This window comes from Haliotis rubra, unplaced genomic scaffold, assembly GCF_003918875.1.
Source record: "Haliotis rubra isolate DU_JTF1 unplaced genomic scaffold, ASM391887v1 Scf420, whole genome shotgun sequence".
In the NCBI taxonomy this organism is placed as follows: Eukaryota; Metazoa; Mollusca; class Gastropoda; order Lepetellida; family Haliotidae; genus Haliotis; species Haliotis rubra.
In genome coordinates this window covers 772,221-916,399 of record NW_025767103.1, presented here as the reverse complement: position 1 = coordinate 916,399, position 144,179 = coordinate 772,221, and the positions used below count along the sequence as shown (strand labels likewise).

The following is a 144,179-nucleotide window of genomic DNA, read 5'->3' as shown; positions in this document are numbered from 1 at the left end:
CAGTAGCATCAGTATTGTTAGGTAGTAGTGATGGGTTTAGCAGCAGCGGTAGTAGTACGTGAAACAGTAACACTAAAAGTAGTAACTGTTAGTGTAAAAGTCGCAGTAGCCGCAGTAAAAGTAATAGCATCAGTAGTAGTATTAGTAGTAGTAGTAGTGGTAGTAGAAGACGTAATAGTAGTAGTAGTAGAAGACGTAATAGTAGCAGTAGTAGTAGTAGTAGTGGTAGTAGAAGACGTAATAGTAGCAGTAGTAGTAGTAGTAGTAGTAGTAGTGGTAGTAGTAGACGTAATAGTAGTAGTAGTAGTGGTAGTAGTAGTAGTAGTAGTAGTAGACGTAATAGTAGTAGCAGTAGTAGTAGTAGAAGACGTAATAGTAGTAGTAGTAGTAGTAGTAGAGTAGAGACGTAATAGTAGTAGTGATGTAGTAGTAGTAGTAGAGTGAGTAGATAGACGTAAGTAGTAGTAGTAGTGTAGTAGTAGTAGAAGACGTAATAGTAGCAGTAGTAGTAGTGGTAGTAGAGACGTAATAGTAGTAGTGGTAGTAGTGAGTAGTAGTAGTAGACGTAGTAGTAGTAGTAGTAGTGGTAGTAGTAGTAATAGTAGCAGTAGTAGTAGTAGTAGTAGAGTAATAGTAGTGGTAGTAGTAGTAGTAGTAGAGAGTAGTAGTAGTAGTAGTAGTGGTAGTGTAGTAGTAGTAGACGTAATAATGCTGCAGTAGTAGTAGTAGTAGTAGAAGACGCAATAGTAGCAGTAGTAGTAGTAGTAGTAGAAGACGTAATAGTAGCAGTAGTAGTAGTAGTAGTAGAAGACGTAATAGTAGTAGTAGTAGTAGTAGAGACGTAATAGTAGCAGTAGTAGTAGTAGTAGTAGAAGACGTAATAGTAGCAGTAGTAGTAGTAGTAGTAGTAGAAGACGTAATAGTAGCAGTAGCAGTAGTAGTAGTGGTAGTAGAAGACGTAATAGTATCAGTAGTAGTGGTGTCTGCCTGTAGGTGAAATAGTAACAACAGTAGAGGACTAGCAGTTGGTTGGTTGGTTGGTTGGTTGCAGCAATATTCTAGCTATATGGCGACGGTCTGTAAATGATCGTGTCTGGACCAGACAATCCAGTGATCAATAGCAATGAGGATACGATGACATGTGTGAACCAAGTCAGCGAGCCTGACCATCCGATCCCGTTAGTCGCCGCATGTGACAAACGTGGGCTGCTGAAGACCAATTCTAACCCGGATCTTCACGGGTCTCCAGCAGTTCGTGGTGAATCAGTAGTAGCCGTAGAAGCTCTACCTATGGGCTAAATACGGTAATACACTATAGGTTAGATACAGTAATGAACAATCCCCGTGGATAGTTTTTTAAACGATTTTGCAACATTATGTTAATTATGTCAATTACAGCATTATGTTGCACATGATTCCCCTACTGGCGATGCTGTAGATGACATGATCCCAACCAGCACGTTACTGGTCATCTGAACATCACAAAAGTTTTCTCCCTCTCAAATTCAATCTCAGGAAAAACTGCAATTATCGAAAAAGACCCTGCTAAAATCATTTTATTCATCACACCAGCAAAACAATTGTCACACAAATATATTTGTTAGTTTTTTTTCTTGAACAACTCCATATGAAGTTGTAAGAAATTAACTGTTACAGTTTATAAGAGAAAATATGTTCCAAAGTAGTTTATCAATGACTAAATGATAAGGTCTAACATCCATCTAATGTCAACCGAGAGAAGAACTTTATAAAAAGCTATTTAAATAGCAAAACAATAGCTAAGTCATAGTTGTCTAGTGGCGAATACGAGATGTCCATGCAACATTCGGCTATGCCATTCTACAAACTTATCCCATTTAACTTCGGTAAACTATTACCTCAATATAAAATCTTATACTGTTGAACTGTTAAAAATTTCGTATGCGTTTACACAGTCTAGACATATAGGGCTGTCAAAACATCCTTTGATTAATGGATTCAAATACACGCATCAACTGCGATGCCAAAGCTGAACGAAACAAATCAAATCTGTGACATCTATATCTCAATTAGGTTCGATCACAAAGGCGTCCTTCAAGCCACTACACAAAGCAATGGCTGACTTGGATGATGTCATCTATCCTGCTGTCGAATGATGCACGCTTACAAGACGGGGGCTGTAAGATGTGCTAACAGGTGACTAACGGACACCGGTCAGCGATTGACCATCGATCACTTCTGACTTGACTCGACAAAGGACCCCTTCACTCGCGGGGGTATATAACGCAGGGGGAACTCATGGTCGACACATCACTACTGGTAAGTTCAGTTCTACTCGTCTGCTCCTTCATTCAACTCTCAGAGTAAGAGTGTTGGCAACGCAGCCATTCTAGAGTGAGTGAGTTAGTTATGTTTTAAGCCGCTTTTAGCAACATTCCAGCTATATCACGGCGGTCTGTTAAAAGCTGCTTAAAACATAACTCACTCACTCTAGAATCGCTTCATCTTAAATATACTGCCTGTTAAATCTATTGTGTGTACTGGTATAATTCAGGATGTTCTGAAGTTGTACTTTATCACATGCAAATGTTGCTCAGTTTCTACAGTTGTACTGTTTTTGATATTCTTAAGTTGTGCTTTATGGCATGCAAATGTTGCTCAGTTTCTACAGTTGTACTGTTTTTTTTTACAGATATTCTTAAGTTGTGCTTTATGGCATGCAAATGTTGCTCAGTTTCTACAGTTGTACTGTTTTTGGTTTTACAGTTGCCATGATGAAGTTTCTATGTGTTGGAGTGCTGGCTGCCGTTCTCGTCCTCGCTACGGGTAAGTCAGCACAAGACTCTTCCATACTTTACCTTTGACAAGTAATCAGGTTGTGTATGTCCTGTGATAACAAGTTGAACATTGGATGGTTCTCGTGGCTTTAAAAGTATATCAACATCGACGTGTCAGAGACTACAACAATGTATGGATTTAACGTCTAGATTTACGCACAGTTCGTTCATTACACGTGGAACGGGGATATATTCAGGAAGCACTACTTGCCCCATCACAAAAGTATGATTTCGGATCTGCATATCTTCTTAATTCATAAGTTAGTTTCCAGGCACGGAGTTTCTACCTAGGCTCCTGTATCAAATACCCATGTATCAAACGTTTTCATTTATTTTAGGCCAACCTCAGCCAGGAACTGGTTCTGGCCAGCCTACTGATCCAGGTCATGCTCCGAGCGGACAAGCGACAGGTAGTGAACCCAACCCCACTGCGTCCGGACCCCTGGCAAAGGCTGTTAAAGCAATGACTGCAATGTCAGCGACTACCAATATAGGAATGGGAGGACAAGCATCTCCGTCGACATCCGAAATGGGGGGAAACGCGCCTACCAGTGGTATGGGTGGAATTATGTCCGATATGTTGAACCCAATGGCTGGTATGTCCAATTCTATGTCAAACTCAATGGCTGGTATGTCCAACTCCATGACCAGCGGTATGTCCAACCCCATGGCCACTATGTCCAACCCAATGGCTGGTATGTCCAGCTCCATGACCGGCGGTATGTCCAACCCAATGGCCACTATGTCCAACCCAATGGACAACTTTATGGCTGGTATGTCCAACCCAATGGCTGGTATGTCCAACCCAATGGCCGGTATGTCCAACCCAATGGCTGGTATGTCTAACTCCATGACTAGCGGTATGTCCAACCCAATGGCTGGTATGTCCAACTCCGTGAGTAGCGGTATGTCCAACCCAATGACCGGTATGTTCAACCAAATGGCCAGCGTTTCCAACTCCATGACCGGCGGTATGTCCAAACCAACTGGCGGTATGTCCAACTCCGTGAGTAGCGGTATGTCCAACCCAATGACTGGTATGTTCAACCCAATGACCGGTATGTTCAACCAAATGGCCAGCGTTTCCAACTCCATGACCGGCGGTATGTCCAAAACAACTGGCGGTATGTCCAACTCCGTGAGTAGCGGTATGTCCAACCCCATGTCCGGTATGTCCAACCCTATGACAGGTATGTCCAACCCCATGTCCGGTATGTCCAACCCCATGTCCGGTATGTCCAACCCTATGTCCGGTATGTCCAACCCTATGTCCGGTATGTCCAATCCAATGGGCCCCATGATGCCAGGAGGTATGTCTGGTAACACTGGTGCTATGTCTGGACCTCTGGACGCCATCGCCGCCATGACAGGCCAAAACATTGCCAGCAAGTTTGCTTTCGGTAAAGGCAAACTTCCACATCCAGCAGGACCATCCATGACTGCAGCCCCCGGATCATCCACCAAGGCTAATAAGAGCCCGATGGCTGCATTACTCCCCTTACTGCTCCGCGGAGGTATGTCACCCGAGACAAAGAAGATGATGATGATGATGACAATGATGTCCAGCCTGGGCGGCAGCGGTTCCAGTGGCTCCAAGCCAAACCCAATGATGAGCATGATGCCTCTCTTGATGGCAACGGGCGGCGGAGAGGGCATGAACCCCCTGATGCTGATGGCCCTGTCCCAAGGAGGAGGGTCATCCTCCATGATGATGCCGATGATGATGGCGATGATGTCCGGTGGTGAGATGAACATGAGCACCATGCTCCCTTATATGATGATGCAGATGCAAAGCCAAGGTCACGCCAAGGGCGGCGCCTGGGGAGGTCAAAAGTCATCTACCCCTATGATGGGAATGAACAGAGTTGTTTAAAAACGTTCACCTCTTGATGGTTTAGACGTGTGGAGATTAGACGATTCGGTCTATTGTCTTACACTTATCGATTGCTCACTGTGTGCCAATACATGTTTGTGTGAAGTAGGACCTGCAAAACGACTATGAGACAATGATGAAGGAATACAAATCTAGCATGTTTACGTTATTTTGTACCAACTTTATCAACATCGAGATGTGCATGCCACTGTGTGGTTTTACACATAATTGTTTGTATATTTGTTAACAAGTTAATAAATGTATCTTTCACCAAAATTCTGTAGTTCAGTTCTTTGAGTTTCTGAAGAAAGTGACCGAATGATAGCAGCGTATGTCCATTTGGCTACCACTGCCTCTACTACTCCTACTGTCACTGTAGTGATACTGCTACTACTACTACTACTTCACAGGCCACAGGGGTATCTGGAACAGGGCTCACTACCATGTAAAGTCTCACGTACTCACTCACTCACTCACCCATTCACTTACTTACCCATTCACTCACTCACCCATTCACTCACTCGCTCACTCACTCAACCACCCACACACCCACCCACCCAACCACGCATGCATTCACTCACTCAGTCAAGTTTAATTACGAATATTCTACATTCTGATAACATATATTCTCCCAAAAAAGAAACGCATCATGAAAATAGCAATTTCATGTAGCAATAAATTAAAACGTGATTCATTTTACAAAAGGTTTTGCACTGTTTATGAGTCCTATGGTGTTTATGTTTTGAAACATAAAAACAAAACGCACCATCCGTAAAATACCCGTATTTAACAGCATGATTTTCAATTTCGGCTTGAAGTGTCACAGAATACACAATTCACATGCAATGCACGTGGAAGTTGGGATCAGATAGTCTCAATGATGGGTATAAGGTTGATCGCTGTCTGTCGATTATTCACTGTATTTTGAATATTGTCGACGAACGCAAAATGCCACGTCTAAGTGAAGCCAACCGTCATATCGCCATTGGTTTGCTTGAAGCTGGCCAGTCTCAACGTGCAGTTGCCCGACGCATGAATGTTCACCAAAGCACCATTTCAAGGCTCTGGAGAGATATCGCCGGCAGAATGCGGTAGCAGATGCCCCTCGTAGTGGGCGACCTCGATTGACCACTGCGGCGCAAGATCGCTACATCCGGGTACATCACCTGCGTCATCGAACAGCTACGGCGACCAGTACCGCTCGACAAATACCCAGATTGAGGAGGCTTTCTGCACTGACCGCCAGGAACAGGTTGAGAGAGGCTGGTCTACGTGCCAGAAGACCTTATTTTGGCCCTGTGCTTCGACAACAACATCGTCGACATCGAGTGCACCAACGTTCAGGCCTGGAACCTACCGAATTGGCGTAGAATCTGGTTCAGTGATGAATCACGATTTCTATTGGAACGACGCGATGGAAGAATGCGGGTGTACAGACGTCGACGTGAACGTTTCGCAGACGCTTGCGTTCCCCAGGTGGACAGATTCGGCCGGGGAAGTGGTATGATGTGGGGAGCGATTACCTGCCGTAGGAGAAGTGATTTGGTGATGATCCAGGGCAACCTGACAGCTCAACGGTACTGTGACGAAATCCTACGCCCACACCTCCTTCCAATCATTGATCGCCAGAGGGAGTTGTTTCAACAGGACAATGCCAGGCCCCACACAGCACGTCACACTAGAGACTTCCTCCAGAACCAAAACATCAATGTGCTCCCCATGCCCTCAAGATCACCGATCGAACATCTGTGGGATGCCCTGGACAGACGGATAACCCTCAGCCCCAGACACTTCAACTCGCACAGGCACTAAAGGCAGAGTGGGCTGCGATTGGGCAACACGAGATTCTGAGACTTATTCGTTCGATGCCGAGTCAATGCCGTGCAGTTCTGGATGCCCACGGTGGTCACACGAGGTATTGACTTCAGCGCCACCACACGTCTCCATGTGACACTCAAACTGACTTTCCTCGAGTTGGTGCCAAAGACTGATAAGTCTGCATTCCCAGTGTGCAATTTCGCTATATTTCATTGACTCGTAAAGCCTACAAGATGTTTCAAAATAACCATACAAATACAGTTTAAATTCCTATATGCGTTTCTTTTTTGGGAGAGTATATATAAATATAAAGGCTGTGTATTGGCAAATAAATTGTATTGCAACATTTGCAATTTTGGTACCCGGATTGCGATACATATTGCGTTATATTGGGAACTTAAGTGTTTGACAGTGAGTGACACTAAATGTAGGTGTCATGGTTCTGATAATAGTAATCTCAAAGTTAGGTTGCATAGTCAGGAATTCTAGTGTCTTTTTATACCATTTATAGTATTACAGAATACCGTTTTGTCATTGAATAACGGAAAACATCTGTTGTGAATGAAAGCCTGTGAAGATTTTAATTTAAACCATAAAGATAATCACAAAAACTTCATAGATGTACGTAATATACCGGTTCCCAGAAAGAAATATTACAATACGGATCGTAAGCGTATTGCAGTATACCGGTATTACTGTGCTGTCATCATGAATATGGACAGACTGAAAGACTAAAGGTCATGTAACAGAATATACGCGGCACCTTTCAGATGACCACTGTCCTTTGTATGGTGCTGGCTATCATAACTCTGTATTTATAAATCACCATCTTTATAAAATGAAAATATCCAAATACACTGTACTTTTGCAGTACTATTTATTGAAAAAAATATTAGGGGCATATATCACCTAAATGTACGGACAAAGAAGAGTTATTATTTCGGGATTTAGTATGGGCTCTCGGTGATGCCAATGTTGCTATGTTACGATACATCAATCAAGACAACTTGGGTGACTAGACAGAACGTAGTTTTGAGGTAAGTCACCAGTTGCACGGACGCTGCTGAGGACGTAGTGACGATGTAACAGGTAGGGTTGCACGGACGCTGCTGAGGACGTAGTGACGATGTAACAGGTAGGGTTGCACGGACGCTGCTGAGGACGTAGTGACGATGTAACAGGTAGGGTTGCACGGACGCTGCTGAGGACGTAGTGACGATGTAACAGGTAGGGTTGCACGGACGCTGCTGAGGACGTAGTGACGATGTAACAGGTAGGGTTGCACGGACGCTGCTGAGGACGTAGTGACGATGTAACAGGTAGGGATTACACTGCATGGGTGGATCCAGAGGGGAGGTCCCCTGAAATGCTGTTCATAGCAGCATCAACCTGAATCAAAGACGAATGTGCCATTGCTCTTGTAATAAGATGTAGACATTCATTTGGAATAGGGACTTCATGAACCCTTTTTTATGTATTGGATTCAAGATATTCGAGTTAAGAATAGGCTATATAACGAATATGAGGAATAGTCGCAGCTAGCGGTCAATAGTACGGAAGCGAAGTAGGGCCACGGTGATTTTGTTTTGTCTCAGTATCTCCAACGTAAGACTTAGTATATCCTACGTACGTAGGTCATAGTATCCCCTACGTAGGATTTAGTATCTCCTACGTAGGATTTAGTATCTCCTAGGTAGGACTTAGTATCTCCTACGTAGGACGTAAATTAGTAGCTCTTACGTATGACTTAGTATCTCCTACGTACGACGTAGGACTTAGTATCTCTTAGGTAGGACTTAGTATCTCCTGGTAGTCTAGACTGCGGACTTTGTGAAGGGGAGACCGGGGTCAATTGTAACACGGGGCAATTGTAACAAGGGCGATTACAAGGGCAAGTTCTCGCTCAAGCATAGTGTAGGTGCGTAGCGTTATTTCCCTTTGCTTTCCTGCAGTACACATCCAGGCGATTTTCAGCTGCTCGCTCATGGCGAGATACAGTAGACGAAAAATCGTTTTTCACATAAGAAAGTAAATTTTTCACAAAACGTAATAAAACGTTCTTAATGCAGTAAATGTTGCTTGGTATGAAATTAACTTTTCAAGTGTAAAATTGAGGTATTACGACTTATTTTGAAGTAGAAATATTTGAGAAGCCCAAAGTTGTTAACATGTGACGTGGCATGAAACATGGCTACTAGCATCGGGGGCAATTGTAACACTCTGTTACAACTGCCCCCATGTAATATTCCCTTATGATTATGAAGCAAATTATGATGTCGGTTTTATGTTAGTTCTTTACTAGTTTCATCATAGTAGAACATTTTCAGTCTTATGTTGATAGTATCAGCCCTCGGGTGAAAGTTTTGGGTGTTAGTCTTTGTATTATATTTTGTGCAAACGAAAACAAGAATTTTAAACTCAAAACATTTTAAATGTCGATGGTGACAAAGATTTAATGTTAATCCATTTCCACCTCAATTGATCAAGATAATATCTTTCCACATTTCATTTCGATTCTATTTGGAAAATGAACAGATTGTTACATTAGACCTTCTTTGTTACAAGTGCCCAATCCGCCTGTTACAATTTTTCCGTGCTGGGGGTCAATTGTAACACTTGCACTCATTGCATTTGATACGTAATGACTTTGTAACGACATGAAAGTGAACTTGAAATGATTCCGAGGTTTAAAGCCAAGAGGCCAATGTATTGGTTAGTACCGATAAACTTTGTGAGCGGTCGACTAATATCAATTACAACAACTTAAGTAAAAAGTGTTACAATTGACCCCGGTCTCCCCTACCCCTCTGATAAGTGTAAATTGGCATGGCTCCCACGGCCGAAAGCAATGAACACACAATGCCATTCAGAAAGTGGTCAAATGTAATATGTTATATTTGGGATTACACTTTCTTAGTAATTTACACTTATCAGAGAGGTACACAAAGTCCGCAGTCAAGACTACCAGTTGTCCAACTTTCATTTTTGTGGAAGCCGCGCGGTGGCTGAGCAGGTTAGGCGGCTGACTTTGTGTCCTGGCGATTAGGTGCCTGACTCTGAGGGTGAGGGTTCGAATCCCGGATGGGACTCAACCAAACAACAGTACTAGAATTTGTACTTTACTAAGAAAGTGTAATCCCAAATATAACATATGTTACACTTGACCACTTTCTAAATGGCATTTTGTAATCATGTCTGGCGTTGGTAAGTCATCACCAGTAAACAGTAGAGCTGTATATCGTGGCCTAAGTGGCGTGACGATATATCCCGATACCAGAGACGATATATCATGAACGATATATCCCGATACCAGAGACGATATATTATGAACGTATTAAATAGGAACCTGCGAGACAATTATCATCACGATACAATGGTGGCGATACAATACGTACCCTGATACTTTACAATTTCTAAAAACAGAACAGATACGATAGATAGAATGACTGAAACTTTATTTGTTATACAGCAGAACTTATGTTACATTCACACACACACTTAAAGAGCTGTTGATCCAATACAATGTCAGTATTTCATGCTTAAGAAGGTATAGTCAAACATATTCTGTATACCTGAAAATAAATTTGACACTGAAGTTTCCTTTGGGAAGTTGTGTTTCTACATCAATTCTTTCACAAACAATTCAATGTAATTTATATCAGAATTCAGAATCACTGAAAGGAAACTCTTAAGTCTACTGTCTAAATTGTATCTTATCTTTTTCTCTTCCTCAACAAAGCTAAGACATCATTCATAGTTGTGAATAAATGGTGTTATTTGTCCAACAACCATGTAATACATATCTGAGTTACTTGAAGACAAGTATTCTTCAGTTCACAGAGTTGTTAACACTCTTTCACTGCTACACCAACTACTTTCTTCATGTAACGGATACAAACAAATTCCTATAAGGTTCAATTTCTTTTTAAATTCAGAAAAAGAATTTCAAAGTGACTCCGTTCCTATTCCTAATGCAATACTCCTTACAACTTTAAGTAGTACTTAAGTAGTATCGGGATATATCGTCTCTTGTGGCGATACATCGATGTATCATGGACCCTTGCGATATAAATATCCTGATATATTGCCTAAATGTTGTTTGTACCGATGCACTCGTATCGCGTAGTTGACCATGCAAACATCGATACTCCCACTAGTCACACCACTAGTAACTAGACACCAATGTCAACGGTGTCATCTAAACAGAAGCGACAAAACCCTTTTCACATTCATAAGAAATCTCTGCTAAATGTCGATTGTACAATTGTGACTATCATGAGCTTATATTTGTTTCAGAAGCATTACAGCCGTATTATGTTATTTGTAAAGAAACCGAGTTTGAACCAGACAATCCAGTGATTGTCACTAAAACACATCTCAATGTATACGCATTATTTCTCCATGCTTTATGAAAAATATAACAATCTAACCGACATCTTGTATTTCAAAAGCCTCATGATGGCCACCATATCTGCTTCACACACGAGCTGTCTAGTCATATCTAGTAACCGTGTATGTTAAACTGATACATTCCTTCTCATACAAAGACCGACATCTGCAGTAACAGTGCAATTTGTTAGAATCAAAGACATTCATGCAACTCCTGCTTATAGTCATTTGATCAAGACGACGACAACCAATGCCTCAGTAAAGGTTTCAGAACGTGTTTAAGTACGAAGATGTTTCTCCAAATTTGACGCATCATTGACAATTTTTTAAATTCCTGATAGCTGTTTACATGTATAGATATATGGCACTGTAATAGTGTTTACAGGATTTTTATATTAGATTAAATAAATAAATAAATAAATAAATAAATAAATAAATAAATAAATAAATAAATAAATAAATAAATAAATAAATAAATAAATAAATAAATAAATAAATAAATAAATAAATAAATAAATAAATAAATAAATAAATAAAGTAAAACATAATTTTAAACATTAACAAAAGACATATCACTCGCTCTCTCATTCATACCCTTGCATTCTCTACCATAACATTAACTAATCATTTACAAGTTTTACATACATTGCCCATTTGCTTTCGAATTCGTTAAACTTAGATTTATTACAATATCTGGCTTTTTCTACAAGATAATAATACTATAATTCCTTTTTGAAGTGTTATAACAAAGATATTATCTTTCACAGCTTACATTTATAAGTATGATATTTGGCTAGTAGTAGTATCATCGCTGACAAAATTGATGTACAATGTTATTACCTCTCTTGCTTGTAGCGTGTGTTCTCGTCACCTTTCTGGACACACCGTCGGCCAGTCCTGATAGTGACAGTAATTAAACATGCTCACGATAGAGTCGGAATCCGATAAGCGTGGTTTCTAGGTCATATGATTTTTTTTCGCTTTTATCTAAAAGCTGTCGAAAAGTGTGAGATCGTTCCACATCTGAACCTTAGACGCGATGAGGATGGCGATTATGCCTTGTAGACAGCCTCAATGTATGGTATGATGTGGCAGACATTTTTTAATTCAATTCATTAATAAATGTTATTACCACTAAAACGCTCTGCCACCAGTAAATATCGTTGCTTGGTGGTAACATCAGTCTAAATAAACTTAAACTCAGTATTATTCGTTACACTCCTATATTCAGTATAGCAGTGTAACGAAACATACTGAGTCTAAGTTTACTTAGACTGTGCATCAATATCTTCTTAAGACGATCCCTGCACGTTTCGTTTTGGATTTCGTTCCTTCAAGGTTTCACTACATTAAAATCCACACGACTTGAGTGAGGTATAATCCAACATGAAAGAACTGACACGCCTGTCAAAACTTGTCACATGCGACTCAACTGTGTGGGTTACCAGTCGTCGGCGACCTCCACAAACAAAGCTGTCAGTAAAGTAGATGTTGTTAATGTAGATGTTACGCTAGTCATCCATCACTGACCTGCTCCACATCAGACTCGTTGTACAACATCCGACTGAAACACAGGCTTTGACAGCAACGTCTGTCGTAACACCGCGGCTTGTAAAACAAAGGTTCATCTGGTCATCTGGTCAGTGATGGATGGTCTGCCTGTCATACTCGGGTATATAGCCACAGCAGATGATAGAACTCGTCACTTCTCGAAGTCAATCTTCCCACACAGGTGAGTCGTCTTGCATTGTATGTTTTCTTGATATGATATTGCTTGGGGGAGTAGCAGAGGGAAATGTTAGATACCTATACATGCTTTTGAAGTTACGGAAGTTAAACCATATGTGTATATATACTGAACCACAAAAGAAATGTCGCACCGATAGCGGTTTCTTAAAGCACACACTTTAATTCACTCTAATTAACAATCAAAAAGGAGGATTGAGTTCAAACTTGACAATTATGGTTAACACATTTTCGGGAATCACATTTAGAGTTCACACAAACAAAATCACCAAAAATGGTACCATTACGATACCTCAAAGTTAGTATTGTGTGTGACCTCTATGGGCAGCGATGAAAAGGTTGCATCGTCTGTACATGGAATGAAGTAGCCGGTTGATGAAGGCCATTTTCATTTTCACGAATGTCATAAGGAACCTTTTACCACGTCTGCCATTTTAGGTGCGTTTCGTCGATATGCTTTTTCATCAGAAAACACACTGATGTTGGTAATAACTGTCAATTTGGATTGAAAAACATGTTAATAAAACGATACAATCATCATAAAAACACCATTTTGTATAAACAAAATCTTGCATTTGGTTTTGAAAAGCGACGTTTCTTTTGTGGTTTAGTATATACGAGTTTTACGGAGCTTTTTGCAATATTCCAGCAATATCGGGGAATACCAGAACATGGGCTTCACATTTTGCAATTAGGGAATCGAACCCAGGTATTCGGCGTTACGAGCTAACGATTTAACCACTAGGCTACCCCACCGCCACATACTAGTATATGTAATTGTGATTATTAATATCTTCGTATGAGTGAATTCCTTTTAATAATGCAGTTGAAATTGTGAAAATTTGAAGTTGATTTGCAAAAAATATTATGTTCGGTTAATACCCGTCAACCAACACGGTATGTTCAGAGGATATAACTGACGGCCGCCGGATTTTCAAACGTTCGCTTTTTGCAGGTTATGATTACGTAACTTGCATGCACACGACCCATACCACTATAGCAAACAGCACATCACTTGAACATGTCTGTAGGCAAAGCGCCTATAAGCCAACCGTAAAGTAGGCGATGTGGCACTGGGACGTCATACCGAAAGTCAGGTACGATTGCCAACATGTGTGAGGCACATCTATGGCGTCCTGTGTTGTGATATTGCTAGAATATTGCTAAAAGCGGCGTTAGCAAAGCTTTGGTCCAAGGTCATACAGACATATACTAAAACAAACCTCTCATTGTGCACGGTTTCTCTTGAACTTCACCTACAAAAAGTTAAGCAACTCTTGTTCTTGATCATGTCAAAATTGTAGACTTCCGATCACATGTACGAAAGGGTGAGTTTCTGAAACAGTCACACCCACTGGTGGCCTCGCTATGTCGACATATGGTTTGACGATGTCGCGAGGCATGCCTGCCAACTGTCGACCGTGTTGTAGATGTTCCACGTTACCAATAGCCTAGCTTGATAAAAGAGGTCCAAATGTAATCTGTTTGTTTTCTTGAAGAAACGTTTTAAGATTTATTTAGTAACTTGAAGTGACTCACCAGGAACAAAGTCTATTGCCACGGATACAGGTCTTTGTTGTGCATTGTGTTCAGTCAGATGGGGGCGGTGGGGTAGCCTAGTGGTTAAAGCGTTGGCTCGTCACGCCGAAGACCCGGGTTCGAATCCCCACATGGGTACAATGTGTGAAGCCCATTTCTGGTGTCCCCCGCCGTGATGTTGCTGGAATATTGCTAAAAGCGGCGTAAAACTAAACTCAGTCAGTCAGTCAGTCCGATGGCAGTTTTGAAGCCTATCCTCTTATAACGATAACTCAAGTGACGAGTTCAATCCTTGCTTTAAGTCGAGTGAATACCAACTTCCGATGTGGAAGGTACCTAGGACGTTTGTTGTTCTGTAGATGATTTTGATCCTTCTCGTCCAGTGCTTTAGACAACATACCTAGCCAGTATGTGCAGACCATGTGTAAGGTACGTGAGACCTCATGTGTTTGGGTATGTGTCTAAACCAGGTATATAGGGGGATGTGTCGAAAGCAGGTATTACCGGGATTTCCCGTATTTAAGCCCTGGGCTTAATAACGGAAATGACCCCTCTCGTTAACAAATATAAACCCCATAATTAAGCCCAGGGCTTAAATTCGGGACATCCTTGTAACTGAAGAAAATGATTCTTAGACACAGTAACATGGAATGAACTTCAATACTGAGTGATATTATCATATTTTATACACCAGGTGTTTCGGAGTATGTCGAAACCAGGTGTTTGGGAGTATGTCGAAACCAGGTGTTAGAGGACGTGTCGAAACCAGATGTAAGGGAATGTGTCGAAACCAGGCGTTCGCCCCTGCCCATGGGTTACATAATGTTCAAACCATCATTTGTTGAGACGCTGACCTCATGCACCAGAGTCCCCGATGTACACATGTTAATGGTATGACATTTGTTTCAGCTGTAGAGAAAGATGAAGTTGACGTTGATTGGGCTTGTGTGTTTTCTGGCGTTGACCGCTGGTAAGTAGCATGCCGACCACATTAATGTGTTCTCAATACATCATCACACCTCGGGTGTAGTTTAGTTATTACTATTTACACAATTCATACAGTAAGCATGCCATATTTGTGATTCTTGAGAGCTTGGTTGAATAACCCTTTCGCCCAGTATTTGTGAATGCGATGACATCCCTGTAGCATAATGCAAAACATTCTTCCCTGCAGGTCAAGAGCCTTCACCTACACCTTACCTAGCTCCACCGCCAGGGGCTACCTATGATACTCAAGCTCCACCTTCTGGAACGCCCTACGACACCCAAGCACCATTGTCGGGAGCGCCCTACGACACCCAGGCACCACCGTCTGGAACTCCCTATGATGCTCAAGCTCCACCTTCAGGAACGCCCTACGACCCGCAGGCTCCACCTTCAGGAACGCCCTACGACCCACAGGCTCCTCCTTCAGGAACGGTCTACGACCCGCAGGCTCCACCTTCTGGAGCGCCCTACGATCCCCAAGCTCCACCTTCTGGAGCTCCCTACGATCCCCAAGCTCCACTGTCTGGCGGTGGTCCTCTTGACGTCTTCAACAACATGGCAGCCCCACCGGCCGGTAGTAGCAATGCCAATGCCCCAGCAACAGGTGGAACGATGGATCCGTACGCCGCAACAGCTGGCTTCTATCCTGATCAGTATTCAGGTCCTTCCACTAACACTTTTCCCACAAGTCCAAACGGCCAATCACTCCTCCCAGATTCTACAAACTCAAACAATCTTCTGCCCGTTCCAAACTCAGCTGACCCGAATGCCCCCCTTCCCATTCAAAACGCCGTTGACCCAAATACTCCCTTTCCCAGTCAATACCCATCAGGACAAAATGTTCAGATGCTTCCTTACTCCAGCCAAAACACAGGCTCTTCTCCTGGAACCTACCCGATTCAGCATAACGGGTCCCCGCCAAACCCGTATTCCGGAACACAAAGCAGCTCTCTGCCTTATCCCTACTTTGCTTCACAGCAGAACAATCTAATTTCTGGTCCTTCGTCCTATTCAACACAAAACCAACCCACAGCTAATCAAAGTCCTGGTACTCAAAACCACCTTATGATGGCCTCGCAGAATAGTCAAACCACTAACCCCTTCTCACAGACCCAGAATAGTCAAACCACTAACCCCTTCTCACAGACCCAGAATAGTCAAACCATTAACCCCTTCTCACAGACCCAGAATAGTCAAACCACTAACCCCTTCTCACAGACCCAGAATAGTCAAACCACTAACCCTTTCTCACAGACCCAGAATAGTCAAACCATTAACCCCTTCTCACAGTCCCAGAATAGTCAAACCACTAACCCTTTCTCACAGACCCAGAATAGTCAAACCATTAACCCCTTCTCACAGACCCAGAATAGTCAACCCATTAACCCCTTCTCACAGACCCAAAATCGTCTTGGAACCAACCCTATGTCTGGCGCACAGAATAGCCCCACAATGAACACTATGTACAATCCCATGTCAAGCGTACAGTCCGGCAGCAGCCCAGCAACAAGTCCCTTCTCGGGTCAGCAACGTAGTCACCCTTACCCTGCACTTGCTAACCTACGGGGAAATACCGGAAATGCCCAGTCTAGCCTCAACCAAGGGAATCCAATGTTCGGTGGAATGAGCATGGGCTCAGGTGCTTTGCCCTCCCCTTTCAGTGCCCGCCCAGCGGGGATGCAACCAGTCACAGGCATGCCATCTGGACCCCTTTCTGCTATGCTTTCAGGCCTGGGAGGAAGCCCAATGTCCGGGATGGGTTCAGGGTTTTCTGGAATGGGAGGTATGGGGTCATCGATGGGAGGAATGGGTTCTAGAATGATGTCACGTCCAGGCTCCAGAATGTTTCCAAGATCAGGAGCGAGCTCACAGAACACCAAGCCCAGCAGCCAACAGAACCAGTTTGCCTCCATGCTTCCATTCTTGCTACGTGGTGCCAGCCCCGAGACCAGGAAGATGATGATGATGATGTCGATGATGCAAGGGAAAGGTGGCAACAGCAACATGATGGACATGATGCCGCTGCTGCTGATGAACGGAGGAGGAGGAGGAGGGGGAGAGGGCATGAACCCCTTGATGATGATGGCCATGTCGCAAGGAGGAGGTGGAGCATCCCAGATGATGCCGCTCATGATGATGGCGATGTCCGGTGGAGAGATGAACATGAACTCGATGCTCCCCTTCATGATGGCCAGCCAGATGAATTCCGGGGGCCAGGCACAAGGGGGGTCCTGGGGTGGTCAGCAGGGAATGGCATCCATGCTACCTTTCCTCTTGTAGACTCCCCTTGCATCTGTTACCAGTGACATCTACACATATCTTTACAAGGCAGAGACGCCCGGTCCCCATCCACCAGTGATGTGTATAACACAGTGTCTTGATATCAGGTTCCAATGTCTTGATATCACATGCCCTGTGTTCTGATATCACGAACTGTGTTTTGATATCACATACCATGTGTCTTGATATCATATACCATGTGTCTTGATATCGCATTCCGTGTGTTTTGGTATCACACTCTGTTTTATGTAATGTGCACGATGTCGTCGTGCTATACATTGTTGTAAATACATTGTTGTATTTCCGGTGACCAATTTGATGTCTTTGTTGACCACGACTAAATGATAAAACGAAATATATTGTACATGACACTCTTGTATCATAATCTATACTGTTATATGTTGTACCATATGGCACGCTTGTATGATAAGGTGTACCATTTTCAAAATGTACCATATAAGCAAAAGATGGATTAAAATCGATGTGTCACAACCATTTGTTTTGTTTCCATATCTAAGTATTTAAACGCAAATGTTCAATCAAGCTTGTGGCACTGGAAACAGCACCTCACAGAACTGTGGCTGAGATATACTACGGACCAAAGCAAAATTGATACTTTTCAACAGGTAGACAATCTTTTCACGCAAATCACTTGGTAACAATATGTTAAGACAGATACTTTGCGCACTGTCGAACACCGTACTTCTTTAGAAAACTGAATAATGTCATTAGACCGGAAGTGATGTCATCAGGCCGGAAGAGGATATTAATATAACTGACAACACCACTTGCAAAATAACAAGGACTATCTTCTCACAACAGTCGGCTGTACTGTTCCGACTATATCGAGTATATCTATGAATCACTATCAAATAGTGATGATTAAGTCAAATGATTCCTTTAGCACTGGTGAGGATACGTTGAATATACTCAATCATCTTGGAAGTGTAGTTTATAGACATGAAATCATTTGTATGACTGAAACTCTGTTAAACGTTATGGCAACATATCACTTGTGTGATTGAACAAAAGAAGAAAAAAAAAGATTATTATTCAAAGAGAGTGTCTAAATCACAGGGGCTTGTAACGCTTAAAAACTGCCATCAAGGTATATACTGTCACTAACGGGGTCTTCCTTTTATATAGTGCTAAGAACCCGTTAGTGACAGTACATACCTTGATGGCAGTTTTTAGCGTTACAAGCTAAACTGTTCAAAACTAATATGAGGAATTTATGTGGGATTTGAGCCTATTTTAGGGCTTTTTGTTCTCTCTCAAAGTACAAAGTATATAAATGTTTATGGGATTTTCATCTTGCTAGCAAGTGGCACAGATCTGGTTTTTGACAATGACGAGAGACGACTCGACTTGGCCACCGAGAAGAGGTATAAAGGGAATTAGTTACATATGCTAACTTTAAAGTTTATGAGACAAAGACATCCTAAATTTCGAAACGAAATACCACCTTAAGGTTTGAGTGAGTGAGTGAGTGAGTTCAGTTTTATGCCGCTTTTAGCAATATTCCAGCAATATCATGGCGGGGGGACACCAGAAATGGGCTTGACACAGTGTACCCATGACGGGAATCGAACCCATATCTTCGGCGTGACGATCGAACGCTTTAACCACTAGGCTACCTCACTGCCCCTCTTAAGGTTTGAAAATGTATGGGTTCTACTTCATTTATCTCTGTGTGTGCGTGCGTGCGACAAGTACCAACTTTGAACCTATTTGGCAGGAGTGATGAAGTCCGCAAGTTGGATTTCACACATTAAACAATTTTTTAGTTCATCACGGTGTGTCAGCTTATAGTGAGAGAGTACGAAATTATTAACCACTTGGGTGAAACCAACGCATATGGGTGTGGTGCTGCCAAAATTCATGTGTTTCTGTATAATCACTTGCCACCCCTCCGATGACAGGGACACCTGTGGTCCCTCTAGGTTCTCTTGGTTTCAAGATTATAGAGTTCACCAGGAGTGTCAACTGCCTTGTCCACTGGTTGTTTACTTCAGGTGCAGAACACAGTTAAATGAGCTCTCTGGAATGATTCCCCAAGTGAATTATTTTCAAAACATTTTGTCTGATAAAGAGCCACACCACATTTATGTAGAACATCCAGTAAGTGCAGGGATATACAGTACAACCAGAAATTATTGAGAATTTAAGATTGTATTGTTTTTTTTAAAAATTCACTCATTACTCACGTATTAAATGTGAATATTAGCAGAACATAACTCCAGATTCAAAGACAGGTGAACAGTTAGTATTTTGTCAAGTCACAATGGGCAGCATTGCAGGCTTCAATGCGGCGGGACATGCTACTGATCAAAGAAGTTAGAAAGTCGTGGTCCATGCTGTCCCAATATCGGACCACCTCTTCTTTCATTTCAGCAATATTTGTCAGATTTTTCTTATTGACACTTTCCTTCATAAGTCCCCAAACATTTTCTATTGGATTTAGGTCAGGGCTATAGCTTGGGCAGTCTAATAATGTCATATTATGGGTCCGAAACCAGGCCTGTGAATGCTTTGAACGATGTTGGAAAATCCAAAAATGTCCATAGAACACGTCAGCAGAAGGAAGTAAATGTCCCTCGAGAATATCAGTGTACCGCTGACGGTTCATATTCCCTTCAAACAGATATGCCACCCCACACGTTAAATTTCGGACTGTACTTTGGGCGATGATACAAAGGTGTTTCAGTTTGTTTGGTCAAACAGAACTTTCATCTGAGAAAATCACATTGTCCCAGTTACAATTTCTATGCTGTAAGCACCAGTTCAACCTTCGCTCCTTTTGTTCAGGTTTCATGATCGGTGATGGAATTCGTCGACGTTTCTGCCAACCCTTTGCATGCAGCTCAGTTCTAATTGTCTCCTTACAGACAGCCACAGTTCCTCTATCAATCATATCCAGCCTTAAGTTTTCCAAACTCCTTCGTTTGTTTTTAGAAACAAGAATACCAAGCCGCCTCCTGTCACCGACAGTCAATTTTCTGGGCCTCCCTGCGCCTCCCTGGTGCTCAATGCCATATCCATTTGCAATATTTTATAAAACACGATAAACAGTGGACAAAGGGAAGCCTGTTCTACTTGAAATCACTTAAGCTGATCTGATGTCCTTGTTATAATACTCTAAAATCAACTTCCTCTTCTCTAAATCATCCATACTGAGGATCACTGAAAATGTCGTCTGCTAGCAAGTAAACAAAGGGGGATAACTCTTCACAAACTAATGAAAAAGGATTAACGGAGTTGTTTCTCTTGAATGAAACCAAGCACTTGATAGCTGGTCAAGGTTGTTTATACTAGAAATCAATTAAACATATTCCTAAAATTCTCAATAATTTCTGGTCATACTATATTACCATTTGGTCTTTGAGACCAGAAGATACTTCTTTTTCAAGAATAATGAAAACCTCTATTCCTGGAACTTCATTCACTAGCGAAGCCAAGCCATATACAAGCTGTTGTTGGTGAACATCAGTAAGGACAATTCCACCAACATAAAGCAACCTGTAAATAATCTAGCCTTGAGCACTCAAACCAGTGACTGATGTAATGAGGGATGGTCAGATCATCAGGTACAATGACACTGGAGTGGAGAACTTTTAGTGTCTTCCAAAGGATAATAGTGACTGGTATAGTAGTGTAGAATTACTTGATGCTATTGAATTGTAAGTGGTCATCAGTCACAAATAACTCAACATAATAATTTTCACATAAATATAACTTTAATTCTGGAAAAAGCCACAATATATCATTTTGTATTTTCAAATAATGATTTCAATAATGACAAAGAGCATCACATGTTCACAGGTATTAAACTGTTCAAAATACCTCTCCACAGGTATCCTGAAAACATGAATTCTGATAATTCTTCAAGAAAATTCAACAAGACTGTCGTGAATCACATACACTCTGTGGGTGCAGTATTTACAGAAATAATCACTTTCCTTTCAAATAATTACCTTGTTCTGTTCTCAGATACGCTCCTCCTTCCATGCCACATGCAATTCATTCCATTCTCAGACACATTGCCTTGTCAGACAGAACACATTAACTTGTCATACACATTGCTTTCTGTTGTTGGAAAAGACACATTAAGTATTCAATAACACAACACATTCTGTATTAAGACACATTTTGTTCTGGTCAGACACATTCCTTCCTGTTGTGAGATACAACCCATTTTCTATTAACCAAACAACTCATTTTGCATTCAACACACAACTCATTCTGTATTTAAAACACAGCACATTCTGTATTCAAAACAGCATTCTGTTCTCAAAGACATTCCTTCTTCTTGTGAGATCTGTATTTAGTATTTACTACACAATCTGTGTTCGAAACACAAAACTTGATCTTTTAAGACATATCATCTTCTTGCCAGGTACATTTCTTCCTGTTGTGAGATACAACACATTCTGTATTAAACACACAACTCCTGTATTCAACACTCAGCACATTCTGTTCATTCCCTATTCCAAGACAGTTATTGCTTGTGAGACAAACAGATTCTGTATTTCCAACTCACAACACATTCTGTTCTCAAAACATTCAACACACAACCCATTCTTTTCTCACACACAACCATAACACAATGATAAAACCAAACTGTAAAATCAAACCCATAGAACATTTTACCTCTGAAACAAACATGCGACATTCAACTGGGCAAAATGCAAATCATTTCATACATTAATAAATACCATCTACATCCCCTTGAAAAATACGGCACAGTATGTATAATCATTACAATCTCTAAATTAAAAACAATCTCTTCAATCATTAACATTAAATACAAAAATGCTGGCACTCTCAGTTCTGATATATTCCTGGGAGAAGCCTTCAAGTATGCAGGATGTGAGAAGTTCATGAAGGCATCATCGCACGCCACACAAAAATTCAACTCACTCACTCTTCATCAGCTGAAGTTATTATCCTAAGGTCAAATGATTCAGCAGAATAAACACACCATTATTTTTCAATTTCAAAATGAAAGGTCAGAGAAAATATGTATCGGATCTAGTTGAAGTTCATGTCAGCAGAATATGTGTCAAATTTGAAAACCATTAAAAGAAAATATTTTGAGTCAGCTAAAAAGATTATGATTGCTTTAAGACCAACTTTTCCAGATGCCCAAGTCACAATTCCTTGTTGCAATGTGATGACAGCATTCATAACTCTATATACAAAACATCTGTATACAGTTATATTTTTGTGAAAGTGAAGTAGAAAAATACAGTTTTATGGTTTGATAGCAACTTTCATAATTCATAAATAATTTGAAAAAATACTTTAAGGAAATAAATTACATTATGCTGTATCCCTATAATACTGCTATGATGACTATTTGTATATTGAATGAATCAATTAGTTACGTTTGTAGCAGATTTCAAATATACAATGAGATCTATGAATGAAAGGTCGGTTAACAATAGCTTTCATGTTCAAAATGTCTCTGAATAGTTTACGAGGTGGATGTTCTATCTGTCAGCAATATGTGATGGGACTCCTTAGGCGATAGTACACCTTCATGAATTAAAACATGTTACAAATATAAAATTGTTCCAAAACAAAGAATTTCACAACACATGAATGAGTGTGATGTAAAAATTTAACTGGATTTCTGTAAATAAGAACATGACAACTGATGCAATTCTTAAAATCAGTACTTTGAGATTTCAAAGAAAACTAAATTAATTGAAGGTAAAAGGCTGATAGACTGAAATACAACTACAACACTCACACAGCTACAGGTGAGCTAAGCATGGTTCCACAATCGTTGAAACAACTTTAGAAATTCATTACAAATAAGCTTTTTTCGGCTCCAAAATCTTTCCAATTGTGATAGCTGAGACTTCTTTTCTGATATGTTGATACAGTCAAGATATTGTGATCTTTATTGGGGAAATTTGCTCAAGCTTCCAGCTCATTCAATCAAATGGATTATATTTCCATAGCAACACAAGGTTGTATACAGCAGCACGTCATTCATCATACTTCAGGTAGTATGCTACAGAAACATTATTTCCAGGTTCAGTCTTAAACAGGTATAACTGATATATGTCACTGTGATCAATGGAACATAAAAATTAACACAAATACTGGGTCTGTGTACTCATTTACCTCTATCAAACTCTCCAGGTAAAGGGGTGTCTGTGGATTTCGGACACTGGTCTCTGAAATTCGGAAATAGATGGCCCCCTCCATCTACATTATGGTCAAGAGAAGTACCCCTTCATGCTGAACCTCCACTATCAGCTGTTTGTGGGAAAGACTGGATTCTCCACAACCCTTGCTTACACAACCGTGACTAGCCACTGGCAACACACAACCCTGCCTATCCGACTTCAACACTTATATACACAACCACTGTGGAATACCCTGTCAGTGTAATGTGTCCAGAAGTTCATTCCAGCTTCCAGTGATTTACGTGTGTCAGAAAACATTTTAAGTTCAGACAATACACAAGCATGACAAACTCCACACAAACATGACACACTTCATACAAACATGACATACTTCACACAAACATGATTTACTACTCACAGGAGTTAAATAACATCTGGGCCCCATTTCACAAAACTCTCGCAAGCCTATAGTCTTGTAACTTTCCTCGTAGCATTCCTACCTCCTTTTCTGTAACATTGATTAACAATAATCGTAGCGTTACAAGAGCTTTGTGAAATAGCCCCAGATTGTTACACGTAACTGTAGTTCATCTGACATGACAGATACTCTGAGGAAAATATCACATGTTCTTCTTTGAGTAGTAGACATACTAAAGGAACACTGTACTGTAATCAACACAGAGCATGTCAGTGGCTATGGGCTGCCTAATTAGTCCTAGGCCAAATGTTAGAGAAGTCCCTATCATTTAGGATCTCTCAGCAGCAGTAAAAGCGTTATCCAGTAATTAGTATGACAACTCCCACCCTCCAGAGATTCTTGTCAATGTGGAACTAGACACAGAATGTATTAGGTTGATGAAAACAAACAAGGTTAACCCCACTGTTGAGACAGTGTCCACATGTTCATAGACCAACTTCATGAGTATTAACCACATGGTTTAATGGACGGTGACAAGCACTGATGTTCAACATGATCAGGATATGCAGTATGGGTGATAAGGCCTGGTGTATCATATTACCTGATAATGATGTTATCTCTACATTTGGCCTAGGAGTATAATGAGATGTGAGTCAATACATGACTTGATGAGTTCATACACCAGGCAGTGACTGAGTCATCTGAGACTGATTCTGGCCCCCAAAACAGTATATGTCATTTAAAATTCCAAAACTGGTACTATATCAATTTCCAAATTCATGTTCTCCCTTTGATGGCACTAAGATAGAACTTATAATTGCATCTTACCAATAAGTGGAACCGATACAATGGAAGGTTAATGTTTAGATTGAAAACTTTCATTGTGTGCAATCATAAAATACAATGTTAAATAAGAAATCTGAATTTGCAAAAATACAAACTATTAAAAAAAATCCAAGTTTGAACAAATATTGATATTATTGGTAGATTGCCTGTCATGGCACTTAGATGAGAATCCTAGACAACATCTTCAGTGAGAAGATGTTTCATTTTGAAAAATCCACAGTTTGTTTTACCCCATTTTTCTGGTGACATCACCAGATGTTACTGATGTTATAAGTCACCACCACCATTTACTGTACAATAGACATACTGCTCAAGAACTCCACACTCAGTTGTATTTTGACAAGCATGGATGCATGGGTTTGAGACCGCACTCATCTTGTAGAGCACTATTAAGTGGGATATTTATTAGTGAAGAATCACCAATAACAGCATGTACACTTGGAACAGACAATACCACATTAAGTGACACAAACCCGTAAACAAGCACATCCAATGCCCGTTCAGACATATACATAAGGATCTGATTATATTGTATATACAAAAACCTGACACATCACGTCTGGGTAAAATTGTCATCAAAATATATAGTGTTTAACAAACAAGCTTTGATCTATCACTCTTCACATACATGCTGGTACAGCAACACAAGCAGTTTACTGTGACACATACGCTTCAGAGACACATCAAACTGTGGAGCAAACTCATTCTGAACACTGTTTTAGGAAAATTACTTTTCTTCATACTTCACACCAATTAAGGAAACAATGCTATTAAGGAAATGTATGAAACTGCTTCCAAACAAATTCAGTTAACGAGGCAACATTTCAAGTAAAGACAATATTGAGCAAATCTCATTGGATTAACTTGTGAAGCACTCAGAAATCTCATCTCAAAGTATAAAACATAAGCTCAATACATAACACGGACATCTGGGAATATGCTTTAACAGAACAGAACAGAGCTTATTCACCCAGCCAAACTCTTATACATGATACAGATGCTATCTCCAACATCATAGATGTTCCACCTCAAAAAGGTTTCTTTGCCACATGACCTCTGATTCCTACTGTTGGTGTGCTAAATGACTTCCTCTAAAACCTGCTGTTGCCAAGCTACTTGAATTCCTACAATCTCCGCTGTTGCTGCACCACACACAGCTGATACATTCACACCCGGACATGCACTCCTGTTCAGCTAGCTGCCATTAGAAGTGGGAGGGCACAGTCTCCAGAGCTTCATCTGTAGATCGTGTCCTCTCCAGATTCTGAAACCAGAAAACACCCATTAGCATGTGAGTGATGCATCACTGACTGTCTTCATCATGTTTCATCTTGAATTACAGAACAGCTGTCAGAGCTTCATGAGGACTAAGAAGCATAAAACATGAACACTAATGTTGCTGCATGTCTATGGACAATATCTCTACTCATTTGTCTTTAGAAAAACACTAGGTGGTGAGAACAATCTTGTTAACTTATCTAGACCATCACGCCAAAGCTTTAACTTTTGATGGTTTGTTTTATAATTTCATACTTTTCAATATTCTAGCTACAACACTGCCTACAAATGGATCAGTCTGGACCAAGGTGACATCATCAATGGACCATCTTGTTGGCCTCGGATGACAGGCAATCAAGTCACTGAAGAGGTCAAGCCCATCAAATTGTGCACTTTCAACAACAAATATAGGTTACTGGGGAACCGTAGTAAGATGAAATCCCATCAGGGATGATATTTGGTCATTTTGATTATTGATAATTGATACTTGATGACAGGCTTCTGTGACAGTTACCATAATAATTCCAGGAAATTTGGATAAACAATTTGTTGGTTTCAGGACATGAACTGATGTATGTGTTCATAAACTGTTTCCTTTACTGAGGAGAGTGTTAACGTTTGACAAGGTACACATCTCTCATTTTCATGTGCACCAAAGATCTTAATACATGTAAACATATAGTGTAAATGCAAGGACAGTTTGTATATAACACTTTCATGTTGAAGAACTTCTGAACTATGATATTCAATCAATTCTAGAGAGTATCAGGCACAACTGAAGCCATCATGTGGAACAGACACAAGTGGTAAGTGGATTGTCCATGTATACACAGGGAATGACAATCATGTCAACATATCATGGAAACAAGAAGAACAAAAGCAGAGTTATCTCCCTCTAAAACTAATGACTGTCAACATTTCCAATCTTGTTTGGCCCAATTGCCAGTCATTATTAGCACATTTTGTTTGTATACAGATATTTAGACACACAGTGTCTAAGACTGGAAATGAATCTGTACATACAAAAGGCCAGCTCGCTTTTTAAAATTGGGTTTACAAATGGACAGTCTCAAAGTAACACCTCGTGTATTTAACAAGAAACAAGCAAAACATCATCCATGTACTGTTATTATCAATATTGATAAATTATATATAATACTAGGAATAATAGTAATCATATGCTGAAAATGGAATTTTTACATACTTATATTTTTGACCTGCCACCCTGAATTTAGGGACCTTAAACTGTATACTATATACTAATTAGAAAAAGTCTGACCCAATATGAGAGTTAATTACACAGGACACACCTGTTATATACTTCACATTTTATTCATCACTTCTGTACTGTACACACATCATGTTACATGTATATCACATAATAAAAATAGCACTGATATGTCTGGAGCAAGTATATAGCTCATCTGTCACACACACAATTATAAACATACATGTATATACACATAGATATTTAGTTAATGTTAGTGTTACAGAATTATGCTGTAGCATCTATAGAATAAGGCTGCAACAGTTTTTAAGATAACAGTCGTGCATAAAATAACATGTTTATAGACAAACTGACTTCACATTTTTTGACAAGAAAAGATGAAATATCTCTTATTACATATTATCCAACCAATCTCACAAGATTGTATTAGACAAAGATATTATTTCATCATAATATACAGAAACAAAACTGCTTCATCCTTTCAGAAATACGCTAATAATACTTTTTTACAATACTTGTGCTGTGACACACTGTGAGTCAGAAACATATGAAAGTGTCTTCACTTATTTTCCTGAACACCAAAACACATAATTTTGCCCGCCTCGCTCTGAAACTGTTGCAACCTTAAAGAATATTATCACCGGTATGAAAGGTCAGGACTAGTAGTGATGGTATGACTCTCTTGATACAATACATATCACAATACCTTGTTCACAATATTAAACGTATCGCAATTCTATGGGAATTAATATATTTCATGAGGCACAAACACAATTCCTGAAAATCTGCTCTCATATTTCACAACATAAATGTCTCATTTCAATAAAACAAGTGGTCAGCATAAGTGTTTTATTACTAAATAAAATAGCAAATGCCCTGTCAACATAATACCTTAAATCATGAACCAAACTTAAACAAGTAAATAATAATACAAACATGAACTGATACAGGTATGTGGTTAACGCTTATTGTATTTTGCCTGAGAATACTATCAATGAACCGATGTATTGGTGAATCGTGACAGTCCCAGTCCGTCATTAGCAGGAGACCCTATCTGTCTTCTAGAGACATGCATGAGGATATAATAGCAATGTGATGATTGTCATCTTACATTTAGGTCAAATCTATCTAGGTCTCCCAACTAGTGAAGTTGTGACAAGCAATAACAAGGTAGTGTCAACATAATAATCAAACCTTACATTAACAATCATAAAACGAAACAACAATTTCAGTGTGATTCAAAAGTAAGTGAGTGAGTGAGTTTAGTTTTACGCTGCACTCAGTAATATTCTAGCTATATGGCGTTGGTCTGTAAATAATCGAGTCTGGACCTGACAATCCAGTGATCAACAGCATGAGCATCAGTCTGCTTCAAAAGTAAGTAAGGGTGGGGTTAAACTACAGCATTGCATCTTAATGAGCTAGTGTAAGTTCCAACCAGTACAAGCAGCCACACACACATATATACACACTGATATATGAGTGTATCTTCATGAATGCAACTTAAAGACCATTTTCACCTCCCTCCCATTTCATTTAAAGCTGATTCCTGCAGTATCACAGAACATTCTTCCCATACATTGTACATTGTACTAAGTCAGGTCTTTGGTGTTCTCAGCCTCTGCCTTAACTAATCTGAGGCTGTTCCTTCCACCCTTCCAACTAGGAGGAAAATGCCTGATGTCAAAGACCCCAAATTATGATGATATTTAGTATCTGGCCCCATGGCTCTGTACAATTAACAATGCACCAGATGAAGGTACTGTTACTGACACTACAGCTGTAGCAGCAGGAATACCACACCCTGGTAGACCGGCACCAGAAAACACTGTATTGTTACTGACACTACAGCTGCAGCAGCAGGAATACCACACCCTGGTACACCAGCACCAGAAAACACTGTATTGTTACTGACACTACAGCTGCAGCAGCAGGAATACCACACCCTGGTACACCAGCACCAGAAAACACTGTATTGTTACTGACACTACAGCTGTAGCAGCAGGAATACCACACCCTGGTAGACCGGCACCAGAAAACACTGTATTGTTACTGACACTACAGCTGTAGCAGCAGGAATACCACACCCTGGTACACCAGCACCAGAAAACACTGTATTGTTACTGACACTACAGCTGCAGCAGCAGGAATACCACACCCTGGTAGACCGGCACCAGAAAACACTGTATTGTTACTGACACTACAGCTGTAGCAGCAGGAATACCACACCCTGGTAGACCGGCACCAGAAAACACTGTATTGTTACTGACACTACAGCTGTAGCAGCAGGAATACCACACCCTGGTACACCAGCACCAGAAAACACTGTATTGTTACTGACACTACAGCTGCAGCAGCAGGAATACCACACCCTGGTACACCAGCACCAGAAAACACTGTATTGTTACTGACACTACAGCTGCAGCAGCAGGAATACCACACCCTGGTACACCAGCACCAGAAAACACTGTATTGTTACTGACACTACAGCTGCAGCAGCAGGAATACCACACCCTGGTACACCAGCACCAGAAAACACTGTATTGTTACTGACACTACAGCTGCAGCAGCAGGAATACCACACCCTGGTACACCAGCACCAGAAAACACTGTATTGTTACTGACACTACAGCTGCAGCAGCAGGAATACCACACCCTGGTAGACCGGCACCAGAAAACACTGTATTGTTACTGACACTACAGCTGCAGCAGCAGGAATACCACACCCTGGTACACCAGCACCAGAAAACACTGTATTGTTACTGACACTACAGCTGTAGCAGCAGGAATACCACACCCTGGTTGACCGGAACCAGAAAACACTGTATTGTTAACAGATACAGAGCAGCACCTTCCACAAGTTCATACTAATAAGTTAAAGTCATGTTAATTAAAAACACACAAAGATCAGATTATATTCCTAATCAACACTAGTAAATTGGATTATACATTGTTTAAAAGCTTGATTTAAGAAAATAAAAGTCAAACAGCAAAACTCACCTTTTCTAAATATGGTCACCTTGTGATATTTGAAGGAACAACAACAAAAAATAATAATGGGAATTAACAACGAAATGACTCCACATCTAAACAACACACAATGGTATTCCTTTAAGTTTTAACTATTTCAGAAATAGTAGACAAATAACTTGGTTATCGTTAGGAATTTCCATCAGATTCTAATGGCTTGATGAAAGAGATAATGAGCATTTTAAATCCTGAAGTAGAGAACTTCACTCTCTTAACACACAAAATGCCTTTTGAAATGTCTTGTATGATCAGAGAAATAACACATATATGCAGAGCCGTAAGCTTTTGATCTATGCACTTGTAACAATTTTATTTAAGATCCAATACACACAGATCAATGTAACAATCACAAATAACACAATGACAAACAAGGAAATGCAGCAACAATGTTATTGTTTTGGTATATATATATATTAATTAAAAAATAAAAGTATTTGTAGCTTCCACTTTTCAGTCACTTGCAGGTGGGAAAATTATGACATCTTGGTTTAAAAATACACTGACATACATTTAAATATAAGAACCATTAGATCATCTTTTTTATCTTGAATAATGGAAAATACTATTTCATAGTAGGTACACAGAACGACAGTAAGCTATGAACATGCCTGGGGCATTACTCTACTCTAGATATGACTTTAAAATTAACTTGTCTCTTATTTCATTTTGATGGAAATGAATATATCTGTAATTCAAATGGTGAAAATGTGCCATTGGGATGATACAAGCATGAACTGTGTTGTGATAAACCATTTGTCTTAATTTGGGTCTCAAAAGGTTCAGTAATCAGAAATGGCAAAAAGGTTTCATGAAGTTTTTAATCTAAAATAGCCTGCCTTGATATCCTGTTGGTCTAAGCTACAGATTCGACATATGACATCTGCTTGAGATGGCAGTTATTCACTGTACATTATCCTTTTGTTAACATCAAATATAGAGTCATAAAATTAATATACATATGATACTTTGGCATAACTGATATATAAGCATTGTCAGGGAGAACAAGAACATCAGCACACATGATCAGCAGCATGTGCAACATCGCCAAAATAGCAGTGGAAGATTGTCATATTTGTTAGCTGTAACTGACATACAGGAAGTACCGGAAGGCCTACTATGTTGTAAGAGGCAGGTAAAAGAAGCATGGGTATCATTCAAAAACAAAGTATTTCATAAATCTGCTGAGACTGCTAGGATTGGCCCTTCAGTGATGAGTGAGTGAGTAATGATGTATGCAGCTTCTAGCGATACACCAGCGAGATGAAGAAAGGGCTTAACACTATGTATCCCACAGCTAGGAAAGCCACAAAGTAACCACTAGCTAGATTACCACATCAACATGAAACCTGATCGGTCAATCAAAGAAAATCTACGTTATGTCATAAACGTAAACCATATTTCACAGTTATTGATCAAGCAAGTTGTTAAAATTTTGACAAATGTATTAGCTCATGAAACTTCTAATATTCGATAACATACTGAACTTTCCAGTTGTACCACAGAAATGGATGATGAACAGATTAAAACAAAAACAATCAGTTCCACTTTAAAACATGACATTTACAAACGTCATACAGAGGCTACAGGCCAAGTCTAGTGATTTTTGGTAATATAAGCCCATCCATAAATAAACAATCAACTTCAGTATAGACAAAGGACAGGTTTGGGCTTGTAGAATCAACACATATTACTGCACCTTACATGGAACATCTAGACTCCTCTCAATGATCACAATAATATCAGCCAACAGTCTGGATATGGAGAATGACTAGTCACTCATTATACATGTATAACTAAGGCTACATCAGCGTCCAGAAGTAATAATTTTAGGAAATAAGAATGAAAGACAATCAAACACTGGGCAAGCATGTGAGAAGAAAGTCAACTTGAATAAAACACATGAAAAGGTCAACGACTAATTACACTGGTAACTTGACCAACAATTGATTGACAAAGAAATAGACAAAAAACAAACGGGAGGAGATGCCACTTTCACTGAAGTGTTTCTTCAGCAGCTGAACGCTTCTTGAAGGACACATCTGTAGTTGTAGGACAATAGCAATGGATCTCAGTGACTTCAGACTCATACCATGTACATTCCCTGCAGTATCACGCTCACACATTCCCAGACACAACAAACATAGATTGGTCAGTTTCTCTTCATACACACAGCTGAAACTACTGATGAGCACCATCTTGTGGTAGAGAAAGTAGAATACACACATCTGTATTTATTACAGGAAGACATGAGGCACTCTTTGCATGAAGCAAACTACCTTTTGTTTAAAATATCGTTCATTGAGTAGAAACTTCTTAAGTTTATCTGTCACATTCGGGCGAGTGGAGAGAAATGAAGTTTGTGTTCCTGCTTTCAGGAGTCTTCCTCCTCAACTATACCACACTGGAATGAATCATGTATCACTAAAAGAGCATCTTCAAGCACCCTATGCTATGTCATCCTGCTGAAAGACCCTGGTCATCCATTACGATCTACGTTGGTGGTGGCAAAGGTCAAGGCTACAAGCCATTACTCAAAGCAAGAGCAAGTGGTGGCCTCAATGGTGCTAATGGACCCATTGGCTAGGACAGTCTGGAAGAAGGAAAGAAAGGAAGTCAGTAGGGGACAGAACTCTTGTGGGATATTAGTTTGTCAGTGACGATTTGGAAAACATTTCATATTAATTGAATATGTACTAGAAAAATGATGACTTCAGATGAGAAATGTTGGATGTATTCAAACAGTCATTCATCAAAGATGACAATCTCAGGTCAATTCACTTGAGGTCTGATAGTCTACTACTGATGTCATGACAAAAATAGAATGAATACATTTGGCATTTTACACAGAAAAAGCTTTTCCTTCTTTCAGCAACAAAGACATTTTTACTGTGTACTCTACAGTAGGGGCAAAACAGGAGACACACTTTAATCATATTATTCTGTCAGGAAAGTCTCTGCTGAGATGACAAAACACATTTACATCTGGGCTAAGATGCACCACAACCCTCCCTAACCAACCCCATAATCCTACATCACACCATTCTGTCTGGGTCAAACCACAGTGCAGACACAACACTTGTGACAAGACTAGGCACAGACACAACACTTGTGACAGAACAAGGTATAGACACAACACTTGAAACAAGACTTGGCAGAAACACAACACTTGTGACAAGACTAGGCACTGAAACAAAGCTTGTGACTAGACTAGGCCCATATGCACTCTTGCAACAGAAACATAACACTTGTGACAAGACCTGGCAGAAACACAACACTTGTGACAAGACCTGGCACTGAAACAAAGCTTGTGACAAGACGAGGCACAGATGCACACTTGCAACAGAAACACAACATGTGTGACAAGACTAGGCACTGAAACAAAGCTTGTGACAAGACGAGGCACAGATGCACACTTGCAACAGAAACACAACATGTGTGACAAGACTAGGCACTGAAACAGCACTTGCAACAAGACCTGGCAGAAACACAACACTTGTGAGAAGACTAGGCACTGAAACAAAGCTTGTGACAAGACGAGGCACAGATGCACACTTGCAACAAGACAAGGCATTGAAACAACCCTTGTGACAGGAAAGCAGACACAGATATAAAGACAGTTTCAGCATTCAATATTGCTCATTAAACACAGGAGCTAAGGAATGGGTGAGTGAATGATCCAACAGTATTTTAGTGATATCATGGCATTTAAGCTGAATGTTTGAGGCAAGCCTAAAGTGATGCAGGTCTCTCACTGTTACTGCTTTCACTACCAAACCAGCACAGCAACATGTGTTGCATTTGGGATTATACTTTCTCAGCAAAGTACAGATTCTAATACATTTTTTAGAAAGTCAGTGTTCTGACCCTCTCAACCACCACAGCAGAGTGTACCCCAGAAACAAGTGAAAATTACACAATACCTTTTCGAAAATAGTCAAATGCAACATATGTTATATTTGTTTTTTTGCTTTTCTAAAAGGCATTGTGTATTCCTAGCTTCTGGCATTGGGAGCCATGTAGTTTACACTTGTCAGAGGGATCCAGAATCTACATGATCTGGACTACCAGTGGTCAAACTTCCATTTTAGGGTGTGACTTAACTCAAAAGTAATAGAAACTGTATTTACTGAGAAAGTGTAATCCCAAATATAACATATGTTACATTTGACCACTCGGGGTGAATTAAAATCGCAGGTTCTCGCATACTCAATGTGTGTAACTCTTCTCAACAAATTCTTGCATCCTTATGTGAGAGATGAGCAACCTGCATGCTACAGATGTAAGAGGTTTTGATATACAGCTGTAACATTTACGTATCAAGTCAACTGAGAACTCTGATCCATTTTGGTCATGAAAAATGTAATTCAGTCAAAGTTCAAAGCACAGATAAAGAGATGCATGATATCATAAACACTGAGGACATGTTTTAGACAGTATGATGTCCTGTATGTGTCCTTGTTGCAAACAGCATCGCCTGAGAAGATTCCTTGACAAGGAAAGGTCAAGCATCCTAGCCTTGGAAGAGAGTTGTAGCTGACAGCATTACAGAAAGCTGCAAGAGAGTCGGCAGCCAAAGACACTAGGAAGCCACAACACTACAAATAACATGACATGGCACAGTGCTGATCCAACAGCATGATACTCTGCTAAATATGTTGGTCACATGAAACACTGCTCTCTGTTGACAAACAGCTTATAAAATACTAGCTCTGAAAAATCTTTTGGGGGGCATGATGAAGGCCTTTATTAACATATATAAACCATAAACAAACCACATGTACAACATACATAAAGTTGCAAAGCCAGAGTGGCCATGACACATATCTGACATATATATATGCCTCATGTTGACCTGTGTGATGTATGAAACATAACTGTCTTGAGCTGGTTCTCAAGTTCTATGCCTGACTGTTCCTCATGACAAGTGATCCCATCTCACGAGTTTTCACTCCATAGTTCTCTCTTGTTATAACAAAGGCATTCAGACAACACAGCATCAAGCAACAATGCACACTGTGGTTACTAGGTGAATGAGTGTGTGAGTGAGTATCGTTTTATGCCGCTTTTAGCAATATTCCATCAATATCACGGCAGGGGACACGAGAAATGGGCTTCACACATTGTACCCATGTGGGGCATCGAACCCGGGTCTTCGGCGTGCTGAGCGAATGCTGTAACCACTAGGCTACCCCACCAACCCGTTACTAGGTGAAAAATTCAGTAGATGTTTAAAAATACGTCTGCAATATACACTCGATTATACAAATGAATGGGTCGGGGTAAAATAGTGACAACCCACACATCATGGTTTTTCCAGATAATTATATTTAGTGGTTTCCAATGTCCAGTATTGTTATATGAGCATGAGTTATCTCCCCTAACTTGGCAGGTGCAGAGTTGCATCATGTCTATATTAAGGATAAGGCACATGCATGTGGTGCCCTTTTGGCAAGACCATGACAAGCCACAAAATCATGGCAGGATGCATGCTATCTGACGAAGTTGTTTTGAGAGAAATCTCCACCCATAGCGAAGATGATGACTGGACCCATGTTCCCCACAATGAAAAAACTTCTCAAGGATCTGATTCTGACATTTCTTGACATTTAAGTGTTAGAAAATATTACCAGAGACCATATAATATTATTATATGGTCTCTGATATTACTTTTTCACACTTTTATTATTTCGAGTGGGTTATCATGTACTTGCCAAACTGATCATTTCATGAATTTTGATATTCCACTATCCACCCAATTTGGAAAGCTTTTCATGTAAATTCTTCTATTATGACTAAACAGATCATATGCACTCATTCAAGGACAGAAATGTAACTTCATGCTTCACCAAGATAATGCCCGTCCACACGTCGCTCGTGTGACATATTTCCTGAGACAGCAGAACATTCCGGTACTTCTCTGGCCAGCTGTTTCTCCGGACCTGTCCCCTATCGAGGAATGAAATGGAGCGACGTTTACATCAAGCCCAAAATCAGCCATTAACGTTGGCTGAATTGAGACAAGCGTTGGTTCAGACATGGAACATTCCCCAAGCTTTCTTCAATCGCTTAGTGTCGTCTGCCAGCCTGCATCAATGCCAATGGTAGACACACACAATACTGACTTTGTGAACTGACTTTTTTTTGACCCCACATCTCTTCAAGGGCATGTCACGATGCCTAGTGCCATATCATACAGATTTCGGTCTTATCCTGTCATCAGTTAAACAGTAATTAAGGAAAACACCACAAACCATGTTATTATCCTTTTGCATTAAAAACGGCATAACAATAAATACTGCACAGTTACTTACTTCCACTAGTATATATATATTTCTTTAGAACGACAGAGTCGTCCATTTCCTTATTAGTGTGAATCTGATGTGGGTTAACACAAATACAAATATCGATCTTTGAGCAAGAGTTTGACAAACTCGTTTTGGCATGAAAGTGATAACCAACACAAATTGTTTACAGTAGGTATCTTCGAGCACATAAAAACACAATTTCCTGTAATCGAAACATACTGTGTCTTTTTTGGCTCACTACCAGAAGTATAAATGATTACAAAATAGTTTGATTTTATTTCAAAAGGCACTAATATTTTTCATGAATGATCAAACTTTCAAAAGTGATTATCTCGAAAGTAGGTTTGTGTGGTTTATCACTATCTTCTCCCGACCCATTCAAATGATAAAATAATGAAGCTTGCACTCAATTATATATTCAAGTACTTAGATGAAACGATTTAGAGAACTTGAACAATTCAAAAATATTTATCTTAGCTTAATGTTTGTAATAAATTCCTCATTAATGCAACAGGTAGTGGCTATGGCCATAGCATTGACCACATTTTTGGAACCTAGATGTTGTTTGAAACATTCTCTGATTGGGCAAACAATATGCGTGATAGTCCACTCTAATTGTAGCACAGAACATAAGGCTCACAATGGCAAGGGTGAAAACTACATTTAGATACAGACAAGAGTGAGTGAGTGAGTTTAGTTTTACGCCGCACTCAGCAATATTCCAGCTATATGGCGGCGGTCTGTAAATAATCGAGTCTGGACCAGACAATCCAGTGATCAACAGCATGAGCATCGATCTGCGCAATTGGGAACCGATGACATTTGTCAACCAAGTCAGCGAAACTGACCACCCGATCCCGTTAGTCGCCTCTTACGACAAGATAGTCGCCTTTTTATGGCAAGCACATGGGTTGCTGAAGACCTATTCTACCCCGGATCTTCACGGGTCGATACAGACAAGAGAATACTCTTGCATGGGACAGATGCACATAATCATGCACTACACAATATGGTTGTCTGAAAAAGCTCAGTTTTCAAAGACATAAGCGTTCTATTAACATGACATTGTCATCTGATGACTACAGACAGTTGCAGGGGGATCTTCAAGACTACAAATTTTAATGCAGAGGTGTTGAGGCAGCAGCAAAATGCACAGGAAAGTTGTGTTGTGGGAAGTCAGGCACTTAGGTTTAATGACCAATATCAACATGCAAGTATCCAGTACAGGGAAATATACCCTGACCAAGGATCTCCATAATGTGTGATTCATTTATTATATATGCATAGCATCAGATTTGTTTATGATATTTTAGGTGTCCCCAACTTTCTCGGAGACTTATAATCATGGTTATTTGAATTTCTGCACGAACAGGGCAGGAAACACTTAACCTGTTCCATCTCAGTACACACAAATATCACAATACTGTTTCCCTGGCCATTTTCATACATTTCTAAAAAAAGATAAGTTTCTTTCTTTAGTGAAAATAATTAATTCATAGTATACCAGTTAAAGCAACCTGGATGGCTGTTTTTTACAATTAAGTGTCATGATGTAACACATGCTGTTTGTCGAAGTATTTAAAGATATGTATAAAAAGCACAAACATCCTTCAGTATCGCTTTGAAATAATACTTCTTTGATGTTGTCTTCCAAGTTTGTTTTTCCTTCATTATAAGCAATACGAAATTTAAGTTGAATTTTTTTCTAAATTTTGTTTTACCTAAACTGAATAACTGTTTAAAAAAAACAACTAACAAAAAATATTAGGCCTACCTAACCATCTCAAAGACATCCTAATGTGCACAAAGCAAAGATGAAAACATGGATGGATTGGGCACACGTGCAGGTCCACAATACTGACATGTGCACTGACCTATCCTAGCCAATGGACCACTTACAAATGTCACATAACATACCACTCAAAAAGCTAACGATCACCCAAGAGAACATGGTAAAACAACCGGGCAATTCTTATCTGTTTTGAGTGGTACATCACTGAAGTCAAGATCCGGAGGCCATGTCAAGTCCAAGCAATCAAAAAGGAATGATCACCCATTTATTCAGCTTACAATGTCAGCATGTGATATTATGGGATATAATGGTATAAAGTATAACCTTGCAGACGTCGACAGATGAAGGCAAGACAAAATATGAAGTTGATGATGATCCAGTCAGAACTCAAACATCTGTACAGATTACGTCACAATAACAAACAAACTCTTCAACTGTACTTATACATATGCACCAACTTCAAAGTCAGTAGTGAAGAAGCCATAACTACTTGAGGCTCAAATATGGCTCAGCATATGGTGGATTGCTGGGAAACATTTTTGGCTGAGGCTACCCTAAGTTTGGCAAAAACAATGTGTTTCAAAAACAACACATTTTGGTTGGTATTCTGGCAAAAGTCCCAAATATTGAGGATCAATATTTTAATTTCATCCCTACATCTTTGAATTCACACAACAAGAATGAATAAATCTAATTAGAATTAGTTTCCCCAAGATACATTAGAAAAGCATTCAGTTTGGCTTGGCGTGGGTTCTGAGCCACAGCCTTGTGTTCCTGCCTGTGTGAAAGAAGTGATGGTGAACAATGGTGGGACCACTCACCTTGGGTTTCTCCCTGTGAGTGTTCACTGCTTCAATGTTCAAGGAGATCAGCTCCACTCTACAACCATAGGCTACCGGGGTTAACTTTATCACGGTATGTAGCGGAACCTTCAAATATGGCAGATCCTCTGAAAACAGGAAAGGCTTACATTAGACTGTATAATGGTACAATCAGTAACAATTTTAGTATTCAAACTTCACCTTCAATGTGCATTTTGATGCGTGTTTGCTTAACACATGTCATTCACATCATATCATGCTTCCTTGTATTGACTGATGTATCATGTTCTGCATACGCAAAGCTTACAGTCGTATCAACAAAATGCTTCATGTCAATTGTATGGAACTCTTCAAATTCTCTCTTCTGAATGCTTCATGTCCAGTCTATGGAAAGCTCCATATTCTATATACTGAATGCTTCATGTCCAGCCTATGGAATGCTCCATATTCTGAATGTTTCATGTCCTGTCCACAAAATGCTTCATATTTTATCTTGGGATTTAATCTGCTGAATGCTTCAGATCTTGTGTGTGGAATGCTTCATATTGTATCTGCTGAATATTTCATATCCTGTCTATGAAATAATTCATGTCCTGTCGAGGAATGCTTCATGTCCTGTCTATGGAATAATTCATGTCCTGTCTATGGAATACTTCATGTACTGTCTATGGAATACTTCATGTACTGTGTATGGAATGCTTCATGTCTATGGAATACTTCATGTACTGTGTATGGAATGCTTCATGTCTATGGAATAATTCATGTACTGTCTATGGAATGCTTCATGTCCTGTCTATGGAATACTTCATGTCCTGTCTATGGAATGCTTCATGTACTGTGTATGGAATGCTTCATGTCCTGTCTATGGAATGCTTCATGTACTGTGTATGGAATGCTTCATGTCTATGGAATAATTCATGTACTGTCTATGGAATGCTTCATGTACTGTGTATGGAATGCTTCATGTCTATGGAATAATTCATGTACTGTCTATGGAATGCTTCATGTACTGTGTATGGAATGCTTCATGTCTATGGAATAATTCATGTACTGTCTATGGAATGCTGCATGTCTGGTCTATGGAATGCTTCATGTCTTGTCTATGGAATGCTTCATGTCCTGTCTATGTAATGCTTCATGTCCTGTCTATGGAATGCTTCATGTCCTGTCTATGTAATGCTTCATGTCCTGTCTATGCAATGCTTCATGTCCTGTCTATGCAATGCTTCATGTCCATTCTACACAATGCTTCATGTCCTTCCTATGGAATGTCATGTCAACAGAAGGCACATGTTTGCCTTCTCATTCTAAGTATGAAAATTACTTCATATTGAATGAAAAAAATACTTGCAAAATTCCAGTTGTGTAATAATAATTGATCCAACACAGCAGGAGAGAGTTGTAACTTCTTGTTGTGTTGTGATATAAACATTAATGAAAAAAGGTAATCAACTTTAAACTATATAACACAAACAGAAGTTGTGATATGGCAGCAATCGGAATGTATGTCAAATGATAACATGGTGGTATAATATAAGGAGGATACATGGGAACCATATAGTTTGAGGCAACATACAACAATAAATGTGTAGACAACATGTTGAGGTGACTATCACTCTGCAGTGTAGGGGAGACAGTTCACTTGCTGTGAGTACATACATGCATTGCAGCAAGTGCTCAAGGTAACAACTGAGCGTGTTATACCACAAAGCCAAGCAAAATAGTGTGAGCCTTGGCAACATGCAATCACCATAAACAAACACAACACTGGGTATAATACAACATTGTAGTTTTTAGATGGTTAGTATTAAAGATATACTGAAATGTCTCTACACAGAATTCCAAACAAGACTTGACATCGCCTTGTATCACTTCCTTTCAGAAGAGTAATGTTAATCCTTTGGTGTCAACCATGTTTTGAATATGTCTTTCTTTCTTTGGTTCTCAGTCTCTGAGCCAACTCACTGAACTGCAAGTTTAATACCAATACAAAATGTCAAATCAAATGTCCCCTGCAGGATGAAAATGTTAAGTGTCAACGAACGTAACACTTCTTACATGATGACAAATACACTATCTGTTTATGAATGAGGATACTTGTGTCGTATATCTTCACTATGCTATTCTATATAAGTACAATCAAGTTGGTTCAGTATCTTTGGGCCACAGCTGGATGTGCTCAGTTTGGTCCAGTATCTTTAGGCCAATGTTGGATGTGCTCAAGTTGGTCTAGTACCTTTAGGCCAATGTTGAATGTGCTCAGGTTGGTCCAGTCTCTTTAGGCCAATGTTGGATGTGCTTAGGTTAGTCCAGTCTCTTTAAGCCAATGTTGGATGTGCTCAAGTTGGTCCAGTATCTTTAGGCCACTGTTGAATGTGCTCAAGTTGATCTAGTATCTGTAGGCTACTGTTGGATGTGCTCATGTTGGTTCAGTATCCTTAGGCCAATGTTGAATGTGCTTAAGTTGGTCCAGTCTCTTTAGGCCAATGTTGGTTGTGCTCATGTTGGTTCAGTATCTTTAGGCCAATGTTGGATGTGCTCAAGTTGGTCTAGTATCTTTAGGCCAATGTTGAATGTGCTCAGGTTGGTCCAGTCTCTTTAGGCCAATGTTGGATGTGCTTAGGTTAGTCCAGTCTCTTTAAGCCAATGTTGGATGTGCTCAAGTTGGTCCAGTATCTTTAGGCCACTGTTGAATGTGCTCAAGTTGATCTAGTATCTGTAGGCTACTGTTGGATGTGCTCATGTTGGTTCAGTATTTTTAGGCCAATGTTGAATGTGCTCAAGTTGGTCCAGTCTCTTTAGGCCAATGTTGGTTGTGCTCATGTTGGTTCAGTATCTTTAGGCCAATGTTGGATGTGCTCAAGTTGGTTCAGTATCTTTAGGCCAATGTTGGATGTGCTCAAGTTCGTCCAGTATCTTTAGGCCACTGTTGAATGTGCTCAAGTTGGTCTAGTATATTTAGGCCAATGTCGGATGTGCTCAAGTTGGTCCAGTATCTTTAGGCCACTGTTGGATGTGCTCAAGTTGGTCCAGTATCCTAAGGCCACTGTTGGATGTGCTCAAGTTGGTCCAGTATCCTTAGGCCACTGTTGGATGTGCTCAAGTTGGTCCAGTATCCTTAGGCCACTGTTGGATGTGCTCAAGTTGGTCCAGTATCCTTAGGCCACAGTTGGATGTGCTCAAATTGGTCCAGTATCCTAAGGCCACTGTTGGATGTGCTCAAGTTGGTCCAGTATCCTTAGGCCAATGTTGGATGTGCTCAAGTTGGTCCAGTATCCTAAGGCCACTGTTGGATGTGCTCAAGTTGGTCCAGTATCCTTAGGCCAATGTTGGATGTGCTCAAGTTGGTCCAGTATCCTAAGGCCACTGTTGGATGTTCTCAAGTTGGTCCAGTATCCTAAGGCCACTGTTGGATGTGCTCAAGTTGGTCCAGTATCCTTAGGCCACTGTTGGATGTGCTCAAGTTGGTCCAGTATCCTAAGGCCACTGTTGGATGTGCTCAAGTTGGTCCAGTATCCTTAGGCCACTGTTGGATGTGCTCAAGTTGGTCCAGTATCCCAAGGCCACTGTTGGATGTGCTCAAGTTGGTCACAGCATTAAGCTATGACAACAAGTTTAATCTATGATAAGCCATTGTCATTATTCCTCCAAATGTGTCTACAAGATGGTCAACACTTCCATACATTGATGATATGCCCTACTTATCTCACTATGGGTATTGAGCAGAGAAGAGTGTCTACAAAAATGTTACAAAACAGCCTTATTCATAAAAACACCCATCGAGTCCATTAACAATTCCTATGATATGAAAAATGCTTTCATATAGTGGTGATAGAGGTTGGTGAAAAAGTGGGAATTCCTGCCTTTATTGGCACCAAACACATGCAAAAACAAGTCGAGTGTTCACAATACAAAACATGATGACACGTGGTACATATCGAAAGAGGAACTCACATAGGGGTTATCTCCCATTTGACAGACACCCAATTTGCAGACACTGAACTAGAAGGTGAATTAGGGTAACACCTACGGGTATAATGGAACAGTCCACTGTCTAGTGAGTAGAGCAGGGTGAGCCTGAAACAGGTTCGTTACTGAGAAGTTTCATTGTGGGTAAATAGAACTTTGTTGTGATTAAATGATAAATGATTTCTATTCGCAAAATTGATTTTACTACCAATTACTATCGAATATAAAAACAGGTTTGTCACTGAGAGGTTTGATTGTGTTTATTGATAGAAAAGACCCCTCCAAATAATAGCATATGTACAACAGAAGTTAACTGAGAAAACGTTTTGTTAGAGAGATATAGATATGTACATATTTGAAAACATTCTGATTTGCAGTAAATGAGACACCTGCATTGCCATGTAAGATACGATTAATACCAATCAGTGTTCTAATTTTAAAAATACTGTTTAAGATTGTAACAGTTATGTTTTTGAGTAGTAATACAATGGACACAATAATAATAATTGGCTTGTATAGCGCCTAGTTTCCATCGTTAAAAACACAGTAAGTGTGAAAAGAGTTCGTTCAAAGAAGTATTGAAAAACATTCTCACATCCATGGCCACATTGACATGATGCGTCATATTTTTTTAATATTTATTCTAAATAAATCGTAATTAAGTGCACTTGTCATATATCTTAATATTGTGTGCAAAACATATGACTTCTTTATTCCATATAAATAATAATAAGGTTCACATTTGTCTTTATTTGATTTATATGATACATAAGTGTCGCAATTTCTAATAGATAAGCTAATGTTTTCAATCTGATGATGCCGACTCCCGTTAGACTAGAAGGGTAAACCGAAATGTTTGTGAAAATAAACTGTTTTTATGTTGCAGCAGTAAAAGTTCAAATTGCTGTCGTTTTGTCCATCTTTTGAAATAAATAATATAGCTTCAGTTTGTTCCTGTGTTATTATTTGGACTATTTCATTATAATGTGTAGGTAACAGGTAGTAGATAATCTGTTCACTGGACCGTAAATATTGTTGTTTTAAGGTGTCTGTGAACTGGCTGTCTGCGTAATGGGAGGACACCCACATAGGACAACATGTTTGTCACTGATGCATGAAATTATGGAATATCCTCTCCATCTACTATGAATATTTCTGAAAGCTTTACTGAGGCCCTAAATGTTCTAACCCTGATCTAACAACTTTTGAGCAAGAGTATTAATCTATGTTGAAATAATTCAGGAAGTTGTATCCCCTGCAATTAGCGAGTGAGTGAGTATGGTTTTATGCTGCTTTTAGCAATATTCCAGCAATATCACAGCGGGGGACACCAGAAATGGGGTTCACACATTGTACCCATGTATGGAATCGAGACTGGGTTTTCAGCATTGCAAGAGGACGCTTTAACCATTAGGCTACCCGATCACCCTGTCCCATGCAATGATGCTGACAGACATGACAAATGTTAAAGTCACTGTACCAGGTATTACCCTCCTAAAACAAATATTATCTCACTGAAAACTACAATGCATTTTGCAAATCAGTGGTCAAAAGCATGTAGTACTCTTTACAACAGACTGGTACTCCAGAACATAGTTCCATCAGACATTTTCACTGCTGTATAGTACAGCCATTGTTCCCCACACTGTTGTGATAGTATTACACCACTTGACAACAGCTGCAATAGTTCAACCAGCGGTATGATATTAATGATGAATGTAGTGAGTTGGACTCAACTCGGATTCTAACAGGATTTGAGTTCTATCACCATGGGTCAACTAGAGCTAAACCCTCAGCTACTTTATATATCTGTCTGTTGGGTTGTTGTTTAATGCTGCACTCGGAAATATTCCACCTATATGGCGGTGGTCAGTAAATAATCCAGTCTGACCAGACAATCCAGTGATCATCATCATGAGCATCGATCTATGCAACTGAGATACGATGACATGTGTCAACAAAGTCAGCTAGCCTAACCACCCCATCCCGTTAGTCGCCTCTTATAACAAGCATGGGTTGCTGAAGACCAATTCTAACACAGATCTTCATGTGTTAAACCCTCAGTTTATGCATGTCTAACACAGATCTTCATGTGTTAAACCCTCAGTTTATGCATGTCTAACACAGATCTTCATGTGTTAAACCCTCAGTTTATGCATGTCTAACACAGATCTTCATGTGTTAAACCCTCAATTTATGCACGTCTAAGGTGCTGACAGACCAAGAAACATTATTATTTTGATTAAGAAATTTGAACCAACAATCAGATTTCTAGAATGTCCAAGTGTTGCTTTTCAATGTAATATAAATGAAAAAAGTGTTGCACCAAATGTAAAAGTTGCCTATTTTCCTCCCTGCTGTTACTCAAATTAAAGGCAATAACTGTAAATGGAAATTTTCATAATCCTTGCTAACCCACACAAAGCAGGTTTGAAATTCAACTCTGAAGAGATTTTTGATGAATAATTGTTTTACCTGTAACTAATTGTGATTATTGAAACTATTGTCAGCCATACAACTTACAATACTGTTAGTTTTATCAATTTATATCCCAGATGGGGATAATTCCTTTGAGGGTCAGATAATAGAAAATATAAACCAGAAAATAGATAAACGATGATGCATATGAGAGTAAGGTTTTGTGACACTTTTAGAAATATTCATGCAATATGACAGCAGGGGACACCAGAAATGGGCTTCAGACCGTGGTCTTTGGAGTGAAAAGTATAACCCCTAGATTATCCTACTGACCTAACTGATAATATGAGTTATAGCAATATAACCCAGATGATAGGATAAAAGAATACACCTATGTGGGATACATTATCTGGTAACATAACCCAGATGATAGGTAATTGACAATGAGGCTTAGGTGTCTGGTAACATAACCCAGATGATAGGTAAAAGGAATCCCTCTGAGAGTTAGATATACATGGAAATATATACAGATGATGGGTAAAAATAATCCCTTTGAGTGAGTGAGTGAGTGAGTATAGATTTACGCCGCTTTTAGCAATATTCCAGCAATATCACGGCGGGGGACACCACAAATGGGCTTCACACATTGTATCCATGTGAGGAATCGAACCCGGGTCTTCGGCGTGTCGAGCCAACGGTCTAACCAATAGGCTACCACACCGCCCCCAATCCCTCTGAGAGTTAGGTATACCGGTACATGAAATATAACCTAGATGATAGATAAAATAATCCTTCTAAGAGTTTTATTTAAATGGAAATAAAACTCAGATGATAGGTAAAAATAATCCCTCTGAGAACTAGATATCTGGAAATATAATTCATATAAGTTGGTAATATACACCAAAGAGGGTAGAAGATTGGAAAAATTCAAGTTCCTTTTGAGAATGCCATTTTTTAAAGATTTCTTAAAAGATACCTCATGCTGCCATCACAAACAAATCATGAATTACAACATTTGAAACACATAAAACATAGGCACATATATGACATTAAGAACAAAAGAAACACACCTACATATTGAATGTTTTACAACATGGATGACAAATATAAGATAACTACTTTTCACATAGTAATGCACAGAAGCCAAGGAGCTCACATAACAAGCAGACTATTGCCACTGAAAGCCATTCCAAATTAGTGTCAGCATTCTCGCTACTTGATGTCATAACAAGAGAAACTTCCCACACCTTTCCAGTATTCGATGCAAAAACAGTCACCACAAGTTGCTCTAGAGAAACATTTTGGTTACAAATTTGTAATTACATGAATACCACTAAAAGATTTTGTATCATTTTTGTGCAGGTAGGAGCAATTACACAAATGACCTAGTATGGAGCACATACTGTTTGAAATGTATCTTAAAATAACATGTTTTGTCCTTGCCATTAATTCCTCTCATGACGTTCAATGGGTTTCAGATGAGCAAAGACAAAACCCCATTCTTGTCAATGCATGAATGTATTTGTGATTCAAACCATTTTCCACAAATTCATTATTTTCATCTAATAGGTTAATGAATTGAACTGAAACAGACTCCCTTGTCAGTTACGTGGGTATATCAACAAAACATCACCGAAAATGAAAAGCCAATGTCTGCACTAATTCTGAGTAGTGAGAGAAGGATGGAAATCATGAATTTCTTCTCCAATTTTTCACAATATATAATGTGAGACAAGGCGAACATGTTGTATGGCAGTCTCCCGGCACACAGTATTACATTGGAATGACTCTCAGATGCCTACTAGTGTTAGTTGGCAGCCATGGTAACATTGTGCAGGCATGTTGCTTGACTGGCACTCATCACACACGCACCTTTCACACATACACACACACTCTCTCTCTCTCACACACACACGCTCACATTCACACACATTCTCACACATACACACATAAAAACGACATGCCAGACTGTCGCACCGCCAAGAGGCCCACCTGAGCAGTGGTATGTGTTCGCACTCGCAGCAATGGCCCTTCATTTTCATTTTCACGACCTTCTCAAACGGGACAGGGACGTGAGGGATATGTTCTAAAAATTAGGCAAAGAAGAAAACACGCATTTTCAAAAACATTTATGACTATTTCCTGTTCAAAACTTATCTCATCACCTGAATCAGACAATAATAATGATATGATGTATTACTGCAATGTGCATATGACTTTAAAGCTGAAACATTAAGTGACACTGTGGAAGGGTCCCGCAGAAAACATCATGCATACAATACTTGAATTGCATCCAGCATCAACTAGAAACTAAAACAATAAATAATATACAAGTAATGTTCAATTTTAATAGTTATACAATGACCCAAAATATCAAATACAAGAGTGAATCAGACCAAGTGAAATAGGAATTTAAAGAGGTTTCATAATAAGCCTGGTAGCTGCTCAAACAATACCAAGCTTGTGCATTTACTAATAAATGAAAGGCAGATTCTATAAGCAAGACAAAAGACTAATCAGTATGAAAAACCACATGCAAAACAAGAAGAGATATGTAAATGTGAACTATGTGTATTTGTGTGTTAAAGTGCATAAACTACCGGTAGATAGAGAGAGAGAGAGTGAATGGAACATTATTCCACTTGTCACAGCCTGTCAGCTCCATATTGGAGGAAAGCCTGATCTGGCGCCAGTCTCACATGTTTACCATTTTGGTGAAACCGACATGCACAGGTTTGGTGCCGACAAACGTAGAAACATAATTGAGGTGAACTGGAGATTGAACCCGCAGCAAATTATTGTGTACATTAGGTAGAGGAATATCTTAGTTTATCTTCTATAGTCTTCCCACTTTGGGTACCTGTATCCCTGTATCATTCTTTGTAGAGGTATTAACATGCGATAACCTATTTCTCAGACTCTAAAAATGGAAATGTGCATTGATATCCAACATGAAAGATGATTTGAAGTCAATTTCTGTGCATATCACGTGACAAAGATCCTCCTACATGTTGTAAATACAAGTGATTTTCCTTAAATAACCAACATCAGGAACATCTAGTAAGAGCAATAGGAGACTCGAGTCTCATGAACATGTTTTTTGAAAGGATTAGCTCAAGTGAACTCAGATCTGGAGAACATTTGGTTCAGTAGAGTCAAATGGTTTCAGCATACACAAAACTACAGAAACGTTTTTCATTGGCATCAAAGTCTGGCAGTTAATTTCACCTATGAAGCAAACTACTTGTTTGGTAAATGGCTACAAGAACACAGCTTTATTTGAAGAAATTCCTAGGTTTCTTTATCCAGGAAATGGTTCTGTTTAGAATTTGGGACAATGGCAAATGTAGACAGACAATTTTCTTTATCGTAAAATGTCTTGGATAAAAATGTCTGTGGGGGTCATATATTGATAACTATGAAACTGTAAAACGTCAAGTATAATGCTGGCTTGTTTCTGGTCAATTTAAGTCAGGCATCACAGACACTTTTTTTGTTAAAAAAGTGCAAGATGAGCAAATGTTTTTGTTCCCTATAAGAAGAGTCAGAGTTAACAGAAATATGACCAAACTGTTACCTTGTTTCCTTTGTAACTATATTTGTAACAAAATTACACACCATGCCAAGTCCAGATATACTTGACATCTCATGTGTGTCAGTGCTTCAGCAAGTGGACCAAAGGATTGCAACAAAAGCCAGATGTACGTTATCAATATTTTGATTTCATTGGAATGTCATCCAAGGAATAGACCTATGAATCTGTAAGTATATTTGTTGTGACATATTTGATTTAAAAGACACTTGTATTCCTTTGTATTATCTTTTGCATATGCAGATCCAACTTTCTACATACAAAAGTAAACATTATGATTTAAAGTTAGCATGGTCAGTTGCTAACATTCTGTAGCCATGGATACAGGGGAGATAATGACTGAAGAGAAAAATCACTTCCCTATATTTTGTCAATCTAAAAGAAGAGCATTATTTGTGAATGAATTTCTGAGTAGATTTTATGTTAAACAATACAAGCAACAATGAAGCATGTTATATCCCCCTTCCCTAAATATTCTAGAAAAAAAATTGCTGCATTGTGTCATTTGACAAGCATATGGTAGTAAACTGGTATTCAGGTAAGCACTGCAAGGCACAAGCAAGCAAGTCATGCAGAAATACCCCTTTTCTTTCGTTTATTTTTTCAGCAATATCATAGAAATGACCTTGACATCTAATAGTAATCACAATGTATTAGTATTTTCACTGAACATCATGTACTGACTATCACATCCAAAAATATAACTTTACTACTGCTTGACGAGTAATTGTTCAATCAATTTAGTACTTACTATCAAGCTATTGTGCCTATGCTGTTGGTCCATGTACTGGCGCAGCAATAACAACACTCAATTGTTAGAGTGATATATGTGAGAGTGTACACGACACAGCCCATGCAAGACATCAAGCACTGCCAGTAATAACACCCGCCCGGGGGCTAGTCCAGTTCTCTGAATCAGTGAACAATGGAGTGAGAGTACAGGCTAGCCAGGTCACTATGTAGGACCCCAGGTAAGTGAGGCTGTCTGCCTTGCCTGGCTCAGTGTACAGTTTAGTGAGAAGCTCCAGTGTACCATTGCTGTCTGCCTTGCCTGGCTTAATGAAGTGAAAGACTCCAGTGTAGCGAAGCTGTCTGCCCTGTCTGGCTTAATGAAGTAGAAGACTCCAGTGTAGCAAAGCTGTCTGCCCTGTCTGGCTTAGTGAAGTGAATGACTCCAGGCTAGCGAAGCTGTCTGCCCTGTCTGGCTTAGTGAAGTGAATGACTCCAGTGTAGCAAAGCTGTCTGCCCTGTCTGGCTTAGTGAAGTGAATGACTCCAGTGTAGCAAAGCTGTCTGCCCTGTCTGGCTTAGTGAAGTGAATGACTCCAGGCTAGCGAAGCTGTCTGCCCTGTCTGGCTTAGTGAAGTGAATGACTCCAGGCTAGCGAGGCTGTCTGCCCTGTCTGGCTTAATGAAGTAGAAGACTCCAGTGTAGCAAAGCTGTCTGCCCTGTCTGGCTTAATGAAATGAATTACTCCAGGCTAGGCTTAGTGAAGTGAAAGCTCCAGTCTGTCTGCCCTGTCTGGCTTAATGAAATGAATTACTCCAGGCTAGCTGACTCCAGGCTAGCTGTCTGCCCTGTCTGGCTTAGTGAAGTGAATGACTCCAGGCTAGCAAAGCTGTCTGCCCTGTCTGGCTTAGTGAAGTGAAAGACTCCAGGCTAGCAGAGCTGTCTGCCCTGTCTGGCTTATTGAAGTGAATGACTCCAGGCTAGCTGTCTGCCCTGTCTGGCTTAGCTGTCTGCCCTGTCTGGCTTAGTGAAGTGAATGACTCCAGGCTGGCTTAGAAGCTGTCTGCCCTGTCTGGCTTAGTGAAGTGAAAGACTCCAGGCTAGGGAGAGCTGTCTGCCCTGTCTGGCTTATTGAAGTGAATGACTCCAGGCTAAGGGAAGCTGTCTGCCCTGTCTGGCTTAGTGAAGTGAATGACACCAGGCTAGGGAAGGCTAGGTCTGGCTGTCTGCCCTGTCTGGCTTAATGAAGCAGAAGACTCCAGGCTAGCAAAGCTGTCTGCCCTGTCTGGCTTAATGAAGTGAATGACTCCAGGCTAGGGAAGCTGTCTGCCCTGTCTGGCTTAGTGAAGTGAATGACTCCAGGCTAGGGAAGCTGTCTGCCCTGTCTGGCTTAGTGAAGTGAAAGACTCCAGGCTAGGGAAGCTGTCTGCCCTGTCTGGCTTAGTGAAGTGAATGACTCCAGGCTAGGGAAGCTGTCTGCCCTGTCTGGCTTAATGAAGTGAAAGACTCCAGGCTAGCCGAAGCTGTCTGCCCTGTCTGGCTTAGTTAAGTGAAAGACTCTGCAGGCTAGCTGGCTAGCTGTCTGCCCTGTCTGGCTTAGTGAAGTGAATGACTCAGGCTAGGGAGCTGTCTGCCCTGTCTGGCTTAGTGAAGTGAAAGACTCCAGGCTAGGGAAGCTGTCTGCCCTGTCTGGCTTAGTGAAGTGAATGACTGCCAGGCTAGACGGAGCTGTCTGCCCCTGTCTGGCTTAGTGAGTGCTTAGTGAAGTGAAAGACTCCAGGCTAGGGAAGCTGTCTGCCCTGTCTGGCTTAGTGAAGTGAAAGACTCCAGGCTAGGGGAGCTGTCTGCCCTGTCTGGCTTAGTGAAGTGAAAGACTCCAGGTAAGCCATGCTGTCTGCCCTGTCTGGCTTAGTGAAGTGAAGCCATGCTGAAAGACTCCAGGTAAGCCATGCTGTCTGCCCTGTCTGGCTTAGTGAAGTGAAAGACTCCAGGCTAGACGGAGCTGTCTGCCCTGTCTGGCTTAGTGAAGTGAATGACTCCAGGTAAGCCATGCTGTCTGCCCTGTCTGGCTTAGTGAAGTGAAAGACTCCAGGTAAGCCATGCTGTCTGCCCTGTCTGGCTTAGTGAAGTGAAAGACTCCAGGTAAGCCATGCTGTCTGCCCTGTCTGGCTCAGTGGACAGTTTAGTGAGAAGCTCCAGTGTTGCTGTCTGCTTTGTTTGGCTCAATGCATAGTGGAGTGATGGACTCCAAGAGAGTCCAGATCTGAATTCATGTGAAGAAATAACAAACACTGGTCTTCACATTTTATGGCAATTCAGAGTGTTTCCTGAATGTATTTGCTTACACCTGCTATGACTTCAGAATCAGGCTTAAGTTCTTGAAACATTTACTTTACAATGAAAGGAACTGTAATGCCAAATTTTACTATTTGTTAAAGTTATGAAAAGAACAGTTATCCATGTATTTGTCCACTGGTTGTTTGTGAACAGTTTAATTGTAGTGTGGACTAGATTCCATTATCAACTGGATTACCATGCAAGTTTCAAACTGACTGGGATTAAATCCATAATATATCACATAATATATCACAGGAAGCGACAATGGCCCACTCAGCTACTGAATAACCCTATTTATATGATGTGAAACATCAATGGGTCATAAAGAGAATGAATAGCCCCATACACTTAACATGTGGCATCAACGGGCCACTAAGCTACTGAATAACCCCATACATTTGACATGAAGCATCAATATCCACCCTGGTGAATAGCCGCATACATTCAGTCTGAAGCATCAAGGGGCTACTAAGCTACTGAACAACCCCATACGTTTGACATGAAGCATCAATATCCACCCTAGTGAATAGTCCCATACATTCAGCCTGAAGCATCAACGGGCTACTAAGCTACTGAACAACCCCATACATTTGACATGAAGCATTAATATCCACCCTAGTGAATAGTCCCATACATTCAGCCTGAAGCATCAACGGGCCACTAAGCTACTGAACAACCCCATACGTTTGACATGAAGGATCACTATCCACCCTAGTGAATAGTCCAAAAACATTCAGCCTGAAGCATCAACGGGCCACTAAGCTACTGAACAACCCCATACATTTGACATGAAGCATCAATATCCACCCTAGTGAATAGTCCCATACATTCAGCCTGAAGCATCAACGGGCCACTAAGCTACTGAACAACCCCATACGTTTGACATGAAGGATCAATATCCACCCTAGTGAATAGTCCCATACATTCAGCCTGAAGCATCAACGGGCCACTAAGTTACTGAACAACCCCATACGTTTGACATGAAGGATCAATATCCACCCTGGTGAATAGCCGCATACATACAGCCTGAAGCATCAACGGGCCACTAAGCTACTGAATAACCCCATACATTTGACATGAAGCATCAATCTCCACCCTAGTGAATAGTCCCATACATACAGCCTGAAGCATCAACGGGCCACTAAGCTACTGAATAACCCCATACATTTGACATGAAGCATCAATACCCACCCTAGTGAATAGCCGCATACATTCAGCCTGAAGCATCAACGGGCCACTGAGCTACTGAACAACCCCATACGTTTGTCATGAAGCATCAATATCCACCCTAGTGAATAGCCGCATACATTCAGCCTGAAGCATCAACGGGCCACGAAGCTACTGAACAACCCCATACTTTTGACATGAGGGATCAATGGTCCACATAGCTACTATTAATCCCATAACAGGACTGACTGACTGACTGACTGACTGACTGACTGAGTTTAGTTTTAAGCCGCTTTTAGCAATATTCCAGCAATATCACGGCGGGGGACACCAGAAATGGGCTTAACAAATTGTGCCCATGTAGGGAATCGAACCCGGGTCTTCGGCGTGACGAGCCAACGCTTTAACCACTAGGCTACCCCACCGCTCCCCATAACAGGAAGCATCAACAGATAACTAAGAATAATCCCATACATTTAGCAGGAAGCATCAATGGGAAACTCAGCTACTGACCAACCCCATACATTTAACAGGAAGCATCACTTGTCTATCCAGCTACTGAATAACCCAAAACACTTAGCAGGAAGCATCAATGATCTATATAGCTACAACCAAACATGTGTTACTACATCCAGCAATCCTTGTGGCCTGCTTTTCTCAAGGAAATCCCAACCCGAGTAAGCTCCATTGCAAATGCCGTAGCCATCTTCGATAACATGCATGGTGTCAATAACAAATAGTTATTGGAACAGGAAAGAGTGTTGAAAAACAGAGTAAATGTACAAAAATGAAATTGAGAACATGAAAAAAGATACATTTCAGATATATTTAATATAAACTGGATAGGAACAATTCTCTTGGCATATTAGAAGGTATTTATTTTTTAAATAGAGATCACATGTCTTGGTTGAGATTAGACACAAGACGAAAGTAGTGTGTCAGTCCCTCCTTTAGACAACAAGTTTGTACAAGCACTGTGCCAACAGTGCCCTCCCATGCTGCTAGTCACATCACTGGAGTACTAGGAACTATTTCACAGGATATTATGACAGATCAAAGACGAGAGTGCTGGGTTACACAGAGGTCCACTATGTCATCCCTTCTTACTAATACATGCACGAACTAACAAGCAGGATCTTCTAGGTCATGCTAAGGACTGTTCTGTAGTAATGTTCCCCATCCATAAAAAGGACTGAACAAAATCTTTCAAATGCAATGGATACAAAGTAATTTTAATCAATTCACAAGATAGCAAACCAAAATAAGTAATTCATATAAAAGAAAAAGGAGAGTCCCTACACCTGAATCTCACACACCTATCGAGTTATACACAGTAATAGTCAATCCAAACAGCCAGTCACAACACATACCTGTCAACTAGTCTTTGAAGGTGCTGACATACTACATCCAGAGGACCATACCTGCCACCTTGTTCTGGAAGATGCTGATTTACCACAACCAGAGGACCATACCTGCCAGAGGACCATACCTGCCACCTTGTTCTGGAAGGTGATGATTTACCACAACCAGAGGACCATCCCTGCCACCTTGTTCTGGAAGATGTTGATTTACCACAACCAGAGGACCATACCTGCCACCTTGTTCTGGAAGATGCTGATTTACCACTTACAGAGGACCATACCTGCCACCTTGTTCTGGAAGGTGCTGATTTACCACAACCAGAGGACCATACCTGTCACCTTGTTCTGGAAGGTGCTGATTTACCACAACCAGAGGACCATACCTGCCACCTTGTTCTGGAAGATGCTGATTTACCACAACCAGAGGACCATACCTGTCACCTTGTTCTGGAAGGCACTGATTTACCACAACCAGAGGACCATACCTGTCACCTTGTTCTGGAAGGTGCTGATTTACCACAACCAGAGGACCATACCTGTCACCTTGTTCTGGAAGATGCTGATTTACCACAACCAGAGGACCATACCTGTCACCTTGTTCTGGAAGGCACTGATTTACCACAACCAGAGGACCATACCTGCCAGAGGACCATACCTGCCACCTTGTTCTGGAAGGTGCTGATTTACCACAACCAGAGGACCATACCTGTCACCTTGTTCTGGAAGATGTTGATTTACCACAACCAAAGGACCATACCTGCCACCTTGTTCTGGAAGATGTTGATTTACCACAACCAGAAGACCATACCTGTCAACTTGTCCTGGAAGATGCTGATTGATTGAGTCAGACTTCACATACCTGCCGATTTGTCCTGGAAGTAAGCAAGTAGACAGCGGGCAACAGCCTGGTGACACACAACCAACACATTTTCCTGTCTCTCCAGTTCCTGCAACATCAACATGGTTTGACTTAACAAAACAAAGTCCACATGCCTCAGTTTCAAAATCAATAACTTCAACAGGCACCATGCCAAATACCAACAAGCAGTCTATATGATAAGACTTTCTTGTACAGGTTACAGTGAATTCACCACTGGTATACTTGGTTGTATACTAACCTGTTCTTTTTCTTTGTAAGGCAAGGGTAAGTCATATATGCTAGCACACCAGCTGCTTTCACATGCACAGGGTTCAACAAACATATTTTGTCAGGCTACCAACCAGTATCAAAGATTAATCATCAGTTCCACAGAAAAATGGACTGTGAACTACCAAAAAGCACAATTATTATAAAAAGTTGTATTTTTATGGTGTCACTTAGCGTGATGACAACACATTCAGCCCTAACTGGTTCACCTAGTGTGATGACAACATCTAACTGGTTCACCTAGAGTGATGACAACACATTCAGCCCTAACTGGTTCACCTCGTGTGATGACAACATCTAAATGGTTCACCTAGAGTGATGACAACACATTCAGCCCTAAATGGTTCACCTCGTGTGACGACAACATCTAACTGGTTCACCTAGTGTGATGACAACACATTCAGCCCTAACTGGTTCACCTAGAGTGATGACAACACATTCAGCCCTAAATGGTTCACCTAGAGTGATGACAACACATTCAGCCCTAAATAGTTCACCTAGAGTGATGACAACACATTCAGCCCTAAATGGTTCACCTAGAGTGATGACAACACATTCAGCCCTAAATGGTTCACCTAGAGTGATGACAACACATTCAGCCCTAAATGGTTCACCTAGAGTGATGACAACATCTAACTGGTTCACCTAGTGTGATGACAACATCTAAATGGTTCACCTAGTGTGATGACAACACATTCAGCCCTAACTGGTTCACCTAGAGTGATGACAACACATTCAGCCCTAACTGGTTCACCTAGAGTGATGACAACACATTCAGCCCTAAATGGTTCACCTAGAGTGATGACAACACATTCAGCCCTAAATGGTTCACCTAGAGTGATGACAACACATTCAGCCCTAAATGGTTCACCTAGTGTGATGACAACACATTCAGCCCTAACTGGTTCACCTAGTGTGATGACAACACATTCAGCCCTAAATGGTTCACCTAGAGTGATGACAACACATTCAGCCCTAAATGGTTCACCTAGAGTGATGACAACACATTCTAACACCTAGCCCTAACATGGTTCACCCTAGTGTGATGACAACACATTCAGCCCTAACTGGTTCACCTAGTGATGACAACATCTAACTGGTTCACCTAGTGTGATGACAACATCTAACTGGTTCACCTAGTGTGATGACAACATCTAACTGGTTCACCTAGTGTGATGACAACATCTAACTGGTTCACCTAGTGTGATGACAACATCTAACTGGTTCACCTAGAGTGATGACAACACATTCAGCCCTAAATGGTTCACCTAGAGTGATGACAACACATTCAGCCCTAAATGGTTCACAGACATTCAGCCCTAAATGGTGATGACAACACATTCAGCCCTAAATGGTTCACCTAGAGTGATGACAACACATTCATCTAAATGGTTCACCTAGTGTGATGACAACACATTCAGCCCTAAATGGTTCACCTAGAGTGATGACAACACATTCAGCCCTAAATGGTTCACCTAGAGTGATGACAACATCTAACTGGTTCACCTAGTGTGATGACAACACATTCTAAATGGTTCACCTAGTGTGATGACAACACATTCAGCCCTAAATGGTTCACCTAGTGTGATGACAACACATTCAGCCCTAAATGGTTCACCTAGAGTGATGACAACACATTCAGCCCTAAATGGTTCACCTAGAGTGATGACAACACATTCAGCCCTAAATGGTTCACCTAGTGTGATGACAACACATTCAGCCCTAAATGGTTCACCTAGAGTGATGACAACACATTCAGCCCTCTAATGACAACATGGTTCACCTAGTGTGATGACAACACATTCAGCCCTAAATGGTTCACCTGGTGATCACACATTCAGCCCTAAATGGTTCACCTAGTGTGATGACAACACATTCAGCCCTAAATGGTTCACCTAGTGTGATGACAACACATTCAGCCCTAAATGGTTCACCTAGTGTGATGACAACACATTCAGCCCTAAATGGTTCACCTAGTGTGATGACAACACATTCAGCCCTAAATGGTTCACCTAGTGTGATGACAACACATTCAGCCCTAAATGGTTCACCTAGTGTGATGACAACACATTCAGCCCTAAATGGTTCACTTTCTGTATAGAAATCTTCCACTATTGCTGCTTACATTTTATCAAATACTCACCAGTATCACAGGTTCCAGGCGGGCAACCAGGTCTTGGTAAGACTGTCAAGTAAAGGTAGAAGCAAATTAGACCTCATAACCAAGGAAAGAAATACAGAGATTCCTCAAGATTTTAAAATTTTCAGTTCTTTTTATTTCTGAACAGGTATTGTGTACAGAGTTAATGAGGTAATATTCACCAAGTCCATGAAACAATTCTATGGGATGTGCCAGAATAAAGCACCATAGCTCACCTCCCCACTGGGGTAGCGGTAATGGAACTTGTCTTGGTCCCGCAGAGCAAAATCCTCAGGGTATTTCTCCTGGATCTCCTCGTAGGTCATCCCTTCACAGATACCCTGCACAGATCAGATACATTTAGAACAGGCACTAACTGAAGATCATGGAGGACATGGTTGATTTATTGATTTCATGTCCTTAACCTTTCAAGCTAATGTTCCCCTACTGGTGCTTGTTTGAAACTTTGTCGAAATTTGTCCACACAAAATTCAGCTAAACACAGATGCCAACTCCAATTTGGTGCAATTAGGAATCTGAGCTCCCTAAGATAGAAAAAATGAGGAATTTTCCCAACAAATTAGGGATCCCTATAAATTGTTGCATTCAAGGAACGACTTTTCAATGCCATTACACAGAGATCCTTATACAACTGAAATCGGTTTGGCAGTACTCGGCAGCAGTGTTTGTGAATGTTAAGTGAATAAAATGTGAATAACATAAACAGTGTGAGGAATTTATCAGGCAGCCTTCTCAACTACTGGATTACCTTGTATGTGTAAACAATTTGAGAACTTCTGTAAATAAAGTGATGTATTTATTTGATTATCATTATTTATAATCAAAGATGATCCTAGCCCTCCAGTAAGTAAGACTATCTATATCTTTGTTATATTTTGAAAAAAATCGGAATGAATTTGGCTTTGTCGGGATGGCGGAATCGACATGCATTTTTCAGGATGATTTCGATAATTTCGGGAGGGTTGGCATCTCTGGCTATATTCTAGCTATATGACAGCAGACTGTAAATGATGGAGTGTGGATCAGAACATCCAGTGATTGACATTGTGAGCACTTATCCACACTGATACGTACAGTAACATGCCACCAACCAAGTGACCATTGCTGACTATCTGACTAACAGAGGCTTTGAATGGCATTAAGACTGCTCAGCTCTTACAACCAGCATAGTTTGGTGGGGACCAACTCTAATCTGGAATCTCCATGAGAAAAACCTACAAGGACAGTGCTAACAAATCAATGGCCATTATCTGGGTGACCATGAGATTGAACAAGCACTAGGTCCAAACTCAGACTTTATGATGACAAGAGAACAAACCGCATCTATCTCATTGAGGGCCTTCCAGTGCTCCTTTGACGCCTCAATGAACTTGGCAGTCTGGATTGTCCTCTTCATCTGGGACGTCCACACTTTCAGGTTGGGAATGTTCTCCTTCTCAATGTAGCGTTTCAGAGCTTCTGCATACTGCAAACGGCAAGGACATTCACGTCAATACAGTTGTAGACCATTTCATGTAGGTCTTTCTGATTATGAACTACCTTATGTAACTTTGAGCTATTCAAGCTGACAGAGAAAAGTGAGTGTACATAAGTTTATAAAAGTTATTACAAAAGTAAGGTATCCTCTCAAAAATGTTTCCATGAGGAAGTAATTGATTCTCGTTTTAAAGTGTATGTTTTAGGGTGTGTTTTTGTCAAAAACCATCCTGACTCTGACATATATATTTATCTGCAATAACACCACTGAGGGAGCTAAGATTGGTTGCAGGTTTGCTTTTAACACTGCCATCAGCAAGCTACATAACTGTGTCTGTTCCTGACAATCCATAATTGATGATTAATGAAACTGATGTGCAATCAAGAAAGTCAGGAACATCTGACGGATTAAATCAAGTAGCTTGACAAGCATAGCTTAATCCAGGAACACTGTCCTATCTGGCTGCCCCTTCTATCTAAGTTGTACAATACTTAGATGGGAGTTTAGACTCACGGTCTGGCCTCGCTCTGATATATCGCTGTCTCCTCCAATCCGGCCTTGAAGGTTCATCATGCTTTCTCCATGCTGCAACAAAAACGCAACATCTACATCAACATCTATGGCACCCTGGTCAAACACACCTGCTTAATGATTTGTCTTTAACCAAACACAACTGTTCAGACACAAAGTACTTGGGCATTACAGTAACAGATGTGGTTATGTGGGCTTTAACACTGCATTCAAGATTCTTACACTTGACAAAGATATTATTGCAGTGTGTGGCTGCTAGGACTACTCCTGTACTACACCCCTGTGAGGCACAGACATAAACGAGTGAGCGGGGTCGGATTGTTATTGTTCAGCTCCGTAACAGGCAGTAAATATGTAAGTCTGGATCAAACAATCCAGGGATTGACATTATGAGCATCAATGAATACAACTGGGATATGATGACATGCATCAACCCAGTCAGCAGTCCTCACCACCCGACCCCATCAGTCACCTCTTACAAGAGTGAGTGAGTGAGTGAGTGAGTGAGTGAGTGAGTGAGTGAGTGAGTGAGTGAGTGAGTGAGTGAATATGGTTTATGCCGCTTTTAGCAATATTCCAGCAATATCACGGCAAGGGACACCAGAAATGGAATTCACACATTGTGCCCATATGGGGAATCAAACCCGGGTCTTTGGCGTAACGAGCGGATGCTTTAACCACTAGGCTACCCCACTGCCTGACCTCTGACAAGAAGCATGGGTTGCTGAAGACCAATTCTAACTGGGGCCCTAAGGATTTGGGAGTTTAAACTGCACACCTACACAGCAGATGATACTCCTGACTTACCCTTGTGAGGTAGATGGTCCGAGGAAGAACGTGAATATTCATTAGGTAATACACCACTCTACTCTGTAGATGACCTGAAAACAACGTGTGGTATAGTGCTCAGTGAGAGTTTGTTAACCATTAGGCAGATAGTACTTGCATAATCATAGTGAGCGACTGCATGAACTTACAAGACAAAGGAAATATCATGGGACATTAAAAACGTTATTGCTACTACATCCCATACACCATTTAAAAGATCTAATCCTACTGTTGATAAATATGAAGTTTATTTTTATAATATTATTCAAATAATACAACTACAACTTAAATAAATTTATATTTGAATGAAAATGCAAGCTTACATTTATAACGTCCAGATAAACCACGAAGGAGCAAAAACTATGGCGATTTTTTCCATTTGTGACATGTCATAACATCCCCTGCCTTTTTTCTTTTATATTTTCATTTTACGTAATCAGAAAATTATTATAAAAGATTTCTTAAACAATATGTATGGTCGCCTATTTCCCGATATCTGTGGCTTTCCGCTCGGTAAAATGACATAACAACTGAAAATACCTCCGTTTTGAAGCTTACATTATGAATAACGTAATGCGGCAAATCGTTTGATGTCGGGCATCGCTTCGAAAAGCTCTGAACATCAACAATATCACTGTACCCTTGCCAAGAGTATTTTTCACAGCTGTAAGAAGCGATTTTATTGATAAAGATTGGTTTCTAATGGCGCTTTTTAGCCACAGTCTGCTATAAGGGTCGTGATTGGTCAAAATCAGACACGTGACCTAAGGCAGCCAATCATATTACGGCAATGGATACCGTCCTAAATGGCGAAAACTTTTAGATTTGGACAAAAGTTTTGGGTAAAATAATGCTATTCTGAACATATTAAGCAAGAAATCGCTACCTATAATGTAAATTATGGAACTTATTGGACGTGTCGTGCTGGTTAGGTTATGACCTGTGACAAAAATGCTTCATGTATGTATTTTACGCATTAAACATCGTGTCCGAGCGTGAAGATTGAGGCGGCGAGAGCGAGATGTCACTTGTCAGTGACTTGACTTGCATTACATGATCGCACAAAAGATGGAAATAGAAATTTTATATGCGTTTGACAACTTTATGAATGCTGTTGTTGATTTTATTCATTAGTTTATTCAATTTATTTAATAATTTCCTCGAAACATCGTTATGCCTGGCACATTAAATGACCTGAACAATCAACGAGAGTCAAAGAACAAATCAATCACCTTGTGTTGATAATGCATCAATGTCTAAAACCATGCGAATATCTGGGTGGTGATAAGTGACTGAGACCACATTCACACAGTGAGTCATCTCAACACGGACACTGTAGTATGCTGACCCCAGCTGATTGCTGATGCAGGATGTCACTACCATCTGTCATCAAGGGTAAACAGCTCCCCTTCCTGCTCTTTAACACAGCCCTCAAACAACAATAGAACTATCCTGATCAAAGGCAGTGTGTCTCTTTATATAACAGTGTAGACATCCCTTATATTCCTTGATGTTCCAGCTCATTGAAAAGTAAATAACACAAAAGATATCAAGATGTCCTTGAAAGTTGATTATTTATTGTCACTACTGGATAAAATTGTCTCCATCCAGATTCGCTTCTCGGGTATATCATCGGTGAACCTATTTTCTATTGTTGCAAATTATACTCCTCATCTTCAACCTCTTGTTCAAATATTTTGTTCTTATGACAGCTTGTTGCTCACACATAATCGCTCTTCTATGTATAACCCAACCTCCCTTTTTGGCTACATGACTGTATGTATGATGTACATCCTCCTCCATACACACATATCCTTTTCATGGTATATATACCAACTTCCTTGCACACTCACTGCATATCCTTCTGTGTCAAACAATTTTAAGTACATCCTGGATTTCAGAGAAAGTGAGGCATACTCAAAATGAAGTTGCTTAAATATTTCACAATATATCAGTAAGTACGAATGACATTGGGGGCAAAAGCCAAAAGCATGAAATAAGCCAAAAACCCAGCCAGACATCAGGGCTGGTAACTTCGAAACATTACCAGCCCAAAATGGATTTAACCAGACCAAATATGGTGAATTTACTGAGATATATGGAACATCTACATTTTTTACCAGACCATTGGACTGGCTAGCTGTAAATTTAGACCGTCCATCAGAAATCTAGACCGTCTCGGGCTGTCGGACGGGCCTTATTTCATACACTGCTTACACATAAATGATTGGCTCATGTTGCAATAAGTGTGCTATATTATCATGATATTGTACACTTCTACCTTCAAAAGCAACTGCAAAACACAACACATGATACAAATGATAAGACTTTGTTGCACCTAAACCAGCAAACATTATGCAGCATATGATACTAATATCCTGTCGTTGACTATGTAAAGAGAATATGTAAAATATACATGATTTCTTTAAAATAATTTTATTGTTTATCAAAAGACTAACAAAAAACATTCTCAATCAGAAATCAGGAACTGGTGATTTGGAATAATTCTGAAAGCCTTTATAGTTAGCGTCGCACCTCTTTCTGATTGAAGCACTGCATAATCCTAAACCTAACAACCTATGAAACACTCAACTGGGCTCTTCAAGTGCTGTGGAAACACTCCAGTGTCCCTTCCTGTAACTTCAAGAGGTGAGGTGAAATGGAGATTAATGCTTTGTTGAAGGTTGTTGCACTTACATAGCAGCATCCATGCACTTGTGTGTCTGCTTGCGCTAGTCATGACTAATGCTTGCATTACAGTGATTGCCCATACCATACCACAGTTTAACATCTTTCGCTATGACACGCCAGAGATCAAAGCCCCAACCTTCCAATCACCTAGCAGACACTATCCACTACACCTTTGGACATAGACACTAACTGAATTAAATTATGCACCGGGTTGATGGCCTTGAAATGAAATGATATCTAGAGTTCCCATGATAAACTGTAAAATGTCACTGTACCTGCTAATTTGTTGACTAGGAACCTCTCTCCTTGATTGAATATCTGTATGAATGACAAGTCTCTGTCGTGGCTCCAGTCCAGGGGCTCGTATGTCTCGTTGTAGTGCTCTATACGCTGCATGAAATCCTTCACAGCCTCGTTGGTGTCCATCCCCTTGTAGTCCGGGCTACACACCTTCACTTCCTGTGTACAGTCAGTCAGTTACTTTACTAAAGCTGTCAGCTTTCAGCGCTGTCATCATTGTTCAGCTTATTATGGGAAGGATTTAAAGTTTAGATGGTTACTACTTTTGACACACAGGATTGTGACTGGTTCAAGGAGCCATGGATCAATATTAGGATTCAAAATACAGAATGCTACTGCTGCCTTTGAGCCACCAGTTGTCCACCACTTTGTGAGAGACATGGGTACCCTCTGTGTTAGTTTATGTTCCTCAAGCCAGGCCTTTGGAGTCAGAGATAATCTAACATGGAGGTGCATCAACCCATGTCTCCCAGGAAAACTGTTCATAACAAATTGATCTTTTCGTATACCATATTGACAGTGTGGTTTCTGAACACAGATATTCCTTGGTCCCAATCGGTGAGAATATAACAGTGAGGCATTTATACATGTCTTTCATGTTTAGCTTTCTTTAAAAAATAGCAGACAACAGAAAACAAACTTAAGAGTTATTCCCCTAGATTATTTTAATTTATATTGGGAAAATGGTGTCTTACAATTTGAGAAACAAAATTATGGTCGGTATGTTGCAAATGTAATGCCAACAGTTTAGCAGTTCCTGTGGGCACAATGTTCATAATGTGTTAGCCAGGTTCATTAAAAGTAACAGAAAATCCAACATTCATGTGGAACATAAATGCAAATGAAGTTTGCTTAGTGTTTGGATGTATGTTGAACACTTGACATTATCTACTACAATAATCTTTTGAAACATCCAATAAATTCCCACCACAACTGTCAGTGCATGCAAAATCAGCAAAGGATGGTTATACAAGGGAGATAACTCATATGACACTGAAGAACCAAACACAGCCTTCCAACTCTAATAAACTTCTCATCACACAGACCCAGATCAGTATTTCACAAACAGTATCAGTGTGTTCAAAATGGATCCCAAGGTATACAGTAATATCCTGATTACCCATAATATACTAACATATTTATCACACCAAGACACTGAGCCTATATGCCATATTTCTTCAATTAAACACCTGGGTCTATATACCATATTCCTCCATTAAACACCTGAGTCTATATACCATATTTCTTCAATTAAACACCTGAGTCTATATTCCATATTTCCTCCATTAATCACCTGAGCCTATATACCATATTTCCCCCATTAAACACCTGAGTCTATATTCCATATTTCTTCAATTAAACACCTGAGTCTATATTCCATATTTCTTCAATTAAACACCTGGGCCTATATACAATATTTCTTCAATTAAACACCTGAGCCTATATACCATATTTTTTCAAATAAACACCTGATCCTATAAACCATATTTCTTCGATTGAACCTCCTGGAATATCCATTCCCTTAAGAAGCTCATTACCCCTGGCCTTGAATAACAATGATATTAATGAAGATAATTCTGTGCATAAAAAGTACCAGGCATTCAAGGATGTTGGGGTGCATTATTGAGATCACCACATTATTCAAGATCAAGTGTTTAAATGAGGAAGTATGGTAGTGGTTTTGTACAGCTGGCTCTGTTTGTCCAGGTAGTAGGTAGAAGATTTCCCAGCATCGTTCCCTGTCCTTCTACCTTTATATTGGCCTCCACCACTTCGGGATCATCACAGATGGACTCCACAAAGAACAGCTTGAACTGATGATCCACTGTAAACATGTTGACGAGCATCTTCCTCCTCTCACGGGTCGTGTTGGTCGCATCTACCACCTGCCACAACACACAAATATCACTGAGGTTGGGAAAAAGTCAAAGTTTTTGAATCCACAGACAGTTATATTCAAATAATGTTTTGTAGCATGTAAAAATCAAGTCCAGCTTACAGGCCTACCAAAGAAAACTTTCGCACTGTGCAGGAAAATACTGAATACTCCACATCAATCGTGGAAATAGCAACATAAATATAATACCTCGATACTGAAAAGGTAAAATGTAATTTTTAGAGTAAAATTGATATTTTATACTTATCCTGACTCATGCTTATTGCTTGCTTGTCTTCTTCTTCTTGCGAACATAGTGGAACACTTGTATCTCCCTAATTGAAGTTCCCTTCAATAAAAAATCACTAATTAGTACTCACCACGAGTTACCTCCCTTCCACAAGCTCGGGAACGAGGGCGCCACCTCCACCCATGTGCCTCACTCTCTCCTCATATACTGAGCCCAACATTTGAATTTTCAGGGAAATCCAAAGTGTTATGTGGGGAGGATGGGAGGGCTTACCTCATGAGTCAGGATAAGTATAAAATATCAATTTTACTCTAAAAATTACATATTTTTCCATATCCTGACTCATGCTTATTGCTTGTAGAATCCGACGGAAAAGGAGGTGGGAATATATAATACTTTGGATTTTAATAATTAGTGATTTGAACTGTGATGATTGTAATAACCCTATGGGAACTTCATAAAGGCACTGAACTGATGAATTCCTGCTGCTAACTTATCAGCTGCCATATAAAGGTTATTACAATTTACTTATTATGATAAAAGTATATGGGTCATTCTCAAAAAAAGGCCAAATTCGTACTATGAAAAATATGAAAATACAAAGCATCATACTGAATTATCTCATTATTGTTTTGAATGGTCAACACATATGACATGTTGTGTTACACCACTGATTTTTCTTTACCTCACTCTAAATATAAATCCAAATTAATTGCCTTTAATTGATAATTAACAGATTTAAACAGCTCAACAGCAAATTCTGAACACTCAGATTTTAAAAGGTTTTTAAAAAATAATATACAAAAGCAATAAAATGAACAAATTGTAGTAATATTGTTACACCAATGACATTTTTGTTACACCACTGATTTTTATTGAATTAACTTCAACGATAAATTCAAATTAATTGCCTTTAATTGATCATTAATAGAATTGAACAGCTCAATAGCAACTTTTGAACACTCAGATTTTAAAAGGTTTTTCAAAAATAATATACAAAAGCAATAAAATGAACAAATTGTAGTAATATTGTTACACCAATGACATTTTTGTTACACCACTGATTTTTATTGAATTAACTTCAACGATAAATTCAAATTAATTGCCTTTAATTGATCATTAATAGAATTGAACAGCTCAATAGCAACTTTTGAACACTCAGATTTTAAAAGGTTTTTCAAAAATAATATTAAAAACAATAAAATGAACATATTGTAGTAATACTGTTACACCAATGACATTTTTTGTTACACCACTGATTTTTCTGAACTTTATATACTAATATACCAGAACAAATTACCTTCACAGACTTTACATGAGTTAATGGTCATAAAATATACTGGATAAATACAATGCAAAGCAGTTGAGTTTTGTGAACAAGTGACTTAAATGAACATTTTGTCAGTGGTGTAACAAAAATTGTCAGTGGCGTAACATTTTCCCATGTTATACCACTGACCTATTCCCACTTTTATGAACTTTATAACAATTAAGGCTCCCTAACCATAGACCACCTGGCATAAATGTTGATGTTTTAGCAACTTTGATGAACTTTAAATAAACATTGTTATGAAAAAGAACACATGAATAAGAAATCAACGTTACACCACTGACTTGATAAAAAGTTATGATATGAAGTAGACTCACCAACTGCATCAAACTTCAACATCAAAATAAAATTTGGCCTCCACAAAACTTCTGCCACGAGAAGAAAGTCATCAGCAAAAGGACCATTTAGTGTTTCATATTTTTTACTCAAACGAGATAATTATTAATGTCACATGTTTATATTCATTATACCACTGACTGTGACATTTTGGACAGTCATTGTTTTCAATGTAAATATGTGATTTTCATTTTGTTTTCAATATTTCATGCAGGAATGTGTTTTCAATATTGGTGTTTCATTATAAATCTTTAAAAAATATGTATAAATACCCTGGAATTTAAACTTTATGGTACTGCAAAGTAATGTCGCTGTCCACTGACAGTGGTTTTTCTTTCAAAATGATGATAAAAACCCAATTTTGTCCCAAAAATAACAAACAGGTACACCATTTTACATTATCATGAGAAACAAAATACATTTTTCTTTCATAATATGATTTTTGAAAAAAAATTGAAACAATATTTTCAGAACAATGTGTTACTGACCAAAAGTTGGGCAAATTTTGAGAATGACCCATATATAACATTAATACAATGCTTAAGACTAATAGACTTAAGCTTGTTAATATGATAGCAAAAACTCCTTAGAGTTTATTAGCTAATATACTTTTATGATATAAACATAGTACTGAGCTGAAGATATGATTAAACTTAAGCTATATATATAATAGCAAAACTCTGTAGAGTTTGTTAGCTAATACATTTTATAATGTAACCATAATGCTTAAGATATGATGAAACTTAAGCTAAATATATAATAGCAAAAAACTCTTTAGAGTTTGTTAGCTAATATACTTATATGATATAAACATAGTACTGAGCTTAAGATATGAATAAACTTAAGCTACATATATAATAGCAAAAACTCCGTAGAGTTTGTTAGCTAATATACTTTTATGATATGAGTACAGTACTGTGCTTAAGATATAATTAACTTAAGCTACATATATAATAGCAAAAACTCTGTAGAGTTTGTTAGCTAATACATTTATAATGTAACCATAGTACTGAGCTTAAGATATGATTAACTTAAGCTAAATATATAATAACAAACTCCGTAGAGTTGTTAGCTTATATATTGTATGATATAATAACCATAGTACTGAGCTTAAGATAATAAAAGAACTTAAGCAAAATATATATAGCATGTAGCTATTTAGTACTGTTATAAGATAAGTAGAAATCTGTAAGATTGACTTATCTTCTCCGAGAGGAACTGTCAACTGTTGTGCGAGGACCATGGGACCGAATTGGTGGATACCTGAGACGTCCTCGGTGGTGATATCTCTCAGATAGTGGTTGGCAAACACCATATCGGATCTCCAGAAATAACCCTCCATTATGGTATTACAATCGCACTTGTCGTGAAGAGCAAGTGTAGATGTTAGCTTGTATGAGGATTAGAAGCTCATGAGGCATTAGAAGCTTCTTGGAGGGACTGAATCGAGTCCTGCAGTCTTGTAGGCAACGGTAGTATGACAGTTCTGATCCAAAAGGAGATAGTAGTACAAGAGACTTCAGTCTGCGTAGCTTGTTGATAGAGGAAATAAATCTCTTGAATTTTTCCCTCCTGTTTGGCTCGGTGGAGATATATTTTCAGTGCTCTTACTGGCCATCGTGATAGATTCATCGTATCATGGGGTCCAAGTATATCATCAAAGCGTGTTCATAAACCTCACTTGTGAGGTGTTGGAGCACTATATTCAGATCCCAAGTTGGAGCGTGAAACTTCCGTTTTAATCCTCCAATCGGAAAGCTCGTAGCAAGGCGAGTAACTGGGTTTAGGTTAACTTGACGCCCGTTCTCAGTTATGACAGAGCTATTGCTGCAAGATAGGTGGACAAGTTGAGCCTATTAAAATCTTAGTCTGACGTAGATAACATAAGTAGTCAGCCACTTGAGGATGAGTAGCATATCTAGCTGTAAATCCTTTCTTTGCAGCATAATTGACAAAACTGTGCCATTTGTCATCGTATAAGTTGAGTTACGCAGGGCAAGCTAGACTGCTTTGCCGCTCTGGCTGAATAACCTGTTATTCAGACACGCCTTGATACAATCCATACGTGAAGTTGGAATATTTCTGGCTTTCCGTGCGCTTGTTTGGTGTGTGGATGTATTAACAGATTCGAGCACTCTGTAAGCTGTAGTATTGGTTGTCCGATTTCTTGAATAAGAGTTGGAAACCACGTTCTCGCTGGTCAGTAGGCCGCGACCAAATTCAGATGGAGGCTCTGCGTTTGACTGATTTTGAGTAAACTTGTGAGATTAACGCTGGTGGCGGAAAAGCGTACGCGTTGAGTCCTTCCCACGATATGCTTAGTGCGTCTGTTGCCAATGCTAGTGGGTCTGGAACTGGCGATACTAATGATCAGTTGTTTGTTGAATCGAAAGGGCAAATAGGTCTATTAGTGGAGTTCCTATTTCCTTGATAATTTGAGTGAATATCTCTGTATGGAGCATTCATTCTGTCGGCGATGGTATGTGTGGCCGAGAGAGAGCGTCTGCTATCACATTCTTTGCTCCTGGAATGTGATATGCTCTGACATGTATGTTGAGATTGCCGATTAAATCGAACAATTGAAAACATAGAGTCGATAGGTTCGGGGACCTGGTTGAGCTTAGTTTGTTCACATAAAAACGCCACTGTCGAATTGACTGTGTGAATCATCCACTGGGTATACTGTAGTAAGTTGCTCCAGTGCATTAAGGCGTTATCACTGCTTGCATCTCTAGCAGATTTATGTGTAATTTGCTCTCTTGATTGCTCATAGCCCTGATGCCGTCCTGTTGGCAAGATGGGCTCCCCAACCTTGTAGTGACACATCTACGTAGAGAAGTGTTATCGATTCCAGCTCTAATAACGAGACGCCTATTCAAACATTCGATCTTTTGGTCCAAAATAGTAGATGAGGTTTGACCTGAACCGGTAGAGATTCGTCTAGATGCGAATTGATGATGACTTGTAATTGTAGTCTGCCTCTGCCTGTCATGTCTTGAGCTGAAGTGCGTAACCTCCACAGGCTCTGCCACTGTCGTAGTGGTAGCGGAGAGAGTAAGGCTTGTGGAATTGACTGTTGGATCTTGATCCATGGTCTCCGGTACAATTATACGATTCTCCGCCGTTACAAATCAAAAACCTAGAATTAGTAGATCTTGCGACGGTTCTAGGTCCAACTTAAGTAGGTTTACTAACCATCTAGTTGTGTTAGTAGCTTTATGATGAAATTCAACTGTAGTCTGAGACGCTGTGGATTTGGATCCACTTGTATCCCGTCGTCTAGGTAAATTCGCTGCGAAGTCCTTGACGATGTAGGTGCACAACCAGGTGTGACTGCCATCGTTGAACTTTATGTAAAAAATCGCCTGACTGCCGTACCCTCGTCCTTACTTGACAGGGGAGGTCTCTAACCTCAAGAAGGCAGCCCAATCATGAAGGTTCAGATTAGCTGGACTGTAAGGAGGCTTGCTCGTTCACTGATATATTGTTGTCACTTGCAACCTAAGTCTTGAACTGTGAACTATGATCGACCTCTGCGTAGGGCGTTGTCCATCGCGGTCCAATCAGAACAAGGCATTTTGATTCTGTAGAGTACCCGCGCTGTGATGTCACCGGTGTAGCAGGAAAAGGAACCTTGTATAATATAGTGCCATCGTTGATATTAGAACAATCGTCGGTCTTCACCGTAGCTTCCCGAAGTTACCCGGTGACCACGTGTTTCGAGGGTTAATGGTAAACGCGCGAAACCTCCGGCGCGAAATACCTCGCTCTGTAATATTAATGCTGGGTAGGTTATTTTCCTGGTTGTCGTGAAAGTAACTTCAGTCTTGAAGATAATTCCGACTTCCTTATATAAAGGTTCAATAAAACTTGCAAGTTGACAGCTTGTAGACTGTATACATGAATGTATCGTCATAATTGTAGAATTAAAGCTGAACTTGTTGTACATATTTCTTCTCAGAAATCGTTGACGATTATGAGTTATACTCGCTGTAACAAGGCTGCTGTTCAATTTCGATATTGAATTGTCTGCAGATCTGCGTAATGGTCACGCATGTAGATAATCGTATCGTAGTCCGGGATTGCATACCTAGCAATCTATACGGAAAAGTTGATTCCTGTGAAGATCTACGAAACGTCGTTGACTAAATAATACAACGACATTCTGTGTTGTAAATAGCCTGTGCAATTGCTTCGCGTAGGCTTGTAGACGGCATATGGCATACAGTTGATAGACAACTCATGCGATGTCTTGAACGGACTGACGAGTGGCTATATATGACGAGTGGATAGTATATGGAGACTTTGGAGGAGACTTCCTCGGCGAACGCCGGTGACTTCGCGAAGCTCTCGAAGTATGCCTTCTAGATCTTCTGGGTGAAGTAGACTTGGAGCCACTTAGCCTTCGCGACCTTCGCGAAGGTATCGAGTCAGAGCCCGATCAATATATATGTGTGCTTGCTTCGCAAACGACCTCTGTGTTCTACAGGGTGTGGGCTCGGCGAAGCGCTACTCCTCCGCGATGTCCCTCGCAACTGGTGAGGCTCTAGCTCCTTCGCGGAGGCGGCCAGGGACTTCCTTAGCGAAGTGTTCGCTATGGGCTGGGTTGCCCTTCGCGGAGGCTTTTCCCTGGATGACCTTCTGGACGAAGATGACTTGGAGCCTGTTACTGGTGCCCTTCGTGAAGACCTTCGCGAAGCTTCATCTGCGTCCGGTCCTGGGGAGCGACGACTTGACCTTCGCGAAGGCTTTCGTGAAGTCTGGGGGTCCGAGTCAGAGTCCAGGGATGAGGTGATCTTCCTTCTCGAGCCTTTATGTGAGTGTTGATCATCAGAGTCCGAGGTAGGTGATGATCTAGAAACCCTTCGCGAAGGCTGTACATCTGGGTCCTTCGTCGAGGTGGTCTGTGACTTCCTTCGCGGAGGTGGCTTAGTCGTGGCCGCTACGTTGACGGGGGGTCCCTCTGGGATGTCGTCTACATTGGAGCCTTCGCGAAGGCTCAGGCTCTGGGCTGGTTGTCTATCCAGTCTGCAACGGTCCTCCATCATCTTCATGATTTGCCGCATCAGGTCGTCTGGGACGGTCTGTGAAGATGTAGTCGGTGCCCTCTCTGCGATGTTAGCGACGGGGCCCTCAGGAAGATCATCCGACATCAGTGTAGACACATCAGGCTGCATGGCGATCTGTGCTGACGTCACTGTTGCCGACACCGGTCGTCTCTTGTGGCGTAGATCGGGTATGATGATCGGCTGATCATCATACAGGCCCAGTTCAGCGGCGGGAACAATCTCGGCTGAGAACGTTCTTGAAGACTTCGTAGATTTCCCCTTGGAGGTAGACGCTGCCCTGGGGGTACGGAGTCTGCGTTGAGTAGATGTCGAGGCCCTCTTAGACTTTGGCTGCGATGACGGGATGTCTGGGGAAGCAGGACGCTTCTTGGAGACGGCGGACTGCATCCCACGCCCCTCCTCCGAGGGAAACTCTAGCAGAACACCAGACGGGAGGGGGTCGTCCGACAGCAGCTGACTGGCTAGGGGGTCCGATGTATCGGCCATGGCTAAACCTTGTTTGCGTGACCTATCTGCTGCACGTCTCAAGACGCAAAGATGATATTTATTAAATGCAGAATTAGATAGATTAATACCGTAACTGCAACGTGAAGAAAACGCACAAGGCGTAGTACAGCTAGGGCATATTAAATGCGGGTGAGCATAATCTACAAATAGTACAGATTTTCATCAACGTAAACTAGCTGAACAATCACGGAATCCCGTGAATAAACAGTAGAAATACGAATAATTATCAATACATATTGATGAAGGATACTAGCTACATCTCTATAGTAAACTATAAGAGGTAACTGACTAAGAATAACCAAAGGATATAGTGTGTAGGGAGACACAGGCGCTCTCACATCCTGCTCACTGGGCGAAGAAGGAGAGAGTGAGGCACATGGGTGGAGGTGGCTCCCTCGTTCCCGCGCTTGTGGAAGGGAGGTAACTCGTGGTGAGTACTAATTAGTGATTTTTTATTGAAGGGAACTTCAATTAGGGAGATACAAGTGTTCCACAATGTTCGCAAGAAGAAGAAGACAAGCAAGCAATAAGCATGAGTCAGGATAAGGAAAAATACGGTAACTTTAAATCGCTAAATCTGGATAAAAAAATGAAAAGCCTGCAACTTCGATTTTATGCATGCGCTCATGGAAGAGGAAGTCTCTACCTCATGATGACATTTTCCAGCTTGGACAAAACGTGATTGCTTACATTCCCTTTTTAAAGTATTTCTGTTGTGTAATTTATCATCATCATACCTGTGCGCACACTTGTTTAGTTTACTTTCCATTCATATGAAATGATTGACAACAATTATTTCAACACATTCAATACTATTTCTACGCGAGGTGATTGGCGGTTGCTTGGAAATTTGAAGAAGTGCGGATCGTAACGCGCATGTGCAGTAGAGGTCAAAGTTTGCTAATATAAAAATGTTGCAGTTTCATAGTCTTTCGTTACCGTTTTAACTGTTTCAGTAGCGAATTATTATGTTTATGTTGCTATTTCCACGATTAATGTGGACTTTTTTTGGGTAGGCCTAGCCTAAACACAGTAGTGACCGGAAGCATGGCCAACAACTAACAAAGCTGGTGTACAATGGGGAGCAATCAGCCATTTTAGTCTCACAAGTAGCTTTTCAGTATGATAAAATGATGACCTGCTCTGAGCTGGAATCCCTGAAAGAGACACTGTTAAAGGTCACATGCAACCAAAAAATCAAACATAATTAAAACACAATTATCACTTATTCATGACATATAATATACATTGCTGGTTATGAAAAAACATATAAACAAAATTATAAGCGTACAATCGCAAATCAAAAGTGCAATATTGTGTACTTGGGTTTACTTCCCAAGAAACGAAGCAGCCGGGATACCTAACCCAGTCAGAGCGGTGGGTGTGCACTCAAGTGTAACGGCTGGTTCATTTGCAGATGCCCTCACGGCTCATTGTGTGTGTGTATATATAGAGATGTTGGGTTTTGTAAATACATGCTCATATTTTGTGTATAACATTTTACAATCAACAGACATCATAACATGTCATGTGTTCAAGTATCACACCTGCCTGTCTGTGTAATTACATAATGTGACAGATCGAACTCAGGCCATAAATCAATGCATTTTGTTTATGGTGTATAGCCTGATTGGTGTTAAGTTCAAATTGCATGTGGTCAGTGATAGCAGCTGTGTATTGAATATTGTCATTAGCAGACAGGCAGGCAGACACACAGGTGTCAATAAAACAAGACATTGAGTTTTGTCTGTGACAACGACATATCTATATCACAGTTAGAAATTCTGTCAACGCTAAATAATGACATTGCTTTTAAGTATCGAACTGAGAAAGTGACTCAGTAAGAAGAACGTGTGGTGAAATAGACAAATGAAATTATATAAACAGTTAATTTACTGTCATAACATATAAAAGCTCGCTACCTGTGAGATATCAACAAAACATTAGAAAAATAGCTCACACCAAAGCCTTCACCGAGTATTCACCGGACAACCCCCTTCAAATCTGCGCGAACCTATTTCACTCCGCACGTGCTATGAGCGCAGCCCAGCTGTTGAAACCCGTTTTCCAGGGGAAAATTAGTGAAAGGTTTGAACTCCGATTTCGCGCAGTTTTTTCATCGCGTTATTTTTCAACTTTATAGGTTGAATTTGCATTTTTGATGATTTGTTTTGGTAAGTCCATACCGAAAGGTATCAGAATCTGCAAAGTTGTGTTTTACGTTGCATGTGACCTTTAATAATCTATGACTAGTCATGATTCATACTTTCACATCAAAACTCAGAGACAGAGTGTTATCAAACCCATGTAAGTTGTGAGACAAAAAAATAAATCCATCTTCACTATTTATGTAATTTTGACACTGGACAAGATCACAGTTAAAATTACATTATCTCCATAGGTGTAATACTGACATAAGCCATGACACAATTGACGTCGCCTAATCACAAAGCAAAGTAATGCTGTCATTATATGCAGCATGATTAACATTCCCTAATCACAAAGCATGAAATACTCACATAGCGGGACAACACAAATAAACTTCCTTAATCACAACTTATGCAATATTAACACCACTGGACAACACAAATACAATTCCCTAGTCACAATACATGCAGTATTGGCACTGATCGACACCACAGTGAAAACTCCCTTATCACAATGTGCACTCACCCCAACCTCTCCCCCGTTCTCCAGGAACTTGCACGCATCCTCCATGGCCAGTAAAGCACACTTCCTGCAGGGGAATCAGTACACGTGTTACACTTGCTGTAATTATCTAGTCTCATTAGTTGGTGATTACTTTCATGACGTAGAATCAAGTAATTAAATAGTATCATTAGTTGGTGATTACTTTCATGACGTAGAATCAAATAATTAACTAGTTTCATTAGGTGGTGATTACTTTAATGTCTTATGTACAGGCAGTGGGTCATGCCAAGAAATCATGCAGGCCTCAGAGAAATTACAATGATAATTATATTAGAACACAATATTCATTTGTAATTACATAGATTCAGTGAAACACTTTTGTGATAGAGAATTGTTGTTCTTATGAAAATTGTAGATTTTGCTGGTTTTAGGAGTGTACTAGTTAACCACTGACTAAGTTGATTAATTGCAACATTGGAATGTTGGTAGGTGAGATATTCCTACTGACGTTCGTATCTCCTGGGCCTCCTTGTTGTCTGGGCGGAAGAAGTCATGGCTGCGGTATTTGTTGGTAGCTGCACGACGATACTCTCCAACATTGAACACTGGAACACAACAGAAACACTCTAGCAAACACTCAAGGTGATGACAAGGCATTCATATATGTTGACATGTATTTAGAGACATGGAATAGAACAATTAAAGAAAGTTCAAGGTATAAACTTTACAGACAATATAAAAGCCTTTTAGAACCAGAAAAATATTTAACTTTGTTAACAAATGAAAAACAGAAATATTCTTACTAGGATCAGAGCAGGAATATTAAAATTAAAGGTTAACGAGTGACAGTGGTTGGGAGTTGCTTTTAATCAACGTATTTGCCCCATATGTAATAAAGGAATAGAAGATGAATTTCATTTTATACTTATATGTGAATGTTAAAATAATCTAAGAAACTGTTATTTACCACAAATGCACAATGACAATCCGTCTATGTATAAATTTCATCAATTGTTATATCCTACATCAAAGGAATTATTAAATAATCTTGGTAAATATTTATGTTTGAGCTTTGAGCTAAGGCAGCGGCTAGTTGATGGATAATCTATTTTGTATTTCACCATGGCCCTTATGCTATAGTACACATGTTCATAATGTAGCTATGCTATATTCATCATTGGGGGATCAGTGTGTGTGTGTGATGTCTGGGTACGACACACACACACACACACACACACACACACACACACACACACACACACACACACACACACACACACACACACACACACACACAGACACACACACAGACACACACACACACACACACACACAATTCCTGGATCTGCCCATGTTCATCTTTATAATAATTATGTGTATGTTTGTACATGGGCGAGGGCCTTTATACGAAATAAAAGGCTGACTTGACTATAAACCAGTTGTTTACTCTGGGTTCATAAGCTGCAGCAAACTGACTTCTCAGATGTTCCCAGATTCTACCGATGTGAGGTTTTTACCAATATTCTGTTCTGTTATGGTGATAATGTCGTGCAAGGAACCTATTGTTCTATTATGATGAGACAGTAGAGCATGGGAACCTGTTGTTCTATTATGATGAGACAGTAGAGCATGGGAACCTGTTGTTCTATTATGATGAGACAGTAGAGCATGGGAACCTGTTGTTCTATTATGATGAGACAGTAGAGCATGGGAACCTGTTGTTCTATTATGATGAGACAGTAGAGCATGGGAACCTGTTGTTCTATTATGATGAGACAGTAGAGCATGGTAACCTGTTGTTCTCCTGGAGTAAGATACTATAGTCCGTTTGCAGCAGAATCGTACTGATAATAAGTTTACATTCGAAAGCAACAAATCATCTTAAATGGCATGAAAGTTAGTCATTTGTTCATACCAAATCATCACTATAATTTCAGACATAATTGGCATGAAGAAAATTAAACATTGTTTAACAAATGATCATGTAAATGTTCATGATTTAATGACTGTTGTAACAAGGGGGAGTCAGTTGTGCATATGGGCATATATTGTTACAAGTGGCCTGTCTGTCCTCTTACAATGATAACTTTGTTACTTTTGATGAGACTGAAGAGCCTTATGAAATGTTATGCTACTTTTGATGAGACTGAAGAGCCTTATGGCCTGCTATGTTACTTATGATGGGACTGAAGAGCCTTATGGCCTGCTATGTTACTTATGATGGGACTGAAGAGCCTTATGGCCTGCTATGTTACTTATGAGGGGACTGAAGAGCCTTATGGCCTGTTATGTTACTTATGATGAGACTAAGGAGCCTTATGGCCTGCTATGTTACTTATGATGGGACTGATGGGACTGAAGAGCCTTATGGCCTGCTATGTTACTTATGACGGAACTGAAGAGCCGTATGGCCTGCTATTTTACTTATGATGGGACTGAAGAGGCTTATGACCTGCTATGTTACTTATGATGGGACTAAAGAGCCTTATGGCCTGTTATGTTACCGAATGATTGGACTGAAGCACCTTATGGCCTGCAATGTTACCGAATGATGGGACTGAAGAGCCTTATGGCCTGTTATGTTACTTATGATGGGACTAAAGAGCCTTATGGCCTGCAATGTTACCTATGATGGGACTGAAGCACCTTATGGCCTGCTATGTTACTTATGATGGGACTAAAGAGCCTTATGGCCTGCTATGTTACTTATGATGGGACTGAAGCACCTTATGGCCTGCTATGTTACTTATGATGGGACTGAAGAGGCTTATGGCCTGCTATTTTACTTATGATCGGCCTAAAGAGCCTTATGGCCTGCTATGTTACTTATGATGGGACTGAAGTGCCTTATGGCCTGCTATGTTACTTATGATGGGACTAAAGAGACTTATGGCCTGCTATGTTACTTATGATGGGACTGAAGCACCTTATGGCCTGCTATGTTACTTATGATGGGACTGAAGAGGCTTATGACCTGCTATGTTACTTATGATGGGACTAAAGAGCCTTATGGCCTGCTATGTTACTTATGATGGGACTGAAGCGCCTTGTGGCCTGTTATGTTACTTTTGATGAAACTGGAGAGCCTTGTGTTATTTGTGAAACAGGATGTTGAAAATTAATGTACTCTTAAAAACTTGCAGCGTGCTGTGACTACGGCAGCCTTACATGCAACACCAGATACACACCATGATTGAAAATGGAAGAACTCAAGCAAGCAGGCCTTTCTGAACTTTGAACAGGATTGCTACAGTCCCAGCTTTTGATTGAAACGAGCTAGTTAACACTTAAAAGATGCATGTTGGTGTATCATATTTCTCAAGCTCCAGACTTTGGGTATACATGCTACCTGAAACATTATAAGGGAAGTGTAAAAAGCAAAGACTGGAGTCCCTGAGGTTTCCTGACTTACACTAACAGGGATGAGAATGTGGTATGAGTGAAAAGGAGGAATATGACCCGGGGGTCTTGGGGGCTGCAGGTCCCATTATGCCAGACCTAAGTTTCATAAGAATGACATCAGTGCAATCAAATCTGTGGAATTCCGTGGACCACATTCTTAAAACATTTAGGCAGAACAGAATTATGAAATGGATCCTATTACCGCTTAATTTTCCAGCACTGAACATTCACAGAGTGGCTCCAGGTGAGGCTGCTCTGTGCTGGGCTATAAATACACTAAAAGCAACATGGTGTATCTACAGTATCAGTAGGTCCAGGCTAGGAATAGCATCCCCTCCCTCACAACCCTTACTTTAGCCACCACTTGGCAGCAGCAGCACCTGCACACCTCCACAAAACACTTACATCATCATTGTTCAAGTACCCACTTTTGAACCATTGCATAAAAACATTTCAGAAATAAAAATTTCACAAAGAGAATTATTGTGAACAATATCCTCCTGGCAAGGCGACGTTTCACAAAGTGATAGCTCTGTATTAAGTTCACAGGAAGGTTCACTGGTTTTCAGTAGTAGCAGGTTTCTCTCACCCATTCTTCAGTTCATCGGTGGTGCTTACTCTCTTTATACTGTAGACATTACAGTCGTCAACACAAACATTTCCCCTGAACAGAGCACTGTCTGAGATTACAAATAGAAAACAACAACAGGACAATAGAGTCTGAAAGATATCAACTGCTCTAGCTTGCTTAAGTTTTCAGATATAGTTTTCTGTTGATACCTATGTCAGGAAAACACAATAAAAATCCTTTTATTGACCCATGAGATAGGTAAATGTGGATGATGTGAACAAAGCAAACGACTCAATCTACATCTGTTATGGACAAGGTCTGATGACTAGACGGTGGATCCAATGTGTAGACTATACAGCCAGCCCTGGGTAACCTAGCAACAGTCAGTCATTATTGGTGTGTGTGTTTGACACAGAGTCCTAACTCCCACATTCATAACGGTCACGGTTGATGACTCTGATGTATAGAACACAGTTGGCCCTGAGATGACATGCCACAGTCAAGGCTGATGGATCCATGTGTAGAACACAGTTGGCCCTGAGATGACAAGCCACAGTCAAGGCTGATGGATCCATGTGTAGAACACAGTTGGCCCTGAGATGACAAGCCACAGTCAAGGCTGATAGATCCATGTGTAGAACTCAGTTGGCCCTGAGATGACAAGCCACAGTCAAGGCCCATGTGTAGAACACAGTTGGCCCTGAGATGACAAGCCACAGTCAAGGCTGATGGATCCATGTGTAGAACACAGTTGGCCCTGAGATGACAAGCCACAGTCAAGGCTGATGGATCCATGTGTAGAACACAGTTGGCCCTGAGATGACAAGCCACAGTCAAGGCTGATGGATCCATGTGTAGAACACAGTTGGCCCTGAGATGACAAGCCACAGTCCAGGCTGAGATGACAAGCCACAGTCAAGGCTGGATGTATAGAACACAGTTGGCCCTGAGATGACAAGCCACAGTCAAGGCTGATGGATCCATGTGTAGAACACAGTTGGCCCTGAGATGACAAGCCACAGTCAAGGCTGATGGATCCATGTGTAGAACACAGTTGGCCCTGAGATGACAAGCCACAGTCAAGGCTGATGGATCCATGTGTAGAACACAGTTGGCCCTGAGATGACAAGCCACAGTCACAGTCAAGGCTGATGGATCCATGTGTAGAACACAGTTGGTTGGCCTGAGATGACAACAGTCAAGGCTGATGGATCCATGTGTGGAACACAGTCAGATGACATGCCACAGTCAAGGCTGATGGATCCATGTGTAGAACACAGTTGGCCCTGAGATGACAAGCCACAGTCAAGGCTGATGATCCATGTCACAGTTGTGACAAGCCACAGTCAAGGCTGATGAATCATGTGTAGAACACAGTTGGCCCTGAGATGACAAGCCACAGTCAAGGCTGATGGATCCATGTGTAGAACACAGTTGGCCCTGAGATGACAAGCCACAGTCAAGGCTGATAGATCCATGTGTAGAGATGACACACAGTTGGCTGATGGATCCTGAGATGACATGCCACAGTCAAGGCTGATGGATCCATGTGTAGAACACAGTTGGCCCTGAGATGACATGCCACAGTCAAGGCTGATGGATCCATGTGTAGAACACAGTTGGCCCTGAGATGACATGCCACAGTCAAGGCTGATGGATCCATGTGTATCACAGTGTGACATGCCAGTCAAGGCATGAGATCAGTTGGAACCAGTTGGCCTGAGATGACATGCCACAGTCAAGGCTGATGGATCCATGTGTAGAACACAGTTGGCCCTGAGATGACATGCCACAGTCAAGGCTGATGGATCCATGTGTAGAACACAGTTGGCCCTGAGATGACATGCCACAGTCAAGGCTGATGGATCCATGTGTAGAACACAGTTGGCCCTGAGTTGAAATGCCAGTCAAGGCTATATCTCCGATGTAGAAAACAGTTAGCCATAAGACTGGTTATGCCTACACAATGAAGCTGGTCTTTATGACAATGTCAATAAGGGAACAGCTTGCTTTGATGTGGTTAGATATAACAATGTCAAGCACAGCCTGACGCATGTACGGAAGATTATATTTAATTCATGTTGCAATCTATACATTGTAGTCACCAACACATCAAAGTAGATGTTACCCAGTTACCAGTGGATAGAACACTTAGCAGACTAAAGGACCCTTTATGTTCACTTTTGTTTTCTTACTCAGGGCCATGAGCTACCAAAGTGTTTTGTGACATGTAGAGTTCATATGTTTTGGATAAGCTGAATATATTACCTATAAGGGAAGAATGATCATGTGTAATATAACTTTCTCATAAAACAACATATGCATGTTAGCAACATTATACTAGTCAAGTGAAGGCATTTGGCATCGCGGTACTTCAGTGATGAGAATAATATCACATGATCCCTTCTTCATGACGTCACAAACTCATTAGATTATGTTATCATAACAACAATTAGTCATCAATGAAGTATCTCAGTAGGTTGATAATTAGGAGATAAACATACTGCTATGCGTACAGTTTAAAATTAAATTTAGTGCTGATATAATTTTGTTATATACTCTGATTTTCCAACACTCTATGTTTATCTCCATTCTAAGATAACCTCATTATTAAGATTTTTAAAAAACCAAAGATACTGTGTTGGAATATCACAGGTATATAACATGATTATATACCTCTGAATGACTTTAATTAACCAATCACAATGCAATATTTACTGAAGTCATGGTAGAATTAACATGTTTACATTTTTCCCTGAGAATGCCAATCAGTAATACAAATATAACTCTGAATGACTCATATTGACATATTTCATATCATAAGGGTAACTTCCCTCTGTGGCACATCTCTGTCACACATCACTACTTTCATAGGCCACAGAGGGAAATTGAGTAGAGGCCACATACCACGGGTACAGGTGACCAGTTTCAATTAATGAGGTGTGAATGTGAATCTTTATTATGTGAAGATGTATGTGACAACCTTCACCAGTGTAGCAGTGATCTTTGCTGCAAACAAAACTATAGAAGGGCTCCTGATCTATCAGTGGAGATGGAACATCAAATAATACACTACATTATATCAAACATCAAGTGAATGTGTTATTTTAGTGTAAGATCAATCAAATTGTAGTGTGTCTATAAAATCTGTTTAAATATATTATGGGCTAAAGACTATTTATGTTGTCAGGCAATTAAGCATAATCATCTTGAATGTAGGACTAAAATACTTATCCTTAAGTGCTGACACTGTTTCTACATAAAAAACTGTATATTCTGTTTCATTTAACAGGTAACGTAAACGTTTGCATTTATATTGCTTATTGCCTAAAGTCTTTATGAGAACCACCATCTTCTGAACACATTCAAATCTTATGTCACTTGTACCATCTTTTCTGGGACAGAAGAGGTTCAGGGTTATCAGACTTACACTCTGTTACTCCCCTAACAGGAACAGTATCTCAAGTGTCTTCCACTTTGTACATCCACTTGAAAGGAATAAACCGTTCCCTGGAGATCCCTGAGGCAGAGATGTACCTGCCAGTCTTGAGACTGTCTATTATGGCCACCAACTTTACAACTAATCAAATCGGACTCTGTTATTGTACGGGAATCATTGTCTGTTGTTTCTGTCACAATCTCAATCGGCCATAAGATTCATTAACTGATTCTCCCTCCATAAGCAAAGATGGCTGATAAGGATTTGTGTCAGCTTCATCGGAGAGGCCTAGTGATTACAGGGTTAGACCTCATCCTTCACAATCAATGTGATAATTCCACTCTTGGTGTTCTCTGACTACTGGAATATGTATAATACACGAAACCACAGTGCACATTCTCCAGACCCGTATCACCACCCCTACCTCAGCCCTGGTCTCTTCACATACAATATACACCTTACCTTTCGTACTGACTCCGATCCAGTTCAGGTAGCGTGTCAGCTTCTTGGAGATGTAAGTCTTGCCTCTAGCCGGCAGCCCGACCATGGCAATAACCGTGGGAGCCTGGACAACATGGGGGCAGGATGCTGCAAGATAAAGCTGATCTTAGTACTTCGTATAGATTAGTGTCATACAGTTTGGTACATCACTCCTGCAGCCATGACAAGTCACAGATGTTCTGCTCTCTGATCGGATGCTCTGTCCACGATACCACGGACACCACGGACACACTGACCCCATACAACTAGCAGTATGTAACAACACTATTTCTAACATGAACCATTGATATACGTCTTGCTCTTCGTTTCACCTATGGAACTTAGGGGAGGATTTTTATCTGTCAAACTGAAGAAAACTAGAAAAGTAACAGGGAAGATCATATCAATGGCATTTTCAAACAAAATCCTGCTTTACAATGAGGCAGTGATTCTGCACACAATATTCACAGCAGATTTCATGTACAGGGCAAATGCCATTCCGAAGTTTTATCAAGATCAGTAATAAAACTAACAGACTAAATGGCAACATCAAGTAATCATGCAGCACACTACTGCAATGAAACACATATATTAACACCACTGATCAAAGAAACATGACAGCATTATTGACTGGATTGACAGCAGCTGAAGTCCTTTGTTATGTGGAAGATAACATTTAGTTTGGAGATTTCAAGCTGCTTTTAGCAATATTCCATGGAGGGGACACCTGAATAAGCTAGATAGTTTCCAAACATACTTGAATATTTTCGAATGTTTGAATAGTTTCAACTGGTAAATGAGAATATACTTTTTGTTTACTTATATTTTTTTGTTTGCTATATGTGCAAGATTTACCTGCCTGTTTGTCATGAAATTTGGCTGCACATCCTAACCAATTACTAGTCTTTGAAATTATGCATCAAAGTCTATTTTCCATGTAGCAGCCCAAATGTAATAAGTTCAAGGGGGTGATTAATCTAAAATACTATCAGAGAAAGATTTTGGAACCAATTTGATTTCAGACACAATGTACTTGAACCAGCACCAAACTTCACTTGCTGAACAGCATTGGTAAACGACTGCATCTGACCCAAGTAGGACATAATCATGCTTGCAGTGGCTACATTTGACATGGTACTGTTTTTCACTCAGAACATATCAGTTTACTGCTGCAGCTGTCAGTGAAATACAACCACATCCCACTGACATACACATGAAATACAACCACATCCCACTGACATACACATGAAATACAACCACATCCCACTGACATACACATGAAATACAACCACATACTGACATACACATGAAATACAACCACATCAACTGACATACAACCATGAAATACAACCACATCAACCACATCTGACATACACATGAAATACAACCACATCCCACTGACATACACATGAAATACAACCACATCCCACTGACATACACATGAAATACAACCACATCCCACTGACATACACATGAAATACAACCACATCCCACTGACATACACATGAAATACAACCACATCCCACTGACATACACATGAAATACAACCACATCCCTGACTGAAATACATACATCACTGAAATACAACCACATCCCACTGACATACACATGAAATACAACCAACCACATCCAAATACAACCACTGACATACACATGAAATACAACCACATCCCACTGACATACACATGAAATACAACCACATCCCACTGACATACACATGAAATACAACCACATCCCACTGACATACACATGAAATACAACCACATCCTGACATACACATGACCATACATACATGAAATACACATCCACTGACATACACATGAAATACAACCACATCCCACTGACATACACATGAAATACAACCACATCCACTGACATACACATGAAATACAACCACATCCCACTGACATGAAATACAATACACACCACATCCCACTGACATACACATGAAATACAACCACATCCCACTGACATACACATACATCCCATGACATAACATGACACAACCACATCCCACTGACATACACATGAAATACAACCACATCCCACTGACATACACATGAAATACAACCACATCCCACTGACATACACATGAAATACAACCACATCCCACTGACACATCAACCACATCCCACTGATACACATGAAATAAATAAACCACATCCCACTGACATACACATGAAATACAACCACATCCCACTGACATACACATGAAATACAACCACATCCCACTGACATACACATGACATGACCAATCCAACATACACATGAAATAACCCACTCCCACATGACATACACATGAATTACATAACTACATCCACATACACATGAAATACAACCACATCCCACTGACATACACAAATGATCCCATACACATGAAATACAACCACATCCCACTGACATACACATGAAATACAATACAACCACATCCCACTGACATACACATGAAATACAACCACATCCCACTGACATACACATGAAATACAACCACATCCCACTGACATACATGAAATACAACCAAATCCCAACTGACATACACATGAAATACAACCACATCCCACTGACATACAAATACAACCACATCCCACTGAATACACATGAAATACAACCACATCCCACTGACACATGAAATACAACCACATGAATATACAACCACATCCCACTGACATACACATGAAATACAACCACATCCCACTGAATACAACCACATCCCACTGACATACACATGAAATACAACCACATCCCACTGACATACACATGAAATACAACCACATCCCACTGACATACACATGAAATGAAATACAACCACATCCCACTGACATACACATGAAATACAACCACATCCCACTGACATACACATGAAATACAACCACATCCACTGCACATGACATACATACACATGAAATACAACCACATCCCACTGACATACACATGAAATACAACCACATCCCACTGACATACACATGAAATACAACCACATCCCACTGACATACACATGAAATACCACACCACATCCATGAAATACAACCACTGACATACACACATGAAATACAACCACATCCCACTGACATACACATGAAATACAACCACATCCCATCCAACTGACATACACATGAAATACAACCACTGGCATCCACACTGACATACACATGAAATACAACCACATCCCACTGACATACACATGAAATACAACCACATCCCACTGACATACACATGAAATACAACCACATCCCACTGACATACACATGAAATACAACCACATCCCACTGACATACACATGAAATACAACCACATCCCACTGACATACACATGAAATACAACCACATCCCACTGACATACACATGAAATACAACCACATCCCACTGACATACACATGAAATACAACCACATCCCACTCATACTGAAATACATACACATGAAATACAACCACATCCCACTGAAATACATCCCACTGACATACACATGAAATACAACCACATCCCACTGACATCCCACTGACATACACATGAAATACAACCACATCCCACTGACATACACATGAAATACAACCACATCCCACTGACATACACATGAAATACAACCACATCCCACTGACATACACATGAAATACAACCACATCCCACTGACATACACATGAAATACAACCACATTCCTGACACTGAAATACAACCACATCCCACTGACATACACATGAAATACAACCACATCCCACTGACATACACATGAAATACAACCACATCCATCCCACTGACATATACATGAAATACAACCACATGACATACACATGAAATACAACCACATCCACACATCCCACTGACATACTGACATGAATGATACAACATCCCACTGACATACACACATCCCACTGACATACACATGAAATACAACCACATCCCACTGACATACACATGAAATACCCAACCACATCCCACTGACATACACATGAAATACAACCACATCCCACTGACATACACATGAAATACAAATACAACCACATCCACTGACATACATACATACATCCCACTGACATACAAAATACAACCAACCACATCCACACTGACATCCCACTGACATACACATGAAATACAACCACATCCCACTGGCATACACATGAAATACAACCACATCCCACTGACATACACATGAAATACAACCACATCCCACTGACATACACATGAAATACACATACCCACATCCAACTGATGACATCCCACTGACATACACATACATCCCACTGACACACATGAAATACAACCACATGAAATACAACCACATCCCACTGACATACACATGAAATACAACCACATCCCACTGACATACACATGAAATACAACCACATCCATGAAATACACTGACATACACACACATGAAATACAACCACATCCCCACTGACATACACATGAAATACAACCACATCCCACTGACATACACATGAAATACAACCAATCCCACTGACGACACACATCCCACTGGCACATACACATGAAATACAACCACATCCCACTGACATACATGAAATGAAATGACATACACCACATCCCACTGACATGAAATGCAACATCCAACTGACATACATGAAATACAACCACATCCCACTGACATACACACATGAAATACAACCACATCCCACTGACATACACACAAATACAACCACATCCCACTGACATGCATGAAATACAACCACATCCCACATACACATGAAATACAACCACATCAACTGATTACATGAAATACAACCCCACTGACATACATGAATACAACCACATCCCACTGACATACACATGAAATACAACCACATCCCACTGACATACACATGACAACCACATCCCACTGAATACACACAAATACAACCACATCCCACTGAAATACAACCACATCCCACTGACATGAAATACAACCACATCCCACTGACATACATGAAATACAACCACATCCCACTGACAATACACATGACATACAACCACATCCCACTGACATACACATGAAATACAACCACATCCCACTGACATACACATGAAATACAACCACATCCCACTGACATACACATGAAATACAACCACATCCCACTGGCATACATCACATGAAATACAACCACATCCCACTGACATACACATGAAATACAACCACATGACTGGCATACACAAATACAACCACATCCCACATGACTGACATACACATGAAATGAAATACAACCACATCCCATACACATGAAATACATCCACTGACATGAAATACAACCACATCCCACTGACATACACATGAAATACAACCACATCCCACTGACATACACATGAAATACAACCACATCCCACTGACATACACATGAAATACAACCACATCCCACTGACATACACATGAAATACAACCACATCCCACTGACATACACATGAAATACAACCACATCCCACTGACGCACTGAAATACAACCATGAAATACAACCACATCCCACTGACATATGACACACAAATACAACCACATCCCACTGACATACATGAAATGAAATACAACCACATCAAACCACATGACATACACATGAAATACAACCACATCCCACTGACATACACATGAAATACAACCACATCCCACTGACATACACATGAAATACAACCACATCCCACTGACATACACATGAAATACAACCACATCCCACTGGCATACACATGAAATACAACCACATCCCACTGACATACACATGAAATACAACCACATCCCACTGACATACACATGAAATACAACCACATCCCACTGACATACACATGAAATACAACCACATCCCACTGGCATACACATGAAATACAACCACATCAAAATCCCTTCACAGCTGTTGTTGGTTGTCTTGTGATCATCAATACTGATGTTGTCATTATCCACCACACTGAGCCATCAACTCCTTTACTATCTTGTACATATCAGTCCCATTCAACAAAACATGTATAACGTTTGCAGCCATTCCTGTTAACAAGCATCCTTACTGATGGCAACTGTCAACAGTTGGAAACTGCATACAGTGCAAGTGAAATGCAGCTAAGTAATGATGCCTCACTGGTGTAATTCTTCCCTTTGCTTGGTATGCATGGCAGGTCAGACAGACCCTTGACCACACTGGTTGCTTAGAAACCAGAAACCAGAAAAAACAACTGACAGGACTATTTTTACACTAGGATCATAAATGTAGTTTAAGCAACTTCCTTGTAAGATGCACACATAGTAACTATAATATCTAAAGTTCCAAAAGTTAACATGCAACAAGGTGTGCAAGTATATGATGAGAGGTGTGCTAGTATATGCTGCGAGGTGTGCAAGTATATGCTGTGAGGTATTCAAGAATATGCTGTGAGGTGTGCAAGTATATGCTGTGAGGTGTGCAAGTATATGCTGTGAGGTATTCAAGTATATGCTGAGGTGTGCAAGTATATGCTGCGAGGTATTCAAGTATATACTGTGAGGTGTGCAAGTATATACTATGAGGTATTCAAGTATATACTGTGAGGTTTTCAAGTATATGCTGCAAGGTATTCAAATATATGCTGTGAGGTGTGCAAGTATATGCTGCGAGTGTGTAAGTATATGCTGCAAGGTGTGCAAATATATGCTGCGAGGTATTCAAGTATATGCTGCGAGGTATTCAAATATATGCTGCGAGGCATTCAAGTATATGCTGCTACGTGTGCAAGTATATGCTGCAAGGTATTCAAGTATATGCACTGTGAGGTGCAGGTATTCAAGTATATGCTGCAAGGTGTGCAAGTATATAGTATGAGGTATTCAAGTATATGCTGTGAGGTGCAAGTATATGCTGCAAGGTATTCAAGTATATGCTGCAAGGTATTCAAGTATATGCTGCAAGGTATTCAAGTATATGCTGCAAGGTATTCAAGTATATGCAAGGTGTGCAAGTATATGCCATGACACGTGTGAAAGTATATACAGGGAGGTGTGCAAGTATACTACCCATCAAAAGTTAAGACTCACTTATTTTAATGTAAATATAGCAACTTATTTCAGTCAACTGTACTAAACTAGACTTTGCAAAATATTCCATACTGTTTAAAGGCACTGTTTACACATGAACTGATGTCTTGTAAAACAAATTCATAACGTTGAAAAGATTATTGTCATGAGTTCAATAAATGATGGCGAATTCTTAACAAAACTCTACACTCAAACTCAAATGTACACATGCACAATATTTGCACATGCTTTTCAGCAATTTGATGCATGATCCTGACGTGTAAATCCTCTGCGTAAGGTTTGCAGTTGGTTCCCCCAAGTTAGTGGACAAAGTCATCTTTCGATGTAACCATTGGTATATACATAACATATAGCGAGTGCTGTAAGTGAGTCTAAACTTTTGATGGGTAGTATATATGCAAGAAGGCTCGCAAGTATATGTGGTGAGGTATAATTCCAGGAAGGATATTTCATTAGTTTTATGTCTTGGTTGGCTTTTGAGACTATTGGAGGAATAGTTTAGTTAAACACTTTCTTGATCATTAAACACATGGATCAATCTGAAGTATTGACCCTGGGAAATCAAACCCATAACCTGGAATACCTGGGATGATAAAGGGACATTACCCTGCAAGAAAAGTGCAGCAGTGTGTTCCTCTGTTGAGGAAGTGAATAATATTCCATTCAGTATGCAAGAGGCAAATGTAGTTTGTGTTTAAACACTGGGTGAGATAACACCATAACACATCAGGAAAATCATGGAGGAAACTTATGTGCATTTATTGAAAACACATAGAGAGTAGATATGTTGCTTTCTATAGGCAGTTAACTCTGGTAGTAACACAGATATAGTAGTGTTGATTTGTAGGGACATAATAAAGACACAAGCTTGCCCCAGGAAATCATACAGGACACCTTATTGTAGTATTACATTCAAATGTTTCAGTATTCACAGTATTCAGAACAAATATCTGCAGACAAGCTGACTGGTAGAAGGAACATACGCACTGGCATTGAAACCAGGCAACCCAAAACAACAGTAACCCTACTTTCTCCATCTGTGAAGTCTGTACGTTGCCTCAGATTTCAGGAATAACACAGGAACTAAACCTAACCCTCTGCAGGCTGAAACTACGGCATTGCTTCACCTTCAAGGAAGTATACCTACACTACACATCACTGTAGATTTGACAACCCACCTCATTTCAGATTCATGATGTGACCCAAGACCAAATCCTACCTGATACCATCCAAAGATACTTCACATAAATAGTGGTGCAAAGGGAAAACAGACACTCCATGTTGGTTTAGGTTACTGACTACCTCAATTCAGCTGTACAGTCATATTGATGAAGTGTCAAGGTTGCAGAATACTAATGATGCTTAAAGGCAGACAGCACCATCTGCTGCTGTTGAAACAAACTGGGGACGTACAGTTGCACAACTTGTTCCACCATTTCAAATCTAGGTGGCACCAAAGCAATATTGTCCACAACCTACATTGCTTTGAGGTTTGAGCTATGAAACTTACACACAATGCTATCCTATTCAAAGTGGTAATACACCAGCGTTCAAATACCTGCCTGCCCGACTGCCCGGGACCGGCTATTTTCAACATGGACTGCCAGATTCTCAAATTCACCTGCCCGACGGTCAGGTTAAAATTTAGACACGTATACGAAGATATTCATCATATTTCAGGATAATAAATCATTATTAATTCACTCGTAAAAATAAATGATGAAATTCCAATTGGATGATAAACTATGTCGCTTGTCACACCTAAATTATTTGTGGGCAGGTAAGTTTTGGTCAGGACTGGCAAGTCTTACATCTAACCAGCCCTGTGGTCTGGCTGAAATTGTTGGGAGTTTCATACCCTGTAATAGGCCCAATTGTAGACATTATTACACTGATGTTCAGAGAGCTCTTGTAAGATATTTCACTATGTCCTGCTTGGGGCAGAATGCTCACTTAGTTTAAATTTTCTGTCAGCATAATTTATGTGTAACCAGGCTCATCACTCACGTCTAAACTATGAGTTTGAATACATACTGTGTCTTCGGTGATTTGGATCAGACCTGAGAGGACTTCCAACTATCCTGAGTATAAACCCTTTAAGCCACACTCGGGCCGACCTTATATTGATCTGACTCAACATGTATATTGATTCAGCCATTATCAGCTGATTGTACCAGCAGGGAGATTTGTCATTTCCCTGTAAATGACTTGTTAAAGCAGTCATGGCTTGACCAGCATCAGTAATGACTTTAGAAAGAAACCACAACAACTACACAGTTCAATAATACCACTAACACTCTCCCAATGCCGAGAGTATCATTGTTTAGAACACCCAAAGATCTTCTAGCTTATTATCTGTTATTATGATGTTGATTTTAGAAGCATACCTGGCCAAGTGGCACTTACAGGGTAATAACACACAAGGTAGCCACACATCACTTCTAAACTGCTATGACTCATCAAACATGTGATAATAAGCCAGATGGCTGGACGTTATAGATTCTCATTGACCTGTTGCTCAGGTGGTTCATAGTCACAAACACTGCTTGGATTTCTATTTATCCAGAAGGTACTGAGTCAATGGCTTGCTAATTTAGAATTATTTCAACCACTAACATACTCTTCAGATATGGTGGGACTCTTCTAAACTGAACCTAAGCCCTGGGAACCTGGACATGACTTGCCTCTGTGGTCTTGTGGATACCCAGACACACACACATGCAGGCAGACACACTCACATAAACACATCAATATATACATCTGCAATAACTTGAACACAAGATATTGCCCTATTTCATGCCACCTTATGTGCCACAGCAGATTCAGTTATAGAGTTGACAGAAATATACATGGATGTTGTCTGGTGTATTACATACCTACCCAGCTCTGTGACATATTACCCATGTCAATTTGTGATGTACTTCCTACACTTATTATGGTGTTGTCATGCATATTTCAGATAATCAGTGATTTATACTTCATGATGTTTTATTTGATACATCACCACCACGTAACCATACATGTCCGTGTAAACACAACGATTACTCTGAGTAAAACCTAAAAACATTTCAAAACTGATCCACACATTGCATCAAACTGAAATAGCAAAGTTTACATGGATTAATCTTTTATCATATTTCTGCTCTTCAAAGTAAAAATGTTTATAGGCCTATTTGACTTGGCACCCTAAGATCATGTGGATGAAGTGTACTTCATTTGAATTTTAAACCTTTAATATTACTCTTACAGCTGCCACCAGTCATCTCCATAACAAGCCACAGATAATTTCAAACAAACTACTTGGGAAAGAAAATGGGGAGTTCATGAGTGCAGTGAATTTTGATGCCTTTCATGGCCTGATGTCAACATGAACATTATTATCAGGAGCATAATCTAAAGTGATACAGATATGATTATCCTCAAATAGGAACACTGTGCATGGGCCCACACGTCATGATTACGTTAGACTGTCTATACTGAACATCCTTCACGCAACTTGAGCAGAAAAACTAACATCTTAACATGTTCGCATGTGTTCATGGCATGTGGCTCAGACATGCGAGTAGATACGGGAATAGAAACGACTTTTTTACCATATCATGGATTCATTTAGACCTGCACGGAGGCCCATATTTGGACAAAGGAGCAAATGTCAGTAACAATTCCTAAATTGGAATAAAAAATTGCCAAGTCACGTTATTTCTTTGCAGAGGTGACTTGCATTTTACTGATAACAGAACCAATAAACAAGGAGAATCAGTATGTTTGGTCTTGCCATGAAATGATGACATATCCCTAAAACATGAAAATATACACTTTCAAGGAAATCCAATATTTAAAACAAATTATGTCATTTCCTAGTTTTTCTGCTGAGGGCACAAAGTTTGGCATCATAGATAAAGCACTGCATAGGGGGCAGATGATATTTCTTGACTATGACAAAGCAGTTTTATACCACACAGGACCTTCCAACACTGATGCAAGAGTAAAGCAACTTAGCTCACCTGTGCCCCAGCGACCAGGGTCAGCACACCACGCTTTGCTCATTCTGCTCTACTTCAACATGCTGACAACAACAGCCGAGTTAGGGGCACCTTCACTGAGGGATGTTGTCCAGCACTAGTGTTCATACAAGTCTTGATAAAGCAAGTACTTCTATGAACTAGTCACCACTCAGCTGACTGCTGTAAACATGTACTGCACTGACCTTGCTCCAACAGTACAAGGCCAACTGAATGTTAGGGCAGTTCATTCACTCCACAAGGGGGGTCAGGTTGCTGCTAGGTAGTGGAATAATCATTATCACCCACGCATGCACTGAAGCAGAAATACAGTGGGCTTGGCGTTATGAAAGGGGACGCATTATGGATTTGTGCATACGGAGAAGTACCCTACATGACGACCAGCCATGTGTGTTGGCTAACACACAAAACAACTACCCCTCTCTCAAACAGCTTTATGTACATATAACGTCTGTGGTTAAGACATTATCTAGGCAAAAACAGAAATTCCACTGCAGCAGTATGAAGTCTAGCATATGCTCACAAGCAAAGCACACCATGGAAGGCAGTTACTCTTGCCAAAGAATGTTGTTAGCCTGTTGTTTTGAAACATTTTCCTGCCTAACAAAAAAATAAGATGATCCTTTGACTATGATCCCAGAGTTAAACACAAAATACAACCCACTATGTCAGTGTTTATATTTGACTGTTATCAGTCATGGGACAAATGATGAATCTCATCTGTGTGTCTTCCAATTGGAATATATAATAACATCATAATAACATTTAGAAACATCAAAGGTCACCTGTTTGCTAAATGTTTAAGCCAGTATTATAATGAAAACATACTTGTGGCATTACGCTTACACAAACAATGTTTACATCTTAACATAAATAAATGTCAGTGACAATCTATATCTTATCATATGATAACTGTTTCTAATGACTGTTTGTGGAATTATTTCATTATGGCTTTGGATTCAAGTACTGACTGACTGAGTTTGGTTTTACGCCGCTTTTAGCAATATTCCAGCAACATCACGGCGGGGGACACCAGAAATGGGCTTCACACATTGTACCCATGTGGGGATTCGAACCCGGGTCTTCGGCGTGATGAGCCAACGCTTTAACCATTAGGCTACCCCACCGCCCCCTGGATTCAAGTAATGAAAAAAATATTATTAGTTTTTGAGGGGGAAAAGGTTATGCATATACTGCACAGTTTATCATATAGACGACTGGTATTATACAGTACAACCAGAAATTATTGAGAATTTAAAGATTGTAATTTTTTTATATTTTTCACTCATTACTCTCGTATTAAATGTGAATATTAGCAGAACATAACTCCAGATTCAAAGACAGGTGAACAGTTAGTATTTTGTCAAGTCACAAATGGGCTGTAGTCAATGCAGGCCTCTCTGCAGTTCAATGCAAGTCTAAGGGCATACTACTGATCAAAGAACTTAGAAAAGGGCATACTACTGTCAAAGAACTTAGAAAGTCGTGGCCCATGCTGTTCCAATATCGGACCACCTCTTCTTTCATTTCAGCAATATTTGTCAGATTTTTCTTATTGACACTTTCCTTCATAAGTCCCCAAACATTTTCTATTGGATTTAGGTCAGGGCTATAGCTTGGCCAATCTAATGATGTCACATTTTGGGTCCGAAACCAGGCCTGTGAATGCTTTGAACAATGTTTTGGGTCGTTGTCCTGCTGGAAAATCCAAACATTTCCATAGAACAAGTGAGCAGATGGAAGTAAATGTCCCTCAAGAATATCTGTGTACAGCTCACTGTTCATATTCCCTTCAAATACACAGAGGGGTGTTGCCCCTAACACAGATATGCCACCCACACGTTAAATTTTGGACTGTACTTTGGGCGTTGAAACAAAGGTTTTTCAGTTTGTTTGGTCCAGAATTTCAGTGTATTAGGAAACAGCCACACACAACTTTCATCTGAGAAAATCACATTGTCCCAGTTACAATTTCTTTGCTGTAAACACCAGTTCAACCTTCGCTCCTTTTGTTCAGGTTTCATGATAGGTGATGGAATTCCTTGACTTTTCTGCCAACCCATTACATGCACCTCAGTTCTAATTGTCTCCTTACAGACAGCCACAGTTCCTCTATCAATCATATCCAGCCTTATGTTTTCTAAACCCCTTCGTTTGTTTTTAGAAACAAGAATACCAAGCCGCCTCCTGTCACCGACAGTCAATTTTCTGGGCTTACCTGCGCCTCCCTGGTGCTCAATGCCATATCCATTTGCAATATTTTTCAAAACACGATAAACAGTGGACAAAGGGATGCCTGTTCTTCTTGAAATCACTTTAGCTGATCTGATGTCCTTGTTATAATACTCTAAAATCAACTTCCTCTTCTCTATATCATTCATACTGAGGATCACTGAAAATGTCGTCTGCTAGCAAGTAAACAAAGGGGGATAACTCTTCACAAACTAATGAAAAAGGATTAACGGAGTTGTCTCTCTTGAATGAAAGCAAGAACATCATAGCTGGCCAAGTTTGTATATACTAGAAATCCAATTACACATATTCCTAAAATTGTCAATAATTTCTGGTCATACTATATTAACATAGACATCCTTGAAGTAGGAGACTTCTAGGGAACCAAGCATGTTCCTGGCAAGGCAAGTAAGTCTGCAGACACTTCTTCTGGACCAATGGTTAGACAAACTAACATAAAGACATGGTATACCACTGGTATTTGATACGAGAGCTGGTCTGCTGTGTGGTATGTATCTCAAGGGCCAGTGGAAACATGAATAATGGCCAGGTGGTCAAGTGTTACTCTCAGGCAGGGATTTACGGGATGCGAATTCCTGTGTCCTATACTCATAAAAATTGACAATGGACGCAACGGAATTTATTAACGCATCCACTGGGATGCAGAAAAAGTCCACATACTTTTTAAAAAAATTCCAATCAAGTAACAATAGGTTATCACAGAGTTTGCTACTAGCTGGGTTATGGTATCATTTGCAGTTTAATTACTGTAACAATGTTATGATAATGATACACGATACAATAACACGTATTAAATTTAAGTGTCTGGGACCCCCATTTTGTAGCCCAAGACCCTGAAAATTAAGAGTATGAGTCCAAGGGACCCTCAAATACAGGACTCCAAGTAAATCCCTGCTCAGGGATCTGGGGATTGTGTTGTCGACTGGAAACAGAGGGCCTTTAACACACACACAAAAAGCATCAACATATATACATGCTAACTACCACTAACCATAACTAACTATGGTAACTTGCACAATACAATAAATACCTTGATAATTTGTTTGGCATTCAGTAACAAGCCCCTGTGATTCAAAACAGAAACTTCAAGCCCATTCAGATACCACCTGAACTCTCAAACAAATACTATTTCTTCTACAAGTGGTGGCACAAAAAAACTTCCAGCTAATTGCATGTGACAGTAAAAAAATGTCAAACTTTAATCAGCTAACAGAATTTCAACACAGTGGTTGTCCATTGTATGGGTATTGTGCATTAATATGTATCTACCAATGAACATGCTGCTTAACGACTGATGAATATTTTATGTCTGAAGTAGGTTGCACGTAACAAACATTTTCCAGGGTCAAAGAGGTATATGACTCGATACAAGCATCTGCAGTTCAAAACAGTGAGATACAATTTCTGTCCCTTACAAACAGGTAATGGATGGACTGGTAGCTGAGGAAAGTAATCGGGTTTGCGCTTCAGTAAATAGGTCATTTCTGAATTCCTCATGTTCATCAACTGCTTTCACCTGGGATGTGAATACAAGTCCCCAAATATGACACATATATGTATTATAGCCTGCCCTGCATGAAGTCTTGACAACCAGCAGGAGTGAAAGCCCAATATGGCTGTCAGCTAACAGCAGACTTGAAATAACTGGTTACAAGAAACCTGTTTTTACAGACCATCACCTTGGCAAAATGGAACAACAACAAAGTATCAAGTCAAGCACATTGATTTATCTTTTGGTAGCAACTGAAACATTTATGTATGGTGAGGCACCGATTAATACCATGATCAAGACGATCGAGGATACTTCCTGTTGAGACACGCTTGAGTGTACCGGGTGTGTTATTTACATGGCAGTCTTATGAGTGAGAAAATTGCATCAGTTGTTTATTTCTTGATTCAACAAATATGACAACTAGAAACATACTTTCTAAAGATAAATTTGATGTTTCAATTTTTATGAATATTGATTAGTGTCCCAAACTCATTGATAATCAATGACCCAAGCGAGATCAATCAATTGACCAAATACTAATTCCTGCACAAGCTGTCATGCTACTAATTTTCCCAGAAGGTGTGACATCATTGGTTTATATGTACCTAGATTCTCCATAATCTTTGACCCGTGAAGATCTGGGTTAAAATTGGTCTTCAGTAACCCATGCTTGTCGTAAGAGGTGACTAAAAGGATCGGGTGTCAGGCTCACTGACTTGGTTGACACGGTCATCGTATCCAAATTGAGTAGATCGATGCTAATAATGCTGATTACTGGATTGTCTGGTACAGACTCGATTATTTACAGACCGCCGCCATATATCTGTAATATTGCTGAGTGTGGCGTTAAACAACCAACCATGTGGGTGACCAATGAGACGATACACCAATACACAAAAAAAACTGCAATAAAGCCACGTGATCAGTTGAGAAACTATCACGAGTTATAACATTACATACAATTTACATATAAATCCCAACATTTTTTACCACTAGCAGATGAAGTTAAACTTCAAAATGTTCAACTTTGTTATCATAATAATAAAAAATTAAGGGGTAAAAAAGATGACAATATTTTTCCAATTAATTTCAAGACGAAACTGTGATCATTGTAAGAATTCTGGGATATTATATGGGTACTCATGGGGTTGAAACAATAACAAAAGCAACAACCAGTCCGGGAATTGCTCTAGATCAGTGTCCCGTTATACATGTAAACATTAAAAGGTACCAGTTCATCACGAGACTGTTTACCAATATTCAACGGTTTGAGACAGATGGCAGAGGGACATGTTAATATCTGTACCCAACTTAACACATTCAGTGTGAAAATATCATTTCTCGCATGCCAAAACAAATCAAAGGTCATAAAATAATAACAAGGATCCTTATCAGAACTGATCTAACAGGGTCAAAGTGGATGGTTGGATGAACAAAGCGTTATCTGGAAGTGAATCAGCACAATGACAGACATTTCATATAGGCCATATTTCAGCTGAAAGCATCAAGATGCTTACATCCTAGCTATATAAAAGTGCAACTAGCAGTCCACAGAATCAATGGATGACAAGCAAAACAAGACAGACAGCACAACCTGTGCATATTCCATCAAGATCTTGGATGGTTTGGGAGCAACTACTTGTTTGTTAACTCCACAGTCCTGCTTCACTGTTCCGGTGAAGTGCTGTCTCAAGCAGACATCACACAGACATGATCTGTCATATTCCCACAGTCCTACTTCGCTATTTTGTGGCTGCCTACAAAAGGACGTCTGAAGCAGACCAACCAGTCACATCCCAGAGACATAATCTGTCATATTCCCACAGTCCTGCTCACTATTCTGTGGCTGCCTACAAAAGGATGTCTGAAGCAGACCAACCAGTCACATCCCAGAGACATGATCTGTCATATTCCCACAGTCCTGCTTCACTATTCTGTGGCTGCCTACAAAAGGATGTCTCAAGCAGACCAACCAGTTACATCCTAAGAGACTTGATCTGTCACATCATGGTAAGATTTTACACAAGGTCTCACCTTGTTTTGGACACTCGGCATGTAGCTATTCCCATCCTACTGTGAATCAGTGTTAGTCATGTGTCCTTATCTGTGTACACAGGTATAACACAGTTAATGGCTACCCAGTAGGATGAGATGCTAATGAGATGGCTCACCTTCTACAGGGCAGCATGGATTGTATACTCCCCAAGGAGAAGTATGGCCAGGATGATAATGTGCTTTGAGCATGGACCAAATGTATGGAGGCTAGAGCAAAATAAGTTCATACGATTTCTGTTATATATTGATTGGTAGAATCTCAGTGTGTTTCTTCCATTAAAACCTTTGACAAAATTACATTTTGGGAACACAAGAAAATATTTAATTCAGTGTTAACCATCTATTCTACATGTATCTTTTAATTACTCTCTCTCTCACACACACACACACATGACTTTTTTATTGAAATTTATTTTATCAGGTTAATCCTTATCCATCCATCCATCAGTCCTCACCTCCGTCCATCAGTCCACTTATCCCAGTCTACCCTACCAACTATCCATCCAAACTACCCTCCCATCCCTCCCATCCATTCATCCATCCACATGTAACTTGCTATTTAGGCCATGGGTTTAAAAATGGACAAAATATAGTCATTTATGCACAAAATCTCCGTTACCGAAAGTTCTAAGTGACATGCTGTATTGAGCTTCCTTACGGCCCCAGTTGACTCCGATAGCTGCTGGACCACTAATACATGTCACTAATGTAGTGATTAAACCTTTAAAACAGTCCACCCGTGAAGGTCCAGGTTAGAATGTACCTTCAGCAACCCATGCTTGTTGTAAGAGGCGACTAACGGGATCGGGTGGTCAGGCGCGCTGACTTAGTTGACACATGTCATCGGTTCCCAATTGCACAGATCGATGCTCATGCTGTTGATCACTGGATTGTCTGGACCAGACTCGATTATTTACAGACCGCCGCCATATAGCTGGAATATTGCTGAGTGCGGCGTAAAACTAAACTCACTCACTCACTTTAAAACAGTCATTCTTCGCATCATCTTTTGTGTTTATGGCAAAGGAGCAACAGTGAGTAACATTTTGCTTTTGGGACAAAGGTTACTTAGTTAGAAGAGGAAACTCTGTGATTCAGGCCAGGGTATATTTACTGTATGATATTTACTATTATGATACATAACCAATAACATGCAATCATATTTGCAGAACCTTGGGTTTAATGTTAAAGTACATCATTACACATATACTTAATATTTCATAAAGAGGTGTTTAGACAATGATGAAGTTACTTTCATTCCTCATTTTGAACGCTGAAATCCCCCCAGAATTCACACTGCACATGCGCACAACAGCACATGGAGACAACTGAAGCACCCATAAAATGAAGACGACCACATCAATGTCAGAGTATTTGAAGCTCCTGGAAAATACTCTGAAAACTGCAGTCTGAAGGCATCTATGAGCAGAAATCTTGATGTTTTTGTAATTAAGAAACATTTTCAATATAAACCCAGTCACATTACGTTTCCTTGACACAAGAATTCCCTATGGTCATTACCTAGTCATGTGCATCATCTACAACTTTAAAAACACAAGTTAAATTAGAAAATTCACATGCACTCACAGGTCCGGGTGAAATATCTAACATACAACATGAAATCAATGTCATTCAAAAGGGTAACAAATAAAATTGGATAAATCTGAGACAATTTTGTGTGTGTTTGAGATGTAAGAGGGTCCAGTGTAATGACTACAGTATGTGTTCAGTTAATATGGCATAAAGAGAACCATGTTGGGTATTCTTCCTGCTCTTTAAAGAAGAACAGTCTGCATCAGCTCTTAGTATTCTAGTAGTATCTGGTTACAGCAATGTATGTCACGACCAGTGGACCCTAAGAAAATTAGGTACTCCAAATCTGTGCCCTGTTTTTGATTACAGAAATATATCTAGGATTACTGACAGCCCTTGTTCCTTGGGTGATAATCGAGAAAAATCCACATTTTGTTCTATATTGTTTTGTTTTTTCAAAGTTCTTATTTTCCTACATTCAGAGGTATTTTCAACACAGAATTTTAACACTGTATCAAATATATCAACATTAAAATCATCCATACTGTTCCTGTTAACAGTGAAAGACAGGCCTTCCCAAATATCGTTTAAGTATCAGTTAGAGAGAAATCCCTGGTGTAAAACTACTACCTGGACAATCATTTCTACAGGTAAAGTGTCACCTGAAGTGTCCCCATCATTCAGTATGTCTATCATGTAAGGGCTAACCTACTTATTAAGAGGTAATGTAACCTGAGAACATTGCCCTAAATTTCAGATAATCAATTATTTATCACAACACAAATTCTAACCTTGATACGTGATCATACAACTACATTTAGTCAACATCATGTTTACAATAACCCACAAACACATAACAACAAAGGTTACCTTGTGTAATGAGTAAACAGTGCTTAGTTGTGTTCATCGCAAGAGTCGATACAGTTAAAAGTGACCGCGACGCCTGAATTTGCAGAAGTCAAGATAAACACCACAGCCTTGTCACCACAGTTATGTTTGGTACATCGGAATGATATTGTCCCCAAGGTCACGTCCACACACACACTTGGTATATACACTCCCTCTGGCTGGATGGTTGGATATAGCACGGAACAGTGGTGTTATCAGGAGAACTGACCTGTCCCCCTACCCAATGCTCTAGTTACAGGTAGAATGAGGACAGACGTCATCAGTGAAGTGACAGTGATGCCCATACTGACTCACCTCCCGTATGTCAGCATTTATAGCATTTATACACATCATTGAAGGTAACATACAACACATTTATTGTCCATATATCAGTAACACATGCTGCTAGTGATCCTCTTTAAAACTCTGAATATGCAATTGCTAATAAGTGTGCTTGGCGATAACTCATATACACATGTGTATAGCGCCGATATCCAGTACAACTGCTCAAAGGCGCTTTGTTTTCCCTCGATCATTGGATGTCCATCACAATCACACATCATATTTTCAATCTCAACTCCCTGGGGAGCATACAATTCTTGCTGCCTACTAGGCACTCCAAGTTAATGTGGCTTTCCCATCCTTACGAGGTACCCATTCACAGCTGGGTGGACTGGGACACATGGTCACAGTGCTTTGTCCAAGTTTACTGCACGTTGCTGTACCCGCAACTAGGTGTTTGCACGTATTCATGTGGCCACCATCTGGTCATCTACCAACGGATTCGTGGGGTTTTTTAAGTGCACAGTGTTGTGTACTGTACACTAGGGGTTGTGACAACACTGAAAGAGTCTGCACACAAAGTTGACTCCAAGGTTTTTACACCCGGTCACTGGTGGGCTCGATCCCGGCACCTCCAAGCTCGCTGGATTACTAGCCTGGTGCCTTAGACAGCTCACCCACCACGCCCCCATGAGTAACAAGAAGGGTCCAAGTGGTGCCAAAGGGATCCACAGACCTGGTCCAGAAGTCAAATAGACAGTTAATATTTATCAAGACCCAGGCCTGTGCAGGAGGTGACACTGCCTTCTCATTTTATGGACAAACATAAACATCAGATTCAGCTTCTGTGGAGGACTGAATTGTTTTACAAATCTTTACTAAGGCTGCCATGAGTACACTATGAGGCAAATATGTTTTATGAATATATACTAACAAATACAATATGTCATGTAATTGCTGAAGCTGAAACATTTAAATGATATTTTCTACAAGGCAAAAAAAGCAATACATAGCAAACAATGAAGTTTATAGCCTTAAATGACAGTGCCATGTGGGGACCTGGAAATATAACACAAGTTAGGCTTCTGTCTGGCTTGGATATATTCCATTTAGTGAATCTAAACAATAAACTAGTTCCAAATAAAACCACCCTCTTAAATATATTTGTAAATATTTGATTCTAGTGACCATGACTAATGAATTGAATTTATGATGTGATACGGTTCCATTCACCGAATACACGAGTGATTCATAATAGGACTAATAGGCCAATTTTCATACAAAAATCATACAACTTGTTTAACATCCTTATTTTGATTATGACTTTTCTACAGCTCCCATGTCATCCTGGAGAAGAAGCAATAACATTTGATATTTCGAATCAGCTTCCATGATTTGAGACCTCTGTTTCTTCACATGATTTATCCTCAAACTGTCTTGGCATTCTGTACTGCGCAAGTCTAATTTCTGATTTGCAAGATTAGCCCATCAGCTCCAGTGTGACAATTGCATATTATGTGACAAAAGTAAGGTGCATTCGTCATCTCACATACATTGGCTTGTTTGTTGTTTAACTTCAGGCTCAGCAATATTCCAGCTTTATGGCAGCGGTCAGTAAATAATTGTGTCTGGACCAGATAATCTAGTGATCAACAGCCTGCGCATCAATCAATGCAACTGGGATATGATGTCAACCAGCTTAGTGAGCCTGACAACCCGATCCTATTAGTCACGTCTTATGACAAGCATGGATTGCTGAAGAACAATACTAACCCGTATCTTCAGGAGATAGATAGATGGATAGACTGACAGATTGTGCCAAAAAAGGTGCTAGAATTGGAAAACTGATTTAGTATAATGGAATTCTGAAACAAGATTCTTGAAACTTACATTTAAGGAGGTGTAAACGAATAATCTCTTTATTAATCAACAGTTTACAATCATCTGACATGTGGAAACAAGTCTTCTACAGTTTTAGAGCTGATATTGAAAACCAGTGAGAAAATGAAGTACAAAATGTCTTATTTTCACTACGCGCAGTAAAATACTTAATGAGGGGAAAATGAGGTAATAGTAAAGATATCATTACTTGGTTCAACGTCTCTCTGATGTCAGAATGTCTGAATGTCTGTGGAATGGAAAGTTAAATGCTTCGAATGTTGCTACACAGAGAAATCCACACCTGCCTGATGGCTGCCTCTGAACATTTATTCAGCTTCAGTCCAGGATCTACTGTCTGTTCCTAACAGATGGCAAACAGATCAGTTATATTTGATTCCAGAAGTTAGGCTGGCCACCACATACCTTTACAATCATTTGAATCTATGTATACAGAGACCTAAATAGCGCTTCCCTGAAAATGTGTGACTGGGTGCTTTCACAAGAAGCGTTGTCCATCCAGACAATAAAAGGCATTCAGTGACCAAACACTATCATCTCAGACTAAGTGCTTGAATATACTTTTACCATGTAGTTACTGATCCAAAACAATTACATGAAACCTGGTGTTGGTGCAAGTTGTTGGTGGTGGTGGTTGAAAACACTTTGGTATCTATTTCTTTGCCCACTTTTCTCAACTTTAACATTTAACTTTACTTTAATCACTGAATTTATTTCCATCCTGATCCTGATCTCAGACAACTACCTTTGTCTTTGCCTCATCGATTTGTCTTTGCCTCATCGATTGTTGATAGAAAATCAGAAATTTGCTTTCACTTAAAAAGTGCATTGAATCTTCATATTTTCTTGTCAAGTTTATTACTGAAATGTTCTCACTAAAATGATAAACCATCTGATAAAGTGCATTACAAAGCCAATTTATAAACTTGGCATCATTTGAAGGTCATGTACCACTCAGATACATCTTCATACCTCCAATGCTTTCCTCTGTGATACATTGGGTGAAGAAGCAGATGATTTCTGTGGAAGTGCACAAGATGAGCACAAGTCCACCCACCTATTTTGAACAAACTCATTTTACAACAAAAATAAACCCTAAAATTTGCAAAAGTCTCCATTTAAGAATTGTTAGTTATGCAACTGTGATATTTCCAAACCTTGTTTCAGGGAACTGACCTCAGTTCTCGTTCATGTTTTTTGCCACATGTCCACTGGAACATGTCAGTCTGTAGAACAAGGAATCATATTTACCTTGCCTTAAATGGTTTCAGCAAGCAAGTGTATTATCAAAGATGAGGAGGGCATATTGTTGTTGATCATGCTAAAATAGATTCAATATGCCATGAATGTCCACTTTACTGTCAGTAGACTGTCAATTACCTTGCAAATGTTTTAATCATCTAAATAAATGTGTGGAATTAGATCCAAATATTGTTTTAATTATTCACAGATGCAAATGCATGCAAAACTTATCATATCATAATGTTATTTCTACCAATGTTTCAGCCCTATTGAATATTTTCAAAATACAACAAAAATGACCCAAACCATACTCACTGCAATAAGCACCCTGGATAAAAAGAAAATGAACAAGTAGGGCTCATTTAAAATCCATACACAACATATTTACAGATAAGGATGAATGTCAGCATGTCACATAATTATGTTCTCAATCAAGCAGAGAGTCACAGAACTGTCAATATTTCATCCATCATGGAATTTACTGCGTCATCATGAACATCACTGATAAACACGAGTCATCAGCAGATGACAAATCCCCCAGTCCCATGAAATTTGAAAAGGACAATTCATCGGACAGTTACTTAAAGTCAAACTTCACATACAAGAGCAGTTATTGAGCTATCAAAACAATAACATGCAAATGGTATATCTAACTTTGTACTTCTATTTCAGCCTTGTCAGGTACACACCAATATCAAAGTCAAAGGAAACAATACAAATTTATAAAAACCATAAAAGTAAAAGAAAATTGTGTGTTTTGTTTTTGCAGCTTCATGAAAAACACCTAAAGTACTGTCGGAAATAGAAAAAAACTGTATTTTCTCATTTATCTCTACAATTTATGTAATTGATGTGTGCAACTGTGAAATATCTGTTAAACTAAGTTCGGCCTAACTACAGTCTCAGTGGTAGGGACATAGGAAACGTAGAAAAAGGACTTTACTGAGGAGAGATTAGTGCAGAAATGAGTCCAAAACGATTTATTTGGAACAGACCATGGCTTTATGCAAATTAGTGTGTGACGATATTGTATTACAAAGGACACTTTTTAAATGCCCAATTTGAAATTAGACGTAGCTTCATTATAAATGATAGCTGACGTAAAAAATAATAACTTTCATGCTGAAACTATTAAGGATGTAGCTACCATGGAGTCTCACTGTCACTATAAAAGAAACAGATAGGAGGGTTCGTCTCAAAAGCAAAACCTGGACGGGTGTCGCAGATGATCGTTTAGGTCGGGCTGGGGGATAGAGATATCAGCTAAGATAAGATAATCCTTCAGGGCAATTATACTGGGGAAGTACACTTCATAACAATTTACAAATAATATCCAGTCCTGTTGATCTTCGCGATCGGGTGGTCCTGCCACCTATATATTTTGAGACCTTTAATACGATGCGTTTCTATGGTTATCAGGAATCATACTCTTTTACATATCTCAACATATATGAAAGAAAGACACGTAAGATGTTAATCAATAGATGAGACATAGTCAACACACATGAAAAAGCACAAAATATCTTTGAGATGACCCCTTGTGCCTGTAGGCAGCACATGCATTTCATGCCAGGTGAATCGACGGTCCGTCGTCATACCTGGCTGAACGACCTAATTGCCATCTATAGTCTGATCTATTGTTTTCAGCAGCTATTCATATTTTCCCCGATTTTACGAGTAAACATGCTTTTCTGGATATCCTATTATGCATCCCACTGAATGCCAAGTTAGGCCAAAGTGGGTTATTTCGACATATGCTATTTTCTATTTCCGACAGTACTTTAGTACTCTTTCGAGATATGGTCCTGACAAAGAGTCAAAGTTAAACTTGCTGCCATGGAAACGGACAAAACATAAATTCTTAACAATACAAGCAGCACAAGGCAGCAATGGACAACCTGGTCTTTGTGCATGCAGAGTTTCATGAAAGAATATCTATCAGTTTTAGAGATTATAAACAAAGTCAAAGTCAAACTAAATGCTGTCATGAAAACAGGAAACAAATTCATTTTCTTGAAATTCCTATATACCAAATAGCACCACTTCAGACATTTGTTAATTCATGTACCAGGTTTGGCTGAAAAATCTTTCATTGTTTTCAAGTTGTGTTCCGGAAACGAAATCAACCCCCTCCTTTTGAAGACAAAACCACCAAGTCAGACCACCTAGTCCATTTCAAGCTCCAGATCCAAGTGTAAACCAAAATCTCCATGGGTTCAAGTTATGTTTCATAAAATATAAACTCAAAAGAATTGAATAATGAGTCTACAAAAGGAAACGTAAGGATTTGAACATCAAACGGCTGTTCAGTATACTGTGACACTTGGAAGGACAAGTCTGGGCCAGTCAGCTCTAGTTTTTGGACAATGTTTTATTACTAACCACAATTAAAAACTGCTAATAACTTCAGTGCTAATATAACAGACTTCAACATGTTTAACATCGAATGTTATCTCCTGATAACACTGAGAATTTCTCCTCCAGACTTACCCAAATTGATATAAACTTGTTGACCTCTCTGACACAGTTAGTTTGTTTTGGACTGTGTAGCATGGGAAGTGTCACTTTATGGTGCACACTAAATAATCAGGCCTAACTCTGGGACAAGTCCTCCAATATGGTCAGTTTTGTAATTAACATTCTGTCATGAACATATCATCATGAGTTTAGCAGAATGGAAGAAGTGTTCATAAAGAGGACCTTCCATATTTTGTTGAGAGTGCGTGAGTGAGTGAGTTTGGTTTTACGTGCTTTTAGCAATATTCCCTCAGGGGACACCAGCAGGGGACATCAGAAATGGGCTTCATATATTTTACCCATGTCAGGAATCGAACCCGGGCCTTTGGCATGACGAGCGACCGCTTTAACCACTAGGCTACCCCATCATCCTGTATTTTTGTTGAGAGCGAGAGAGTAAGTTTGGATTAAAACCACTTTCAACAATACCTTACTTACAATGCAGAATGTCATCTTAATGCCAGAGAAAAGACTGAAGTGATAAAGGTTTCATCCCCAATTATTTGATACATAACATGCTAAATTGCATATGACAAATATCCTGAACTTGTAAAGTTGTTTGTCATCTTCATGAAGTTTCACATTCAATGCTTAGAATAGCCATCCAATCCAATTTCAGACGGGACAATAGAAAATCTTGTGAGACAGTGAGTGAGTGATTTTGGGTACCAGTAAAGTATAAAATAATTTTTTAAACAGCTCTAAAATGAGATTGATACAGGAAACAATGAACGTGATGTAGTTACTCATTTGGTCTGAAGAAATGCATTGGGCACATTGGATACTAATTTGATATTTTCAGAAATTACTTTAATATCAATATATATCACAACACCTTAATTTCATGTAAAACTTTCTATGTTTGTATTGATGCTATTCAACAGAACCAAAACTATGTTGTGCAATGTTTATAGGTCTTAGATCAGTCACTGAAATCTCAACATGAAGAGGCCATTAGGAGTCCAGCTGCCGTGAGGTAGCCCAGTGGTCAGAAAACTGGCTACAATTCCAAACTCTGGTAAATGTTTGAAGCCCAATCCTGTTGTCCCTTGAGATGATCTTGCTGGAATAATGATCAAAGCTGCATAAAACGATACTCACTCCCTAACCTTACTCTTAAGTGCACACTGCATTTCAACCAATGACTGCAGGTTTGAATCCCAGTTCACCAAGTAGGATATCTCTCTCTCAAACACAATATATCTTCCTGAAAATATACCTTCCTTTGTACACATGTGCATCCCTTACATATAACAATGGGCTTCCTTCCTTCATGTAGCATTATCCGATGTATTACATATTGCCATTCTATTCTTATACATATCCTTCGCCCATTCAGAACACTAAGTCGATTTGGCAAGTGATGTCTGCATCTTCACCTCTCAGTGAGAAACTTTCTACAAGTGTAACCTGATTGATGCTATTTTTGTTAGTGTCATGACATTCTAGTCAGCATCAATACACTGTTGCATCGGACATACACATCTCTCCCTCTCTCACTATGACACCATCTTGCGCTGGACATGTACAGTAGACATGCACACTTTTTATCCAAACACACACAGAAGGTGCACATAATACATACATACAATGAGTGTAGACTATTTTTGCCATGATCATGTAACACTAAAAATACCAAGAAAACAAATCTGTACAGACAAACACAATTTAATCCTTGGTGGTAAAAAGTGTTGACTGGATAACTGGACTTGCATCTGCAATCTATTTTATTAACTTTGTTATAAATTTGTTAACTTCAGCAAAATCATGTTTCAGGTAGAATCTTTCATTTTTCTCTTGGTGCTAGGAAATAAAGTCCTCAGTAAAACATAGGGATATTTTCTTTATCAAACATTACTGCCACGTGATAGCACCACAATCTAATGCAGCTGTTGACAGACAAGGAGATTCATTCACACAGCACAATTCAAAGATGCTCATTAAACTTGCAAATAAAGGTTTGCTATGCCAACAGAAACTTCATCAGCTAGCAGGCAATTCATTAGCAGTACTTTCCTGTATAGGCATACAGACAACATTGGTGGCACTAACTGTGTGGGTGACCAAGCGATTCTGGTTTTGACTGCTTCGATCAGTACTTCAGTTATGTCATGGTATGTGAGATTTATGAGGGAAGAAAGCTCCAAGTTATGAAGGACTCAGTCTTGTTTACCACTTTGGTGAAACCTTCAAGCACTCATACCGACATGCTTAGAAAACATAATCGGGTGAACCTGGACTCAAACCTGCATTCATGGGTTTCTGGCCTGCCAGGGGAGGCAACTCTGTGCAGCTAATTGAGATGCCTAACACAACCAGGTTATCCACACTCCCACAAACTGCAGTAAACATATGAGTGAGTGGGTGAAAATGTTTTCATTGCATCAGCAATATCGCAGTCACATAGCAATAAGTGAATATATGAAAACTTATGACATCATTCTAAAATGTATCAAAAAGCACCAAACTGCAAGCAATCAGTACTCTCTAAGTACAAACATACCAGAAACCTAAAATGTTTTGTATTTGAACCACATTTCTGTATATTCTGGCCAATCATCAGATCTTTAAAAGGAGCAGCTGTATAACACTGCTTGCACAAGTCTCCTTTAAAATACACAATATTTCTTCATGAAAAGCATGCAGCCTTTGTGACATATACAAATGCTGAATTGTTTTGTAATAGCTAAATATAATTACCATAACTCACATAATCATTTGATATGTTAAATATGCAAAAACAATATTAAAACATTTTACAATCTCGATATGCCACTCATCAGTTCTGCTTCATGAACCAAACATCTGAACACAATAGAAGCATCAAGTTTACAGGATATAAATAGCTTGTTAAATGTATTCATAACCATACACATTCTAAAGTATAACCTGCATATTCCTGTCTTATCAAACCGTTTAAGAAAAATCTCCAAATATTATGGAAAGGGAGTTGCAAGTTGGACAGCTTTCCATCCAATCTGTTTCACGGATGAATAAAAGATGTTTAAAACAAAGCCATCAACGTAAAAACATCTGAATCTCTTTTGGAAAAAGTTCAAGGTACATCTGGTGTTTTATTTTCGTTGACGTTAGTTTATTCAAATATAATTCGAACAAGGTGATCATGGTGACTGTAAATGAGTGAGTAATTGAGTGAGTTTAGTTTTACGCCGCACTTAGCAATATTCCAGCTATATGACGGCGGTCTGTAAATAATCGAGTCTGGACCAGACAATCCCGTGATCAACAGCATGAGCATTGATCTGCGCAATTGGGAACCGATGACATGTGTCAACCAAGCCAGTGAGCCTGACCACCCGATCCCGTTAGTCGCCTCTTACGACAAGCATGGGTTACTGAAGGCTCATTCTAACCCGGACCTTCACGGGTGACTGTAAATGAGAGCACAAGGATACCCACAATAGGTTTGCAGGGTTGCCACAGATGACGAAAGTTCATTTTCAGTGATTTTTCTAACTTATCTCTGACCAATTTGATTTTACACTGATCAAAATTAAAAGAAAACAAATAAAATTTCGGCCTCCAACCTCCCCTACAGCCGACCTTTCCATCCATTTTACTTAAGACAAAGTAATCAAATGTAAACCAACAAATACAGAGATCCATCTAACATCAAGATGATGTGTATGACACAGAAGTATTACCTCTGGCAAACTCTGACATAAGAGTTTTTATTTTATTTTTTAATTTCAGTGTTTTCATTGTCAGAAAGTCCCTGTTGCAAGATTGAGGATCACCTCCAGGAAAAGGGTGACTTTGTATAGTATGAAATCTTACATTCTGAAATTCTGACATTTTCTAAAAAAAAAAACTCATTCACTCTCACATTCATACTAATACTGTTGTGAGTTTAAAATAAACTTTCTCAAAACCATCAATGTATGGTTTTACCCCTTGACTCCAACATTTATACACAAAGAATATAGCCATTGATTGTAAGAGGTCAAAAACAGTATCTGTGACAGTATTTGAGTCACACCCAAATATAACAAGTTCAGCAGAGGCCTTTAGATTGAATATTTGGTCACATTACTGTGTCAAACATCCATGGAAGTTATTCCAAAATATGTCTACAAATGGACACTGCCAAAACAAGTAAATTGAATGTCATAATACCACACATTTAATACAGTTATGGAACTCAAAATCACACAATCGTTGCCTCAGTGAAGTCTGAAAAGAACTAGTTTTCAATGACCAAAGGCAATTTTCCGACTTTTTTTCCAAAACTTCAATTTTCACTGACTGGTAACAAAATTCCCTGACTTTTCGCTGATCTTGAAAAAATAATTTCTTCCCTGACTTTTCCCTGACCTGTGGCAACTCTGGTATGGGTTCAAGTGAAAACGATGAATGATTAAATAACTCGAAATAGCTATAAGTGCACATACACGTGTATATACAATTGACAAGGTTGATATACATTGGATTGCTAATTCATGGGCGGATCCAGGAAATTTTTGGGTGGGGTTGGGGGTGGGGGTTGGGGGTGGGGTTTAACAACCCCTGGCTTTGCCAACGCCAAAAAAAATCTTCAATGTGGTCTTAAGTCATTTTCAAAAGGGGGGTTTCGAACTCCTACCACTACCAAACCCATCAAGATCTGGGCTACAACTGGTCACTGAATCTGTTGTGACTTATCACTATCACATACCACCACCAAACCCATCAAGATCTGGGCTACAACTGGTCACTGAATCTGTTGTGACTTATCACTATCACATACCACCACCAAACCCATCAAGATCTGGGCTACAACTGGTCACTGAATCTGTTGTGACTTATCACTTATCATCACATACCACTACCAAACCCATCAAGATCTGGGCTACAACTGGTCACTGAATCTGTTGTGACTTATCACTATCACATACCACCACCAAACCCATCAAGATCTGGGCTACAACTGGTCACTGAATCTGTTGTGACTTATCACTATCACATACCACCACCAAACCCATCAAGATCTGGGCTACAACTGGTCACTGAATCTGTTGTGACTTATCACTATCACATACCACTACCAAACCCATCAAGATCTGGGCTACAACTGGTCACTGAATCTGTTGTGACTTATCACTATCACATACCACCACCAAACCCATCAAGATCTGGGCTACAACTGGTCACTGAATCTGTTGTGACTTATCACTATCACATACCACCACCAAACCCATCAAGATCTGGGCTACAACTGGTCACTGAATCTGTTGTGACTTATCACTATCACATACCACCACCAAACCCATCAAGATCTGGGCTACAACTGGTCACTGAATCTGTTGTGACTTATCACAATCACATACCACCACACTGAATCTGTTGTGAACCCATCAAGATCTGGGCTACAACTGGTCACTGAATCTGTTGTGACTTATCACAATCACATACCACTACCAAACCCATCAAGATCTGGGCTACAACTGGTCACTGAATCTGTTGTGACTTATCACTATCACATACCACCACCAAACCCATCAAGATCTGGGCTACAACTGGTCACTGAATCTGTTGTGACTTATCACAATCACATACCACCACCAAACCCATCAAGATCTGGGCTACAACTGGTCACTGAATCTGTTGTGACTTATCACAATCACATACCACTACCAAACCCATCAAGATCTGGGCTACAACTGGTCACTGAATCTGTTGTGACTTATCACAATCACATACCACCACCAAACCCATCAAGATCTGGGCTACAACTGGTCACTGAATCTGTTGTGACTTATCACTATCACATACCACCACCAAACCCATCAAGATCTGGGCTACAACTGGTCACTGAATCTGTTGTGACTTATCACAATCACATACCACTACCAAACCCATCAAGATCTGGGCTACAACTGGTCTTCAGCAACTCATGCTTGACCTATAAGGCGACTAACGGGATATAGTGGTCAGACTCGCTGACTTGGTTAACACATGAAATCTTATCCGATTTGCATAGATCGATGCTCAATGCTGTTGATCATTGGATTGTCTGGTCCAGACTTGATTATAATGACTCACTTAATATAGCTGAGATATTGCTGAGTGCGGAGTTAAACAACAAGCAAGGCCATATTACCAGTTTTCTGCAGGTTTACCTTCAAGCCCCATCACCAGTATGAGCTTTGTTGCAGTCTTTGAAATGTAAACATGCCTTTTGATTGGCTCTGGCCATTTATGAACAATCTTATAATTAGCTTTCCCTGACACTGGTGGATAGGCTTGCTTTCTGCATGTTCAAATTAAGAGACATCAGAAGATGACAAATCCCACCTGCCCCCACAAATTTGAAAGAACACTTTTTCCGACAGTCACTTCTTTTTCTGACAAGTCCAGCTTGTTTCCTTTTTAGACTAAGTCCAAATCATTTCCATGCAAAATCATGAAAAATATAAATGCCAAAAATCAACAAATAGCAAAAGGCACCACTTCAAGATCTGTTTGATATATCTGGCAAGTTTTTTAAATGAAGCCCACCCTCCGTTTTGAGTCCAATTCATTTCCCTGGAAAATGTATTAAAAAAAATGCCCCAAGTCGGTAATTAGCAAAAGACACCACTTCGGGGTGTACTGAAGAAAAGATGGCTGATCAATTTCACTGATACTGATACATGTACTAGGATTATTTATTGATCAATTACGCTATTAAAAGATTGAATATAATCACTGATGGATCAGTTATGCTGTACTGATGAATTTAATCACTTACTTTAACATTTACATTGTACTCATGCACAGATTCAACAAAAAAACACTGATATCCAGGCCATCAATGATAAATATTCGTGAAGATAAATATTTGGAACTTGTTGCATTTGAAGCTCAATAAATTATACTTTAAAAAGTACTAAACTATGAAAAGGCATCAGTTTTCTGCTAGACATAATAATGTGCCAAGACTGGTTAAGATATATTGTACAGTTTTCACAATATTCTCAGAAAGGAGCACTACTGTCTTTGTCATCAAAGTCAAAGCTGTTGCCCTGGACTGACTGACTTACGCCGCTTTTAGCAATATTCCAGCAATATCACGGCGGGGGACACCAGAAATGGGCTTCACACATTGTGCCCATGTGGGGAATCGAACCCGGGTCTTCGGCGTGACGAGCCAACGCTTTAACCATTAGGCTACCCCACCGCCACCCTGTTGCCCTGGAACTTGAAAATACATTTGTCAAAACTCCCAAACTATTATAAGACACCGGACCAACGCTAGTCCAATCTATGTGCGGTGAAGTTTGCTGGAAAAATACCGTACGATTTTAAGATCTGCTTCTGAAATGAGCACATCACTCCTTTCCAGTCAAAGTTATTGCAATGTAAATTTCACAAATTTATTTAGAAAAAATCCCAAGCAATCAAAAGGCACCAAGACCTAAGAAAATGCTAAGCTTAGTGAGGAAATTTGATGTAGTGTTTGAGATCTTCCCTGGAAATGAGCAATCACCCCTTTTTCAGCCGAAGAAAACTTGAAACTTGAAACTTGAACTTTTGAAAAGTACCCAAATATCGAAGCGCACAAGTTTGCAACCAGACATCATGTATGTGCCAGGTTTGGAGAAAAATTATGATATAATTTGCTCTCAAATGTTATCTTACATGCAGGGACAGACCGATGGATGGACAGAATCCATTTCAATACCCCTACAAAAACGCAGGGATTGAATAGACAATACTTATCTTCATTCAAAATAATTGATGATTATTCTGTACTGAAGCAGAGGTTGGTTATAACCACTGTTGGATAAATAAAAAAACCCTAACATATATACTTTTTTGGTATCTAACTGAATATTTATAAATTAATTTTGGTAAACCCAACTATACGTACAGATAATGAATAAATATCGATGTATCTAGACACACCACATGACGCTTGGTGACATTGTGAACAGCTGTTGATGGTGTTTACTCATTTTAGACTAAAGGTTTCTCTTACAAAACCAGAAATACTTTCACAGTGTCAGTGAATATTGAAGTGATGGCCTTTGTCTAACCTTGGGAGGTTGACTGTCAAGTAGTCTTCAAACATCCAGAGAAGATTCACATGTTATGGAGTAACACAACCATTCAGCAGATTTTGCATCGGTCACGATGACTGGATTATATGCAGTGACCGATGCACAGATTGAAAATATTCATTGATTCCTTACATTATGGAGAATAAGAATTTTTACTAGCGCTGTAACGATGCATCGAACTATCGATGGATTGCAATTGTTGAGTCTCCAATAGCAATTTCTTGCTGGTAGAAACGAAAAACTATTGATGCATCGATAGTATGTATGACTATCGATAGTTTTGTAATTGACTTCTGTTGATAAATGAGCAGCGCAAAATACAGGTAGTACCAGATTCGTTCACTTTGATATAAAGTTAGCGGCCCCTGTTACTTCTTAAAGGTCAATTTCTGGTGTCCCTCATCGTGATATTGCTGGAATATTGCTAAAAGCGGCGTAAAACCATACTCACTCACTCACTCACTCTTAAAGGTCAAATGCAACCAAAAAATCAAACACAATTAAAACACAATTATCACTTATTCATGACATATAATATACATTGCTGATTATGAAAAAACATATAAACAAAATTATAAGCGTACAATCGCAAATCAAAAGTGCAATATTTTGTACTTGGGTTTACTTCACTCGAAACGGAGCACCCGGGATACCAAACCCAGTCAGTGCGGGTGGGTGTGCACTCATGTGTAACGAAGACTTTCACTGGCTGGTTCATTTGCCGATGCCCTCACAGCTCATTGTGTGTCTGTTTCACTGTATATAGAGATGTTGGGTTTTGTAAATACATGCCCATTTTTTGTGTATAACATTTTGCAATGAACAGACATCATAACATGTCATGTGTACAAGTATAACACCTGCCAGTCTGTGTCATTACATAATGTGACAGAGACCGAACTCGGGCCGTTTTGTTTATGGTGTATAGCCTGATAGGTGTTCAGTTCAAACTGGATGTGGTCAGTGATCGAAGTTGTGTATTGAATATTGTCATTAGCAGACAGGCAGGCAGACACACAGGTGTCAATAAAACAGACATTGAGTTTTGTCTGTGACAACGACATATCTATATCACAGTTAGAAATTCTGTCAATGCTAAATAATGACATTGCTTTTAGTATCGAACTGAGAAAGTGACTCGGTAAGAAGAACGTGTGGTGAAATAGACAAATGAAATTATATAAACAGTTAAATCGGTAATCTACTGTCATAACATATAAAAAGCTCGCGCCTGTGAAATATCAACAAAACATTAGAAAAATAGCTCACATCAAAGCCTTCACCGAGTATTCACCGCCAGCGAAGGTTTTCAGTCTTGAAATGTCGAACACCTCACTGGTTGACACAACGCCGAGTAGATCGTTATTCTAACAGGGTTCTTTTATGTAATGAGTAGATTATTTACTTCTTTTTTTTATTAGACTACTCCTGCTCATGACCTTATAATCCGGACATCCCGCTTCCAAGCTGCGCGACCCTATTTCACTGCTCAGGCGCTATGAGCGCTGCCCAGCTGTTGAAACCACTATTCACCCCAAGTGCTGGGGTGAATTTAGTAAATCGTTTGAACTCCGATTTTGCGGGGGGTTGTTCATCGCATTATATTTCAACTTTATAAGTTGAATTTGCATTTTTGATGATTTGTATCTGTAAGTCCATACCGAAAGGTATCAGAATCTGCAAAGTTGTGTTTTACGTTGCATGTGACCTTTAAACAAACATGGTGGCAAACACGGAATGCGACTCAGAGTTTGAAAATGTGAATAAATTACAATAAGTTTATGCTTTAACTGTTTACTTGATCTGGATTATTGGATAGTATTGCAATAGTCGGTTGCAATAGTATGTCGCAATAGACTATTGCTATCACATTAGTTCTTTCCCCTCTATAGTCACCCTAACTTGGTTTAAACGTATTTTTATTCAAATTAAATTAAATATGAACACCTCTCCCTTACAAAAACAAATAATAATTACATAGTTTGGCTGTTAGTCATGTATACGCTGTACATTGTTTGGGGGTTGAAGTTGATTTCAAGAGCATCACAATGACCAAACCTCCGTCTATTGGAGAGTTGCTTCTATTAGAGATCGGTACTAGCATCGCAAATATGGTACTCTCATCTCCAGTATATGATATTTCATATCAAAGGTCTTTGTCGTGTCTAGCCATGTCTGGAAATGAAGTACTAGTGACGGACTGAGGAAACATTGTCCTTCATAGTGCCACTGACAGACCAGCGTCTATAAGTACGTGTGTTTTCGCACAGTGATTACAAACATGGTATAACATGTACGCTCAGCACGCGCGGTACTGTTACTGAACACGCGTCTCGCTAAATTCCAGGAAAAGCTAATGGGTACCGGTACTACTAAAATGGTACGGATTTTCTTATTCTGCAATTCGAGATTATGAGTGACTGACTGAGTTTGGTTTTAAGCCGCTTTCAGCAATATTCCAGCAATATCATGGCGGGGGGACACCAGAAATGGGCTTCGAACATTGTGCCCATGTGGGGATTCGAACCGGGTCTTCGAAATTATTTAACCATTAGGCTACCCAACCGCCCCTCGAAATTATGAACTGAACTGTTTTGAATTGAAAGTGTATCAGTTTATTAACGTTTAAGATCAGTAAAAACACAGAATGTGTTTAAATTAGTTATTTATAGAAAAAACTATTTTAGATCATTTTGAATATTCCAAGTGTATATATAGAGAGAAATTTCACCTGAGATAAATTCAGCCTGATCAATAACCATGAAATATTTATTTGTTCAAAATTTCTTCTGAAATACTGATTCAAGAATAAGGCATCACATCCTAACCTATCAATTCTGCATCTTAATGAGTAATCTTTTGGTATCCGCAGGGTAACGATCTAAAATCGAGTCCTAATTTCATTATCAGTTACATTTGTATCACTACCAGTCATATTGGTGCATTCATATAAGTGTGACCAATAATGCAGACAAAAATCTGGAATTAACTTAAAATGAATATTTTCAACTGCAAACTACATATTATATTAATGATTTTTTACCATGCCCCTCTAATTACCTTGTCCACTGATGAAACTTGGCATGGTGAAAACCAGTGGTGATGAGACTGTTTACAAACAACTTGAGTTCACGATCAACAGTAAAACAATGGACGGGTGCACCAGTGGTTACCACCACCGTGCGTGAGTGAAGTGCTGCCACTGTCACTATGTGTTTTCTGTCTGCGCACACGCAGCATCAAAAAGCACTGTAACACACACGAGGCACAAGTGTGCCACTGTATGCAACATCCACACAGATCCACACACTGACAGTTGTCATTGCCGCGGCTCACTGCCTCACCTTGTTGTATTACCATCTGGCCTCGCTATAACGCAGGATTCACTGATGGACAAACAGTAGGCTAAGCTCTGCAGGGTAAGGAACAGCAGTGTCCATGTATGTAAACAAACTGATGCCTGCATGATAATAAGCATTACACATACTGGTTAAGTCAAACAAATACAAACAATCAGTTTAACTGAAACCCCATAAAACAACACAGCATATTTTTCACCTACCTATGCTTATTTCAGTACAGGAAAATCCTTTTCAGGTTTGTTTATGAACAAAATAATTTAACTGCATCAGATCTATTTTAAGAGGTTGTATATGGTAAGAAAGTCTGTGATTTTCTTTCATAGCAATTTTCTGTATGATTTTAGAACAGTATGGCATCTAAACATCAAAATCAAACAGAGAACATCATGGGTATTAAATTTCAGGAATACCAATATCCTTGGAACTTTTGGAAGCTCATTAATTCAAATTTATCACTGATTTAAGGATGGCTTAGAACAATAAGATTTTTTCTCAAGTCAAATATGTGACCTCTGCTGTGTGGAATGTCAACAAGTGGATAAGATGTAAGATTAAGAGATTAACTGAATAAATAATTCCTATTAGTATGCATTTGCAATCCATCTTTTATATTTACCCCACTATATCTGCATACACTTATGTAAGTCTATAATTTGATTTTCCAATATTGAATTAGTCTGTAGAACTAAATGAGTCAAGTCTGACTTGTACCACAACAATGCTGCTGTTTTAGCCTGATTCTCTCCTGGTCTCTAAATTGTAGACGATTTATTAATGTTGAGTGTTGCTGTTCAATTGGCTGATCAAACACCCTCTAACTCAGAGATTCCAAGTTTATCATATTTTTACTGCAAACAATTATACTTTACATGGACAGTCTTCAACATTATTACTAAAATCAGTTCCAAGGCCATTTTGAAAACAAAAAACCGTCACAAGCAGAAGTTGCTATATTGATTAACAATGTATGCTCCCCGCTGAGCAATGAACTCTGGGCTGGTTTAAGGTGTATATTCAGCTGCATTTTAATCTGAAGCAAATGACAAAAAAAAATTCCAAAAAGTACAAAAGAACTGTATTTCAAAATTCATGTTATATATTATGTGTTATATTTGGAAAAACACGTCATAGCAAAGTACAAATTCTGGTACTTTATTTGAGTGAGTGAGTAGTAGTAGTAGTTTATTTCGGTAAATCAGGCCACAGGCCCATTTCACAATGAATGTATTGACAAAGATGTTGATGCTGCGCCACCAGTGCATGTAGCAATGTTTGAGTTCAACAAGTTATATCTGGTACAATATACATGTGAATATAGAATATGTAGGTTATGTAATGGACAATTGCTTGCTCCTCATTTTAAGAGCAAAGAAAGTAAACTTGGCAAGGTTATTGAGCATGGAAGTATTGTTGGTGGTAAATAAAAGTTTACATTTACACTCTGAACGAAATTTGTAATAAAAACATGGCAGGAAATTTCTTCTAAGGTCAATATAAAATGGACACACTAGACAGACATGGTATTCTGTTTCTATGTTTGGGATGATACAACATGGACACAGTCTTTCACTTTTAGGTATGCCTAATTTTCTACCCTGTGATATCATAAGATCACTACTGGATGTACAAAATTGTGAGAGAGTAATCCTAAATGCATCAATATTCACAGCATTTAAATAGTTTTCATATTCATTGGATAACTTAATTGTTTTATAAAAATACAGTGAAGATAGTTTGTCAAACGATTCAAAGAGAAACTGATTATCAATATCAGTGCACCGTGTTCTAAAAGCTGATAGAAATGATTGAATGCAGGAGACAGATTGCTGGTTCCAAATTTCACCAAATCCATAAGAACATAAAAGGTTTTTAACTTTAAGAGCCCAACAATCCAGACCCTTTTCAGCTCGGTTGTACTGATATACATAACTGTAATGTAATATACCGGTACTGTCTTCACGCTGGGATAATAAACGTAACCAGTACTTAATTATTTTCAAATGTTGATTTACTTTTAATGAGTATCTCTCCAGTTCAGCTCTCGCAACTATATTGGGGACAGATCTTTAACATTAAAGATATGAAGTAACATTTTCAAAGGGAGTTTATGAAAATTGTACACATTTGATTGTAACAAAAGTATTACTTTCCAAGCCTGTTGAGACCATATATTTTGAGATTTATACCATGAACCAGAGCTAGAAAGATGTACTCCAAGGTATTTATAACTGGGAACAATACCAAGCGGGCTGCCATTGGGACAAAACTTTTCATACTTTTTAAGCCTACCCGCCTTACGAAAAACAATAATTTTACTCTTGGATGAATTTACCTTTAGTTGCCACTTATTGCAGTAATCTGTCAGTTCATCTATTCTTTTTTGTAGACCAATAACAGTGCTATAGAATAAGATTATATCATTAGCAAATAAGAGTATGAAGAGATCCAGCAAGTCTAGATTAACACAATATTGCTTATCTACACTCAGAAACTCTGCTATATCATTTACAAAACATGAAAATAAGAAAGGTGACAATTGGCATCCTTGTCGTACACCAAAGAGGCAGTCAAAGAAGGGACTACAGCCATTGTTGACCAATGATTTCACATTTTCATACATATTCTTGATAAGTCTAAACAGTTTCCCCTTTACATTACCAATCCATAGTTTGTAAAATAGGGATGGTCTATGAACAGAATCAAAAGCTGCTTTCAGATCTATGAAAGCGCAGTAAAGACTACCTTTATAAAGTGATAGGTACTTATTAATGAAGGTGTCAATTACAAAAACATTGTCAATCGTTTGAAAGCCTTTCCTAAAACCTGCCTGTTCAGGAATAATGATATTTTATTATCAGCCCATTTCGAAAGTCTGTTACATAAGATTTTAGAAAAGATTTTACCAGAAACCTCAAGTAGAGTGATTGGCCTAAAATTTGCTGGATTATTACTCAGCCCCTTTTTTTGGATAGGAATAATGACACCAGGTGTCTACTGAGAAGGGTAAACACCAGTTGACCCACTGTTTCAGTAGCGGGGTATTAAGTTTATGTTGCTATTTCCACGTTTAATGTGGGATTTTCTGCATATTGCTGCATTTAATCCATGGGTTCTGAGTCTACACCCATTACACGTTGGCAAGGACGGAAATTCTTCTTTTCCCTACTATCATAACCCTTGATGATAGAACAATTTCATGAATGTATTGCCTGCAGAATTTGATCTGCAAATATCCCTGAATAAAAACCATTTGCATATATAAGATATTATTATATAGGTAGTATTTTTCCTGTACCACGATTGGTCAAAAGACCGTCACATGATTGACTACAAAACAAGATATTGACTTGAGTTTTCTGATAAATTACGATATTGACTTGGGTTACTAAAAATAGACAAGGAATCCCGTACCAAGGGGCTTCCCCAGCTTTTCAGCCAATCAGATCACTCGGATAGATGGCACAGTGTGTGCATTAAAAGTTTATGTTAAAACCCGTTTCTCTTTCATTATATAATAAAACAATTATAGACTCTTGTAGAGGTCGATGTCGGTTTTATTGACCTGAGAAAAACAATATCGACCTCATAAGCTCGGTCGATATTGTTTTACTCAGGTCAATAAAAACCGATATCGACCTCTACAAGAGTCTATAATTGTATAATGTTACACAGCAAATGTAAAAATAATTTGTGCCTGGTGTTGTGCAATTTAGTCAGATGCCATCTGCATGACACTTCTCAAACTGGACATGAGACTAAGGAATATTTGTACATAACCTAAGATATATCATTTCAGAACTGTTGTTGATCTTGTGAAAATTCTGTCCTTGATAATCATGTTGAAATTCTGTCTTCAACTTAAAATACACTTTTGATTTGTTTTCATGATTCAAAAGGCAAACATTTTATGCATCCAGTATGTCACTCACACTGAAAATCCTTATGTCTGTTCCTATTTGTATGTGTTGGGCATAATCTAAGGAACTGCCTAATTGATGGATTATGCAAGGCATTTGTAACATTCCGAATCGTATTCAATATTTAAAAACAGATTGCATAGTGACAATAGTGATGGACACGAAATTATGCAGATTTATGGACTTAGAAATAATCAAATTTTACATTGTCATATTAGATTGGGATGCAGCAACTTAAATGACATAAATATGATAGATTTCTTGTCAATGATTCACGATGTTCATGTGGTCATGCATATGAGGATGCACATCACTACTTATTTATATGCCCAAATTATGCAGATATTCTTCATGTAAGCTACTTTTATGTCAATGGTCACAACTTGAACACTGTATTATTTGGCAATATGAACATATAAAATCAATTCAATACAAAAATAATCCAATCCAATTCATAAGTTTATATCACTTAGCAAACGGTTTACATGAAAATATCAGTTAATTAATGTCACAATGCTTTTTCCACATGAATGTATAATAATTGTTGATGTAAACATCCTGTTGTAATATGTATTTGTTTGGGGAGAGACATTAATATAGGGGAAACCCTGTTTGTCAATCCCACTGTACATGCCTTAAGTACAAGAATAAATATTGTTTAAACCATCTGTAACATTCCTGGAACCGCAACCACCTGGCATATTCCATGATGTGGCGAATATTTCATTGCATAATAACAGAGAATGAGCAGTGACTTTCGTTAATGGTAAAAAATATCCTTTATTGTAAAAGTTAATGGAATTTGGTTACATGATAGTGTAATCCATGATTGACTTCTAAGATACCTTACCTCCATAGATCGGATAACACACCAATTAATATGAAACATCCTTAATACATCAACTTATGATAGCTATACAAAATAAACATTGTCAGCGCCAGAGAAGAACCATCCATGATTATTCACCAATTACATTGGGCAAAAAAGGTAAAAGTAAACCAATGTAATAGATCACTATCGAAATGTATCAGGTTTCATTGCTTGTAAGAGACTGCTTATCTGTTGAAAGATTATTCAAAGAACTTAATTGCCCTAACCAGGAGAAGGAGCAACACATTCTGAAAAGGCTTGGCCAGAGCGTTGTCCATTCTTTGAAATTACAGGAAATGTATGCGTAATCCACAACATGAGCAGTTCTGAAAAATGTATATGACATATAAATATTGTCTGTCATGCCCTGCATGTCAATCATTCTCTGATAGTTTTGTGTTATAATGTTGGTAATATACAGAAGAAAATACGGACATGTAAATATTCCAACAGAATAATTACAGGACAATTATAAAGATAACATACAGTTGAGTTAGAAGTTAGTTGGTTTCTCATAATTTGCTTTTCAGAAGGATTATCTTTTTAGGATCTATACCAATGTTGGACCCAAACATTTACTGGGTGCCGCTAATTATCCTGTCATTGTAATTTTCATTAGTCTTCGAATATGATGTGCGACAGAGTTGCAATATATCTGATCAGCAAGTTGTCTGTCGTATGGAAATGGCAGTTACTCTCTCTGAATTTGACTTATCTGACAAATGAACTGATGTTAATTTTGAACCTTGATTAAAATCATGTCATAGCACCATAAAAGAAGCATGAAATTATGACAATCACTTTCAGTTTCATAGATCTTTTAAGAAAGGTCTCTACTGGCTACCGAACAGTTATCTCCATATTTTAGCAGTATTTACAAAATTACTCCGCCGTTCGTTAAATTAATGAAACAAAATTAATCATGATACTTAATTAGCTATTCACCGTTCACTGCCCCGATCATGTTTTCATATAACGCGGCGGAAGGGAATCATGGTAGTATTAATAGCTGTTTTCTCACAACTAACTGTAACAGTTATCGCCATTTAGAATCTCTCATGCCATTTGTGAAATAACATATATCATACAGTAACCTGGAATAATTGATTGTGTGACTATTTGACTGTTTCTTTTACAGTAGATTGATAGGGAATGAAACTATTAATGACTTATGAACTTGAACTTGCTATTATATAGCTTGTGGGACATCCCCACGACTAAGTTAAAAAAATTTATAGGGTTCATAACTTTATCTTTAATTTTGTTCTTATGTTACTTACAGTAAAGAATTTTCTTTTGCTGTCCTTTATTGTTGTCAAATAACATGGGGGAAAATATACCGGAATTGTAATTGACCGGAACTGTACACGTGTGATACTAATGTATTGGCGATAACTGGTACTAGCGATAACTGTTCGCTAGCCAGTAGGTTACAAAAACAACTTTTGTTTCACTTAAAGCAATGATTTCAAACTTTTTTGCTCATCTTGAACAGTATTTCCATGGACCTCTCTGCATTGAATTTACTGAAGTTTATCTGGAAGTTCATCAACAGGTGACAACGTCAAGAAGAACTAGGCTTTGTTAAGTTAGTAATCTTTCTAAACATTATGATATACATCAGCCCTAAGCAGTGACTGATTACTGTACTGTTCAGACACAATGTCCCGATTTCACAGACCATTCAATACAGAGTCTGATATGCTCATTGGACCATGCAACCCACATGCTGTTTAAAGACTGACACAGGGTTATGTAACAAATGTTGGCAGTGTTATACTGAGGTCTTCCACCAGTCAGGCAGCAAGCACACAGCAATCACATGACTACAGCGGTCACCTCTAGGCTCCTTACACTGCAGGAAGGGTGGGGTGGTGTTCCGAGCACCTGGCACCTTGCCTGAGCAGTCTATTGTTTCTCACATGCATTCTCTGACTTTATACAATGAAACCTTCACACCCTCCATTATATTTGCAAAGTTGGAGAATTGTCTTATTGTTAACCCAAGTCTTTGGAACTAGGTATTGTTTTGAAGGTCTAAGCTTACAACATGCTTTCACAACACTGACGTGTACCCGATGACACATGGGATTACAGAAGTTTGTAAGCTTGTCACAATATCTGTCACATTGTATTGTACAACACCTATGACAGTCCCACGCCAAAGGGTATGAATCACACTGCTTCAGGCAAATCACAGAAGAAGAAATAATCTTCTTCTTCTTCTTCTTCTTCTTCTTCTATGAATCACACTGCTTCAGGCAAATCACATATTATAGAACATCCTCTTATATATGTAATGGTAATCAAACATATTTTGCCAATGAATGAATGAATAGGAATATGGTTTAAATTTCAATATTGCAGCTGTAAAATGCAATAGGAATATGGTTTAAATTTCAATATTGCAGCTGTTAAATGCAATAGGAATATGGTTTAAATTTCAATATTGCAGCTGTTAAATGCAATAGGAATATGGTTTAAATTTCAATATTGCAACTGTTAAATGCAATAGGAATATAGTTTAAATTTCAATATTGCAGCTGTTAAATGCAATAGGAATATGGTTTAAATTTCAATATTGCAGCTATTAAATGCAATAGGAATATGGTTTAAATATACTATAAATTCTGATAATCCACAAGGGGATTGACTTTAAGATCCTTTCGTTAGTATACCAGTCTCTTCACAATACTAACCCTGCCTATCTTGTTTCTCCACAACAAGCTCTCTAGAAATCTCCAACCAGCTGACCAACTGCTCTTGACTGAACCAGAATATAAACTGAAATCTTTCTGTGCTCAATCCTTTTCTCATGCAGCTGCTTCATTGTTGAACACTCTCCCATTTAACCTTAAGAGTGCACCTTCAATCTCTGTGTATAAATCTGAACCAAAAACATACCTCTTCTGACGCTACCACTGTTTGTCTTTACTGTTGTCTGTCTTCTGTATACATGTACATATGCCATGATGTGCTGTGAGCATGTCCCTCAGTGATATGGAACTAGCACGATATAAATATCCATATTATTAAATCCTTGTTCTCTCGAATAGCTGTTACCAATGAAAAATAAGCAAAGCAATAACTATCAATTGCTGTTTAATGGTGCACACAGTCTGTAAACAATGGACTAGACAAGCCAGTGATTGACATTGTGACTATCGATCTATGCAACTGGGGTATGATGACATGCATGAACCAAGTCATTGAGCTTGCCCAACAAATCACAAGCATGGAACGCTAAAGACCAATTGTAACCCAGGTCTTCACGATGAGTAAAGCAATAATATTAATACTAATCTTATCAACCTGACTTGGGAAATTCTTAATCACAATACCGACATTTTCATCAACATTTATTGAAGACTTGGGGATGAACATCAGCCTCGGAGAAGATCTAGAGAAACCCCTGGTAGCTACCCCAGGATCAGTGCCACAGTGAATAATCATTGCTCACTGATTTAACCTACTGTGACAGCAAGCAGTAAAAAGTAGTTGACCCTTCAGGTTCATAACATGTCATCCTTACATGGATTCATCATATTTTATCAACATAAGCCCTGCTCAGATCCTATTGTATGAGCAGACATGGAGCCAAGTCTAGACAAAAACAGTTGTCAAACCCAGTATCTCCAAGTCCTAGCATAACATAGATAACTACATCGTCAATGTTCCCTCCATTGCCTCACTGGTGATGAGGTCATGTTTTGAAAAGACGTCAGACAACAAAACGCAACATGAGTGAATAACTAGTGTTTCTGAACATATCACATGTCTCTTGTATCAACCACTGTCACAATCAAATGGGCTAAATATGTTTTTTGAAAATGGTTTCAAATGAAAGAAAACCCCAGAATTTCTGAGATCATGTTCAAGAGCCATCAATGCTGGGGGGAAATGCACTATAACTTTTCAGCTAAAACAGCATAAATCATTTCATTAGAACAGCGAACCAAGACAATTGCAAGAAGAAACAATGAAATCATATAAGTTCTTGAGTTCTTGGCTTTTCAAACTCTTTCAAGTCAAAGTTGAATGTTGAAGCAGCCATTTTTATTGTGCAACACAAAATCACCATTTGGTTGCTGCTCAAGATAACCAGAAGAAGAAATTAATATAATAGCAGATTAAATGGAACAGGTCACCAAGCATTTGTCATCAAACACCTGTCAGCAATAATTCAGCTTCATGACTGAGGCCTATGAATAATGGAGTTCCTACCTGATAATCCAGTGACTGACATCATGAACATCAATGTGAGTCTGACCACCTGGTCATGTTAGTCCACCCCTATAACCAGCTTAAATTGCTGAAGACCTATTCTAAAAATGATTTCCCATTCAACATCACATTACCATGGTTACTTGAAGGATAAGTTGATTCTAGCCCTAGATTGGAATGCTTCATTAATCATGCATTAATAGTATAAACATCCTAGACTAGCATCTTCCACTAAGCCAATATGTACAAAGCAACAGCAAAATATACATTGTAAAAATATTTCAGTTGATAAAACTAATCAGTCAATACAACATCTTGAGATATCATTTATGCTTCACTTACAATATGTGCATGGATGCATTATTCACTCTCTTTACCATGAAAAGCAGATGACCTAGAAATGTTTCGTACTAAACATTCAAGACTAAAACTATCAACACCAAGGAAATGAAATTTTAGTGAAAATGGCAAGATGGTTTAATGTTTACCTTCAGTGTAACATGGACCTTAAAAAGGTCAGAACTGTCATATAATGCAGCCATAAAATGTACAAGGTGTGAGTCTATCTGACCTTGTTGATGACACTGTAATCCTCGTACAGCAGTACATGTAATGTTGTTCATAATATCAATCACTTGCTTGTCTCATCAACATTCACATAATTACAAGTTACCATGTTATGACTAGATATTGCTGACTGTAGAAGAAAGGAAACAAACATATACTGGAATGAATATGGCATCATTTGTGGTCATTTCTTCACACATTGCGCTGACATAGAAAATACAACTGATAATGATATAGCACAACAGTATTCAACTGATAACTGAATAATCACGATGATTGAAGATATTCATCAAATGTCAAAGAGATGAGCACATCCGCAGATACAATAAGATAAAATATTCAGTTATCGGACTCATATTCATTAATGCACCATCTGGCATATTACTAGGGCATCGCTCAAGTATTGAAATAGGACACAATTCACAGGATGGCCACCAGTGTATCAGTTCATGCTTAGTTTTATATCCATTTTCTAAATATATTCTTCATAATATTGACCTGTGGTTTACCATATTATTGATTAATCTCAGAATAACACAGAAGCAAATAAATATATCAATTTTTTACCAAATCTTATTAACTGTAAACGTAGACAGAAAGGGTATTCAGCTGTAGTTTATTAGGTACCTAAGTAAAAACTTAAAAGAAATATAATACAATGATCAGAAGAAATTAAATCTGAAACTACACATGTCCCAGGAATAATAGAGTCTATGTGACTGCTGCTATTGGGATATGTACATTTCAATAAGTGAAGCAGTTTTGTTTATTAGCAATTATTTCTTTCATATGGAATTACATGATGAGTCAACATTTGAGATGATTGATCAACAATTGCTGAAGCGATAAGATTAATCAAATAATATGTGCAGCATAAAAATTACACCATATCCCCAAAGTAAATTCAGGTGAATAGGTGAAAACAAACATGGTGTGTAAAAAATGTGAAAATTGACATAAAACATTACTAGACATGACTCTATAATTCAAATTTGCTGTAATGCTTGGCACTGTTTTATATGAAAAGAATATGATTAATTTTGCATTTTCTCGTAAACAAAGCTGGAGATCAACCATCTGCACACAGGTTTTCACAAGTTACCAGTGATTCAGTCGAACAATACACAGTCATGTAACACACAGACTTTTGATGCAATGTTTGGAATAAATAGTATTAAACAGTATTATTACATCAGTAACATATGTTATATTTGGCATTACACTTTCTCAATAAAGTACGGATTCTAGTATATTTTTAGTTGAGTCTAGTGTTGGGAATTGGTTAAAATCTCATAAATGATGATTGGTCCTTTACAACCGATCACTCATCGAAAGTAATTGGTTAGTGTCATTTATCAAATGTTCCTGTTATCTTTGTTAATGCACACACACACAAAACTTACGACAAAATATGTTTTTTTGCAAACTGCACAAAATGCATTGTCAAATTTCACATATTTAAAGGATCAACCTTGTGAAGAATATAGTTGATGCAAACAAGTGTTCCAAGATTGTTTGTGTTCGATTATGAGAAAACATGATCAATTGCTTGGTCGTTTAGTCACTGTGACCAATCTTTGATTATTTCAATTAAGCGGACCACTACTAGTTGAGTCCAATCCGGGATCCGAACCCACCCTCTCAGAGTGAGGCATACTGACATCACCAGCACACTAAGTCACCTATCTTATCCACTCAGCCACCAGAGCATACACCAAATGGGAGTCTGGCCACTGGTAATCTAGATCACTTACTTCCAATCCCAAATGGAAGTTAACCCCCAAAGTACTAGAATCTGTACTTCACTGAGAAAGTGCAATTACAAATATAACATATGTTACATTTGACCACTTTGTAAATGGCATTGTTTATTTATTATTACATTAGGAACTAAAACTATTATTCCAATATCATATTATTTCAGTTGCAGCATTTACTATAGATATATATTTGAAAGAGTGATGACTATAACATAATTATGTAAATCTAACCATTCATATGAACAATAGTGAATGATTTTTTTTATTAAAACATACTAGTAATACAAGACTGAATTAGCAATGCAATCATGAAACTCATCCCTTTGAAGTTTGATGAAGGTTAATGAACTTCAAAATATGCATCATTACATATGATTGCTGTCCAGTAAGTGGGACACAATACTGCGTAGTTTGCACTAACACTGTAACGACAATAACTGTTTCCCAGAACCATAGCTTGTTTCATCCATGACACAGCTTCAACATCACAATTACCAAGTCCTCTGTAAAGTCCTACGAATGACTAACCATTCCCTTCTAACATTCCAGTTACAGGTGCAAACTAAAAAACTGCACACTTGACAACCAATGCATGAAAAATTTCAATTACATTCCAGATTGTATTCATATTATTAATATGCTTCACTTAATACTGAATACATTAATTACAATACATAATGTGTATATTTAGAAACTTTAGACATGATTCTGTAAATATCCACTCACTTGAAAAGTGTGAATACAGCCTAGTTGGTTAGCTTAACTTTAATTAGTAACAGCCACAGTGTTAGTGCTCTGAGTTAATGTAGGCACTGCCTCTGTGTTAATGTAGGCACTGCCTCTGTGTTAATGTAGGCACTGCCTCTGTGTTAATGTAGGCACTGCCTCTGTGTTAATGTAGGCACTGCCTCTGTGTTAGTGCTCTGAGTTAATGTAGGCACTGCCTCTGTGTTAGTGCTCTGAGGCACACCGCTCTGTGTTAGTGCTCTGAGTTAATGCAGGCACCGCCTCCGTGTTAGTGCTCTGTGGCACCGCCTCTGTGTTAGTGCTCTGTTAGTAGGCACTGCCTCTGTGCTAGTGCTCTGAGTTAATGCTCTGTGTTAATGTCTGAGGCACCGCCTCTGTGTTAGTGCTCTGAGTTAATGTAGGCACTGCCTCTGTGTTAGTGCTCTGAGTTAATGTAGGCACTGCCTCTGTGTTAGTGCTCTGAGTTAATGTAGGCACTGCCTCTGTGTTAGTGCTCTGAGTTAATGTAGGCACTGCCTCTGTTAGTGCTCTGAGTGTAGGCACTGCCTCTGTGTGCTCTGAGTTAATGTAGGCACCGCCTCTGTGTTAGTGCCTGAGTTAATGTAGGCACCGCCTGTTAGTGCCTGAGTTAATGTAGGGCACCGCCTCTGTGTTAGTGCTCTGCCCTGTGTTAGTGCTCTGAGTTAATGTAGGCACTGCCTCTGTGTTAGTGCTCTGAGTTAATGTAGGCACTGCCTCTGTGTTAGTGCTCTGAGTTAATGTAGGCACTGCCTCTGTGTTAGTGCTCTGAGTTAATGTAGGCACTCCTGTGTTAGTGCTCTGATGTAGGCACCGCCTCTGTGTTAGTGCTGTGTGTAGGCACCGCCTCTGTGTTAGTGCCTGAGTTAATGTAGGCACTGCCTCTGTGTTAGTGCTCTGAGTTAATGTAGGCACCGCCTCCTCTGTGTTAGTGCTCACTGCCTCTGTGTTAGTTAAGTGCAGGCACCGCCTCTGTGTTAGTGCTCTGAGTTAATGTAGGCACTGCCTCTGTGTTAGTGCTCTGTGTTAATGTAGGCACTGCCTCTGTGTTAGTGCCTGAGTTAATGTAGGCACCGCCTCTGTGTTAGTGCTCTGAGTTAATGTAGGCACTGCCTCTGTGTTAGTGCTTAGGCACTGTAATGGGCACTGCCTCTGTGTTAGTGCTCTGTGTTAATGTAGGCACTGCCTCTGTGTTAGTGCTCTGAGTTAATGTAGGCCTCTGCCTGCTGTGTGTAGTGCTGTTAGTGCTCTGTGTTAATGTAGGCACTGCCTCTGTGTTAGTGCTCTAAGTTAACGTAGGCACTGCCTCTGTGTTAGTGCTCTGAGTTAATGTAGGCACTGCCTCTGTGTTAGTGCTCTGTGTTAATGTAGGCACTGCCTCTGTGTTAGTGATCTGAGTTAATGTAGGCACTGCCTCTGGGTTAGTGCTGTGTGTTAATGTAGGCACTGCCTCTGTGTTAGTGCTCTGTGTTAGTGCTCTGAGTTAATGTAGGCACTGCCTCTGTGTTAGTGCTCTGAGTTAATGTAGGCACTGCCTCTGTGTTAGTGCTCTGAGTTAATGTAGGCACTGCCTCTGTGTTAGTGCTCTGAGTTAATGTAGGCACTGCCTCTGTGTTAGTGCTCTAAGTTAATGTAGGCACTGCCTCTGTGTTAATGCTCTGTGTTAATGTAGGCACTGCCTCTGTGTTAGTGCTCTGAGTTAATGTAGGCACTGCCTCTGGGTTAGTGATCTGTGTTAATGTAGGCACTGCCTCTGTGTTAGTGCTCTGTGTTAATGTAGGCACTGCCTCTGGGTTAGTGATCTGTGTTAATGTAGGCACTGCCTCTGTGTTAGTGCTCTGTGTTAATGCTCTGTGTTAATGTAGGGACTGCCTCTGTGTTAATGTAGGCACTGCCTCTGGGTTAGTGATCTGTGTTAATGTAGGCACTGCCTCTGTGTTAGTGATCTGTGTTAATGTAGGCACTGCCTCTGTGTTAGTGATCTGAGTTAATGTAGGCACTGCCTCTGGGTTAGTGCTGTGTGTTAATGTAGGCACTGCCTCTGTGTTAGTGCTCTGTGTTAGTGCTCTGTGTTAATGTAGGGACTGCCTCTGTGTTAGTGCTCTGTGTTAATGTAGGCACTGCCTCTGGGTTAGTGATCTGTGTTAATGTAGGCACTGCCTCTGTGTTAGTGCTCTGTGTTAATGTAGGCACTGCCTCTGTGTTAGTGATCTGAGTTAATGTAGGCACTGCCTCTGTGTTAGTGCTCTGTGTTAATGTAGGCACTGCCTCTGTGTTAGTGATCTGAGTTAATGTAGGCACTGCCTCTGTGTTAGTACTCTGTGTTAATGTAGGCACTGCCTCTGTGTTAAGGCTCTGTGTTAATGTAGGCACTGCCTCTGTGTTAGTGCTCTGTGTTAATGTAGGCACTGCCTCTGTGTTAGTGCTCTGTGTTAATGTAGGCACTGCCTCTGGGTTAGTACTCTGTGTTAATGTAGGCACTGCCTCTGGGTTAGTGCTCTGTGTCAATGTAGGCACTGCCTCTGTGTTAGTGCTCTGTGTTAATGTAGGAACTGCCTCTGTGTTAGTGCTCTGTGTTAATGTAGGCACTGCCTCTGTGTTAGTGCTCTGTGTTAAAGAACAAATAAACTTTTTTTGGGGGGTACTCTTTTAAAGGTGACATGCAACGTAAAACACAACTTTGCAGATTCTGATACCTTTCGATATGCAAATACAACTTATAAAGGAAAAATATGGACTTCACTAATTTCTCCGACTTTTGAAACAAATCATCAAAAATGCAAATACAACTTATAAAGTTGAAAAATAAGGCTTTGGTGTGAGCTATTTTTCCTAATGAAAACAAGAACAGCGTTATATGTTATGACAGTAAATAAACTGTTTATATAATTTCATTTGTCTATTTCACCACACGTTCTTCTTACCGAGTCACTTTCTCAGTTCGATACTTAAAAGCAATGTCATTATTTAGCGTTGACAGAATTTCTAACTGTGATATAGATATGTCGTTGTCACAGACAAAACTCAATGTCTTGTTTTATTGACACCTGTGTGTCTGCCTGCCTGTCTGCTAATGACAATATTCAATACACAACTGCGATCACTGACCACATGCAATTTGAACTTAACACCTATCAGGCTATACACCATAAACAAAACGCATTGATTTATGGCCCGAGCATGTATTTACAAAACCCAACATCTCTATATATACACACACAATGAGCCGTGGGTGCATCTGCAAATGAACCTGCCGTTACACTTGATTGCACACCCACCCGCTCTGACTGGGTTCGGTATCCCGGCTGCTTCGTTTCTTGGGAAGTAAAGCCAAGTACACAATATTGCACTTTTGATTTGCGATTGTACGCCTATAATTTTGTTTATATGTTTTTTCATAACCAGCAATGTATATTATACAGTAGAACACGGATATAACGAACTCCAAGGGACCAAGAAATTTAGTTCGCTATATCCGTTGTTCGTTATTCACATATTTTGTTAATTAATTAATGACCATCAAACAATGTTGATTCACCGCCAAAAAGATTGGTGTGATTGGACCTTTAACTATTACATATGAAAGATTTGTGGTTAGCCTTATGCGGAACACCAAATTCATTCTTAAAAAACTTGTGGTTAATTAATACCGAGCCACCTGCTTCACTCTCGCCTGCCAACGAGTTAGTTCAGTTAGTTGTATAGAAAGTGTGTAGCAAGCTCGTCATTTTGATGATTTCTCGACATCAACGAAGACATGCCAAATCGTTGTGTTGTCGTCAATTGCTCCTTGGGGTCGGGCGATGGTGTCACCATGCACAGATTTCCACAGGACCCCACAGTTCGTGCTAGATGGGATATGTATGTTTGCAAAATCCTATTGGCCATCAATCAAATACATATTTTACTACAAGTAGAAAGTAGTTTTGATTTTGTAACTCGGTGAAAACAAACCTAAATAGCATTTATCCTCAGACTGGCGGATGTTCGCGACAGGGCACCGCCATTTTTGAAAATCGTAAAGTCACGGGCTAAAGTCTGTTAGAATTAATGAGATTATGGTTTGTTTTCATCAAGTTAGAAAATCAAAACTACTTTCTACTCGTAGTTAAATATGTATTTGAATCATGACCAAAAGGAATTGCATGACACAACATATATCATAACGATTTCTTCCACGGAAACGAGGTGGGGGGTCGAAGTGACAATGCTGCACGATAAATTTCTTGCTACATTCACGTGGTTAACGTGCACTCACCAGTATGTAGATACTAGTCAATGTCCGTCTTTATATTTGGTCTTATAATCCTAATTAGTTTATTATCATACTTGTATGCATTTTGAAACTAAATAAAAAGCAGACGATATGCTGATACTTATAGTGCATTTACAACAGGACTGTAATATCTACACATATTATAGTTTGCCAATGTGAATCATAATTTGCACTCACTCCCTAGTGTATGTTGTCTGTCGCATTACACTTCACGGCGAAAACAATGATTCTGTTGCATGCTACGACAAATGAATAAAAACAAAAAGCAAATATTAGAATTAAAACAGATTAAAGTTATAGGAACAATGTCAGGCTATTACCTTGTTCGAGGAATGTATCCATCAATATCCACAAAAACGAGTGATATGCCATTCATCTGCAGCTGTTCCAAGTAATGTGTCTTTTAACAGTCTAATATACGAAAAAGTGATATATCGTTTCAGGTATTTCACATTGGTGTATAGTCTCATGGGTCACCCAAGATAGCACACCTGGCAACTAAGTCTGCATAATGTCCGCCATTCTTTAAAAAAAAGTAATTTAGTTAGCCAATAATGAGCAATCAATCAATGTATTGGCGGTTAATCCTTTGTAAGAAGGACGTTGTTTTTACGCAGACACAGACACGACAGAGTGTATTCAGTATAGATTAGTAAATCTACATACATAAACACTTACCTTTTGATAAATCCACTGTATAAGATAAAAGTAATTAATCAATTGGTTATCGGTTAATCCTTTGATCGATGTTTATAATGTTGAGTATTTACTCCAGACACAAGAAATGCCAAATAGGAACCTTTGTCAGGTAATCTAAGTGGTGCTACCAATAATTATACCTGTTATAAATTCATTAACTGACCATCAAGTGAATGATGACAAATAACATGTGTAGGTTTATACCACCTAACACGGGTTACAACAAGGGAGTTGTTGCATAAGAAATACATTTAAGCATTTGCTGTGTGCTAAAACTGTATGTACCTATTTACCTAAGTAAATTTTAAGATTCTTCTAGCAATGGCAAAGTAGGGTTGTTTAGTTTACGGATTCAAATAAATCAAATGTCAATTTTTAATACCATACGTAATAGACGTTTTACATGACATGATTAAATATCGAGGTAAAAAAACACAGAAATGGCATCAATTTGGATCAGTCATTATACCATCCAGGCATTAGAAAACCTGAAAAAGCCCACACTGCTTTGATACTTTATTACAATCAGACAAGAACTACCGGGGATATTTTCAAATAACTGCATCTGATGGGCATGCACCCTTCTTAATGTTGCACTGTTTAGGTTGAAGAAATTAACCGTAACCGTGATGAGCGAGGCGGATCCTCGTTTTTGCTATCACTAGCGTCTGGCTCGAACAAATAAGGCCTAGCGACACCAAGCGTTTTTGACAGAATCGTCTATGAAAACAAGTTGTAACTCGAAAACTAGGCAAAGCAGGAGACAAAATTAAATGACAGTAGATTGTGAGAACATATAGCTTTCATTTTTCACAACAGTTGTCACGATTTCAGTTTTATACAAACCTGTAAACAAGATAATTTACCCCCTGAAATGTACATGAATTCTTCATCGGCCCTCATATCTACATGTATTCCTCATATGACGTCACAGAGACGCGTCGCTCTGATTGGTTGAAATTTCGTTTGCTGGTGAGAATTGTGCACTGTTGTCAAAAAGGTCGATTTAAGTTAATTAAAGATTGAAATGAGTAGTTTTAATGCCGGGGTTTCATTTATAACGATGCCAATTAGTGATTTATGTATTTGTACCCCCCTAGAGTATATGTGATCTTTAATGTAGGTTCTGCCTCTGTGGTAGTGCTCTGAGTGTATGCAGTGATCTGTGTGAATAGTCATATCAGATGTGAAAACAACATGAAAGTAGTCATGTTAAGTTCATATGCAGACTATTTCAAAGATCTTTCAACAACTTTGGGATAACTGACATTGGATATTTTCGTAGGTAAAAACTTAAAGATATATGAATACAGCTCTAACAATTATCAAAGTGACATATGCCAATATTGGATGGCATTACAAATGCAACTTTTTCTTGCATTTCTTTTTTAAAGACCCAACTTTAAAACTGTACCTACTGTACTCCCTTGCATGAACATGTACATTTATGGACAATCATGACAGTTTACTTCACGTAAATTCTTTTTGCCGTTCTACAACATGGAAAGTTTGAAACAGATAAAGACCTCAGATAAATGAAACCAATGTTTCTGGAGTTAACATGTATAATCTAACACTGAGAAAAAAAACTGCCTAGACAAACACAAGAATGCACTCATCTTGCTCTTAGACAATATTTTATAAATAAAAATTCTGTTTTTCATTAAAATGATTTATTAATGAGTGGGGCTGCAACGAATACACTATGAGGCATTTACGATGTATTTTACAAATATATAATAATGAATATGAATATTTATTCATAAGTACTTTATGTTTAATACCCAAAAATTGAAATAACAATGTCATAAGTGGCTGTGGCAAAATAACACAAGCTAGGCTATTGCATGGCTTGAATAATTATATATTTTTTTTCAGATATATCTCACTCAGATAAACAACAAACTAGTTCCAAGTAAAATCACTACTTTAAAAATATTCATAAATATTCAGTTCTAGTGACTAGTGAATAATGAATTGAATTCATGAAGGGATACAGATCGATTCACACAATATGTGTAAGTGAATAGTAACTGGACTATAAATGCTGAGTTATTGCATACTACAGTTCGTGCACACATGGAGCTCATAGGCTAACAATGACATCTGAACGACTCCAGAATGTAAATTTGAGTGTTTGGTAGGACTAAATATTTCGTAAAGAAATTAGGCAACAGATGCATGGACATTTTCTGTCAAAGTGTAAAACTAGCGGCCACAAATATACGATCAACTTAGTTCATGTCAGAAATGCTGACACACAGTAATGTGATGAATGAAAATCTGTTGAAATGATAAATCACTAGTTTTGATAAACATGGGAAGTTCATGCAATAATTTTCAAACTAACACAACTCAGGAACCTTTCCTGCTAGCTCTCAGCCTCAACATGTCTCCATGATGAAAACAATGGTGGGAATCCATCAAATGTTATCGGACCGGTCACACAGGGAAGATTCAAAGTTATTACACGAAAGCTTCCGTGACTTTGTCCACCACACAAACCAGGTTTTGTCGTAGAATTTGAAAATCAAAATTTATCATAGGCCTCTCAGATTTATTAAGGATACAAAATAAATATTACTAAATACACATGTGAATCACAATGCATAGGCCAAATTTATTTTTGATAATATAGATAAGGCAGGGTAAAAACATATATACTTTAACATATTTAAGTGACATGATGCAAATGAAAACTACTCTTATACAAATACATTATCTATAATGTATGTATTGTTATTACTATTTGTGTAACTAAATGAACCACTCGAGAATGAGTGCCTACACTTTTTTTAATGGGAGTGTGTTCTACTTGAAACCTTTTGTCCATTTTCAAAGTGAGCTATGCAAGAAGGGAATGTCAGTTTGCCAAGACTGGTACTGTCAACTGTAACTATTGCCTACAGTCATCCCTCACAATAAAGCCATTTGCGATACCATGGTTCCAATTGAAAAAAAGGTTCCCCATCGATCACACATCTTCACGTCATCAGAAATAGCATATCAGCACAAATAAATCCAATGTTGTATTGAAGTTAATCCTTGACTTAATCCAATTTTAAACTAGCGAAATTCATTGCGGATCACAATAAAAACTGTTCATTGTACATATCCATGTGTTATGGGTTTTCAGATGCTTAAAAAGATTCAGGGTTCTCTTGAATAATTACACAAACAACGGAACATCGTTCTAACTTATAAAACACAACTTTATCATATAAGACATGCCTTCATGTTTGCTGTGATGCAACACACCGCGTTATAGCGCGGGTAAACACCGCCATCTGAAAATGTATTATACCAGAAAACACATAATAAAACGACCTTCCTAGATAAAAATTCACTTGATTAAATTTATGTCCCATTTTCATTCATTAAAACTGTTTACAGTAACATCGGTGAAAACGTATGAGTGAAATGGCATGCTTATTTTGCCTCTTTCAATAGGCGTGCAACTTCTGCTTACCATCTTCGTAAGGGTACACTTTTCACTCCTACTGCGAAAGCACCAATTTCACATTATTCTCTACCCATGAAGGTCTGGCAGGGTGATTCCTGCGTGTGATTCCCATGTATTTGACGCAACAATTTTGTAAACGACTTTCAAAATATTATCATACGAGTCAAGCTTGACACAAGTTTTACGGATGGCCCTCACAATTCAGTTCAATAAAATCGATTTGATAAGCAAAAAATGATATTGTTCAATGGTAGTTTGACTTTTGCAGAGCTGTCAGATTGTTCCAGAGAACTCAGAGGAGACAGTAATCTTGGCTGTTTGAATTGAACAATGCTGTAGTTTCATTTGGTGATGTGACATAGACAGTTACATACTGAGAATGATTAACACAAAGAAATATTAAAATTTTCATGACTCCCAAATATTGAAAATGACTCCCCCAAATAAATATTGCGAGTCACCATGACTCCCATGTTCAAAAGTGTGTGTAAAACCCTGGGTCCGGGTTAGAATATTGATCTTCAGTAACCCATGCTTGTCATAAGAGGCGACTAACGGGATCGGGTGGTCAGGCTGGTCAATATTGCTGAGTGTGGTATAAAACTAAACTCACTCACTCACATTATTCTCATCAATCACAGTCTTATCATCCATGGGCCCCGAGACCAGCTTTATTGACTCATTGAAGTCACATTTGACAATTAATTACCAACATTTTGTTTTTGCAATCAAGTTGTAATGGTAACTTGTCAAAATGTGTCATATGTCAAATGTATCCAGCTACATACCAAAGTACAATCACTTGACAACATTATTGTATTCGTGAATAATTATTTGTATGCATTACTCAGTGATACGTATTGTATACACCACATCATTTATTCGTTGCAGCCCTAGTAAGAGTACTAAAATGGTTTCCACGCTTCTTGGCCTTTTCTGCCATGTTTGAACTTTGAGCGATTGTTGGTGCATTTCTATTTTGCACTAATGTCACATACACCAAACTATATTAGTATCACAGAAATCGTCGTTGTCAGCACAGGTAATATAGATATGTACGCCTGTATACATGGATATGTACAATGAACAGTTTTAATTGTGATCCGCAATGAATTTTTCGCTAGTTTAAATTGGATTAAGTCAAGGATTAACTTCAACACAACATGAAATTTATTTATGCTGATATTCTATTTCTGATGACGTGAAGATGTGTGATCGCTATGGAACTTTTTTTTCAATTGGAACCATGGTATCGCAAATGGCTTTATTGTGAGGGATGACTGTAGGCAATAGTTACAGTTGACAGTACTGGTCTTGGCAAACTGACATGACTTGCACGACTGCGAGGCTAGTACACATTCCCTTCTTGCATAGCTCACTTTGAAAACGGACAAAAGTTTTCAAGTAAACCACCCTCCCATTAAAAAAATCATAAATATTCGGTTCTGGTGACCACAAATAACGAATTGAATAATGAATTCACGAACAGCTACAGTTCAATACACTGATATGCGAGTGAATCATAACATAAGTCTCTTACCACATATTGTAATCCATTGCACTATACATAATGTGAGTTATACGATGTTAGGGATGAGATGTATTTGTGAGCAGTGTTTGACATCTTAAGTTACAGTTCAAAAGGGACTCTTTTTTTATGGGAACATATTTTTTCGAGCGGCTTTAAGACAGTTAAATTAGCAGAAAAAGGAATGAGTTTGTGAACAGTGTTTGACATCTTTAAAAGTTACAGTTTTCAGGGAACATATTTGTTCCAGCAACATTAAGAGGGTTAAATTATCAGAAAAAGGAATGTGTTCTGAATGATTTGAAACAGATTTGATGTGTATTGACATGAGGCTAGACTGATTGTAATTTGGAAGATGTCAAAAGTGACAAAGGTCTTTAGATATTTATGAGTTGTGTAAAATCAACAGGAAATGATACTATACAACATACCCTGCAACGTGACAGTTCTAAGAACTCTGAACATCAACAAGGAAATCTCATCCATTATCTGACCAGGACATCCAACTGTTCAAGGCTACAAATTCATGAAAATTTAAACAAAAGAAATGACAGATTTCAAGACTAAATCATTACTATATCTAACCATCATGTTTAACATTAATTCATTCATAAAAGAATTATTTACATAATGATGTGTCAAAGTGTAACACTTGCACCATACACACAGACATTGTTATTGATCTATTCAAATGACATTGTTGGGAGGGCACACTTGACAGATCAATCTCAAATGTGCAGGTAACTATCTCCACAGCCAACGAATAGTCACGTGTTAACTCGAGGAAGAGAAACAAAATAGCACGTGATACTGTCATTCCGAATATCAGATTCAGTAATATCTATTCAGAGATTTATTTCTTCACAAATAGTTCCTTTTGAGGTTTATCAAATCCAAATTCGTAATGTAAATGGAACACAATAAGAGGAATTCAGCTGTCACTTGTTGATAAATAATTATTGAATGATCGTAATGATCATAAAATGTATTTCTGAAAGAGTTGTCCCCCTTGATATGTTTATCATGTGTCCTCCAGGTTTAATCTATAAATACTGGCTTAAACATTGTTTTTCTTTCTGTCTTGTCACACAGAAAATTCATAAGAGTAGGATAAATGATCAGACAAAAAGAAACATGTGTGTATATTTATCATAATTCGAAATCCTACCTTTGTTTGGCAACGGAACGCTCAATTTGTGTGACATGATTTGACAGAACGTGTATATTACGTAATCAAAGTGTGTGTACGTAGGTACGGTACTATTTTCCATATAGCGTTTCTTACACAGAAAAACACGCCAGGCGACACTCAACTCAATATAGCAATAACTTTGATTTCAAAAGTATTTTATCATGCTAATGGACCATACCAGTTCTAGCTAATTCAAAACTACTTTGAAATCTTAACCCACTCCCAGGAAACTGTATATATAGGTTTGATATTATAAAACATTTGTGAAGTACTTTTAATTCAGAATCGTATATGTTGGATTATGATTTTTTAAACTGATATTGCTTGGGAGTGCCTGTATCAGGGGAGGATCAGAAGGGGCGCAGGGGTGCGCTACCCCCTTCTCTCCCGAATTTTCTTTCCCTGGGATCGTTTCCAACTATCCCTTGGACT

The 144,179-nt window shown here is 39.2% G+C and overlaps 3 protein-coding genes across 12 annotated transcripts in view; 2 read left to right on the top strand and 1 right to left on the bottom strand.

Annotated features, from left to right (window-relative positions):
- The window catches only part of LOC124288588 (nuclear envelope pore membrane protein POM 121-like), a 5,462-nt gene extending 585 nt beyond the window's left edge, over positions 1–4,877 (top strand). Inside the window, exons 2-3 of the mRNA XM_046725139.1 lie at positions 2,746–2,805; positions 3,155–4,877. Coding sequence (XP_046581095.1) covers positions 2,746–2,805; positions 3,155–4,689 — 1,595 coding nt within the window. The 3' untranslated portion in view covers positions 4,690–4,877. The remainder of the gene's footprint in view (positions 1–2,745; positions 2,806–3,154) is intronic.
- A 10,792-nt stretch (positions 4,878–15,669) lies between these two features.
- LOC124288604 (nuclear pore complex protein NUP98A-like) lies at positions 15,670–17,857 on the top strand. The gene has a single exon (XM_046725160.1). It carries the CDS (start codon positions 15,724–15,726, stop codon positions 17,446–17,448), a length of 1,725 nt encoding a protein of 574 aa, XP_046581116.1. The 5' UTR covers positions 15,670–15,723; the 3' UTR covers positions 17,449–17,857.
- A 6,679-nt stretch (positions 17,858–24,536) lies between these two features.
- Positions 24,537–143,788, bottom strand: LOC124288601 (6-phosphofructo-2-kinase/fructose-2,6-bisphosphatase-like). Of its 10 annotated transcripts, XR_006901485.1 has the most exons (16): positions 94,903–95,128; positions 83,908–84,033; positions 76,542–76,638; positions 76,055–76,118; positions 65,765–65,899; positions 63,989–64,172; positions 61,002–61,075; positions 60,177–60,248; positions 59,505–59,651; positions 58,402–58,506; positions 58,169–58,210; positions 55,738–55,825; positions 47,686–47,779; positions 39,307–39,434; positions 38,810–38,880; positions 30,792–32,978 (listed from the first exon to the last, which is right to left on the bottom strand). XR_006901485.1 is itself a non-coding variant. In XM_046725155.1 (14 exons), the coding sequence occupies exons 1-14, from the start codon at positions 94,943–94,945 to the stop codon at positions 26,057–26,059; spliced, it is 1,365 nt and encodes a 454-aa protein (XP_046581111.1). In that variant the 5' UTR covers positions 94,946–95,124; the 3' UTR covers positions 24,537–26,056. The 10 variants fall into 10 exon arrangements, 5 of the variants coding, with proteins under 5 accessions (XP_046581111.1, XP_046581112.1, XP_046581114.1 ...); XR_006901483.1 differs by lacking the exons at positions 30,792–32,978; positions 38,810–38,880 and adding an exon at positions 24,537–26,116 and having other exon boundaries at positions 94,903–95,127; XR_006901486.1 differs by lacking the exons at positions 30,792–32,978; positions 47,686–47,779 and adding an exon at positions 24,537–26,116 and having other exon boundaries at positions 94,903–95,125.
- Between the last annotated feature and the right edge of the window lie 391 nt (positions 143,789–144,179).

What these genes read in the sequence shown, in the direction of transcription:
- LOC124288604 (XM_046725160.1), top strand. Translation starts at nt 15,724, where the DNA reads ATGGCAGCCCCACCGGCCGGTAGTAGCAATGCCAATGCCCCAGCAACA.
- LOC124288601 (XM_046725154.1), bottom strand. Translation starts at nt 94,945, where the DNA reads ATGAGCAAAGCGTGGTGTGCTGACCCTGGTCGCTGGGGCACAG. An exon ending in GAGGCCCAGGAGATACGAAC is followed by an intron (nt 76,119 to 76,541) that starts GTCAGTAGGAAT and finishes ATTCCCCTGCAG; the next exon opens with GAAGTGTGCTTTACTGGCCA. An exon ending in TATCAGAGCGAGGCCAGACC is followed by an intron (nt 59,652 to 60,176) that starts GTGAGTCTAAAC and finishes TGCCGTTTGCAG; the next exon opens with TATGCAGAAGCTCTGAAACG.